Raw genomic sequence first — 113594 nt, 5'->3', positions numbered from 1 at the left:
AAAATAAGAGACGAATAAATTATTATTTTATCATAAAAAGAAATGTGTCATATATAATGAGACGATACAAAAAAATACGTCTCTTATAGTGGGATAGAAGGAGTAATTTTTATTACTCCATCAAATTTCATAAAAATAAGAACTCTTTCTATTTTGGTCTATTTTATAAAAATAATTTATTTTATTTTTAAAGTAGTTTTTTTTTAATGTGCTGAGTCTCAATTTCATTAACATGCTCCAATTTCTTTTATTTATTTTCTACTTTACTTATGTATAGGGTAGCATTTCAAATATTTCTAATTTTATGGAATGAATAGAATATTTCTTTAGCAGAAACTAGCACTAAAAGGCAAGTAGACGAATAAAAGGAATTATAATTTAAGTCCAAAATTGGATCTATTGTGTTAGTTTTTTTTATCCTGATTTGGATCTATACTTAACAATATTATCAAAAAATCACTGTTAATCACATTTTAAAGTCTAAAATTGATACGGTATATTTGCACAAAAACCTATTTATTCCTGCATATTTTACACGTGTTAACTTTTAATCCTATACAATATAATTTAGTTAATAATTAATCAATTAATTAATTAGTCAAAACGCAGTTGATCGTTAATTATTTACAGAACCGTTAAATATGAACAAAAACATGTTACTCCATTTGTTCCACAATAAGAGTCACACTCTATCATTTTGTTATGTCTTACAATAAGAGTTACACTTCATTTTTACTATAAATGGTATGTAGGTCCACATTCCACTAACTCACTTCACTCACATTTAATTATAAAACCAATACTATGAAAAAGTGAGTCTCATATTCCACTAACTTTTCGAACCCACTATTCTTTACATTTCTAAAACACGTGCCCACAATAAGAGTGACTTCTATTGTGGAACGGATGGAGTACTTTGGATGACTAGACCAAAAGTTAACACCATAATATGCAGGATAAAAAAATTGAACCCAAGGGTTGTGGTCCAAGGGCACGAGACTCGTCCATCCTTAACCAAATGGTCAGGGGATCGATTTCTGTTTTTGGGTATGGAGCAACTTTAAATTCTTGGGTTAGTTCTCCTACCCTATGAGGTGCCTACAAATCAACACGAGGAATAGTCATTGCGTCCGCCGATACTCTGGTCTAATAACCAAAAAAATATGAACAAACGGGACCAATTCTGAATTTTGGTCTTAATTAGTATATCAACAACATATGTCTAACAATTTTTGACACGACATGATAATCCAATACAAATTTGTACGGAATTATTGGATTTGGATCCAGCCTTATTGTTATTTGGTTGGCCCGTCAGGAACATGATAATTTCGGGTATGGTCGGGTTAGATACAAGATTATTATTTTTATTATTATTTTAATCGTGTAATATTAGGTTTTAACTTTTATTCGTGTAATATCAGTTCGGGTAGCTATCATATCGGGTGTGGGTCATGTTTGAGTTTGAAGTTAGTCGGGTTCGTGTTTAGATTTACATTTTCCTAGCTGTTCGAATTCGAATTACGCTTTATCAGGTTGGATCGCTATCAAGTTGCCCTGATAACGACTTAAAGATCACGATTTTACTGGATTTGAATCCTCTGTTGTTCAATTTAACACAACGCACCATACTGTGCTTAAAACGCAAAAGTCTTAGCATTAAATGCAGGTTTGTTTTTTTATCTCCATTTTCCTTTTCAACATTTTCATTCTCTTTTTTTCCCTTCTTTAATTTTTTTTAGTCATCAAACCTTTAATCAATCCTAATTTTTAAATCTTTTTCTATTAGCATAGTTTAACATAATTTTGTTATCTGATGTATTCTTGTATAATATGTTTATTTTTTTTTATTTTATACACATTTTATATTTTTATTTTAAATTTTATCACATTACATATTACATTTATGTAAAAAATAAAAATATTAAACAAAAACATAAAATATATAATATGATATGATAATTAAAATTGGTAAGCCTTTTATTTTATAAATCAAACAAAATTTTAAAGTATTTTGACTTTTTATATATAAAAAATATTCTACTACTAATAACTAAAAACTTAATTAAACAAAAGAAAAAGGAAAAGGAAAAAGGGAATTGCAGATGCGTTTCATTCAAAAGATTATGCGTTTCAACCACAGCACCGTTTGCTGTGTTTTTCTTCCACTGTAGGGGATCTCATCCCGATTTTACTACCCCAAGCGAAACCATAAATAAAGATGTAAAAGCATCCACATCCGTGCTAGTTGGCAAAGATGTAAAAGCATCCACGTCCGTTCTCTTGCCAACTAGCACGGATGTGGGTCCGGTCCCACTTTTACTCCATGCTCTTAGGCAAGAGCACAACACCTACATTCGTGCTTTTCCGCAAGGACAAGCTCAAGGGTCCCACCATTCTATGATTCAATTTAAATAAAAACATTTCCACAAAATTAAAATACATTAAAAATACCCGAAATAATATTACAAATTATAAAAAAAGAAAAATTACATAATTAAAATCCTAAAAAATAAAAATTACATAATTAAACACCTAAAAAATAAAAATTACCCATGTGGATGACTATTCATCCTGCTCTACCCCCAATGTTCTTTGGAGACCCCGTATCATCGCCACATGTGATCGAAGTTGCTTGGGGGTCATAGTTGACCTATCGGCCAAATTGAGTTGGGCCAAAATCCCCCACAACGAGTTGGTGGGGGGTTGAGGTGGCACATAGGGAACGGGAGCGGGTTCGGAAGCGGGGGCGGATGGAGTCGCGGCGCGACGGCGGTTGGTCGTCGCCTTCTTCCTTCCTTGTGGCCGGCGTTGGGAACTGCTCGGGCCGGCGTCGGAGCTACCCAAGTTAGCTCCGACAAGTTTGCTAGCCACATCCTCGGAGCCGGCGTCGGATAGGGATACCGACCTCGACCGTTTGGAGGATGAGCTAGAGGAGGATGATACACCTCCCCTATACTTCGGATGCGCCTGCATCTACTGTCAAATGTTGAGGTACTTGGACGGCTTGTAGTTCATGGATTGGTAGGTCGCCAAGGCGAAACTGATGATGTCAAGCTCGCTCCGGCCGCTCCCCGCCGACCGCTCTTCCTGGAGGTAATACCCCTGGAACTTTTGGATTTCTTCGTTGGCTCTGTATATGGCATTGTGCACCATACTCTCGTTGCGCTCGATTGTTCCAGCCGGCCGGTTTTGATTGTACCGGCGACAGATGCGCCACCAATAATGGTCACCGGATTGGTTCGTGCCAACCTCCTGATCTTCGGAGATTGACAAGTGTGCTTTGAATAATTGCTCCATCTCCCCCGTAGTGTACGGGGTGCGGACACCACTAGTAGGAAGATGAGGTGTTTGAGAGGGGCCGCTCCCTCCCGCTCTAGGTACGGGTGGTTCGGGTGTCCACCCGTATTGCACTTCGGGGACATCTTGGTCGTCGATCGGGTAATGCCGGTAGCCACCCGTAACTAGCGAACCTTGGGTTTGAGGAGGGCCGAATATTTCGTTTCCGAACTAGAAAATGGTTGTGAACCGAACCAATCGAGGTTCCAACCGTGGGAGCTGGAGGGGTGATCGCTGGAGTCGGACATTTTTTTGTTGTGAGTGAAAGACAGATTGAGAATTGTAAGAATTTAAATGAGAGAATTTAGACGAGAATTATGTAGTATGGTGTGAATTTTTTGTGTGGAAGTAGGGGTATTTATAGATGAAAATGTGTATTTTTGGGGAAAAAAATTGAAAATAAATTAAAAGTGGGTAGAAAACGGATATAATTTTTGGGAAGTAGGAAAATATTTTTTTTAAATTTCTAATCGAATTTTTTAATTAAAATTCGGTTAAAAAATCGGGCTGCTTGCTGGCATGGACGTGCTCGATACATCGAGCAGCGCCGTGCAGCGGGTGTCGCGCCGCTGGCACGGACGGACGTACGGCTGCGCTCAATCGCTGTGGATGCTAATGTCCAACGATAGAGGCAAAAATCGGGTGAGTTAGAGCATCCACAATGGCGGCGAGCGGACCGGCTAGCCGATTCCCGGCGCTGGCCGGTCCGCTCGCCGAACCATTGCAGCCAACCAGTGCCAAATTGGCGAGAAAATCGGCGAGCGCACGCCGATTCCCGAGCGCTGGCCGATGCGCTCCCCGATCGGCTGGCCGCCATTGCAGGCTCCTGATTGGCCAGCCGATTTTTTATTTTTTATTTTATTTAATTTTCGAAACACTATATCTACGCGATTTGCACGTCATTTTCATTCGCACCACTTGTTTTAACGAGTTTTCTCTCTATTTTAATTTCTGTACAAGAGCAACACCGCGAAATGAGTAGCGCGGGTGGTAGTAGTGGTGGTAGTGGTGGGGATGCTGAGGAGTACGATCGGCGAATGAACGAAGAGTTGGAGGCCTATACGTCCCGTGGGATACACCGGCTGATACAAAGGGCCTTACAGCCGGCGGTACCTCGACCTTGATTCGTTGTCCACCGCCGAGCAGTGATTGAGCGGGATCACGTAGCTGCACATCAGCGGCTATATGAAGACTACTTCGCACCGGAGCCGCGGTTCAACGCCAACCTTTTCAGGCGGCGTTTTAGGATGAGCAGAGATTTGTTTATGCGTATTGTTGACGCTTTGGAGCGTCGATATATGTGTTTCCCTTCAGGCACGATGTGGCTGGCAGACCCGACCACACACCTATTCAAAAGTGCACTGCGACAATCAGACAGTTGGCCTACGGAGGCGCGGCAGACATGTGGGACGAGTACCTCATCATCGGTGAGACGACTGCCCTTGAATGTATGAAGTATTTCTGTCAGGGCGTGGTTGAAATATTCCTTGATCAGTACCTTCGAAGCCCTACCCCGAAGACTGCCAGGAGCTAATGCAGATGCACGGGGAGAAGCATGGGTTCTCGGGTATGTTAGGCAGCATAGATTGTATGCATTGGGAGTGGAAGAACTGCCCCGCTGCCTGGAAAGGGTTCTACACGACCGGCTACAAGGGAAAGAATCCCACGATGATCCTCGAGGCCGTAGCTGATTACCGGCTATGGATTTGACACGCATATTTTGGGGTAGCCGGGTCGAACAACGACCTCAACGTCCTCAACTCGTCGCCCCTTTTCAACGAGCAGTGCCACGGCGTCGGTCCGGCCATCAGTTTTATCACCAACGGGAACCAACATGATATGAGCTACTACTTGGCGGATGAGATATACCCTAGGTGGCTCGTCTTTGTGAAGACGATCAGGTGCGCATCAGATGAGAGGAAGGCCTACTTTGCGGAACGACAGGAGTCGGCGCGCAAGGACGTGGAGCGTGCATTTGGTGTGCTCCAGTCTCAATGGGCGGCAATTAGGGGTCCAACGCGTTTGTGGCATGTCTACTGCATTGCTGATATAATGTACGCCTGTATTATCATACACAACATGATTGTCGAAGATGAATGTGTATAACTGACTAGTTGGGCCAACGACGATAATGAAGCCGGTCCAAGCCACGGTGTGGCCGCCCCCAACGTACAAAGTGGGGTACCTCACGATGAAGTCGGCCGCCTCCAAGCACATGCCGACATGCGCCAAGTGGAAGCTCATATTCGACTCCAAAAGGATTTAATTGAAGAGTTGTGGGCGCGGAGGACTGCACGGCGTTAGATTTTTTTTGTTTAATTTTGTAATTTTTTTAATGTACCTTTTTTTTATTTAAATAAAATTATTGCATTTTCCCGTATCTGTGTCGTAAGTTGAATTCCGTATTTTGTGTGATTGTTATTTTTATAATTTTATTTATTGTGGCTAGCCTATGGCTAGGCTATTGCTTGTTCAGTTGCTTGTCATGATAATATGGCAGGAAGAGTTTTTAGTGCTAATGATTTGGAATGAGGAGTTTGTGGCTGGGCTATTGCCATCGTGGATGCTCTTGCACAATCTGTGAGAAATTTATTTAACGCTTTTTTCGTAGGGGTTTGATACAACAACTTAGAATAAAAAACGAGAAAACACAGTAGCATTCCAATTCTGCGGAGGAGTTGAATTTGTTGTTCTGAATCGGTAAAAATGGGCTACATAGATGAAGCCAGAGAGAATCACGTTAAGAAGAAGGTCGAAGAAGGTAACTTCTTCTGCTATTCCATGTTAGTAAGGATAATTTATCAAAAGCCCCCCTTAAACCCTATTGCTGTTTTTTCCCCCTCAGATACAGTACATTTATGGATGCCTTGCTAATTGCACTTCCTTGCTTGTTCATTTGTGATTTGTTTGATCAATCTCAGTGTGCCCTGGGTTTGTTTTGTTCACACGTGGTGTTCATTTTTCTGACCTTCATTTCAGTCTTTAATCGCAGTTCAGTGAAAAAAAAAATCTGTCTTGATTGGAAAACGATGCGATGTGTTTCACCGAACGCCTACAAATCAAATTGAGGCGGATTTCATCCTATCATGCATCAAATTTTGATTTTGATAAATAATTTGTTTTTTCGCTTACAAGTATGTGTTTCTATAGTATTGGTGCCAGAGGTTTTGAATATGGTGTACAGATAGAGCCAGAGTTGACGTTGCCCGATTCTAATTGCTGAAGCAATGTAGTGCCTTATACTTTGAGGAGATAAACGAATGAACCTATTTATGATAAGTGTTTATTGCCATGATTCATATCAAAGGGGAAGTTGTAATTACTTGTTGTAGATGTTTTATTTTTTGTATCATCATTATCAATTATCACACCCTCTTGATAAGTTCAAGAAACACTTGTGGTTTTCATGCTTTTGGGGTGCCATGAATGTTGGTTATGTGTGCGTGTGGGGGGGGGGGGGGGGGTAAATTGACGGATATGCGATTGGAAAGAACTGTCTCCTTGGATTTATGGAAAACGTGCTGCTTTTGCTCTGTTCTGCACTATATTTAGTGTATATAACATATAGTCACTTACATCAACTAGTTTAGATCTTGTGTGCACTTATTTTTATGGTTACTATTGTTTCCAAAGTTCATTCTCAATAAGTTTCAACTTCATTATCATAGAAGCGAGTTGGGGGCAGAAATAATTTATTTTGGGTTTTTGAGTTAAATACAAGTATGCAGATATTTATTCACCTTATACTCCAGCTTTGCGCAGTAAGATGAAACAGAAAGCACTGAAAGAATGTGATCAATACGTGTCCAAATATGCGGAATGTGCTGTAGGCAGAACACTGTCCGTTGTTTGGACATGTCGTGGTCAAGCTAAGGAACTGAATACATGCCTCCATCAATAGTAAGTCGGATTTGTTTTTTCTTTATATATATATCATTTATTTTGTTAAACTTTGTACATATGTCTGCGGTCTGCTTATGGGCATCTTCATACTTTATTTGCTGTTAGTTATCTGTAGTATTCTATTAATGTTGACACGGAGAAATTGTTACTTTGTTTCCGCTCGGCTGCAAATTTCCCCCTATAAATATTTCACACGCACCACATTTTCATACATGTCGAAAGTAGTGAAAAAGTATTAGCCTCAACTTAGTATCATGACTTATGAGAATGTGAGATGAAAGACAGAGACCTTCACCCAGTATGTACTTATCACTGAAACTTCTATATATTAAGTTCTTGGATGTTTCTATGGTTGTCTGTTGCAGCTCTCATGGTAGTCATCTATAAAACATACGGAATATTATTATTATTACTTATTCTTGCATCAAGAATTTTTTTTCCTGATGATGCACCGATGCAGTAACGAAATTTGAGTTTCAGCTGTCTGATATGTAGGATGTGTTGCTCTAATATTTTCAAAAAGTAAATCGTGTAATCTGTAATCCCTGAAATCTCTTTAGTTGTATTCTGTATATTACAGCACAAATGATTCTGTGTTGGAAAAAATGAAGAAAGAATACATGCTCCAACAGGAAGGAAAGAGGTCTTTAAGCCTTTGATTCATTTTCCTACTGATGATTGGAAAATTTTAGCTTCTACAAGACGAAAGTCGCTCTGGGGCCTATGACTTCGTTATATCATGCATATGGCATGATAGTCTCTCCGCAATCTTAGTTTCATACCATGCTTTTGTTCTTTAATTGCTGCAGTATATCCATGTGCCTATACTGTCTTTACATCTGGGAGGTGATGATAAATTGCTAAAATATTATACTAGGATATAAATACTTTATCTTAGGTTTGGTGCACTTTAAGGGTTACTTTCTCTCAGTTATTTTCCTAGTGTCAATCTGATAAGAAAGTGTGCGTAAATAATGTTTTGGGGGATGATTATTATGAATGGCTGCAGTTTAGATTCACAAACACTATTTCAATGTCATGTTTAGTTGTTACATTGTTAAGAAAAATGAGGTAGAGACTTGGACCAATACTTCACAAAAAATAATCATCCTCAAGTATGCTGCGTTTGTTCTAAATTCTAATCAAATCTTAAAATATATATCTCTTAAATAATCATTGTTAAATTGTTGAGTTGAATCGAAGGGTTTTCCAATCATTGATCGAGCCAGGAAAATTACTTGGGGAGCCCAATATAGTTTTAAAAAATAAAATATGGAGTAATATAAATAAGTACTCATTTCGTTCCAAAATAGTTGAGTTGTATATTTTTTTTGTCAAAAACTTTTCTCTCTCGTATCTTACCTTCTGTCTCTCTCATACTTTATTTTCTTCACTTTCATCTTAAATACATCAATTTTTTAAATCACATGTCCAAAAAATGTCTCAACTATCATTAGACAAAGGAAGTATTATAAGTTAAATCATCCTCCCTTTGTCCCCAAATAGTATGCACTTTGGGGACGGCATGAGTTTTAATGTAAAATTGGTAAAGTAAGAGAGATGTAGAGATAAAAAGTAATTAAAGTATTGTTAGTGGAGAATGAACCTCACCTTATTAGAGAGAAAAGACTTTCCAAAATTAGAATGTGCATAATCTTGTCGGACGGACTAAAAAGGAAAGAGTGCATATTCTCCAATTATTTATATCAAACTCAAACTCAAACTCATTTTTAAAGTATACGTCACACCAAAAGATTTCACTTATCATATGTTAACATAGGTAACCAGAGAATTAACTTGAGAAAATTAGCAATAAATAAAAGAGTATATTACTATTTTGGTTCTAAACATATGGTTAAAATACGATTTTGGTCCAAAACATTCACTTTTTGAAAATCGACTCATAGACATACGAAAACGTTGTTGGTTTGGTCCTAAATATACGACTCCGTCAATTTCTGACGATCAACCGTGAATTAGCGAAATTTTGACTAGATTAGTGAGTAATTAATTAAAACAAAATAAAAAAATTTTAAAAAAATTCTAAAAATAGAATTTCTCACATCTCTATTCCTCTCTCGCCGGCAACACCCAATTCATTACTCTTCCTCATCAATTCTAAAGGGGTACCTCTCATGCAAAATCGACTCCTCCATCTCCACATCCGATCCTCATTCCCACCCTATCAAAATCCAATAATTCACCTACAAAGACCTCCAATTAGCCACCGCTAACTACTCCGACTCCAAGCTCCTCGGCCGAGGACGCTACGACCGAGTCTACAAGGCCGTACTCCGCTCCGGCCGCCTTGTCACTGTCAAGAAGCCCTCGCCAACGACCTTGACAATGAGATCGACATCCTCTCCTCCCTCTACAGCCCCTCCCTCGTCAACCTCTTCGGCTTCTCCACCAACTCCAACGGTCGCCACCTCCTCGTTGAATTCACGAGCAACGGAAACTCTGTACGACGTCCTCCACACCAATCCCCGCCCCTCAACCTGGCCGCGCCACTCCAATTAGCTCTCTAGACCGCCAGAGGTGGATATGGTGAATTCGTCACCGTTGATGGTGGATTGGACGATTTTATTTTAATTAATTACTAATCTGGTCAAAATTTTGCTAATGCACGGTTGACCGTCAGAAAATTGACAGAATCGTCAAGAGAGGACCAAATCGGCAACGTTTTCGTATGTTTAGGACCAAACCGACAACATTTTCGTATGCTTAGGAGTCGATTTTCAAAAAGTGAATGTTATGGACCAAAATCGTATTTCGACCATATATTTAGGACTAAAATAGTACTTTACTCTAAATTAAACAACGGTTATGCATTAGATATATTTTTGCATCAATTTTCAGCTACCATTGTCAGCATGAGCATTGCATATTTTTTAATTGGTATACGTGGAGTACAAAATAAGAAAATAGTGAAAGTATGGTACTTTACATGTAAATAGCCTTAGTTTAAAAACCTCGATTTTGTAACTTGTACTATATTAATAATATTTTCAAGTTTTGTAGGGTGTATAGAAGGCTTGAAGAAAAGAGTAATTTAATGCAAGAGATGCAAATATTTTATGCGGGATAGATTAGCGGATGCACAATGTTCAAAATGCACCATTTCATAAATATTATCATTATTGCTCCGTATAGGTTTCTACAAATGTCAAACCTATAATATTTGTTGAAACTAATTAAGTTAATTCAATTACAAACATCTGATTGTGGTGTAGTTTGTTCACCGTCATCAGTTTAATTTTGATTTTTTTTGTTTTAAAATTTACATCTTCTTGCACGTTAATAGATTGAGTTAGTAAAAATTGAGACAATCCAATACCCAAAATTAGGATATGACTAATAAAATAAAGTTGTGAAAAAACTGAGATGAAAGAACTCGTATTAATATGTGGAATAAATAGCATACATGATTGTATTTAAGGTGGATTCAAGTTTAGAGTTAATAAAAAATACATAACATCTAACAAAAATTAGTTAAGTTTAATCTGTCGGACACTTGGTCAGATAATAAAAATGTTTAATTAAATTATTTTATTAGTTCAAAAATAACTTTATTTTGTTGACAATAAAAATATCATTATAGAAGTAAACATCTACACGTATTTATATCATAATCAAAACATCTCTCAAAACATATATACATAAATTAAAAGGACATGCTTTAATTTGATTGAGATTATTGCTAGTAGTTTTCGATTCACATATTTATTAGTCGATTTTTCTTTATTGTATTAATTTGATTGAGATTAGTAGTACCAATTTATTGATTCAGATTGTTTTTTATAACTTCATTTCTATTTGGAAAGAAAAGATTAAGAAAGAAATAAAAAAAACTTATACAAATAAAATAAAAAATAAAATAACCTTTCCCTTCCAATTTTAGGGATAACGAACTATAAATTTCTTCTTCTTCTTCAAAAAAAAAAAAAAAAAACAAAACAAAAAAACTATGAATTTCTTTGATGTCATTTCTTATAATTGAAAGTGTTTTGTGTTACAGAGACTGTGTAGAGCGAACACACTCCAAATTAGATCCCCAAACAAAAATATCGACTTTTGCCACCAAACAACACCTTCTCTGATCTTACCATAGCAGACCGCTGGCAACCAGATTTGCCATTTCACACCCGCTAAATGGCGAGGAATTACGCCAGAGAGAACATGGAGCTCTCCAGATTAAGCGTGCTGGTGGCGCAGCTAGAATCTATAGTCGCCTCCGCCGCGCACAAGCCACCGGACGGACTTCTCTGTTTCGATCTTCTGTCTGATCTCATCTCCGCCATTGAAGAAGAGTCGAAGGTAGGAGACTGATGCTCACTTCCCCCTCATATTCATTGCACTCGGTAGCTGACTGATCCGTGTTAACGTGTGTGTACCGTTGCACTTCTTTGAGTCTGCTCTGCTATCGATTTAGAGGAAAAATTTACAGTTAAACTCGGCGGCTTACTAATCAGTACAATTATGCTTTCATCTTAATTACTCGTACAAAACTAACTGCAGGAAGGAGAAGAAATAATTTGAGATATCGTTTTATTTTAAATTTTCAATTACTCTCTGCACTGTATTTTCTGTCTCATCACGTAGCACATTGCTGTGGTTGGAATGCTTATAGAAGAACTGCTAGCAAATTGCGCATATGTTTTCTGCCTGATGTTGTATTTGTTGCTGAAGGCATTTTGTACATACAGTCTCTTCAATGACAGTTCGTTGAATTTAGTATACAAAACTCAAATCATTTCACCCTAAACTTCTTTACCATCATTTTGTTAATGATTTTCTTGCATATCCAGGAGTCTGTATTGCAATGGCAAAGGAAATGTGAGGACACACTGTATTCATTGCTGGTGCTTGGAGCTCGTAGGCCAGTGCGACATCTGGCATCAGTAGCAATGGCCAATATTATATTGAAGGGTGATTCAATCTCAATATACTCTAGAGCAAGCAGCCTTCAGGGATTTCTTTCTGATGGCAAGAGGAGCGAAGCTCGGAAAGTTGCTGGTGTGTATTTATGTAGTTTCTTATACATCATGGATATTTGTTGGTCTGTTGGTATTTCAAATGTCTCTTTGAGATTGTTTTATGTTTTAACAAGGGTTGTATACCTTTCTGCAGTTTTAAATATTGTTAGTCTTAGCTTGGAGTGATCTGGTTATGATGGGAAACTTACTGAACTGAAAGTATTCTCATTCACATTTTCTCTTTTCGTAGGCTAGTTCCCTTTCACATTGTATATATCTCATACTCCGTGTGACATTAAATTTGATAAGTTCATAATCGAAGAAACTCATATTTCCAAAATTTTAAGTTTCTTATGCTTTATCATATACATAGCAAGATAAGACACACTCGTGCATAAAATATGCCAATATTTAATCACTAACATTTAACTCATCCTAAACATACTGCAGTTGCAATCACCCAAAAAGAGTCTCCTGCAACCCATTTACGGTCGAAACGTTTCCCACCATTATCATCCTGTTGTGTTTTTTAAGTTGTAGGATAATGGAAGTTGACATTATATTCTATTCTTGGATGAAATTAGAAGCTTTTAGAATTCTTTTTTGCACTAGTGGACACAAGCTTACCTCATTAGCGACAAGTGGGACAACTTAAGCTTGAAACTGAGGCAAGTCCATTTAAACAATGTTTAGCTCCACCGTGGTGTTTTTTAGAGTCTGACATGTTGTTTTAATCTTGGAAGTAGGAAAGGGATAAAAGTTATCATGCAAGGGGCTTCATATATTTTGTTCAGCAATTAAGCAAAGTAGTGCAAACATCACTTCCTTTTGCTTTACTTTTCTATTTAGATTCCAAATGTATTATCTGCCTAAAATAAGTGAGATTTAGGGCAGACTTTGGTACAGAGTGCTAAATGAGTTAGGCATACAGTGTCCTCAGCCACATCCAGTTATGATTTATTTTTTCCTGATAATGGCAGTTTAATTTGTAAAGAAGGCAAAGTGTCTGGGAGATCATTGTTGGTCTTCACAGTCAATGAAGAATAGGAGAATATTTGAGGGTAAATGAGATTATATAGAGGGGATGGGGGATATAGTAAGGTTTAGAGTTGCTTGGCAGGAGTCATTTCACAAAGTTTGCAAGCTCTTTCTAGTGTTAGATATTATACTAAAGATTGGTGTTGTGTTTGCAGTGGGCTGCGTCTTTTGTAGTTTCTTATCCATTTTTAAATTTCTACTTTTTGTTCTAATAACGTTGCTGCTTATAAAACATGAGATTTAGGGAAGAAAAGTCTATCTCCGGCTAGCTACCTTCCTAATGGTCATAGCATCACATTTATATTAATTTTTTGGTCTATGTTAATCTTACTTGATTAAAGAAAGCATGCTTAGTCTTCTTTCATCTCTGTTGCACAAATTTGTTAAGGGTGTTATTATTGAGAAATATTGATTTCTAACTTTATTACTGTTTCACTGCTGTTGCAGGTGCTTCCCAATGCTTGGGAATATTGTACAGGTACTTCGGGAGACGAATTGTTTCTGGCCTACTGGAAACAACTACTATTGTTTCAAAGTTACTAAAGTTTAATGAGGTATTTAAATTCCCATTCCATTGCTAGTTACCCAATTTTAACTCGCCTTGTATTATGAACCCTGAATTTTCTCCTATATGGCCATGCAAGAATATTATTGGTTATGTACTGAAAACAGGAACTTTAAAAATATCAGAAGCCCTGGCCCTGACAAACATCCATAAGTTTTTCTGGGACCAAGGATGGTGTTTACTTGTTATAACCAGCAATGTTTAGTTTCCTTAGTACATTAGAAATATGTTAGATATTTCATTTGCTTTCCTTTTCAAAATGGTTCTGAAAGACCCCTCTACTGTCCCAAATAGATAAGAAATTCAGAGTGCATCTTTTGGGAAGGAATGACGGGGATGATAGCTGAAATCGTGGAAATTTTGTAATGGATGAGCAAAGATATATAAATAATGTAGAAACATATTGAGGATTTTTTATTCTCAAAAGTAGATGTTATGCTATTTTAATGCACTTTGTGTTTCAACTCATGGGGGAGTTGCACCCTTTTATTCTCTTAAAGTCCTGGTAGTGTCTTCAGTGGTGACTTTGACATATTCACTGTCATCCATTTTTGTAGTGAAAAAGCCCAGTCTCCTACTTGGGATGCAAAAGATTTAGTTTCTTCATCTTTCTATAGGTTTGTCAGCATAATGAAGGATATTCTCTGAATATAGTTTCCACACCCAAAAAATTTTACTCCCTCCATATCCCGCAATAAGCGAGGCGCTTCTTTTAAGCACAAGATTTAGGAAAATTAAATTTAATACCTTAAGTAAAATTCTCTACTTTATTCTCTCTCTTACTTTACTCTATCTCCACTTACGGTATTAAGTATAATTTTCCTAAATCTCTTGCCTCGCTTATGGCTGGACAGTGGGAGTATTTGTTTTTTCCCACTTGTGTCAGATTACTCATTTGAAACTGTGTTGCATACTTGCATGTAAGCTGCTCTGTCAGCCAATAAGACTGAATTTGATACTTGTGACTGAAATGGCATCTCCGGATCAAATATAATTCTCATTTTTGAATGTTTCTAGATGTATCTTTTTTTGTCCTGGTTTTCACATTCCTTGCCTAACTGCATTAGGATTTTGTGAGACAAGAGGCTCTGCGCATGCTTCACAATGCTTTGGAGGGATCTGATGGTAGTGCTGCTTCTGCAGCTTATACAGAGGCTTTTCGTGTAATTATGCGGGTAGGAGTTGGGGACAAGTCTCCGCGTGTCAAAATAGCTGCTGCAAGATGTCTTAAGGCTTTCGCAAATATTGGAGGACCAGGGTTGGGGATTGGAGAACTTGAAAATTGCTTGTCTTATTGTGTCAAGGTTCTTAAATCATCATGTTCCTCTATGTTTTCTTTTACCATTACTATAACACCTTGCTTTTACATACATATGATCGTATTTTTTTGTCTGCTATAGGCTCTCGAGGATCCTGTGAAACCTGTAAGAGATGCCTTTGCTGACGCTTTAGGAGCATTACTGGCTCTTGGAATGAATCCTGATGCACAGGTATCACTTTCTGTCTTCTGCATCTGCTCGCTGTTCATTGTTAATGTAGTGATTTATCATCTTGTGTTAGGTACAACCAAAGGGAAAGGGTACTACTCCTAAGAAGCTAGAAGGGGGCTTACAGAAGCACCTAGCACTCCCATTTTCCAAAGGTATGCTTTAATGCATGATTGCTCTTGTGCTTCTCTTAAATCTTTAGTAGCTTTTGTTGACAGTTAAATTTGAGATTATTATCTACAATGGATAGTTAATTTTAGCCCCCCATTAGAGGAAAGTGCGAAGTTTCTATTATGCCTATAATACCTAATTCTGAAATGCATTAAAAAAAAAAAAGCTCGGAATTTCCTCATCATTTCTGTATATATAGTTACTTCTCCATATTTTTTACTTTTATTTCTCCATCTTCATCTTCATCTGTCAATGTGAACTTGCAGTCAGTGGACCTCGTCTGAAGGATGTACGTATTGGCATTTCCTTGTCATGGGTATGCTTTTTACAGGTAATGGACACATCCTAACGGTTAATAATTTCTTTTCAGAATTAGAAAAAGAAACACGCCTTGTCGCAGTGAGATAATTTTGTCAAAATGGGAAGATATTCACCTCGAATAAATTCTTGATATGGTTAGATATAGTGGAAAATGGGAAGATATTCATCTCGAATTCATATCTGCAGAGATTTCCTACTCTGGTTCTTCTTTGAGTAGGGTGGTAGAAAAAACGTGTGAAGCAAGAAGAAGTCATTTTAGTTTGCTCAATCACCTCTCTTATTCAGTTATTATACATAACGAGCTAATCTTAGTGTGCAACTGGGGTCAGAACATTGAAGGTTCTCAGTCTTTGAAAGGTTAATGCAGTGTCTTTGGACCATTTCCACGTGGAAACCTGTTAGAGATAAGGCGGTTGTTTGGAGAATGAACAGAGGAAAACAGGAGGCAGGAAGAACAGTAAACTGCAGAATATAAACTGAACTAGAGAAAGTAAAACACAAAGATAATCCTCTTTCGAGTCCCTACGGTGACCAGTGAACTACCATCCTAAACTGTAAACTCTAAGATACATTGCTCTTATATGAAGTGCTACTTATAACCTACTCCCTCTGTCCCACTCAAGATGTCCACCTTTCCTTTTTAGTTTGTCGCACTCAAGACGTCCACTTTCTATATTTGGAAAAGAATCCCTCTCTCCTCTCTTCTCATTAAAATATTCAACTATCCTTTTCTCTCTACTTACTACACCTAAAATCCCGTGCCACTTAAAAATGTGGACATCTTGAGTGGGACGGACGGAGTACTAATGAAGACTCCTACTCAACAAAGACTCTTAACTCAAAAGATAGCAATTTAGACTCCTATTCGAACTCTAACTTTTAAAAATAACATCTCAATAAATAAAATAAACTACTAAAGATAAGGATGACCACATAAAATCGATCGGTATCAAAACCTTTGAAGTTATGCATGGAGTTTGTGGATATTCAGCCGAGTGAGAAACTAAATGGTATCTGGACTCTTAGAGCCTATTTGACATGGCTTTGAGATCTAGAGAGTTTGTTCACTGGTTATGTATGAGTTTGACTTTTGAGATCTAAATAACAATAGTTGTAAATAATAAAAATAGGTAAGAACGAGAAAGTAAAACGGTTAAATACTATAATGTTGAGCCTGGTGTAAGGTTTGTAGACCTTATATTTGTCAGCAAAACTACCATTTTTTCTGTTTTTATTTCTATATTCTTATTTTGGACTAATATTGTAATATCGTGAATCTGCAGGCTATGTGTTTAAAGTACCTACATCCAGATAGTGAGCTACAAAACTATGCTGTGCTGGTCATGGATATGCTACGTTCGGATACATCTGTTGATGCTCAAGCACTGGTATCTGATGTTAAACAATGTAGTTTGATAGAAGCTATTTTTGCTCATATATTGCGGAAAATAGCTTTTGGTTATACTTCCTAGTTCTTATCATTTATATTCAGCTAGAATAGTATCATGTATAACAGAGATCTCTCAGGACTCTTTTGTATGAGCAAAACAGAAATCTCATAGAATAACCTGCAATTAAAAAATCTGGTTGAATGGCTCCGAAACCCATTTGATGGTTGAATAAGAATGAATGTTTGCTTACACTTGCCCTCCTGATTTTGGTGCTAAGCATTGTCAACAGAATTTTATGTTGTAAATTTTTCTTGACATTTTCATCTTTATTTGTTCATCATAACATTTCTGTTAATTTGTTTATCTGTGGTTTGGATAGCTCATAGTAGACAGATTATTTGGTCATTGTCCCTATTGCATTACATTTCCATTCTGAAATAGGAGAAGTTTTCTTGCTCACTTTAGAAATATTTGCTTACACAGCCCATATTGCTAACACATAAAATAAGATTAACGTGTCAAGGTTTTCAACTCATCTACAGTGTCTTTATCTTGACCTACTTACTTTTGATCATCTTATGAATTTAGTAACTTCTTGTCTGTCAGCTTTTGTAAACTCAAATTCTCATATTCCTCTTCCTTGTTTCAAGGCTTGTGTGCTGTATATCGTTCGAGTTGGTATGATAGATCAAATGAGCGAACCAATTCAGAGAGGCTTTTCAGTTTTTCTGGCGAAGCAGGTATTCTACATGGTCCAACTGGAACTGTAATACTTCTCTTGGCTGCTTCATTATCGACTTAGTAATAAATATATGCTGCAGCTTTTGTCTTCAGATTCCACCCCATCCATGAGAGTTGCTGCTTTACGAACTCTGTCATATGTGCTGAAAACACTTGGCGAGGTACATTCATGGCTTTAACATATATTCACAACAATCAGTTTTTGTGTTCCAATCTTTGTCCCCAGATTATGTCTAACCATGCTCAAATAATAAGAAGAGTTGTAGTTAGGTCAGACATGGGGATTGTGTTGTGTTGTAACTTCTTCACTTCAGATGACATCATCATCTATTATGGTCCAAAAGCAGGAGTTATTTATTTGAGTTTGGAATTCCAGATCATATTGCTGTTTGAATGGCTTGATGAAAGGGGTAACGTATCTTCTAATTAGCAAAAAGCTACATGCTGGACTTCTTGAATTAACACCTCCGAACTGATGGGCTGATATGCATACACACAAAACATGTATCAATATAAGATTCAGGAAATCATTTGAAAAAGATCCCTTTGTTTAACAAAAATTACACCGTGCCTTCTCTGTTTATTTTATATCCACAATATTACTTTGACCTTCAATCCTTCCCACACGGCCACATCTATACGTCATAGACCAACCAAGTGTATGTTTTTACAACTCTCCAATCCATGCAATCTTCCCTCTTGTACTGATATGAAAGCCCAAGTCCAGGTAGTACACGCTTCTACATGAAGTTGGTTTTATTCCATTCAATCTGCTATCTATTACTGCAAAACTTATAATCCTGATAACTTAATTATATAAATTGAGGACAAGTTAATGAGTTACATATCATGTACAGCCTCCGGGCCTCTACTCATACTTTCTGCTTATTTCCCTAGTTTCTGTATTATTTGTTAACTGTTTCCTGTGGGTACTGCTTGTACATACTCCATGATTTAGCGGGTTTTATTGCAAATACACCTTACCATAAATGTAATACTCCGCATATTTAACAATAGGTTCCATACGAATTCAAGGAAGTTCTTGATGACACAGTTGTTGCAGCATTATCCCATAATTCAGCATTGGTAAGCTTCTGATAATATTATTTACTTCAATTTTTTTATGTTAGAGAAGTAACCATGTTGGCAGTTGGCATATACTGCAATGTCTGGCAAAGTTAGTAAACATGCCTAGTCATGTATGTTATATATATGAACCTTTTTACACATGCTATGGTTCAGTTTTTTGGTAACTTTACATTCTTCTCTTTATGGTTGTGAATGTGTTTGAATCTTCATCTGATAAAAGTTGTGGTGTATTTCATTCTAATTAGATGTAAATGACATTATGACATAGTGTTTAGCATCCTGGATATTATCTCATCATCATTGGCCCAAGCAGTTTCCCTCTTCAGCTCTGGTAGCTAGGGAGTATAGGAGAAGACTTGGAGCTTGCCTTTTTTGGTAAATGTTAATTTATTCACCCCTCCAAGATAGAAAAGCTAAGAAATCTCTGATTCTAAGGACAATAAGACTTTAATGGTGTTTGTAATTACTTGGCCAAGGGAGAAAGAGACTGGTTTGATAAGCCTATTTGCTACTGTCTACTTTGTGTTTTGTACAGATGAATTCCTGCAACTTCCATACATAATTACATATGATGGTTTAAAAGGCTGGATATTTGTTACATTTTGTGTGTTCACCTTCAGAGAGCAGTGCTTTCTGTGAAAACATTGTTATTTTTTACATTCACCTAGTGTACTTTATGGGATCCACCTGCTATGTATGTCTTACTTTCATTCTGCTTTTGTTTTTATCTGCTTATTTGTGGCACATTATCTGTGCGTCTGTTCAGTCTGTCTAACAACGATATTCTATACATTCACCTAGTTTACTCTATGGGAACTACCTATTATGTATGCCATTTACTTCCATTCTGCTTTTAGTTTGATTTGCTTAGTGTGGCTGCCACATTTTTTCGTTATATGCATTGTATGGTTATCAAGCAGGATTGTTTAAAACGTGGCTTAGCTTATGACGATTTAGTCAAATATGTACACACTACATGATGTATCTACTTCTTTAGATTTCAAGCCAGTTGTGCTTTTCGTCTTATTCACTGTGTCATATTTTTGGCTAGGTAAGAGTTGAAGCTGCCTTGACCATCCGTATGCTGGCTGAAGTTGATCCTTCTTGTGTTGGTGGCTTGATATCTTATGCAATGACAATGCTTAGTGCAGCAAGAGAAAATGTTTCATTTCAGAAGGTAAAACTTTTTTACTGAGGCTCTCTGTGCTATGCACATATGCTCTTCCTAGAGCCTGGAACTTCTGCATGTTTATTTATTGCCTGTGCAATCAGACTTAGAAATACAGGGAGGGACATGCAAGTGCTATTATGGATGAGTAGCTAGGCTGTAGTACAGGTTTTGAGGAACTCACGATTATTATTGTAGAGGTCAATTGTTTGTAGGTAGGTTCTCCAAGATTATATGCTTGCCTTGATATGATTTTCGCTAGTGTACGCACATAACTTTCTGTGGGTTAGAAGAAGTGATAGAACTTTTCCTTGATCTGATACTATCTAACAAAGTCGTCATGTGCAAAAACGATCTAAGGTTTCTCAGCAGTGATCATAATGTGTGTGCGTATGTGTTTGGCTCCATCAACTTTACCATATTTGCCGTATGTAATAGATTTTTAGTGGTTATATCAATGTATAGAAGCAGTAACAATATAACAAGTAAGTATACAATCTTTTTTAGCCATGTAGAAATTAGATAATGGCGATGGTTATTCTGATGCGAACATCAAGTTATATCTAGAACATTATTTTCAGTAAAACTTTGGAATCAAAAGGATCAAATTCGTTTAAACATAATTTTTTTGTGAATGCTCCGCTCTTTCACCTCATGTATACATGTATATGTGTGTGTGATATGTTCCTCTAATGGAATGTATACATGTATATGTGTGTGTGTAATATATGTTTCTCTAATGGAATAAATTATAATATGCTATCATTGTTCTCCTTTCATCCTGGCCTCAGTTTCTCGTATTATGATGATAAATATATAAATTCAATTTTCCCTCTTGCTATTCTTCTTCGTGCAAGTTGTTTTACTGTCTTAGATATCCAGGTATCCAACTTTAAAAGGGAGCTTGACTCTCTGCATGGGCTAGCAGCAGTTTTGGCTTCGTTAGTGTCCACTTCGCCAAAGTTACCACTTGGATATCCAACCAGGTATAGTTTTTGGTTTCCATTTCCTCTTTACATTGTGCATTTACATTGTTATCAAGTGCCCAAATTGCATTAATGTAGAGCTATATGCTTTGTGATTGCTCGTAATGTTTCACATGTGCATAGTTTTGTACAATGTGGAATTTCAATTATTTTCAGCACCGAAGGTTTTCCAATTTAATGAAATCTATTACTTCTTTTGGTATATTGCGTGCAGGTTGCCCAAATCTATCCTTGATGTTTGCAAGAAGATGCTGATGAAATCCAGCAGGAACCCTATAGCAGCTTCTGTAGAAAAAGAAGCTGGGTGGAACCTTCTATCATCACTATTGACTTCTGTGTCAAAAGAGGTAAGTTTTATTTGTTCTATTTTGTAGGTCCTAACTTCTTTTCAGTTTCTTATGGAGCTAGTTTGATGGTTTCAGGAGCTTCATGACCAAGTGTTTGACATTCTTGCCTTATGGGCTTCCACATTCAGTGGAATTACTAAAAATCCAATGAACCAAGTTCAAGATCGCACATCAGAAATAGGGTCAGTTGAATGATATTCTTGTTCAATGACATCTTCTCTACCTCCCCATTTTCTTGCTGAACAATTCTGCTATAGTTACCTACTATTTTCACTCGGAGAAAATATATGACAATTTTTTCTCTTAAAATGTAAAATATTTCCAGCCAATTTGTGGAACATGACAATTAGTTACATTTTAAGATTTTTGGGAGCGAATGATTGGTTTGCATTTGCTCCTTAAACTGTACTGCTCATTCATATGCCTTTAAGAACCTCATGATTGAAAAGAGATAACGGAAAAACTATCCTATAAAAAGAAGCGTTTGTGGTGCATAGTTTCTCCATGCAGTTACTACCTTGTGAACCACATCTCCTTACTCACCAATCACCATCCGTGTCCAGCTTGAATTTATGTCTGGAATCTAGAGTTTTGGGACGTGGGAGGGAGGGAGAAAAGGAGAAAGGGAGACATTACATTTAATTTTTCGTGTCTTGTACCATATACTCAATACTTAAGTGAACATTGTGGACTGAGTACTTAAATTCATTATTTTTTAATATCTGAGATTCTGAATCACTTTTCTGCTTTCTTTCTTCTTTTTCTTCTCGTATTGTTAAACTTACAATAATATTTTTCCTTTGTAGAGTGTGGTCTGCTGCCATTGATGCTCTTATGTCATGCATAAAATGTTTTCTTTCTTCTGATCCTGTGGATACAATATTGCTGCAACCTGTTCTTCTATACCTCAACGGGTACAAATATTTCTTAACAGTTTCTTTTTGGGCTCTAAATTTCTGTGGAACTTCTGTTGGTTCCGTCCTCTAGGTGTATGTATCTCTAACATTATGTTTCCGTTCGTATGAACCAGAGCATTGTCCTTTGTATCCCAGTTAGCAGGCATAGAACGAGGTGAAGGAAGTTCTTCAATGGACGTATTTATTGTTAGGGTGTTGTCAGCCTATCAAGCACTCTCAGATCCATCTTTATATGAAAGTGATCATGCTTCAATTATTCAGATATGCACTACCCCTTTTAGGTAATCATTAGTAAATTGCTTTGCCTGAGATTACTTCTGCATGTTAAGACATGTACGTATGAAGAAACCAGACTTTTACTGCAAATAAAAGCGGGATATGTGCATTCCTTTTTCTTCTTCTCAAAGGAGTTCAGTTCATCTGTAGTTGTTTCATGTGAAATTTATAATAGGGAAGCGTCCAGATGTGATGAAAGCTCTTGTCTGAGGATGTTGTTAGACAAGAGAGATGCCTGGTTAGGTCCTTGGACTCCTGGAAGGTGCAATCTTTGCAGTCATCTTATTTTTCCTGAACTTGTGTTTTGTACTGTCTATGATCCTTTTTTCTGTTTCTATGGTCGTTCAGCCTCATCATTGATTTTAATTTATATTTTCTTTTTCGCAGACAGTTAATTGGTTGTTTCTTTTTCTTTAAAGTATTGATTTTAATGGAATATGATTATCCAGAGATTGGTTTGAAGATGAACTTCGTTCATTTCAAGGGGGCAAAGATGGTGTACTGACATGTGTTTGGGAAAATGAGCCTCCTAGTTTTCCCCAGGTAAAGTTTGTCGCCTTATCTTAAAGCAGTTGCATGAGTTCTTATAACTAATCTTTTCTTGTTCTGTGATGGCAATACATGTAATAAACAATGAAGCCTGAGACCATAAGCAAGATGCTGGTCAATCAGATGCTTCTGTCCTTCGGAACCATGTTTGCTTCTCAGGTAGGTGATGTTATAGTTGGTTTAGTGTCTGAATCTTTGTTGGAGATTATGCGGAAAGAACTGAATGCTGTCATCTTGATTCCCATCCTCCCAGGATAGTAGAGGGATGCTCTCCTTTCTTGGCATGATTGATCAATGTCTGAAAGCTGGAAAAAGACAGTCTTGGCATGCAGCCAGTGTCACCAATATTTGTGTGGGGTTACTGGCTGGACTCAAGGTTACATACTAATCTCATGGGCAGGTTTCTTATCTTTTATTCCAGCAAGTTGTACATCATTAAGCTATATATTCTTCCAGACATTGCTTGCTCAACGCTCTGAACCCCTAGGGATGGAGATACTGACTGCTACTCAGTCAATTTTTCAGGTTAAGATAATTCATTTATTTTATTTTCTACAGTATTATGAGATTATTTCTTTTTCTCCTTAGGTGTTAATGTTGTGTTCATGGCAGAGTATTTTAGCAGAAGGTGACATTTGTGCATCGCAACGAAGAGCATCATCAGAAGGGCTTGGTTTATTAGCACGGCTAGGAAATGATACATTTACTGCCAGATTGGTCAGTTGGTTGATGAACCCTTTCTAGTGATTTTCTTTGCTTACTATTAGAATTGTCTGTAAGATAATACAAGTAATACGAGTAATAAGATAACACATTGTATTAGGAAAAGAGTCAGTAATCCGCAACAAGGCTACATGCTATAGTTAATACTCCAATCACTGGCAATATATGAAAGTAAAAAAAATATATCTTCCTCTATAAAGTATTAAGTGGTTAGTGGTCCAATCTGCAGTCTGCAGGATGGGCCCTGCCTGCATATTAGTAATTTGTTTTTAGCATTATATAATATATCTAATGGAACATCTTGTGGATCAGTTGCACCAGTTATCTCTGGAAATAGTGTGCTTAAACCTGCAATTTCTTCCCAACACTCTGTTTGTTTGATTTGGTAGGCCCATATATAGAGCAGGCCACTAGAAAGTATTACTACTCCCTTCGTCTCATAATAGATGGCACACTTGGGGAATGACACGTGATTTTAGGAGATGTTGTTTTGTGTGTTAGGTGGAGAGAGAAAATAGTATTTTATATTAATGTGTGAGGGAGCTTTTTCCAAAAAAAGGAAATATGACATCTTTTGTGGGACAAACTAAAAGGGAAAGTGTGACATCTATTATGGGACGGAGGGAGTACTTCTTTTCTGTTTTGATGGAAATTGAGGAATCTCCCTGCAGACTATTGGCAATAGAAACCATTTGTGGTGCCACATTACCACTATGCAACCTCGTCAACAATCTCCCAGAAGAGGAATCTAATCCACAAATTTTTATTTCCATATACTTAAAACAAAAACTCCATCCATTCAGTCCTTTATCTTCTTAAAGATTTCTAGGCTGTGGTGGTACTTCTGCCCTAGGAGCCTCCATGTATATTGCATGCCATAATCTTCATATTTGCGCATGTGATTTCCCCCGCCTTTGTAATTGATTCTAATGTTTTGCGCATGTGATTTTCCCCTGCCTTTGTAATTGATTCTAGGGCTAAAAAAGTTCACCTCCTTAAACCCTTTTTTTTTGTACACTGATTTCTATAAAGGACCTAAAGCTATTGATTCATCTTCTTTATCACCACATCACATTCTTGCTATGCATTCTTGTTTAGTGCATCAACTGAAAGTACTGTGACTTATATATGTATTATTGCATTTTTCCTTTCCGTATTTTTCATTGATTCTGTTATCATTTTGACCGTTCTTAATGTGATCAGACAAAACAACTTCTTGGTGATGTAACCGGCAATGTAGATTCTCACTATTCTGGATCAATTGCTCTTGCTCTTGGTTGCATACATTGCAGGTAATTGTGACTTACAAATTTCAATAAATATTATATGTAACGTAAATTAGCTTGAGTGGGCAAGAGTTCATCTCTCTCTCCTCTCTCTCTCTCTCTCGTGCGTGCACTTGCTCACATACACATCGCTGATTCACACAGACAAATCTGCATACCCATTAAGAAACTAATTTTATGCCTCTAGTAAGTGTCTAGTGCCAACATGTTCAGAAGTTCCAACTTATGCTCAAAGTTTGATTTTTTTGCGTGTAATATTGTCATGGTAGACTGGCAGGTTCTTGTCTTACGCCTATTCCACACCACCATTTTTAACTATGATTTAATATTATACCATGTCTCAACTTGCTGTGAATGTGATTGAATATGTAGCTCTTTTCATGATTGCAGGACATGCAAAATGTGTGCTTCATATGAAGCAATTTGCTTTTCTATTTTTAACCTACACCAAGTGAAATTATGGAGTTGTAATCGGCCTCTCATTGTACCATATGCAACTTGTGCTCCTTTTCAATTGTTCACTATCTATTCTACTGAAGCTAATTTTCTTTGTGATATTACTATTTCAGTTGCTATACGCATGCATGGGGAAAATATGCAACTGCTTAAGCCTTAATTAGTGTCACATTTGCACATGAGTAATTATTCATCATGGAAAAGATATACTGATAGTTGATAAATTATTTACATAGTGAAGCTTGTTTGCATTGGAAACATGGGTATTATCTGAAGAATGGCTTACAAATCTCCTTTCATCAATTTGCTACAGTGCAGGAGGAATGGCCTTGTCAAGTTTGGTTCCTAACACAGTCAATGTTGTCTCATCGCTTGCTAAAAGTTCAATATCAAGTTTACAGATCTGGTCCTTGCATGGACTTCTTTTGACCATTGAAGCAGCCGGCTTGTCTTATGTGTCCCAGGTTCAGGTATAGATGGGCTTGCAGACCTTCTGAATGGGCTTTTATATGCTTAATCTTATCTATGTGTATATTTTATATTTCTGTAAGTTTTTTACTACATATACCCAATTGACCTGCAAGAATATAACTAATGTGAGTTAAAAAATCTTAAAGATGCATTTGATGGAAGGCTTTGAGTCTGAGAGGACTTTGGGAATAATGGCTTCATATTACATGAATTTTAGATTTGTTCCAAAAATAGCCATGAGGTCTCCAGACTATCTAGATCAAATTGTTGTCTCTTAAGATAAGCCCGTAAGTTTTTGGAAGTTCTCTTTTCTAAATCCATCCACTATGGTACTCTAACACAAGGTCTACTGAAACGCATTTAGTTTTGACATTGATGGTTTTGCTTTCTCTATTAGATGCTGCATGAATTATCCACCAATTTGGAGTAGAATATATGAGTCTGTGAGAGTTATTCACAAGTCCTTGTTGAGAAGTTACAGTGGCTGGGTAGAACTTATGTTTTCCTTTTGATCCTTGTGAAAAAAATAGATAGATCTTGAATATTCGATGTGGTTTATAAGTTTTGTTTTGAAGGTTCTATAATCTTTTTGAAACAATGAATAAATCCACAAAGGAAAAAAAATCTCCAGAATGTATTGCTGTCTTTTCTATGGTAATTTTTAATAATTCTTTAAAAATGCAAAACTATAAACATAGATGAACTTTGTATTGTCTTTTTAGTGGAACATCCATTTTAGTTGTGGCATGCTGAATTGATACATTTCCATTCTACTTTTATTCATCTAAAACTAGGCTATCGAAAACATCTTATGTCTATGTAGTTTGAAATGCTTTCTTTTATTAACAGGCAACACTTGGCCTGGCAATGGAAATTATTTTATCAGAGGAGAGTGGTTGGGTTGACCTGCAGCAGGCAGTGGGCCGCCTAATTAATGCTATAGTTGCAGTCACGGGCCCTGAGCTTGCCCCTGGGAGTGTATTTTTTTCTCGCTGCAAGGTGAACGTTCTCCCTTAGTATTCTGTGTTTTAGATTGCTTTCTATTAACGATATCCTTACTCCTGGTATGTTAAATAGATTTGTATTTTTATGTAAAAATAAAAATTTATTTAAGTTTTAGGAAATAACAACAATTCGAATAGTAAACTTATTCAAGGATTTATGATCTTGATGAGCTTGTAACTGAATTTTGGGATAGTTCAAAACAAGGTAAACTATATTAAATAGTGCTGTTGAAATTTCAACATTTCAAAACTCATGTGACAATTACAAATTTGGTTTAACATTGTGTAATTTTTCAGCATTTAACCCTCTGTTTTAAGTGACAAAACTCATTGTTGGTGTTTTGCCTTAATTGCTGAATTTGACCTAATTGATGCTTTTGGACATAGTCAGCTGTTGCAGAGATCAGCTCCTCCCAAGAGACCGCAACACTTCTTGAGTATGTTAGCTCTAAATTTTGATTGTTTACTTTTCCTTTGTAGTTACTAGTTATAGGAATTAATACATATACTTTTAGTTGGTTATATTTTGTAGCTGACTGAGTTTTATATAATAGCTGCTGTTGAATGCAGTAGAAAATATTGCAATTTCACTTTTCCTTACATATTGGCAGGAGTGTCCGCTTCACACAACAACTCGTTCTTTTTGCACCTCAAGCAGTTCCTGTACATTCTCATGTGCTGACTCTCCTTCCAACTTTATCCTCAAGACAGGTATCTTTATCTTTCTAATACAACGGGTTTATATAGATTAACTTGTTCTCTAACTAAATTCAACTTTTGTATGTCAGCCGACTTTGAGACATCTAGCTTTGTCCACACTGCGACACCTCATAGAAAAGGATCCGGTTAGTAACTACTTGTCACTTATAATAGGATCTTTCTGTTCTTATCACAAAAAACAAAAATAAAAGAATCAAATAATAAAGAGACAAAATAAATTAATAAAAAAGAAAGGTTTTTGACAGCTTGACTTTATTTCCCAGTAGTGTATCTTCGTATATAAAGTCAATGAACATACATTTGTTTGATCTGCATGAATGTGTATTAAGCATTACAACTACAAAATTATCTGTAGCGGGAAAGTTCCATATACCATCGAAGAGGTTATTTGATGAATAATGTATGAGGAGTAATACTCCTAACCAAATTTCTTCTAGAGGTTAGTTTGTTATTTTGATCTTCCTGAGAAATGTCTTAATATCCCAATTTCCAACAGCCTTGTGGCTACACTTGAAAGAAGTTATTATAAGACCCCCTTAAAAGTTTTAAATGTTAATCCAATGTAGGTATTGTGAGGACTTGTCTTCTCTTCATGATTTCTCCTTTTTATCATAATAGGATTCATTATTGATATAAACATGTTTAGTAGGAATCTGATGTTTAGAAGTTACAGGTGTCCATAATTGATGAACAAATAGAAGAAACTTTGTTCTACATGTTGGACGAGGAAACTGATCCAGAGTGAGTTGTTTCCCTGCATATACTGTATTAAGCTGGTGTTGTTACAACCAGATTGTTTCTCTGCATCAAATCATTTACACATTGAGGAGTTGCTTTCATTGTTTTTTCCTCTTGCTAACACTTATTTTTCTCTCTATTCTGGCCCATTTAACGTATTTTAATGCTTATAGGATTTTACAGCCTTAAGGATGTGCTGCTTCTTGTGATGCCATTTGGTCTATTTACTTTAAAATATTTGAATGTATCTTGTATCTGCTCTTCATGAGTTCATCAACATGATTTTGGCTCATAGTCCTTAGAATTTGATGGTGTAATAATGATGTGCTCTGCTGTTCATCATTACAGCTTAGCTAGTATATAACTTCAATATCATTAGAATGCATGATATTTAGAGGACTTAGAAACAGTATCTTCAACTGCTGACTGAACAGCACATTATGGCGTTCTAATGGAGAGGTTTCCTTAAGAGTGAAGATTTGCTTCGTTTTTTTTTTGTTCTCAAGGGTAAACGATAGAGTTGGGTGATTAACGTACTTCATAGTGGTGCTTAGGATGTAGAAATTTCCATTGTCGTCTCATGATGTGGTTCATAAGATTCATCAGTCTTAGTTGCTGTCTGCCAATAATCTTTTTTAGAGGATATACCCTCTCTTTAGTGTCTTACCCGGTGTTTTGAAACATACTGTTGCACAAAGCCTCGGTCATTTAGGCAGCACTAAAGTTTTGCACACAGTCTGCTCTAGCCCCTGCTAATTTAGCAAAAAATAATTTTTTTGTATAAATTCTTTACTCAATATCTGTTTTCTCTAATGCTATAATAACCCAAGCAAGACCATCAATTTTAACAAGTAATACAAAATTCATAGCAAGTTTAGAAAAAGAACTCATCTAGGACTACATTGCGTAGATTCATGTATGCCAAATCCACAGCATACAAGGCAGTCCAGGTGCCAGGCTGAATTTTTGTCAGTGGTCTAAATATAGATAACTCTGGTGCCTAGAATAGCAGCAGTGTAGGACAAAATTCTGACTTTTGTGTCTTGATTGCAGGATTGGCAATTTAGCTCGTAGTACGATTATGAGATTACTCCATGCATCATGTCCTTCACGTCCATCCCGTTGGTTGTCAATATGCCGCAAGATGGTAACTTTCTTGCCTGCGAAAATATGGATTACTAGTGTGATTCTAAAATTTTATGCAAATGTTGGATTTATATATATTGAAATCAATATTGACCCAACTTCAGCAGCTTTACTATTTCCTCAAGTCCTCCACTGCCCTGTTTTCTTTGAGCCCCAGCAACTTCACTTTCATTTTGTCTCTTTTCAGAAACTCTCCTGCTCACCCAATCAATTCCCTCACCTACCTTTTTTTTTTCTCTCTCTCTCTCTCTCTCTCTCTACACCCACATCTTCGTCATATCCAAGATCAAGAATCTCCGCAAGACCAAAACTCCAAGCGGGCTCGGCGCAAGAAAGACATAGATGCAGCCATTGAACACACCTTCAAGGGCGAAAGATCACTCCTCAAACTGGGACATCAATAATAAACCCATTTCCCCTGCCAGCCAATGTATTTATGCTACATTATAGAAAATGGGTATTCTAGTTATAACTAAGAACTGGGATGCCAATGATTATATGTTCATTCACATATGCTCTTTACATTATAGAAAATGGGTATTCTAGTTATAACTAAGAACTGGGATGCCAATGATTATATGTTCATTCACATATGCTCTTTACACTATAGAAAATGGGTATTCTAGTTATAACTAAGAACTGGGATGCCAATGATTATATGTTCATTCACATATGCTCTTTTCATCTTTGTTTGTTTGTGATGCTAATTACATCTAGCTTTTATTGAAATTTGATCCATGACTCACATAAAGTTTCTTTATGAACTTCATGCAGATTCTTTCTACATCAAGACATAACAATACAGCGAATGATTCAACTGGTATGGATGGTGAAAGAACCTTGAGTGTAGGGGATGATGATGAGAGCATGGTCTCTAGCTCCAAACCATCTACAAATCGTGGCCATGCGTTTGACTATTCTAGCCCCAACTTTTCAAGGGATAAGCACCTCAGATATCGAACAAGAGTCTTCGCTGCTGAGTATGTTGCCCTTGATCCCCCCCTAGTACTCTTGCTTGTGCATATAGTTTGTTGAGTTTGTGAAGATAAGATCAACTATTCATTAGTGTATCATTATTTTGTGATTTTAAACTTGTGTATCCTAGTTGAATTTAAATGTTATGTGTGCCCGTGTACTTTAGAGCATTGTGGCTTGATTTGATTCATTATTTGATTAAAATTCCATGATCTGATGTTGCTATGAGAATCACATGGTTTATTTATACTTTTGTTATTAGATGCAAACATTTCCCTTGTATATATGATTGTGATGTGTGACTGAAATTATGAGTCTGGTTCGAATTAGGTGCTTGAATCATCTTCCTGAAGCTGTTGGTGACAGTCCTGCTCACTTTGACCTCTCATTGGCGAGGGAACCACATGCTAATGGGCATCTTTCAGGAGACTGGCTGGTTCTTCAATTGCAAGAGATCATTTCTCTTGCTTATCAGGTGGTCTACATATTAAGCAGCCATCTTAAAATTGTACGTCAATTTGTTGCACAAAGAACTGTATTTCTGATTCCTAATCATGAGTTGTAGATAAGCACCATCCAGTTAGAGAAAATGCGGCCAATCGGTGTTACACTTCTGTGTACAATAATGGATAAGGTACTTCACCTCACCTAAACATTACTTGTTTTTATGACCAGATAACAAACTAGATTACGGTATCATATATATGACCTTCAGTTAATTTCTCAATTTTGGCTCTATATTTATCAATGTGGAAAGTATGCTTGCCTTCCCAAAGAAGGTGTTCAATAATTGGAGATAACTTGATTGTGACATTCCATGAAGAACTTCAATTCTTAACGAATACATTATGTTCAAGCTTTTTGCAGTCAAGATTTCTATTCTAATTCAAGTAAATGACATCCATTCTTGCTAGCTTATTTGCAGTACTAACAGATTATATTTTTAACCTGGGCGTGGATGAAACGTAGGAGAAAATTCAGACACATGTGATTGAAGTATTTAGGGCTTGTTTAGTTTGAGGAATTTTTTTTTCTGTATGGAATATGGATATGTTAGATTAAATATGATATAATAATTACATCTTGCATACTCCGATGTACTAACTAGAAAGAGATGGATAATACATTTCCAATTTTATTAGATGAGATAGTCATTACTGGTTTCTAGTTAGTCACTCAAATCCAAAGTACTCACTTACTATAGTTTAATGTGGATTTAAAATAAAAGAAAGTAACATCGGTCACAGATTTTCTTGCAATCCACCCATATTCTCCGAAGTGGCGATTCCCTAAACACTCAAGGTTTCAATAGAATAGAATAAGTGTTGTTTAAGATAGTAATTGATTGAGTAAATTCTTATATCATTATATGTGTGGTCAGTTTGCAGCAATTCCGGACCCTGAGCTCCCTGATCACCTCCTTGTGGAACAGTATCAGGTTTGTTACCATGGTTGCTATACTTTCGCGGTCGTTTAAATTCTTGTGCTTAATTAGCTATCGACACTTGTTTTATAATATCTCCTGAGAAGCTATTCATGCCTAATTGCAACATATTAGTCAGAGTCCTTATTGTAGCTTGAATTACTGGTTCTAGGCCCAACTGGTGTCTGCTGTCCGAAGTGCTTTGGACTCATTATCAGGCCCAATTTTACTGGAAGCAGGCCTGCAATTAGCCACTAAGGTATAGAAAACATGCAGATATTTGTTCAAAGTAAATTTTCAATTATGAATTCAGATGGTCTGACATCTAGGGGTTTCCAGATGCTAACTAGTGGAATTATTAGCCGAGATCAAGTTGCAGTCAAGAGAATATTTTCATTGATTTCACGCCCATTGGATGACTTCAATGATCTTTTCTATCCATCATATGCTGAATGGGTGTCATGCAAGGTCCACTTGCCTTTTTTAACTTGTTATGTAGCTTTGTCAAGTTATTCATTCTTCTGTGCTAGACTGCTAGTTCATCAGCACGAAAACATCTAGGAGTCTTTCTGAGATGCTTATCTTTTGTTTTGGTGATTACAGATAAAAGTCAGGCTTCTCACGGTCTATGCATCTCTTAAATGTTACATGTTTGCATCCTTAAGGGAACAAGGTGATGAAATTTCTGATGAGTATCTAGCTCTGTTGCCACTGTTCGCTAAGAGTTCAAGCACTCTAGGAACATATTGGCTTTCCTTTTTAAAGGACTATAACATCGTTCATTTCCACCTACGTTTGGATAATGTGAGCTTTACCTTCTTCTCTCAGTTGAGCCACCTACTTCAACTAAAATTTGATCACTAACTGTTAAACTGAAACATTCTTTCCTTGATTGATTGAGATACAGTGGGAGCCATTTCTTGATGGAATCCAATCATCAGTTGTATCAGCTGAGCTGCACCCATGTCTAGAAGAAGCTTGGCCAGTAATTCTACAAGCACTGGTGTTGGACGCAGTTCCTGCAAATTCTGATTTGATTGAATCTCCTCCAACAGATAGAATAGAAAATATTCATACGTCTGGACACGGCATGGTGGAGTTTCAGATTGATGATTTCAACTTTTTGTGGGGTTTCCTACTGCTGATTCTGTTTCAGGAGCAAGATGTTACACCCAGAGATAATATTATACCAGTTTGTCAAATAAAATCCAATTTCAGCAGTAAAATCTTAGCCGATGACTCCAGTTCTTCTTCTAGTTTGAAGAATATTTTCTCCTCTGTCTTTCAATTTATGTCCACCAAAAGTTTCTTCAGTTCTGGATATCTCAGTTTGGATGTGTGCACAGAATTACTGAAGGTATGCATGCCTAGAATTTCAGTCTCTTACAAATTACAAAGGGAAGGCACAATAGAATGACTTCACTTTAAAAAATGGATGTGACCTGTTGTGGCTCTCAATCCGTAACTTTACACACTGAATGCAGGTATTCTCGTATCTAGTTTTTGGGGAAGATAGATGGGATTATCTTGCAGTCTTCTTTCTATCACAGGTAACAATTTTGGTTCTCTTCTTTTATAACTCATCTGTTTGGCAGATGAAGCTAACCATATAAAAACAAAGAAATGAACTTAGTTCACATTACCACCTAGTTATATGGCCCATTATTGTGCAAATAAAATTTGATCTTTTTTATTTGGTAATCTCGAAATAGTTGGTCAATTGATTTAGAAAAGAAATAAGGGATTTTAAATAATTTGGAGTTATGTACTAATATTTTAGAGCAGTGTAATTTTGGTCAGATTTCTTTTTTTTTTTAATTTTGGATTTCGCTATCTCCTGTGTAGTTGTATTTTTCTTTATAAATGAGTTTTCCTTGTTTAAAATAGAGGAACTCTCACTTTTATCAGCATGTAAGAACAAGATATCTAAGGGTCCGTTCGGTGCATGGAATTGGAATTAGAATTCTACATAATTGAATTTGAAGGAATAGAATCAATTCCAAATCCTTTATTAGGTAAAAATGATACTCCCTCCGTCCACAAAAAATAGGACACGTTGTGAATGGCACGAGTTTTAATGTAGAATTGGTAAAGTAAGAGAGAAGGGAAAAAAGTAAGAGAGTAGTGTTAGTGGAATGTGGGGTCCATATTATTAGTAGAAGAGAAGAGAAAAAAGTAAGAGAAGTTGTTGAAAACTTTCCTTTTCTAAATGTGCTCTATTTTTTGTGGACAACCAAAAATGGCAAATGTGCTCTATTTTTCGTGGGAGGAGGGAGTATACCCTATTGAATTTGAAGGAATTGATATGAAGTGAGTGTCCAGTGTGTGTAGTGTGTGAACTGTGAAGGTGCCCAATTTTATAACTATTTGGAATTCCAATTATCTACTTTTGATATGGAAGTCAAATTGTGGAATCGGGAGGAATTGGAATTGTGATCGATTCCAAATCCAATTTTTTTGTGGTACCAATTACCAAACATTGAATTTGGAACTGAAAGCTCCACTTCCAATTCCGCAAGCCCAATTCCATGATACTGAACTGAGCCTAAGTAAACTTCACTGCTCTCAACTTTAGCTAAAACATAATGCTTTGCTTTGTTATTCACAAATTATTGTATGCACAAGTTAATTTAAACCATGCTTGTATACTGATTTGTACTGTTAAAAGCTTGAAAAGTCTGTGTGCTCTATTATAGGGGAGTTTCATTGTACATGATTGTTATAACAATTATTTCTTGGCTGGCCTTGGCAGGTTATTCAGAACTGTCCTAATGAGTTCCTTTTAGTGGAGAGTTTCACGTATTTGGCAACAGAACTATGTCTAACTTCTCTCTTTAAAGTGCTATTAAGGTAACAATATATTATGTTATATGTATTCACCAATCCCAAGAATAACAGGTGAAATGACGATGCTGTTTTTTCAGTTATGACGGGAGTTGTCAGAAACCGTCAGGCTGGGAAAAAGATATTTCTGTTGCACTTAATGCTGCTTCAACTCTATTGGTACGCTCTGAAGCTAAGGTAAGATACATTTGTGATGGTAACTGAGTGCCGAAATTTTAGTCTGCTGATCATTAAAAGTACCGACATCAAGTTATTTGTATGTGAAGGCCTGAAGCATTGGAGCATTTTATCATACTTGTGTCACTTATTATTACCTTGCTCTTTCATGCAGATGCAGCTAAAGTTATTGTTGCCCTTTCTCCTTATTTCTTACAAGTGCATCGGAGAAGCATCAACTGAGATGGCCCTTTCAAGAATAACCTACTTTAGCCAGACCATTACTTCTTCATTGAAAAAACTCGGCAAGTACCTCTTGACTTTGATTCCTGATAAGCAATATTAGATCACCACCAGCTTATTAAAAGTTTATTAGTACTATTTTCTTCCTATAATACTGATGGACTACTATTTATGGATTTTCCTTTCCCTCACTAACATGTCACTGTAGGATTGTTCTTGGAATCATGAATTTCTCAATTTTCTTACATCCACCAATCTGCTTTCTTATCTGATAGGAGACTACTACTTAATGGATTTTCCTTTCCTTCACTGACATGCCAATGTAGGATTGTTCTTGGAATCATGAGTTTCTCAATTTTCTTACACCCACCAATCTGCTTTCTTATCTGATAGGAGTATTTTGTTTGAAAAATATCTGGATAAGCACTAGTGTCGAAAATGGGTACTCCACGCAACAACTTTATCAAACTTTAAGAGTTAGAGTCATAATTAGGCATCTAACTTCCATTCTTATTTTGAGCCACATATGATTGTGAAGAGGGTCTTGAATCTCTCTTTCTCGGACACAATCATCATATATATGACTTGGGAGTTTCAAGGCTATTGCTCAAAGCTGATCTTGGCTCTCTATATCTTTTAGTTTATTTTCTTCCATCTGGCTAAAAAGCTTCAGAGGCTAGAGGCTACAGTGTAGCCTGCTTTTTTAGGTGAGCCATTACTGGCTTGCAGTTTGACCATGTAAGAACCTGGTCTTGCACTTTGAGAAGTAAGCAAGACGATATAACAATCTAGAGGTCAGTTTTCACAATTGAAATAATTTACCTCAGACAGAAAATCAATGTAAAGATTTTTTTTCCTTCGTTGAGGTAGGGAGCTTTACGTGTGTATAACTTTTCAATTGACTCACAAAATAAAAGTATAAAACAAATAATAATACAGCATTGCTCTTAAAATGCTGTTGTAGTATCTCGTGAGCTGTGCCCTGAAGAAGATACACTTACTAATTAGACATAAGCTATAATAGAAGGATAATGACCTAACCTAGTGGTAGGACATAGTTATATAATTAAATAAACTGTTTTCTGAGGGTTTTATATTGAGTAACACCTGGTTTCATCTTATTATCTGTATCCTGGAAAACTAGGATATTGTTCTGGATGTACTATGTTTCCTTTGAGTAGCATAATTATGTGTCAACAAGATGGTTTCTTTCCTCACAGGACAATCTGAACTTGAGGCTGATGGCATTACACACTTTGTATCAATAACCAGAGCTAGTGTAGATGCAACAGTTAGTCTGACTAATGACTGTGTCCAAGCAATTCATCAACTAGAAGAGAAGAGGTCCAACCTGCGCAAGGTGCTGCTGTTGAAGCTTGCCTATTCAGTGGAACAGCTTTTTACTTCTGCCGCTCTAGTTTATACTTTCGAAGCTCCTGGAGAGAGACAAGAAATGAATCCTGTCTTTTATAGAGTTTTGCATCATAGTATTGAGTGTACCCGAGCTGTGCTTACTGATCCTGATATACAGGTTACCATTTCAAAAATATCTCTATATTGATGAATTCACATAGTACAAACTAATGACTGAGAGTCTGCATGCAGATTCAAGCAGTTGTCTTGCAAGTTGTGAAAGTCATGCTAAAAAAACGGATCGGTGCAGAATCTGATCCTTTCTTAATTTTCTACCATGGGGAGCTTGTTGGTGATATATTTGTCATTCTCCACAACATTTTAGAGGTGAGAGTGTTCCTACAATAATTTGATAATACTAAAAATAACTATCATTATTTTTATTATTATAATTGAAATCATGCCAGTTTCACATTCTAATTGGCCTACCATATGATTTTTTGGGTGCAGAACCCTATTAACAGAGAAGCAGTTGCTATTGCTGGGGAGTGTCTCAAATTTCTAATGCTTCTTCAGACAGTGTCAAAAGAGTGTGATTATGAGAAAGGCCTAATACATCTTATTCTGGAATCTGTTCTGATGATATTTGCGACGTCTGGTGGCTCCCTTTCTCAGGTAATGCCAATGTTACAGTCCCTTCACATTTGTCTAAGCTTGCCTGCTCTAATCATCAAGGTCAATTCCAGGAGGCTCATGATTTACAGAACATTGCTGTTAAGCTCGTCGCACAACTTGCTCAAACTCCTAGTTCAGCATCTTCTGTCAAGGATATTCTTTTGGCAATGCCTGCTACACGAAGACAGCAGCTTCAGGTTCTTTTGTTTCTCTTATTTTATCTGGCATACTCCTCTCTGTATCAACTCCAAGCTCTAAAGTTGAAGTAATAATTATTCTATACCAAGTGCTGTTCTGCTTTTCTCGGTTCTTTTCATATCATGAAAACTGTCCTGCATCTGCCACACAACATGCAGTGCAATGGGTCGCAAAACAATAATTGCCAATTATTGTTCTTATTCTTGATGTTTTTTTATTTTTCTTGTTCTCTACTTTATTTGAACATTATCCCTTGCTCCCCCCTCCGATTATTGCCAGTATTTTCCCTTAATGTTACCATACGCCATTCTTAAGAACAGAGGTTTAGTCTTTTGCAAAGTAAGCTGTTGTGAGTAACATAGGAATTGGAAATCTTGATTTGTTCACTGATTTTACTTCCCTGTTTTCAGGATATAATCCGTGCTTCTGTCGTCCAAGATAAGAACCCACAACCCATGGCATCCACTGGACCACCCCTAGTGATAAAGTTACCTTCACAGACTCCGCAAATTGTAATGCAGAATCCTGTTCCATTAGCAGACCCCCCAGAGGAGTCTAATAACAGTAGTGTGGAAGACGAAGATGAGGAAGATGATTGGGACACTTTCCAGTCTTTTCCAGCTTCAGGCAATGAAACTGCTCCAGCTCTGGAAAGATCTCCGTCCATCTCAGGCGATGACACTGCTCCAGCTCTGGAAAGATCCCCATCCATCTCAGGCGATGACACTGCTCCAGCTCTGGAAAGATCCTCATCCATCGCAGGTGATGACACTGCTCCAGCTCTGGAAAGATCCCCATCCATCGCAGGCGATGACACTGCTCCAGCTCTGGAAAGATCCCCATCCATCTCAGGCAATAACAGTGGAGGAAACAGTGATGACCAAGAGCACTCTCCTAGCACTAAAGAAGGCTCAAACACTGAAGAACATGAGTTTGGTGAAGCTGCAAGTACGTCTTATGTAGCAGATGGTAACGATCAGATAGAAGATAACCAGAGACCTCAAGATGGTTCTAGCGATCATCAGCAGTCTGCAGAGGTGTTTCCAGGTGCAGATGAAGGGCTGGCCAGCATTCAGTCCAATCAAATTGAGAATCAACATATTTCACCTTCGGTGAAATCACCAAACAGGGAAGACAATCAAACTGTTTTGGATGTTCAATGTATAGATAGCACAGACTCATATGACAATCCGTCTGATGAGCATCGTTTGGGGACTTCTCTCACCATAGAGCAAGGTAGTCAACCTACAGAATTATCAGCGGATAATGATGAGCCATCTAGTGAGCATCCTCTTGAAGAGAACAATAACATTGACCAAAACATCTCAGCACTCTCAATCGATGATTCTGAAGACACATCTGCAGTAGAGAGCTCTAACTCAGGGCATCATGAGAAAACGAGTAATCTATATGAGCAGCGCAGTTCGCCTCCTAATGATTCAGAAAACGACAGCACCATGTTGGCAAGAGAGTGACTTTACATAAGTAGGCCATGGGAGTGGTTGGGGACTAACATTTTCTGGTAGCTAGCGAAGGTTACGTGCTTGATGAATTCATGATCGTTTGCTGGCCCACTGCAGTCATGACAGTACATTAAGCTATTATCCTCTTTTTGTTCGAGGGACTATTTTTTAACAGGCTAGTTAGTGCCCACAATCCCATTACAAAAGAATTATGGTTTATTCATTTGTAGTAGGCTGGGAGATAATAGTTTTTTCGTGAAGATTGAAAAATCGAGCCGAGAGTTGAAATCACAAATCGGATATGATATTTTCTCATTTCTTTGTTTGTAATGAATGAATGGTCATTGCTTCTTGTGTGTGTAGGTGTTAGGGTGACTTTTACCTAAGAGCTCCACTGTGTTTTACTTGGAATCAAATCATAGTTTTCTAATATTCACATTTGCAATTATGGATTCAATTTAAAGCTGCATTACAATGAAACGAATACTAATCTTAAGCTGCATTACAATGAAACGAATACTAATCTTAAGCTGCATCCATTTCACAATGAAAATTTGCTCTACAATTTCATTTTCGGCTGCACAAAAAAATTGCTACACTAGGCAACACAAATTTTAAACAAATAAATGGCACATTGGCTAGGATCCCACTTGTTAAAAGTGATAAAAAAAATATTGTGGACGGGCGGAAAATAAAATTGTACAAATTTTCGTAGATGGATGTATATAAACAACATTTACAGTAATGCAAAAATAATAGTATTTCCTATTATTAGCATAGCAGATAAATCAGTGGACAAATAAACGTAACGATTTCACACTTCCAGCAATCTGGCACTTGAATTCAATGCGAGAAGATTAAATTGCTTCAGTTACTAGAAATGAATGGCGAAGTCCAAATGTATGATTAGGCAGTAAAAGGCAACAGGGAATTGGGACAAAATGTTCCAAAAATACTATCTTATCTGGGGAATATATGAATACCGACGAGCTAGCAAGAAGACAAAAACATTGTACATAAGAAGAAATCAACAAAATTTCAGTCATCAAACTCGTGCATGTGGTCTAATAGGTAGTTGGCCGCAAGCTCCTCATTTTTGTTGCAGGCAAAGAATACATCCACTACCAATGCACGATCGAAACCCATTGCCTCGAGCTACAAGCCAACAAACCAGGATATATAAACTTAAGTTAGAGTTAGCTGTGTAGTGAACTGCTAGGGATAGAAGATGACCTAGGTACGGAGATCGACATATCAGTAATCATAACGAGAGATCAACTAGCACGTGAAGGCCTTAACTGAGTAGTGAGATGATAAAACACAGAAATCAGCTATTTAGGATGGAAGAACTTACACGTGCAATTGCTTCACCCTCTTCTGGTGTAACAGTTACAGCCTGCGGCATTGCATCAGCAAGTTGCCCTAATATGTTCCTACAGACATCACAAAACTCGACGGTCAAAAGGTATTTTCAGAGGGAAATTAAAGAGACAGTGGAGTATGATAATGAATATTCAATTTCTCACCCTTCCCCCTCTTCAACAGGTTCATTTATCAGCTGTAGGAAGTCAGCCTGATGTTCCTGAATCAACCGAACCAGCTGAGGGTTTTGCTTTCCCAGCTCTTGGAGCATAGGCTACAGACAAAAGAATGAAACAATCTTAAGAAAACATTCCCAGTGACACCTAAAAGTTGCTGATACTAACTAAAAATACAAATAAGTACCTGCAAGATTTGAGGATTGGCTTGCACGACAGCTCGCAGGGTTTGGAACTGAGGGGGGAAGGAAACAGTTACATGGAATCCAAACTGATCAAACATCACAACTAATAGAAAACAATGTTTCAAACCTGTTGACTATTGCGAAGAAAATCCAAGCTTCCAGCACCTGCATTTGATCCCATTGTTGGGAGACCCTAGCCCAAGAAAACCAATTAGAGTTGTCCTTAGATTTATTTTTTTAATAAAGAAATTTATAATCAAGTTGTATCTGTACCTGTGGGAAAAGATCTAAAGGATTAGCATTTGGTCCACCGGAAGGTACAGCTGGCTGTGTATCATAGATTGAAGTGACCAGAGGCTGCGCACCAGCAGGAGGTTGAGCAACAGGAGCAACTTCTGCTTGCTCTGGAATACCCTGAGATTGGATTATTATTGGGTTATCACAACAATTCTATTAAACGAGTGTGAGTAAAAAGACTCAGCTGTATCCAATAACTAGAATTTATTTTCCCACTTTTTTAATAATGAACAAGTTTTCAACTCTTAAGTCAGTGGAACTGCTAAAGATCAAATCAAATTTAGCAGAGTCCAAGATTTTCAGGAAGAGACTCACAGAATAGAGGTATTCAACAGCTCGCTCTGGATTATTATATGCAGCCCGTAGTGCACGGATAACAGTATCTCGGTCCCAGCTTCCTCCACCCATATCTAGTATCTGCTGAACAGTACCCTCCAAGTTAGTTCCAGCTACAAGATTGGATGCCACTTGATCATAAACGCCTACTGAGCTGATTGATTGAACAAACAAGCAATATCATAAATATTGAAGGCAATCAAAACAACATGAAATGTTAATACTGCATGTAATGAACAGATTAGATGTACTCACGCAGCAGGGTTAGGAGCAGTAACAGAAGCAGATTCAGGTTCTGATTGTTGACTACAAATGCAGGAAAATAAACTATAAGAGAAGAAATTACTCATTTAGCTAAAACTGAGGGACCAAGATCAACTCACGGTGCAAGAGTAGATGGATCTGTAGACGCTGCTGCAACTGGTTGTGCTGATGGAGTGCCACTTGCAGGTTGCACCTACACAAATAAACAGAATTATCAACCAAAAGCAATCATTCATGAACAATTTTCAGCAAAATAGTAAAAAAAGCTTTAATTCAAAAGCCACATATGCACAATTCATGCATTTCAGATTTTCGTTAAATCATTCATGAACAAAATCATTGAGCAAAAGTGCTAATTTTACTTAAGGCTAAGACAACCAATAAAAGTTACATAAAATGACTGATGTATAATTAAGTCCACATGTTTAATGTTGACCAATACTCTTATCATGCCCTTCTCAAGGTGTCTTTTGACTAATATAATAGTTATAGTTTGGCTTGTTAGTTTTATAATTGACATTATAGAGCATGCAATTGCCGAATATATTAAAGCTTAAATTACTCAATCTGAGACATAAACCTAACAAACTAATATTATAAGCATATATGAAAATTTATCTAAATCAATACCTCATCAGTATCAGTTTTTGTACCCTTACAAATCAAGTACTAAATCAGCATTTTAAACACGTATTCGTGTAAACATCTTATATATAGAATATCTGAGCCACTAGAACAAAAAAGAAACCAAAAACACATGCAAAACGAGGGAGATGGAGAGAGAGAGAGAGATCGTGGCTCACTGTACTCGATGGGGCAGCAGATGCAGATGATCCACTCTGCGAACTCTTGTTCTATCAAAATTGTGGATATACAATCAGAAATATATTCAAATATGTTCTACAATACTTTTCATCAACTTGTAATGTAATATGTTGGCTCCTAGACACAACTTTCCTTGGGGCAATGCAAATATTTCCTCTTATTGTTCCTTTGAATAGTGAATCACATCCTAATGTTTTATCATATTTTGCAAATCACCCCTGATATATAAAACCCTCACTCAAGATGAAATTAGATATAAATAACTGCAAATTGCAACAGGAATCTTCCCCAGAAGACAGGATTAAAAATTACCTTGGACAACATAATCACAACAAAACTTCCCTCAGCAACTGCATTATGCTCTACTGTCGTTTCATCCTTAAGAACTTTCCCTTGATAGATAAGCATCTGCTGAGCTGCGGGGTAGACAGCAGAGCCCTGAACTGTTTCAATGTTTTTCTTCACATCTGCCACCTGAAAATAATCAAGGTAAACAGTGACATAACTTGAACTACAATTTTTTAAATTAAAAAAGAATCAACAGAAAAGGATTCAGTAACTTATTGATTGTCTCCATTACTTCTTTGTAATAAAAACAAAATAGTATACTAACTTATTAAGAAAAAGCACCAACATAGAAAAAGGCTTATATACCAATTGCATTACAAAAATCTGCTCTATTTTGAGTAAATAAAGACCAAGAGCAAACAGCAACAGCTTTGTTCTAATCCATTATTAGACGTCCACATTAATCTCTCCATTTAACGAGCAAGGAATGAGCATTTTCTAATTTATCCAAAAATGCATAATTCTTTGCATATGAATATTTTGCGCAACTACAAGCGTCAAATAATGCTTCAGGAATTTGGTGCAATAATCTTCTATAACAAGTGCAAAGTTTCACACATTACTGCACAATTTAATGATCTAAGCATCCACAACCTCCTCAATTTATCAAAATTCATAACTGAAACAATATTCAGCTTGCTCAAGTAAGGGAATACTCGTCTTGTTATAGGATCAACCAAGAAGCACACACAAAAACACGCTGCTACTGCTACTTCAATGACAATAACATTTCATTAAACAAATCACAATCAACAAAACCGAAAAACAATAGTAGCATTCGAAAACCCTAGCCACTCTCCAGCCACATAGAATAGAACACCAACTAATTGGAAATCCAACACATTCCGCGCACATGTAGACAATTAGGTGTTCGACACCGGCACATAGCGAGAGAAAGGGGAAAGGATATACGTACGGAGTCGTTAGGTTTCACTTCGATCGCGAACTGCGAGCCTTTGAGAGTTTTAATGAAAATCTTCATCGTTTTGGTTCTCTGACTCTACGTCCGGACGCGCGTCGGAGAATGCGGCTCCGATCTCCGGTGGCCGGCGGCGAGATAGGAGCTGATCGATGAATTTTTAAAAAATCCAAAAAAACGACACGCAAATCACACAAACAAATTGCAAACTGCTGCCTATCGCGGCGTTTATATAGCTCAATTTATGTAGGCTATAACAGCATGGTTACTAGCCGGCACACCTGCACCAATTAGTAGTAGACACGTGTCAATTAGTTTTGGTGATCCGTTTTAGGTTTTATGTTTCCTTTTTTAATTATTTTCCTATAATTTGGCAACAAAATAAATTGAGATGGGAATAATGAAGGTCAAATTCAAATATATGTAGTGTTGGTACTTGGTACATGCTTGGCTTTGATCTATGTGCCTAATCGCATTGCCATTAGAGTGGTCGAGCGGGAATCCGTAACGCATATTGTGGGAGCGGCTTGATACGCGGTCTATCCATAATATATACGTTATGTCTAGCAATAATTTTTTTTGTCTACTTTATTAATTATTAGGTTATTGTGGGAGCGGCTTGACGCGCGGTCTATCTTATTTTATAAATATCAGATGCTCTCACATATTAATCTCTAACATATACATTCTTGTTTTTATTATTCTAAAAATCAATTGTAATGAATCTAAATAATGTCGGTCATTATCATTTCAGTTTCAATATAATCCAAGCTGACAATAATTGTTACACAGTTTGTTAGGAATAGAGTTTGGGTCCAAAACCTTATCGGAATTTTGATTCGTCCCAATCTATTTTGGTAACGAGCTCAAATGAAAGTTAACTTTCCATTGGGGATCCACATTGATAATGTGAATGTCCTTCCTGGATGTGAAACATATACTTCGGTCGAAGGCAATTAATTGATTCCATTGAATAGAAACAAGAAGCATTCATTGTAGGAGACAACCATAGTAGAACTCTTCGTCGTCAACATCTCCGAAAAGGTGTTAATAGACAATCCGCGAACAGTCAGAATTCTCTAATAGCGAATAGTAATAAATACAACGAAAATGAAATATATGAATAATACTCGAAACAAATGGTCAAATTCCCGAGTACATTAATAATTTGCATAAAATATGACCGAGCAATGATCTCAGAAAAATGCTTATGTTTGTAAACATGGAAATATTTAAAGTGTGACACTTGTGAAAAAATTGTTCAACACCATCCAAAACAAACAAAAGTTTTCGCCCCCCACCTCCACATTTGCTCAACAATGACGATACTGTGTTAGAGTGGATATCACGTTTTAAATAAAAATATAGTACTACTAAAATTACCCCATTTAGGGTACTACTAAAACATAGTACTACTACTAAAATAGGACACTTTCTTTTTTTCTTCCGTATCATAAAATTACCCCATTTCTATTTATGGAGAGTTCTCTCAAATTCATTATCCATATATATTAATTTATTAATAACTTATATTATTAGAGCCTACTATTAATCACTAATATAAATTACTCCATTTCTATTTATGGAGAGTTCTCTCAAATTCATTACCCATATATATTAATTTATTTAATAACTTATATTATTAGAGCCTACTATCAATCACTAATATCCAACAACACTATTTTAAGTATGCATTAGTTCTCATGTCATTTCAAATATTCTTATTTTTTTTGGGACGGGAATACTAGTAAAATGAGATTATGAATAATACCTATAGAAAACAGTAGACTAAATCCCAAAATATTTTCCTGCAAAACAAGAATGGCGATCGGAAAGAAGAAGAGTAACAACTCGCCTCAAACGATATCCGAACCCGAAATCTGGTCATTCATCATCTCCCAAACTTCAAAATCATGCTTCCTCTGCATAGCCCTCTTCGCCGTCTTCATTCGGCTCGCCGTCGCGCTCCACCCCTATTCCGGCGCCAACACGCCGCCGATCTTCGGCGATTACGAGGCGCAGCGCCACTGGATGGAGATTACCATCAATCTTCCACCTAAGGACTGGTACCGCAACAGCACCGTCAATGATCTCAAATATTGGGGACTCGATTACCCCCCTCTCACTGCTTACCAGAGTTACTTCCATGGCATTTTGCTGAGGTTCTTCGATCCAGCATCGGTGGCTCTTTCGAGTTCTCGCGGATACGAATCCTACATTGGGTATGCTGATTATTTGAGTTTCTGATCCTGGTTTATAATGAAGCGTTTGATTCTATGCTTTGTTGTCAACATTTATGCTTTGTGAGGATTGCGATTGGAGTTTCTAAAGACACTATAATAAATTCTAAAATTTGTGTGCTCAATTCTAGCTGAAATGGAGTTTGATACGAGCTAAATTTTGAAATTAGGATATTTGTTTTCATAGATTCTTTAGTGCTATAAGAAAAAAATATGGAATTCACTGATTTTAATTTTCGTGATGCTTTTATGTAGGAAGCTGTTGATGAGGTGGACGGTTCTGATGTCTGATTTGATGATATTCTTTCCTGCAGTGCTTTATTTTGTAACTGTGTATTACTCTGGGAATCCTGATGACAAAAAGAGCAGTAAGGCTTGGCACATTTTGATGATTCTATTGAACCCATGTCTCATTTTGATTGATCACGGCCATTTTCAGGTATACCCGGAAATGCAAGAACAATGTTGTTACCCCACTTGTAATGTGTTAATGCACCCCTCTCATACCTGTCGTTTGTTGTCTCTGTTGTTTCCTATTTGCAGTACAATTGTATTAGTTTGGGGCTAACTGCTGCTGCTGTTGCGGCAATTTTATCAAATAGAGACCTTGTTGGCTCCATGCTATTTTGCCTGGCTCTTAATCACAAACAGGTGCTTTTCTCCTTAAGACATAATAGAAATTATTATCATTTATATTTCTTTTTGGATCTTGTTTGAGTAACTGTGTGAAAAACTATGTTGTATAGTGAGAGCTCCAATTTTGTAAAACTTCATGCAATTTAGTTGCTAGAGCTTAATTACTTTCATTTGATATGTTTAATTGAAGCAAGTTAGTCTTAGTACATAATCCATCCTTTGAACCCTATGCCTTTGAATCTAGCTTGAGTGATTATTCTTATGGTTGATGAATTTCCCATTTAAAACTAGTAATTTTGCTAATGAAATCCCCTAGTTAATGGCCTGTCTTAAACCTTATAAATATGTCAATATCAGGTCGCAGGTAGTATAGGCATATTGATACACAGTGCCACCGTTTACCTTTGCCTAAGGTACTCTAATTTGGCCATTTTTGGCTCAGTACCCAACAGCCACAGGCCCACAGCCAAACATAACCCATAAGTATTTTTTCGTATATTAGCTTTCATTAGTTTGTTACTGTTTTCTGTTTTTGAATTGCAGCCTTTCTGGAATGGTAAAGTAGAGGTCACTATCTGTCTTTGATATAGCAAGTCACTATCTGGAACCAGTTACAGAATATCTCATGAAATGGACTGCATAATTTTTTTAGAAAATGCAGATTGAACTTCTTGGATTGTGATATCTGTCAGAGAGAAATTTCTTAACGTAAAATTTACACACATCCATTTTGTTAATGCTATACGTTCCGAGCTTCCTAACCTTTTCCTTATTTTTTGGACTTTCAGATGAGTACATATTATGCACCTGCCTTTTTTACTTATCTTTTGGGCAAGTGCCTGAGGCGCCAGCGTCCAATAGTTGAGGTTTTGAAACTAGGTTTGTTGGTTTTAGGGACCTTTGCTCTAGTTTGGTGTCCATACCTTAATTCAGTGGATGCATTTTTGGAGGTATGTCACTGTATTTTGATTTACGTTCTGTCCTTAAGCTCTACATGTGTGATGCTGAGTGTAAAAAATTAGAACTAAATACACTTCTTGAAGTATGTGACACATATACTTACTGCAATCAAGTGTTATTGATCAGTCTCAGATCACACTGCATTTGTTAAGATTTTTTTGGGAGTGAATTGAATTGTTTATATCGTGGCTTCTTAGATGATTGCATGCAGCAAACATATATTCTTGTTTTAGTTTGTTTGATGCTGCATTAAGCCATTAACATATATCATAGGTGCAAGACAGTGCTAAGTTTTTAGATGGAGGTGTTTCTGGAGGACTTGGATATCCACAACTTGAGTTTTTAATTGACGAAAAGAAAATGTATAAATTATGTCACATGACTCACATATCTTTGAATCGACAAAGTTTCTTAATTGTAAATCGATAAAAGCAGCAGTCCTCATGTCAGAAACAATATTTTTCGTTCATGTAATAGACAATCAAATAGTTATTTGTTTCATGTCAAAAGTTCTAGTGTGCACCATATACAATGGGAATTTTACTTTAGCACATTGATAGTAGGATTTTTTACTATGTCACATCAAACACCACTGGAGGACTGATCTAGGTTGCCTCGGTCTCTCTCTCTCTCTCAGCTGCCTCTTCTATAGCATAAACATGGGTCCTATTAAATGCATTAGTTCAGGGATGAAGAGAACTGGAGATTATGCAATGACATTTTCTGTTTCTAAGATCCAGCTGGACATGATAGTATTACAGGGAATGTGCCAGGACTGAACACTGCCACCTGCAGATTGTCATCGTCTCCATTATGGGGCCTGTTGCATCCATGATAGCATGGGGACTCTATGTTAAAGTCCTATATCTACATTGTTTAATTAAAAAGGCATCTTGAATTTTGATAAAAATGTCATTTGATTGGTTGAACCATAATGTTCATGTCATTTGTGGTTGTATTATAATGCACGTGCCATTTCATGGTTATCAATTATCATACAATGCAAATTTATCATAATGGTTGTGTTTTTGCGAATACTACTCGAGTCTCCACATATACTTGCACATGTAGGTGACACATGGAAATTGATGCTTGGAACAGGTTCTTTCTCGGTTAGCTCCATTTGAGAGAGGTATATACGAGGATTATGTTGCAAACTTTTGGTGCACGACTTCAGTTGCCGTGAAATGGAAGAGATTGTTTACAACACAATCACTGAAACTTCTCAGTCTTGTTGCAACAGTTTCCACATGTCTTCCTTCCATGATCCAGCTTGTTTGGTCACCAACCAAACGTGGTTTTCTGCACGGTTTGCTAAACTGCTCGTTCTCATTTTACCTATTCTCATTCCAAGGTATGTCTAACAGGCAGCTCATGCTTAGTCCACGACTGGTTCCAGCATTATATCTAATCTGATCTGTAATTGACGGTTCAATTTTACAGTACATGAGAAATCTATCCTGCTTCCACTTCTGCCTGCAAGCTTCTTGGCTGTGGAAGAACCGTTTGTCTTCCAGTGGTTTATACACTCTGCTTTGCTCTCCATGTTCCCTCTTTTAAGGCGTGACAATTTGGTACTTCCATATGCTGCTCTGTATGGCCTTTTTGTCCTACTCTACCATGCACCCGGTGTCAGGAAAGATGCAAGAGTGTCCAGTTCCATTCCATTTATTCTGAAATTGTTTGCATCTGCTTGCTCTCTTGTCATTCATATCGTCTACATAACAGTTACTCCTCCAGAAAAATATCCTTTTCTCTTTGAAGCTGTGATTATGAGCTTATGTTTCTCTCAGTTTGTATTGATTTTGATATATATAAATATAAAACAGTGGGCACCATCTAAGATTTCAAGTGAAGCAGATACCAAAAAGAAGAGGCTCTGATTTTCTTTAGGAAGATGTATTAGACTGCGAACACATTTTGAGCTCCTCAGGATATTGAAGATATTCGAAAACCTTTTCTGCTCGATACCCTATACTAGTTTAGCTGTATCTGTACCATTAATGATGATTTAACAGCTTCCCGATACCTAACAGGCTAACATATCACACGCACATCAGATCTCATTGTATTGAATAGATATTGATCAGGAGCTAAAAACACTCATTTTCTTGAGTCTGCCTGATTTAGTTTTTCCTCGTACAATTTGCCTATCTCATGCATTCGGCATTGTTATTTTATCTCATGCTTGTTAGTTCACTTACGCTTGGTCAGGTGGCCGAGTGTGAAAGTAATTATCCTTGCTTTTGAACATGAAACTTGAGACATCATTTCCATGTGGGCTTGATTAATTGTTTGTTTGGAATCTATGTGTAATAAAGGGATTATCTCATATGGTAGGAATGTCGGTATGATAAAGTCATGTGGTGTCAAACCATGTTTGCCAGTTTTGGTAGGAATGAATGGTAATGGTGAAATGTGCAGATGGTCTTTCTTCCAAATAAGCAGGTGGTTGATGCCACGTAACAGAGGTCAACTGGATACAGCAACTGTAAATGCTCGTCCACGGTAAAGTAGCTTTGGTAAGTAGTCGACTCTTAGCAGCATGTGGCCGTATGGGCGCTGCAGCCATTTTCCTAACTGAATTCATCTTCATGTTGGTGATGATGATACACTTACACATACACGAGAGTCTATATATTCATATCTATAAGCTTAACATTGCATGATCATTATTTTTCCCAGAATATTCAAGGTAGAATAATTATTCTTTTCTTTTAAACTTAATTATTTTGTTGGGTTGTTTCATCAAATTTCACCAGGAATGTGTACCGAGAAGTCATGCATACATTTTTCTATAGTATTGTAGTAATATGTTAGAAAAAAGACTGATATCAAGTAATATAAATCAAAGATTTTTGCTAGTATGTTTAGAACCACATGGCCAATTTCAGCCAAATGGGACAGAGTGAAATCACTCTACAAATAGCAAATATGATGCGCAAAATAGACAGACAAACAAACCACCAACAACCAAAGGGACAGCCTCATTCCGAAGCTTCATCATCGCAAGACAAAGAAAAGGGAATAGAAAGCCAAACTCTTCTACACCCATTGTGAAATGCAGAAACATAGAAAGGAGACATGTTATACACGATACTTCATCTGACTCATTAAAAGTGAAACATTTCTTTTATGAACCTTAAATATATACATATACTAAGCTGAATCCTGCTTCGATAGTTTCATTGAATAAACATCAAGACTTGTATCATTTTGATTTTTGGATATACTTTTCGATCCAACTCAATTTAGCTGTTAGTACTAGATTTTATTTTAGAATCCAAGATCAGCGATAAAAGGGAAGAATGGGCTACCAACTAAACTAAAACAATAAATAGTTTGAGGATAAAAAATTGATGATAAAACTAAACCAAGAAAGGTGTTATAACTTGGTCTATCTATCAATTGCTCGATTGGACCAACTAACTACGTGGGAGTCACATGTAATAATCTGCAATGTTTGCTACATGCAGATAGAAAAGGGTGTTCTTGACCCAAGCCTATTATTTTCGTGTAAATTCGTGTCAGATTATCGTACCGTATTAAAAATGGTCAGCCCTACTTTCATATAAAAACACGCATATATTTTTCTTTGTAGTAGTATCAAATTTCGTTCTTTAATCAGTCTTCTCGGATCACAATGCGGGCTGGCCAATTTTTGGGACCATGTGATGGTTCAAATTACAAATGTATTTTTTTGATGGGGCCAAGCTCCAAATCTACTGCTATCCAAAGTTTATTACTAAAATCTAACATGACTATTCCCTCCGTCCACCACTTAAAGATCAGTTATTAACATTTTGGTTCATCCACGATTTAAATATTTATTTTTTCACTTTTGATATGCAGATCTCACATTCTTCTATCTTTTAGTCACTCACAATTCATTATAAAACTAATACAAATAATAGATCTATATTCCACTCAATTTTTATATTTACTTTTTTCATAAAGTCAAACAATTTTATAAAAAATCGAGCCGAAACAAAATGATTCTTTCAAAAGTGGTTTAAGGGAGTATTAGATAGGGAAAAAAGAAAGAAAATACTATCTCTAGTAAAAAAAAAGAGTTAACATTACTGAAATGTTGCACATTATATTTTACGTGCTAATACGCATATTATATTTTGATGGGCCTAGGCCGAACAGGAAATGTGACGTGGTGGGCCAACTCGGCCCAAGTCATTCTCCTGTTTCTCAAACACCACATGTCTGTTTCTCCAAAAACAGAGAGAAAGGCATTTAATCTTCTCCTGTTATTCAAAAATCAAAACTCGTTCGACTAATTGTGGAAAAAAGTAATAATAATAGCTAGCGCACACGATTTTAACGTTCAAAACAAGCAGCCAAAATTGATAAGAAATCCCCCTCCCTTTTTACGCTTAATTTTCATAATCTGTCTCCCAACTTTTTGACCTACCAAATGTGAAATATGATTACCATATGATCGAGAAAAACTAATACCCTTTCCGCAATTAATGACATATTTGATTTTGGGCCTTTGCATGTAGTACTAACTTGCGACCATATCAATTGAATACTAGATCCTCCCTTTAACTGATTTTAACTTCCACCATTAATCAAAAATGTTTTTTTATTCAAATAATTATGGAACTTTTACACGCTTATTTGAAAAATAAGGAGTGGTTTAGCATGTTGGGCTTTTGGGATCGTTCTAATCAAAGATTCTGTAATCCTTAGATTGAGCACGCTAATATTTTCTTTTATTTCTAGAATCCTTTGGATTTTGTCTTTTGATCCAAAATTGAAGGGGCTTCGTTTGTAAGGGCCATCAATTGCGCTTAATTATTTTCAATCTTCATTTTTCTCATTATTGTCATTCTGAGATATCTATACGGATAGTGATAAAAAAAAAGTAACAAAATTGTAGTAATATATAATTAGAGACCATTTTAATCCTTAGATTAAAAAATAGAAGGATGAAATTTAAACCAAGGAGGTCATTTGTAGATATCAATTATGTTATTTTAAGATAATTTTAATTTGTACGAGAGTTATGAACTGAAATGACCTAAAAATGACAGTTAGTTCCATGTTATGAACTAAATTGATTCCTAAAAATGACCTCTTTGATTATTTGATTATGTAGTAGGATTTAGTTATTTTTTAACACTACCCCTTGACGTACAATGTACAGTTACAAACTAATTATTTTTATTAATATACTGCACTATTTTATTGTTTATGACCATATACGGTATACCCGTCAAAGTCCAAGTCAAAAGCTTGGAATAGAATTTGTTCGACAAGGGTCTCGTAATCAAACCACGTTTTCCTCTTACATTTCTAAAAGCGTGAGTCAATTATCATTCAAGATTTGGGAGAATGATTCTAGCTGGAGTTTAGATCAACAAGTGACTTGTGCTTTTCTATAATCGTTTCTCATTACTTTAAACCACTTCTAATTTTTATTTTTCTCATATTTTATTAATTTCATTTTTCTTCTTTTTATTTTTTGTAGGAATATTTATTCCTATATATGACCTATGTAGAGATTGGTTTAATATTAAAGATCAAGTTTAAATGTATCAATTGGATTCTAACATGAAAGACGATACCGTGATGGATCGGTCTCGATAAAAGAGTTAGAATCGGGCGTATTGATAGCCCTCTTCTCTTGCCTTGAATAGATGATACATTATGTGTATATAAGTATGTAAATAAGATGGAAAAGCTGTAGGAAATATGTGGATAAGTCTGATGCATTTATGAAAAGATGTGAACGAACGGACACGACCCTTCGGAATGGTTGTGTGTTTGCCTATAAATACATTCAGAATTTACAGCTTTTAATACACAACAATTCTCTACATATTCTATATACAAGAATAAAGAAAAGTCATATACATATAAGATTCTTCTCCATCAAAAGAATCGAGTAAAGGAAGGCCAAGAGACGATAACATCAACCGCAGCTTATAGGGGAAACATCAAACCGTGGAATACTACCCTACATCAAATTTAAGCTATGGATGGAGGTTGGTAAATCATCTCTTATGTGTTGTATGTGTTATGGTTGAATTACTACGAATCTAGGATATGATCCCGGTATAGAGATCAATAAAGAATGGCTAACAGTTGGTATCAGAGCCAACCTAGATTTGTTTAAATCACCATATTGAATGTTCAAAATCAAAATATGAAAGTATATGTTTCATTTTGTGTTGTTTGGTTCCGCTGCGCATTGGGTGATTGTTTCATGAAAGGTTGAAACATGAAAATCGAAGGGAGAAAACAGAGGACAGACGATTCGCCCGGTCGGGCATCATTTCGCCCGGTCGGGCGTTTCGAATGGGCGTGTCGTTTGAAACAACGCCCGGTCGGGCGTTTATGAGGTACGAAAATGCCCGACCGGGCGAACTTTCTGGAAGGTCGATATCAACGCCCGGTCGGGCATTTTGAAGGTATAAAATCACCCGACCGGGCAAACTCTCGGAACTCACCAATGCCAAAACGCCCGGTCGGGCGTTGTAAAGGTATAAAATCGCCCGACCGGGCAAACTCTCTGGACAAATTCGTGCATGTCAAATTTTAATCCTTTTAAGTTGCATGTTAATGTTATGTGACATGTTAATCACCAAAGTGGTCTTGTTATATGACATTATGATTATAGAAATGATGTAAAGTTGTTTAAATTATTGATCATGATTAAAGGATGCTAAATGACAAGAAAGTTGATTGATCAATAACTTTATTAGCTATATACTTGGAGATCACCCAAAGGTGGATCATTGTATGTATGTTAATAAAACGAAAAGGATTAATCTTGTCTACAGTATCACATGTAGTATGTATACCCAAAGGCAACATGCTTATTTGATATGTGTATGATATGATTGATCATTAAAGTATATTATAGCATCAAAAATAAAAGTATATGTGTTTAAGTATTGCCCAAAGGTTGCTTGAATACATGTTATTACAGTTATCTGAATCGGTGTTTAAAGTTCAAAGCTCTAATTGTAAGCATGTATAAATGTTGCAGCTTCATCTAATATATATGCATCTGCAAACTCTGTCGTAAAGTTCAATGGGCAGAACTATGGTGAATGGTCAGAACAGATCCGGTTTTCACTGGGTGTTATGTCACTTGATCATGCCATACTTACGGAAGATGAGCCTACAGCCATTACAGCAGAGAGCTCTGAAACGGACAAGTCTCGTTATGAGACTTGGGAGCGATCTAACAGGCTAAGTCTCAATCTTATGAGGATGACGATGGCAGAAAGTTTCAAGCCATCTATACCTAAGACAGAGAGTGGAAGGGAATTTATTGAAAAGATAAATGAGTGTTCACAGTCGGAATTGGCCGACAAGTCAATTGTGGGAAGCCTAATGAGTGAGCTCACTACAAGAAAGTTTGACTGGTCTAAACCGATTCACGATCATGCAACGCACATGTCAAACTTGGCAGCAAGGCTCACGACCTTGGGAATGGAGGTTCATGAACAGTTCTTGGTTCAATTCATCATAAACTCTCTTCCTATTGAATTTGGTCAGTTCCAGGTGAATTATAACACCATAAAAGATAAATGGGACCTTAAAGAACTAAAGGCCATGTTAGTTCAAGAGGAAGGGAGACTAAAGAAGATGGGTGACCAAGTTGTGAACCTAATGGGTCATGGAGGAGCAAGCACCAGTAAGGGAAAGGCAAGTAAAAAGGACAAGCGTAAAGATTCTTCTTTTCCTAAAGGCCCCGAAAAGAAGATCCAAAAGGAAAGGAAGTGTTTCTTCTGTAGAGAACCGGGACACTTCAAGAAGGATTGTCCAAAAAGGAAGGCATGGTTCGATAAGAAAGATAAACATGATAGTTTCGTTTACTTTGAATCAAATCTTATTGAAGTGCCTAATAATACTTGGTGGTTAGATTCTGGTGCTACTACTCATGTGTCTCACATTGAACAGGGATTCAGTACGATCCAACCTATAAAAGGAAATGAACAATACTTGTTCATGGGGAACAGGATGAAAGCACAAATTAAAGGCGTCGGGACCTATAGACTGATCTTGGACACGAGATGTCATATAGATCTTAAGGAATGTCTCTATGTACCAGATTGTGCTAGAAATCTTGTGTCTGTTAGTAGGTTGGATAGATTAGGATTTAAAATCAAATTTGTAAATAGTGTATTTACATTGTACAGAAATGATTACTTCTATGGAAGTGGTACATTGTTTGATTCACTCTACAGTTTCAATCTTGATGCAAAGTTTTCTGAATCATTGTTTAATGTTGAAAGTAGAGGCACAAAACGTAGTGTGTCAAGTGAAAATTCGGCTTTCTTGTGGCATCAAAGACTAGGTCACATATCCAAGGAAAGGATGATGAGGTTGGTAAAGAATGATATTCTTCCTCAATTGGATTTTAGTGATCTAAATGTGTGTATAGATTGCATAAAGGGGAAGCAAACTAAACATATAATAAAGAAACAAGCCACAAGAAGTTCTCAACTTCTTGAATTAATTCATACTGATATTTGTGGTCCGTTTGATGCACCTTCGTGGGATGGTAGAAATTATTTTATCACTTTTATTGATGATTTCTCACGGTATGGTTACATATATCTATTGCGAGAAAAGGCTGAATCCGTGAATGTCTTAAAGATATTCATAGATGAAGTGGAAAGGCAATTAGATAGAAAAGTTAAAGTGGTGAGATCAGATAGAGGTGGTGAATTCTACGGAAAATTTAATGAATCTGGAGAATGTCCGGGTCCATTTGCAAAGTACCTCGAAAGCAAGGGCATTTGTGCACAATATACAATGCCCGGTACTCCGCAACAGAATGGTGTAGCGGAAAGGCGGAATCGTACTCTTTTGGATATGGTTAGATGCATGTTAAGTGGGTGTAATTTACCTCTTTCGTTGTGGATTTATGCATTAAAGACTGCAACGTATATGCTTAATCGGGTTCCTAGTAAGGCAGTTCCAAAGACACCTTTCGAACTGTGGACGGGAAGGAAACCGAGTTTAATGCATTTACGTATTTGGGGTTGCCCCGCAGAAGTAAAGTTATATAATCCGCATGAAAGAAGCTGGATTTAAAGACGGTCAGTGGATATTTCATTGGCTATCCAGATAAGTCGAAAGGATATACATTCTATTGTCCTAACCATAGTACGAGGATAGTTGAGACGGGTAATGCTAGGTTCATTGAAATTAGTGGGAGTGATGAACCTCGTAAAGTGAACTTTAATGAAGTTCAAGAAAAGGTTGTTCATCCACCTTTTGTTGCACCTAAGATTGTTGTTCCTATTGAACAACATGAAGTGCATAACCCACCTATTGAGATTGAAGATGAATCAGTCATAATTCAAGAACGGAATGATGAACCAATAGAACCTTTAAGACGATCAGTAAGGGAACGACGATCGGCCATATCGGATGACTATGTGGTATATTCCGTTGAAAGTGAATGTGACTTGAGCATTGATAAAGATCCTATCTCATTCCAACAAGCCATGGAAAGTGACAATTCTGAAAATTGGTTAAATGCAACAAAGGATGAGATGAAATCCATGAGAGATAACAATGTTTGGGACTTAGTAGAATTGCCTACGGGTTTTAAAGCCATTGGTTGTAAATGGATTTTTAAAACAAAACGTGATTCGAAAGGTAACATTGAAAGGTACAAGGCTCGCCTTGTTGCCAAAGGATTCACTCAAAAGGATGGCATTGACTACAAAGAAACCTTCTCTCCAGTTTCAAAGAAGGATTCTTTAAGAGTTGTATTGGCTTTGGTGGCTCATTATGACTTGGAGCTTCACCAAATGGATGTAAAGACGGCCTTTCTTAATGGAGTACTAGAAGAAGAGGTATACATGAAACAACCCGAAGGATTCATGATAGAAGGGCAAGAAGACTTAGTATGTAAGTTGAGAAAGTCAATATATGGACTCAAACAAGCTTCCACACAATAGTATATAAAGTTTAATGATATCATTGTTTCATATGGCTTTGTAGAGATCATCGTTGATAGATGTATCTACATTAAAATCAGTGGGAGCAAGTTTATCATATTAGTCCTATATGTTGATGATATTTTACTAGCCGCAAATGACATGGGTTTACTACATGATGTCAAGAAGTATCTCTCTTTAAACTTCGAAATGAAGGATATGGGTGAGGCGTCTTATGTGATCGGAATAGAGATATTCCGAGATAGATCACAAGGATTGTTAAGCTTGTCTCAGAAAGGCTATATCAATAAAGTTTTAGAGAGATATAGAATGGATAAATGCTCCGCAGGAATTGCTCCAATTCAGAAGGGAGATAAATTTAGCTTAATGCAATGTCCGAAAAATGAATTGGAGCGTAAGGAAATGGAAAAGATTCCCTATGAATCAGTGGTTGGGAGTTTGAACTATGTTCAAACATGTACACGACCAGATATCACCTTCGCGGTTGGTATGTTGGGTCGTTATCAAAGTAATCCCGGTATGGACCACCGGAAGGCTGCAAAGAAGGTTCTCAGGTACTTGCAAGGCACCAAAGAACACATGCTTACCTATAGGAGATCCAATCATCTAGAGGTGGTTGGATATTCAGATTCAGATTATGCCGGATGCGTTGATACCAGAAAATCGACGTTTGGATACTTGTTCCTTTTAGCCGAAGGAGCAATATCATGGAAAAGTGGAAAGCAGTCTGTCATTGCTACTTCTACTATGGAGGCAGAGTTTGTGGCGTGCTTTGAAGCCACAGTTCACGGATTGTGGCTGCGGAACTTTGTTTCGGGACTTGGAATTGTCGACACCATAGCCAAGCCACTGAAAATTTATTGTGATAATTCCGCAGCTGTCTTCTTCTCAAAGAACGATAAGTACTCGAAGGGTGCTAAGCACTTGGAGTTGAAATACTTATCGGTTAAAGAAGAAGTGCAGAAACAAAGAGTGTATTTTGAGCACATAAGAACGGATATGATGGTAGCGGATCCGTTAACTAAAGGACTACCACCCAGTATGTTTATTGGCCATGTAGAGCGTATGGGTATTATAGATAAAGCCTTGCTATTTTAGTTGTGGACTCATGTATTGTGTAAACACTCTTGTGAATTCAATAAAAGTTGTGTTTCTGCTTATTTATATGTTATCATTAAAGTTGTATACAGTATGGTTGTTTAGATAACATATGTTGTATTGAGAATTAGAGTACATCTCAATGAAAGGTTTGTTCATATAAAGTTAGAATTGATTTGTGATACATGGAAGGAATCATGTCGACTAAATGAGTGTGTGACCGCCATGATCCAATTGAATCTAACTTTATAGGTATTTAAAGGATATATGAACTTGGTTGTAAAGTGCGCAAAAAGGTTATTAAACCATTGAAAGCTACAAAGGTCAAGTGGGAGAATGTAGGAATATTTATTCCTATATATGACCTATGTAGAGATTGGTTTAATATTAAAGATCAAGTTTAAATGTATCAATTGGATTCTAACATGAAAGACGATACCGTGATGGATCGGTCTCGATAAAAGAGTTAGAATCGGGCGTATTGATAGCCCTCTTCTCTTGCCTTGAATAGATGATACATTATGTGTATATAAGTATGTAAATAAGATGGAAAAGCTGTAGGAAATATGTGGATAAGTCTGATGCATTTATGAAAAGATGTGAACGAACGGACACGACCCTTCGGAATGGTTGTGTGTTTGCCTATAAATACATTCAGAATTTACAGCTTTTAATACACAACAATTCTCTACATATTCTATATACAAGAATAAAGAAAAGTCATATACATATAAGATTCTTCTCCATCAAAAGAATCGAGTAAAGGAAGGCCAAGAGACGATAACATCAACCGCAGCTTATAGGGGAAACATCAAACCGTGGAATACTACCCTACATCAAATTTAAGCTATGGATGGAGGTTGGTAAATCATCTCTTATGTGTTGTATGTGTTATGGTTGAATTACTACGAATCTAGGATATGATCCCGGTATAGAGATCAATAAAGAATGGCTAACATTTTTCTCATATCTTATTAATTTCATTATAAAACCAGTATGGTTATAAAGGATGAATGGAATACTTATTGAATTTTCTCTTTGATTTAACTAGTGTGCCATATAAAAGTTATTGTCGCATCAGCATGACTACTTGAAAATATACAAGTATGTTGATTTAGTATAAAAATTAGAGTAAAGGGATGATTTTGTCCGGGCGTTTATCTAAATATTTTATTGTTTAAGTAATTACTACCATTAGGTATTCATTGTTTTCTTTTTGGGAATATATATTCTTCAAAAAAAAAATCGGCAATTGAATATCGACATGCACGTTAGTTAATCAAAATTATACATTGATTAATTAATAATACTTAGATCACTTTTAAGAAAAGTGGTACACTGCCTCATTTTGGGATTATATATATGTCACATTTTATTATTTGGTGAATTCGTTATTATTGATCGAATTTCTCTTATGAGTATATTGTAAGTAGGTTTTTTTATTTGTTGGAATCGTGCTTGGTCAAAGGATTTTTGACTAATAATAAATGGTGTAAGACATTTAATTTTGTGAAATTAAATGCAATAGCGTCGATCTACGTTCCGAGTAGATGACCGTAGTATATTCACTTTCTCAAATCCGATTCCCGGTAAGTGAGAAATAATATATTAAAGTTGGTCACAATAAAGCTAGAAATGAGCTATGTGAAAAGACTAAGGGATTAATTAACTAGGTGTTAATTATCCCACATCGGGGATGATAAACTTCTTTGATGAAGTATTTAATCAGATGAATTATCATGTGTAATAATTATCGTGGAATAAGACGGGTGACAGAGCCCACACGCTCGCACACGCGCGAGCCGCCGCCCGCCCGCGAGCCGCGCACCGCGCACCGTGTCCCGTGACCCGTGTCCCGTATCCCGTGACCCGTGCCCCGTGCCCCGTGCATCGGGTGCCTTGTGCCTTGTGCCTTGGCAATTGGTCTTTGGGTGGTCTTTGGGCTGTTCTTTGGAGCTGGTCGTTGAGCGTGGGTCGTGCCCCGCTTGTTCTTTTTAGACCAACCCAAACTCCACGCTATCCCCGACGGGTCTGGTCCACGTCATGGTCCCGCTGGACCCCGACGCATGACGGGAGACAAAAGGTTCCCGCTGGACCCCGACTTACAACGGGAGACATAAGGTCCCCGCTGGACCCCGACGCACAACGGGAGTCAAAAGGTCCCCGCTGGACCCCGACCCATAACGGGAGACAAAAGGTCCCCGATGGACCCCGACGGGTCCATGGTGTATCCCGTCGTGTGTATCCCGTCGTGTAGCGTGTCCAGGTGCGTCGTGTCTCTTCAGCTCCCACTGGCTAGTGCACCAGTCAATAACCCCCGGTGGTTACAGTCAAGCCATCATGGCACACATAATGGCTGTTGACTCCATCAATGCCCTGCAGGTGGACTTGGCCTATAAATAGCCATGCATCCATTGCATTCTATACACAACATACTCAAGCATTTTGCATACACGCTCTCTCCCTCTCTGCATAAACTTCCCGTCGAAGCTCTGCCCCCGCCTCACTCCCGTTCGCCGGAGCTCTGTTGCTAGCGGTGCTGCTACTCCAGAGACGAAGCCGTTTTATCTTTGGGGACGACACGCCAAACCGAGAGCACTACCGGGGCGTATCTCGTCTTGCGGAAAGAGGACTCCTCGACTCGGCTTACCGCTTTCCACAAGTTTTCCGTGTATTTTGTTCAGTTATTTTCCGTGTAATTTCTTTTATTTTTCATTGTAATTTCGCCCGGCAAGTTGTACCTCGATTTTCACAACATTATTAACTTATTCTATCAATAATTTTATTATAAAAATTACTTACTATATAAAAATGAGATCAGTTTTTCATTAACGTTTTCCAGCTTACAATTTTTTCATATTTTTCAAAACCCGAACTGCTAACAAATAAGTATCACATGTACTCGCAGATGAATGAAGTATTTTACTATATCTTCCCTTAAGGGCATCCGCAGTGGTGCGGATGCCCGGGCAGACATCCCCGCGGACATCCCAAAAACACCTTCTGCCACGTCATAAGGACTTTCCACTGCACTGCCACGTCATAAGGACTTTCCACTGCACTGCCACGTCATAAGGACTTCCCACTGCACAGTGGCGGACATCCCCAATGACATCCTGACGGACTTCCCACAATAATAAAAATTCACAAATTCACCAAATTAAACAATTTACGGAATTAAAATTTCGACACAAAAACGGAGAAATTGCAACCACTTTATTTAAAAAAAACATACATAATTATTAAAAGTATTTATCTTCAAAAGAAAAGTATTTAGAGAGAGATACTGTTGATTATTTTAGTGTAATTGGATTAACTTGATTGATCAATATTATCATAATGAGACACCATATAAGTTTGGAAGGGCGGAGTGCATGCTTGTTTGAATTCATTGTGATTAGCGCCCCCGAGTTGCGGGGTCCAAGGGGCAGCAGACGTGAAGAGATGCAATGCTTCGTGAAGAGACGCGATGTTTCATTTCAGGCCGTATTTATAGAATTTTCGAAAAAAAATCAAATAATCGGGACGTCCGCGCAGACGTCCGTGGGGGTCAACGCAATGACGGACGTCCGCAAGGACGTCGAAACGGACGTCCCGAGAACGCCGCGGAGCTCCAGTGTCCGTAGCGGACGTCCGTATCTGCGTCACCCTTGCACAATGGTGGACGTCCAGCACGCCGGTCGGACGTCCGGCACGCCGGTCGGACGTCCACCTGGATGGGCGCCATTGCGGATGGTCTAAGTATTGAGAATGAGGTCATCCTTGCCCAATTAGTGATAACCCTTTCCCTAACACTAAAGGGCACGTCTCTTCCAAGTGCTTAATTAATTATAATCCTACTATATGGCCTTGATTACAAGATTGAATTTTAAAAAACACAGACACCTCTTTCATCCATATATATTTATACAAAACTGATTTTAGACTTGAGATTAACCCTGCCATTCTAGATTGTTATAATTGTTAGGATTTTTAAAATTCAAAAAAAGATTAATTCATGTAATCATACATACCGCAATAGCGTACGTTCCTCTTATTTTATACGTCATTGGTATCAAAAGTATTCCCCCACAAAACCACTTACTATCAAATTAATTTCATTTAGTACAACCATCCTACCTTTAATTTACTTGACTAAAAAATAAGTACTATACTATATCTTATTCAAATTACTGTAGTATTTTTAAAAACAGGCGATTATTTACAACTTGAGAAAAAAAAATTCTCTTGAACTATAAATATTTATGGGATGTTACATTAAAAATCATATCAAATTTTGTTCATCAAATTAAAAATCCTAATTTTTTGTACAGTTTCGTTCATTTTACAAGTTTGGACCTTGAAAAAGTAGCTTCTCCATCATATTTTCCAAATCTCCTAGTAATACATTTTCATAATCAGTTGGTAAAATCAGATTATAAATATTGGACTAATCGCCGCAGCCCTCTCTTAGTCTGTTAAATATCTATCTACATTTACATTTTGTTTACGTTGTCTTTGAGAGAGAATTAAGATGGAATTGGTGGTGTGGATGGCTATGTTGATACTAATTGTGTGCGTGATGAAAGTTATGCAGTCTAGCATTATATGCTACTGGGTGAGCCCTCGGCGCATTCGGAAAATAATGGCGAAACAAGGCGTCCGTGGCCCTAAACCGCGCTTTCTCATCGGAAACATCTTGGACATGGCCTCCCTCCTCTCCAAATCCACCACCCACGACTGCCATTCCGTCCACCACGACATCGTCCCCCCTCCTCCCGCATTACCTCCTCTGGTCCAAAACCTACGGTACATATTCATTCGTATGGCCTTGAAGCTCTGAACTACTGGTTGCACATTTGTTTCATTTTGCGCAGGAAAAACGGTTTATATGTACATATTTGTCATACATATAACTTGAACCTCTGAACTACTGGTTGCACACTTGTTTCATTTCTATGTACATACACGATGTGCAGGGAATCGGTTTATATTTTGGAATGGGGTGGAGCCGCGAATGTGCCTGACAGAACCGGAGCTGATCAAAGAGCTGCTGTTGAAATACAGCAGCCTCTCCGGGAAGTCGTGGCAGCAGCAGCAGGGGTCAAAGCATTTCATAGGGCGCGGCCTCTTGTTGGCTAACGGCCACGACTGGTCCCACCAGCGCCATATAGTCGCTCCTGCTTTCATCGGCGACAAGCTCAAGGTTTCATTCATTTCCTCCTCCTTCTTTCTCTGCTTAAATAAAAATATGATTGAGAATTTTTACTATTTGGACACATGGTTGATTGCACGAAGCAGATGATCGCATCGTTGGAAAACGCCCTGGGAAATGGGCAGAGGGAATTCGAAATCGGAGAATACATGGCTGAGCTCACCGCTGTTATAATTTCGAGAACTGAATTCGGCACAAATTATGAAAAGGGAAAGCAAATATTTCATCTCTTGACTGTTCTTCAAAATCTCTGCCCCAGATCAACCCGCCATTTGTGGTTTCCCGGTAGCAGGTATCGTTATTACCTCTCCGTCCTCAAACAATAGTCTCATTTTTCTATTTTTGGTACCACAAAATTAGTCTGCTTTCATTTTTGACAATGTTTTTATCTTTTATGAAGCGAGTCTCATTCTGCACTAATAATACTTTAATCACTTTATAAGCAGATTCTTCCCAAGCAAGTACAACAGAGAGATCAAATCAGTGAATGGTGAGGTGGAGAGGCTGTTGATGGAGATCATAGAGAGCCGGAAAGACTGCATGGAGATGGGGCGGAGCAGCTCGTACGGTGACGATCTGCTGGGATTGCTGCTGAATGAGATGCAGACAAAGAATTCAGGCTTGAATTTGCAGGTGATCATGGACGAATGCAAGACCTTTTTCTTCGCCGGCCATGACACCACCGCGCTGCTCCTGACGTGGACGATGATGCTGCTCGCTACCAATCCGTCATGGCAGCAGAGGATCAGAGCTCAGCTTAAGCAGGTCTGCAATGGCGCCCAGCTTTCGATCGAGCACCTCTCCAAGCTCACTGAGGTAATCATATACTCCCTCCATTCTGTTAGGATCGTCGACTGCAACATTAGTTTGATATTTGTTTTCGTCGACTGCAACATTAGTTTGATATTTGTTTTTGGATCACTCTCAAAAGGCCTCAAACTAATTAGGGTTGGCCTTCCAACTTCCCTTTGTTTTTGGATCACTCTCAAAAGGCCTCAAACTAATTGGGGTTGGACATGAATTATATACACCTTCCAACTTCCCTCACTCATCTTGGACATGAATTATATACACCTTCCAACTTCCCTCACTCATCCGATGTGAGATGGGTTTGTAACCCAACAAACCTCCCCTCAAACCGAGACCACATCGGGAACGCAGTTGACACGAACATGGGTTGGTCCAGCCTTGGCCCCCCGGGTCATCCTGGGCCCGACTCTAACCCGAGTCCTTCAGGGTCTGACCCTAACCGGGCTCATCCAGGCCCGACCCATAGCCACCTGGGCTCTGATACCACTTGATAGGATCGTCGACTGCAACATTAGTTTGATATTGTCCAACTTCCCTCACTCATCCGATGTGAGATGGGTTTGTAACCCAACAAACCTCCCCTCAAACCGAGACCACATCGGGAACGCAGTTGACACGAACATGGGTTGGTCCAGCCTTGGCCCCCCGGGTCATCCTGGGCCCGACTCTAACCCGAGTCCTTCAGGGTCTGACCCTAACCGGGCTCATCCAGGCCCGACCCATAGCCACCTGGGCTCTGATACCACTTGATAGGATCGTCGACTGCAACATTAGTTTGATATTGTCCGCTTTGGATCAAGCCCGCACGGATTTATTTTTGGGTCACCAAAAGGCCTCAAACTAATTGGGGTTGGACCAGAATTATATACACCTTTCAACTTCCCCTACTCATCCGATGTGGGATGAGTTTGTAACCCAACACATTCTAGGTCAAGTGAGATGTATTTCTTTTTAGAAGTACTAAAAGGGGCATTTCCTTCTTTTTCTTTTCAATAGTAATTAACTAGTCCTATTTTACTCTCTTTTAACATATTTTATTGTCTTTTAGTTTATTTTACTTTTTCTATATATATTTTTCTTACTTTATTCGTAATTCTACTTTACTATAAAATGCAGTTAAAAATGTTGATCAACGAGAGTCTTCGGCTATACCCACCGGCTTCAATGCTTCCCCGAATGGCGTTCGAAGACATAAACCTGGGCGATCTAGTGATTCCGAAAGGGCTGTCGATATGGATTCCGGTGTTGGCGATCCATCACAACCCGAAAATATGGGGAAAAGATGTCGACGAGTTCAACCCTGAGCGATTCGCCTCAAAACCGGGGGGGGGGGGAGGCAGCATTTTATCCCTTTTGCGGCGGGCCCTAGGAATTGTGTGGGTCAAGGATTTGCTCTAATGGAGGCCAACATCATATTAGCAATGCTAATATCAAAATTTAACTTCACAATTTCCCCTAACTATCGTCACGCACCCATTGTTGTGCTCACCATGAAACCTAAGTATGGCGTTCAAATCTTATTGGAACCCTTGAATCACCTATGAAACTTTTTGCTCCCATTTTTCCCAAAAGATTGAGTTTATATGCCTGAGGATACATGGTACTAATATTTTACATAGTATGCTAGTACTTCCTTTGTCCGGGATTAAATATCCTAATTTGACTTGGCGCAATTTTTTAGAAATAAGAAAGTGAACTATAAATTTAGGTGTGGTTTGGTTCGTCAGATAAGCATAGATAGTGGTTGTTTTCTAATGTTTTCATGTGTTTGGTTCAATATTTACCTTTTCTGAAAGACCTAAGTTTTGTGCACTGGCCCGCTCCATAAATTCACATTTCTGTAGTTAGTGTATCTGCACAAAATTGAGAGATAGCATATCTTTTTCTCATTTTTTTTATTTATACCTTACATAATATACCAAAACTACCCTTTCTTTTACCCCTATATCCATTTATCATATTTGTGCGTACATATCACCATTTTTGCCGCCTTCAACCTAAGCTATTTTAAAAACTACTAAGGACTGCAGGTCTGCAGCAGTTTTTTGAAGAAGGTACATTGAAACCCCACATTGACTTCAGCGTGAAGAGAAGGTTAGTATTCAGAGATTGGATTTTCTGTGCATTAATTGAGTACAAAAGCCCTAATTTTTTTCCACAACATCGGAAGAACATTTTGTGTCAATTAATTGGCAATCTGGGTTACCCAATTATGGTTTTCAAAATCGTCTTCTTTATTCGATTGGGTTCAATAAGTCATCTCGTTTGAAAGCGTCAAAATTCATTCTTTTTGTTTTGGTTTGCCAAAATTTCATGTGGTGCTGCTAGAAAAAAAATTGGTAAGTTTTTATTTTAATTTGCTAATCTTTTCTTAGCAATATTGAACAATATACAGTGTTGGAATCGTTTCATATTGATGTGATGAAAAGATTGTGTTATTGAGGATTGTGAACAATCGTGATATCCATCTTCTATGCAGATATGCTTTTGTCCATACTTTTTTTAGTTTCAAGTTTATGCTGCCAATACATATCTTTATGAAAGATTTGGTTTGGTGTCTTCATATATTTCATTTGTTTGACAAAGCAATTATATTTACTCCTAATTGCTTGTTGATAGATGGATCGAACTTCTAAAAAGAAAAAAATGTGTTGCATATGATGGAGGATATTATACGGAATTATCTTGTAGCTCGACTATGTATCATATACCTTATCCTCAAACGATTGGGTCGACACAATAAAAGGAAGAGAACTCAACTTGTACACCTTATAGCATCATCGACACAGTGCATAAACAAGTCAGCCACATGAACAGATTGGTTGGTGTTACTGACACGGACAGCCTGGTCAATCTTAGGATGGACCGGAATGCATTTGGTAGGCTATGTGCATTGTTCTGATAGCTGGGTACTCTTCGTGACAAGCGGTTTGTGTATATTGAAGAACAAGTGGCCATTTTTTAGGCGTATTAGAACATCACAAGAAGATTCGTATCTGCGGGTTTGATTTTTTGCGGTCGGGCCATACTATTTCATGCTACGTCCATGAGGTACTTCGAGCTAACTTGAAAACGCACACATTGTTTATCGTCAAACCTGAGGCAATACCTGATAATTATGTGGACTAGAGATGGAAACATTTGAAGGTACTTTATTGTTGTGACAAGGCCGAACAACAAAATATTTTATTTATAATTTTCACCAGATCACACTTATTCTTGTTGTTCAACGTGTTTGACTTACATGCCTTGAATCTATTATGTGCAGGGTTGTCTCGGTGCTCTCGATGGTACTCTCATAAATGTTTTGGTTTCTAATTCCGACAAACCACCTATCAAAACAGAGACTACAAATGCAATGATATGTATATGCAGCAACAAAATACAGTGTTCATATTGACCTCCAAACATGTAAACACAAAAGAGAGAGTTTGAACCCAACAAACAGAATGGCTTAAATAAAACATAGTTTGTATATGTAGCAGCAAAATAGAGAGTTTGAATCCAACAATCTCAAACTTGAGATCCTTTACAAATATCAACAAAGAGAGCAACCATCACACATACCAAAATGATGTAATAGATGCATAAGCATATACCAAGTGTGCGGAAGGTACTTACCGTTGTGTGAGCTTAGGCGAATCGGTCGACATCGAATTGCAAGAGTCGCAATGAGGGTTTGTATGGAGGCAGACGACGGTAAATAAGAGCACAGAATTTACAATTCTGGCGGGAGGAACAAATTATATTGCTAGGGTTCCATGAGCACAAAGTTGGAAATAAGGGAATAAGTTGAGGGTACTGGTGGAATTTTGATTAGTTCATTGTTGCAAGACACTCCAACCAAGCACAAGAAAAGAATTCGGTAGAATTTAGCCTTACATACCGTAAACCAAGAAAAAGAGATTTCCTAACCAACCTTCTCCCTTTTCTTGACAAATAATATCTGACTAACCAAACCACCCCTTACTGAAATATTGTTCCTACTTTTATATACTATTAATTTTATAATATAAACGGACGCAAGCGCTAAACCTCTGAATTTATACTCCTCGCATATGTAAACAAATTAATGCTGGCACTCCGCTGCCATTTATTTGTCACATATTGTTTGTGTAATTAATACTCCATTACTATTAACTTATTCATTTTATTTTAATTAACTATGCAAGTGTTCATGGTCCATGGACTGAATATGATATGTCAAAACAAATTAAGTGGACGAACAAAGCCTGATACAAAAAGAACTGCAGGGACTAATTAAGTGCAGTTAAGTTGTGATTAATAAGAAAATAGAGAAATATGGACAAAATAGGTGACCTGGTCACCATGTAATTACTTGTACTTAATTAAATAAATTATCAAAATTATTTCGCGACAAAAAGCATCATCTTTCATGTCATGACTAATTCATATCGGGGTTTGAGCATACATGTAAGGAATGTGTTAATTAATTCGAGAGAAAAGAAAATGAGAAGCAAACTGCCACAGCATTGCAATTTGTAGTTTTGTATACGAGTCATATGTCATGTCGGCGGCTGGTTTTCATCTATCTGTCATGAATATATAAAAAAATCAATATTATTTTACAAATTTAATCCGTAGTAATTTTCTATTAATCCATGTCGAATAAGTAATGAGTCATCTCGTTGGGTTGGATTTCTATAAGGGATAGACATTAATCTAATTATCTAAATATATCTCTATATATCGTCTTGTGCTTTGAGTACACCTTCTTCCAACATATGCTTAATACACAAATATTAGTATGTGCTTTGATAATTAAAGGTGATTAAAATGGGAATAGACATGATGGTATTTAGATCGTGAATGATGATATGGAGTAAATCTTGTTGCCCAGATAGTCTCTTTAAAAGGCATTATACCTAAGTTTTCAAATATCAAAATTACTAGAGATGGATGATTCATTTGGGAGTTACTTTTATTCCCTTTCCATTCATCCTGAAAACTTATCACAAAATGTTGATTTTATTCTATTGCAACCATTATCATATTGTATTATAAATTAGCTCTAATTCTTAAAACCCCTTGCATCAAGTCTTGGTGGATCTTAAATGATTAGAGGACCAGAACCCTAGCCTCAGTTCCCAACCGGGGATATGACACATTTTTTTATGGGTAAATGAATTCAAATTTAAAGATCGCGCCATGGAGGAGTCGAATCTGAGACCTTTGACCTCAAGCATTAACCTCTCTACCGTCGATAGAACAATTTAAGGCTATGGTTTAATTAATGTTTATATTGGGATGTTTGCGGACTTTTGTTTTCTTTTGCCCGTCTATTGCTTTTCTTCTCAAGTGGATTTTGATAGAGCGTTAACTTTTGTTTATAAATATAATTGATTTCATTCATTCCATGACCAACGTGGATTTTGATAGAGCATTAACTTTTGTTTATACATTGATTTCATTCATTTCTTGTTGGCGGTTATTTTCAGAACTGTGTTTATATTTCTAGTATGTTGTTTGCCAAAATTTTTAGTAAAAAGTCAATTAGCATGAAAATGAGGAAAATTATCTATATTCACACCCCAAAATTGTTGTGCTTCCTGTAACTTTTCTTCTGCCAAAATAGCAAATCATGAACTCATCTTTGAGTTGCTTAGTTTTCTATTTACCTTTATTTTTTTTATTACTACTAAATTCATATTCAAGTAAGTGATAAGATGCACATACTATAAATAAATACTTAGGTATATGCCTAAGAAATAAAACACTAACTTTTTTTTTGCCTGCGGGTGCATACATTAAATAAATCAGTCATGTCATACAAAAGCCATATAAGCTACCACTAAATTTGAAACGTGTTGGGTATTTTTTATTCAACCTTGGCAACCAATTGGCATAAAAATATGGAGTATTTTTTAATAAGTATTTTAGGGTGAGGTCGGCATCACGGCAAATGTCAACTTGCGTAAGTAAATTTATTACCCAAAACCAGAAAATAGTTGCACTCCGGTTCCGGCTGTTTTCGACATCGAAGCTTTTCTCCATAAGAAAGGTATGCAGAGGAGAGGGAAAGAGATTATTGAGAGAAAAAAGAATGGTAAAAAAAAGCACTTGAAACGAGCAAAAGATACAGTTTAGGGACCACAAATGATATTTTGCAAGTATAGCTACAAAAGATACAGTTTAGGGACCACAAATGATATTTTGCAAGTATAGCTACAACAAACGTGCATCGCGCTGAAAGTATAGATAAATAAAAACGTGCGGGAATGAAGCAAGATGGGAAAGAGAAACCCGACAACATGTACTAGTGATATTGGTAGCTATCACATAAGATCTGTGGCAGCACAGTGACAAGCATGAGTAGCCACTTTAACATACCAACAGCCATGTGTAGAGAGCACTGCCTTTGGGCTTTGGGTTTTGGCCATAGTCAACCAAGTCTCTTATTTCCATTCCATTCCATTACTTTTCTAACTCAAGAATATCTTTATATTTCCCAAAATATATTATCCTAACTCATCTTGGCAGCCCTAGAGTAAAAGGACGAATTGGGTACCTGGTTTTTGTCGTCTGTGCTCGACCCATTTGCACTCAATAATGATACAAGACAAAGACGGAAGCTATAATGCGCGAAGAAAGCAAGTGACGCGGCCTGTTGGCATGCAAATTTGCTGAAATGACGTGCAGAAAGATGGTGGAAGAGAGATCCTGCAAGATATATAGATGGATCTTGAAAAGATTGGTGATATACACATGTTTGGCATTGCTTACGGGCTAGGATCGGTCACCATCAGATTTATTCTCATGCCAAAAGGTGGCCAACTTGCACTACCACTACAAAATTATATCTGCAATAGCAAAAAATTTCTAGCTTGCATCATGAGATTCAAGATGTTTGTTCACTTGTCACTTCATGGATCAGCTACTGTACTCACTTCCATTATGACGATTTCGTGCATAAAATTAAATAAATACGGTAAATGTACTTCAACGACTTCAATCAGCATGCTTTCCCTTGTTCCTCAAATTCCATATATAGAAAATGAACATATAAGAGGAATTTTAATTAACAGTTAGCAAGTATGGAAATTTACAGGAAAATGAGTAAAAAACTTGCATATATGATATATCATATATCTATAGAAGCTTCCTTGTGGCATGTTCATGCAACAAATACCTTGAAATGAATGAAGTCACAAAAAAAAAAACTTCACTCATGAGTAGCTCTGGAAATTTTACTTGTGAATAGTTTAGTTTGGATTTGTTACAATGAACCAATTGGCATCTGTAGTTCATAGCAGAGCCTTCTGCTGCTGCTTAGATTGGTTGGATCAAAGCCAATTTATGACTTGAAATCTTCGTTACACTAAATCTCAAACTTGACTAAACTTCTATAGCCAAATTTATTAAGCGGCTCCCAACTGCCTAACACAAATATGGTCGCACTCGTCATTAAGTATGCTGTTTACATTGATGACGCAGTGCTTAGGCCCTAAACAACCCATCCTTGACCATTCTTGGAGTATATTTCCAAAACATTGTCTACCAGAGTTCATTTCCTATTTTCTTTTCCAAATATTGACATATCACATATGCATCAGACCCCACTCGGTCATCTGGATAAAGCAAACATGGATGAAAAGTGGCTCACAATTTTTCTTAAAAAACTCAATGATCATAGGTACTCCATATTGGTAGGCAGATTCCAATTATATTTTTGCAGCACTTCTTATGTTGTACGCGAATACTTAATCTAAAACTTGAACAATGAAGAATTGCGCAAGAGGAAGACGATTATAAAGAAAAATATAACCAACAATGCAAACAATGTAAGAAGCGAGTATTCTTGATAACACGGCAGGAGGCATTGTAACAATATACTTATATCCTGAACCAAATCATACAGAGGACTGCATAAGTTACAGTTCACATATTTGATTTCCAAATCTCATGCAAACAACATTCTCACTACACCATTGGGCGCTCTAGGTTCACTGAGAATCAAAAAGGCAAAGGCTAATTAACTATATAGCACGGCAGATACATTGTTCTCTAAAAGAACATACAAAAATAAATACTAACATCAAATAGGCTTCATTGGGCTGAACCCACTCAAACCCAGTTCGGCCAGTTGAATAGGTGGGTCAAATGGGCCAGGCCGAGCTAAATCACAAGAAATGGGCACCATTTTAAGCGTTTTTTTTTTGAAACTCGAACTAATAATATATTCTCCTTTGTTACTTATTTTTTATATTATGCATTCTTGTTAATACCTATTAAAGATAAAAAAATTGTAACTATGGCCAAGTTAATATCTAGTACAATGATTTGTTGAAACAGGATTTATTAAAAACACAGCACACAACTACAGTTGCACACAGTTTTTGTTGATATGCTAGTTAATCACGACGAGAAAATTACAGTTGCACACATTTTGTTATATATTTTGGCATCTCTCCAATTACTTAAATATTTCTTGATAATCAACTATGTACGGAAACAGAAAATAACAATATTATCAAAACACCAGCTGCGCTGGACAGGTCAAAAGCTGTAATTTATCGAAATTAAGTTAGAACTTGAAGTTGCAAACTTGCACTTTCCATTACTAAGAGAGCTCCTGTCTATACTACTCAGATGGAATCCATGCTGAAACAATAGTAGTTGTATGAAATCTAAATGCTTCAAATCGAGAGAAAACATTCACTTTGGTCATTCAAAAAATTTGATTATTCAAAAATGAATTCTATCAATGCAACAGCCATTTCAAAAATCAGCAGTGCTCAACAGATTTTACGGTGTAGGCGTTGCTGCATACCAGGAGCGTCGTCGACAGTGGGAGAAAGCCTTACTTCTATGCCATCGAGCATCTCATGAAAAACCTTCCTTCAAACTGCAATCACAACTGGGTATGCACCAGAAAGATACATTTTGTTCCATCAATTTGTCATTACCGTTGCAATACTCATTTTTTGAGCTTCTAAGCAGGCTCGTACAGACCTAACACATGCCCATCAGCACACTTCATCGCTGCCACCTGTTGAAAGTCAATGCATAAATTAATCTAAGGAGGAGATGCCTGACTAAAGAAGTTAGCTTAAGGTGTAAACCAATATCGGAGGCTACTTTTCCATGGATTTCATGCTTGATTGGGCCATCCAGTTCGGCACCTAAGGTCATCAACTTCGTCACAGTACTATTGATGTCTGTTACTGTGAAGGATAGGAGCGACGAATAACCCTTCTGTTCAACACAGTTGCTGCAAAAATAGAGCATGGCATATTAACAAGCTGGTTAAAGAGAATTTTTCTTCACGTCTTTCAAGCAAGCACCTAATCAATGCAATAAAAAAAACTGTTTGTATGGATTACAAGCCAACCGCTGTAACACGAAAAGAAGCCCCAAAAGCCATCAAAAGAACTTGATTATATTTGAAAGGGTTTAGTATTTGCTAATAAGAATGCTTCAACCTAACTAACAACCAAAAGTTGATACAGTACTCGATAGCATGATCTTCATCCATAAACCAAACCCTATAATTTATGAGATTGCTTCAAACAATGCACTAACCAAGGTTGTGCCAACCATTAAACCTATATTCAATCACATTTTCTTGCATCATAAAAATAACCAATAATAATTTGATAAAACTAATTCCAATTTCAACTACATGAGCCAAGCAACAAACTGTTTTTTCCCCTACGCCTCAAAACCCAATCTTTCAATCATTTGCAGCACCGCCATTCTGAAAATATATACTACCCGAATTGATCGACATTAACATAAATAAGCGATCGAATATCAGAATTGAGAAACAAAGAATAGGAAACGCACCTGGGAGAATGGAGGAGGGAGAGCTTGAGCGGGCCGGAATGGAGCTCGGCCCAACGGAGAGTGCAGACATCAATGGTGAAGCCAAGGCCCTCCGAATAAAATCTCGCCGCTTTGGGAACGTCTCTGTGTAGCTGCACCAAATATCTGAAAGTGGCTGCCGCCATCACCAACTCTCGACCTCCGCCGACTTTTTTTGATACAGGAACGTTTACAATCGATTTCAGTAGTCGATGTTAAAATTGAAAAATCAAATTATAATTAATTTTAAGTTACTTAAATTTGTTATTGTAAGTATTTTATTAGCTAGTGTTTAGCATAATTTGTAGATAAGTTTATCAATAAAGTTTTCTCTTTTTCGCTCGTTTCTTCTTTTTATAGTTGGTTTATCTACAATTTTCACGTTTTATCTTTAATCTGCAATCGCATTTTCCTAACTTTTCAAGTTTACACGATTCTCAATTAAAATGATGAATGTGGAATTGACTCTATAGTTGGTACACTCCGGAGTGACTTTGAACTCCAACTATATTCATTAAATAATTAATTCATGTAACTTAATCATTTTTAGGAAAAAATATACTAATACTTTGTTAACTTTTTTATAAGCAAATAAGGACATGACTTTTTTTATCATTTCTTTCAAATTATAAGTGAAATCATAACTCCAATAACTTACCATATTTAATTTAAATTAAGTATGGTACTACTGATTTTGGGCTGCACATAAAGGGCCTCTTCCTTGAAGCTCACTAGATTCTTTGACTCAGACTGGGCTTTCAATATTGATTACAAGAGATCAACCACTTATTATTACGCTTACTTTCTAGCAAATTGGGTATCATAGTCTGCTAAAAAAAAGATTGTATCTAAGTCCAGCCCAGAGGCTGAATTACAGGAGTTGCTCATGTGGTTTCAGAAATTGTATGACTGCAATCTTTACTTCTACAACTTGGTATGAAAGTTTTTGCACCTTCTAATTTCAACACAATATCCTTAGCCTCCAATATAGTTCTTCACTCAAGAGCCAAGCATGTCGAACTTGACATTCATTTTGTTACGGCCAAGGAAATAGATTCGAGGCATTTGCCTTTTTTTTGATCACGTTGTCGATATTCCTACCAAACCGTTAAGTAGCCAATTCTGCGCGAGGCTTCGCAACAAGTTAGGCATTTGTTCTTTAGCCTCCCTCGAATTGATAGCAGCAAACAATATGAAGAAAAAAGGTTACATTTTTAACAATCTCTCTTTTTTATCGAGTGTTGATGAATCATGAGATTAGCTTCAAAATGCTATACATATATTTACTAATACGCTCTTTACAGTAGTTGGAAACAATAAGGAATATACATTTCTCAAGAAATTAGCTTAATTTCTCAGTTTGACTTGTTGAGGTTTTTTCAAGAGATCAAAATTATTTTGCTATGTATGGAGGATGAAATGGCAGTCAAAAACCTTGCAATCTGGATCTATTAGCTGCTTGTTTCTTCCCCAAATTTGTGAATTGCTCCTCCGAAGATGAATCAAATGTCAGCTTTTCAACCCAGAAATCTGCATCTTGAACCACAGGGTTTTGAGTTCTGGTTGGAGGCGATCCAAACGAAAATGGAGGCGATGATGCTAGATATCCACATCGCTCTGCTTCATTGTAGTCCTGCAACAAAATCGTGAGAATTGATGAATAACAATTGCAATACAAAGGGGAAAGGAAAATGACAAATGAAATCGCATAAAAAATCAATAGAAATCTACCTGGCGAAGGATTAGCCCTAGGAGATCAGCACCGTGATTCGATTCGGAATCATTACTGTTTCATTAACAATGCGATGCATCAAATCAAAACACATGCGTGATTCGAATCAGAGAAAGGGAAGAAGGAAATTAAATATGGCAATCACCGAATGTGAAATCTGGAAATAGTGTTGAGATTGAGCGGGGCGACCCGGCGGGGCTTGGGGCAAACGACCCGGCACATTGTCATTGGATCTTCACAGCAATCGCCCATCTTCTCAATTTATAGCGAAATTGGGATGATTTCCCAAGAAAAACAAGCTACCGATTTTTTGGAAATGTATTCAAGTGAATCGAAAGGCCGATATTTTAAAACATCAACTACTTTTTTTCTTCAAACAAAAATTATCAAAATATTTATCTATATGATACCAATAAAAATGAAATTAACTTTATATGTATGTCAACAAAAGGCTTGACTACATAGATAAACACCGTCAAAATTTGGGCGGTCTACATTGCCTCAATTTTTTTGTTAAATTGATCATTTTTATGAATTATTAATTTGACAAAATTAGAACAATGATACGATGCTCAAATCATATTAATCTCAATCCCTCACCAATTAAATTATTAATTTTGATTGAGAAAATAAATACAGTATATTTTTAAATAATTTGATTTAAGATAAGAAATAATTAAATTATCACATATCATTTGATTATTTCTTCTACGGCGTGAAAGTCTATAACTAATTTGTATATACGATTTATCTCTTCCCATAAAAAAACAGTCAAGAAGATTTTTTTTTATTTATACTTCTATACAAGGAGTACAAAAAAAGGAAAAATTCATTCAAGACGATTATAAACGGAAAGAAAAGAAAATCTTGGCTTTGAATTGTTTGTTTTAGCAACGTCCTACGTGAGTTCCGACCAAGCAAAATCATTCAAGAAGAATATTTAATTAATATGCATACACAATTTATCTTATCATCTAATTGCTAAAACATTAATTCTCTCTCCTAATCCTAAAGCATAATAATGGAAAACGATTATGAATTCTTAACGTTCCACTATCACAGTTCCACATGGCATTGAGAGCTACAGAGATTTCTGAGCTGCATCATTTCTATGGTATTCAATTACGCGAATCCCAACTTGTCATCACCTTTGCTTTATTCCCTTTTCCCTCTTCCCTCTTCTAGGAATTTTCACTCTCTTCTTTTTCTTTACATTTCTTCTGGGTTTTCTTCTGTGTATGAAATTGAAGTAAAGCCCAAGATTTCTCCCACAAGGAGGAAGACTGAGAGAGCAGTGAAGGCGATGGGGAAGGCGGTGAAGTTCGAGGGAGTCACTGAGGAGCTGCAGAAGATTCTGGATGCTGACATGGACCAAGTGGGCCCTAGGCGTCGTGCTCGTGAGGCCTTCAAGCACATTCAGCTCTCCATTGATCATATCTTGTTTAAGGTCTTTGCTTTTTCTTGAAATAATAATTGAACAATTTATCTGTTTTAAGTTAAAAATTGAATCTTTTGAAATTTCGGCCGTTTGAAATTAAATCTGCTGAGTTAAAATTCAATATGTTTTGAATTTTGTTTATTAGGATTCTGCAGTTTGCTACACACCGAAAGATGAGAATGCACTCTGTTTAACTGTGTGGTTTCGTTGGCTGGAAATCAATTTGAACTGTGTGGTTTCGTTGGCTGGGAATGAGTGTTGATATGCAGTAATTTAGGCTCCATGTTTGTTTAAGATGTTTGAAAGTTAAAATGCCAAAAATGCAAGGAGATGCTTTTAATAGATGGGATGGAGTAAAAGTTTGTGGTAGAAATAATTAAATAAAATAAGCATTAGTTACATCACTCAGTTGGGATCAATTTGTCTTTGCCTGAAACCGGTGATGATGTCTTTGCATAGGAGTATCATAAGCTTGTCAGCGCGTTGAACTTCCGACTGCCAAGATGCCAATCTATATATGCCTTTCAAACAGATTGTTTAGTTTCTATTATTTGAATGAATCATGATTTTCAGATACCGCTAGTACACACACAATTTCCTTGGTTTTAGCTCGGATTTACATCATTCATTGGTTCATCTTCATTCACAGTCCTGAAAGATTACATATTTTTCTACTCTATGATGTAAGCAAAAAGCTTAATGCATTTTTTCTTTCTGCATATCGGCAATGAATTCTAATCTATTTATCCTTGAAAGTTGTAAAGTGTGAGCTTTATCTTCATCTCCCGTCCTTTGTTTTTGCTCGTCGATATGCATAAATCAATCTTGTAGAGTTCTCAAGACTGCCCCCCTTGTTTTCGCAGATGCCATGCGACAGGTTGAAGATGACAGAGGTAAAGTTTCTCTTTTTTTGCTGGTTAATATGTTGTTGAAGGTCTAGGGATGCTTGCAAGACTGCAAGCTTTAAGCCACATTCTTCTTATATTCCCTACTTTAATCTTTGTTATTTTCTTACAAAATGACTTTCTAACCGTGCATTATCATTCCACTGTCTCTTCATGAGATCCCAACGTCTAACCTGCACTAAGATTCCTGTCAAAAGAATTTATTCAACATTTAGAAACTGGTTTTTGTAATATATGTTAAGAGTATTTCAACCTTCACTTCTTGGATCACACAAGCACGTTGAGTTTTCCTCTTTTAAAAAATTTCTTGTCTAAAAAGGAGTTTTCTTCCTATCATTTACGTGCCAAGGGAGGGTGTACAATGCAACTATCGTTTGCTTAGCCATTCTTGCCTTCGGTAGAATCTAGCAATGCTCCTTTCTGTTATAAGCAGCCCAGAGTTGCAGTGTTTGGTATTTGTAGTTTATTCAAAAGCTCTTGATGTTGTTTCTGATGGTAACTTGTCCTATATCTTTTCGCAGTCGTATGATGTGAATTCCAGAGGGTTGGAAATTTTCTCGAAAAGTTGGGTTCCAAATAGCTGGTCCCCAAAGGCAGTGGTCTGTTATTGTCATGGTTATGGTGATACATGCACCTTTTTCTTTGAAGGCATGTGGCTCATAAGATACTTGGGTTATATTTTTCATTGTTTTTAAGGAGGATCTTGGAACTAAACTATTACTTAATTTTTCTAGGAATTGCCAGAAAGTTAGCATCTTCTGGCTATGCCGTTTTTGCTATGGATTACCCAGGATTCGGTCTGTCAGAAGGTCTACATGGCTACATTCCAAAATTTGACCTAATCGTTGATGATGTCATTGAGCAATACTCTAAAGTGAAAGGTACGATACCCATACACTCAGTTGCTAGATACGACAACTTCTACAATCTCTATAGTGAAAGGTGTTACATACGATGATTTATACAATCTCCATTCATGTTTATAACATACAATCTCTATTTGGTTGTGTTGAGTCTATACTTTTTGTTGTCGAAGGCATTCATTTTCATGAATCAGAGGAGGCAGCGCTCGAGGCTTATGAAATTATAAGAAAATATCCCTTATGGAATTCACGTACAAATGAAGATAAATTGGTTACATGAAGTCTTTGTGTAGGTTTACGTCTAGAGTATTCTTGATTTATCGAATCGTTTAATAGCTACAACATATGCAGCCCCTGGAGTTGAGGATGTTCAACAAATGTTTAACGTGAATTTGGCACTTATTGGTAATTGTTATTAGTCGTTTCTTAGATGATTTATAGGTGTCCGTGGATGCCAAAACTAGATGCTTGTGCATGGTAAGGCCTAATCTTAGTAAGTTAGGTTAGAACATTTGGTTTAACTGTGTAGTGCTATGCTTTCCTTTTGTTTTCCTTTTGCTCAGCTGTTTCGTAGCTAAAAAAGTATCCGATGCAGAGAATCCAGAGTTTCGTCTTTTGCCAAGTTTTCTGTTCGGGCAATCTATGGGGGGAGCAGTAGCCCTCAAGGTGCACCTAAAACAAGCCGATGCTTGGAATGGTGCAGTTCTTGCTGCGCCTATGTGCAAGGTACCTTACTTAGTTATCCTCTTGTACGAGTTAAGCATCCATAGAGAGTTTCCCCGTGCTTCGAGTTGATGAAATATCTCTATCTAGTTAGCAGATGAAATGGTTCCCCCGTGGCCATTGGATCAAATTCTAATTGGACTAGCGAAACTGTTTCCAAAACAAAAGCTTGTTCCACAAAAGGACTTAGCCGAGTTGGCGTTCAAAGATGTGAAGAAGCGACAACAGGTTGTGATTCTGACCGTGTTAATGATAATTTGACTAGTAGCTTTGTCTAACTTCTGCCATGACTCAGACTGCGTACAACGTCGTTGCTTACAAGCATAAGCCTCGGTTAAGAACAGCCGTGGAGTTGCTGAGGACAACGCAAGAGATCGAGCAACAATTGGAAAAGGTATGTCCCTCTCAATCGCTTCATTACAACCTCTACCATCACTAATTATTCGTTTTTGTATTTTGGAATAATTGTCATTTAAATCATGAAATTGCATTGACTTCTGATCAATCTCATAAGATTTGGAATTTGAATATCAAATCACAACTTTTCAACCCTTCGCAATTATCTCACGGATCCTAATTTCAGTCAAATCGATGCTGATATGACAGTCGGGAAATCCTATATGGATAAAACGTTCGGTGATCAAAACGATGTCTAATGCTCAAAACAATGTCGTTTCATTACAATAAGGATTTTTTTTCTTTTCTTTTTCTGAGAACCGCAAACTTGTTCCAACTGCAGGTGTCTCTGCCACTGCTGATCCTGCACGGGAAGGACGACAAAGTGACGGATCCATCAGTGAGCAACGCATTATACGAGAGAGCCCAGAGCCATGACAAGACGCTCAACCTGTACGACCACTCCTTCCACTCCCTGCTCGAGGGAGAGCCTGATGACATCATACTCAAAGTCTTCAACGATATCATATATTGGCTCGACAAGCACTGCTAAGCAAGGCCTCCCGTCGTGTGCTTTGGCTAAAACAGCGTTCCAGTATTCGTTTAAGGTACTTGTAGAGCTGCAAGAAAGAATTTAAAACTCACAAGACTGCAGAAAACCAAATGAATTTGCAAGATATTTTCATTCTTGATTGCAATTTAACCACGAAAAACACGTGACTATGTTAAGTGCATTTCCATCTCTCAGAGTGTTGGTATACAGATTTTTACAGGTTATTGATTGTGGTTCGATGCCAGCTTGATTTCAAACATATAATGGCATTTTGGTGTTGCACCAATCACAACTCCACACAGTTTATTGTGTATTTTTTTACTTTGAAAAGTTTGCTTTAAAAGTCATGATTAGAGAAAGATTACATTTTTTTTTCATTTTAGCTGCGTGTAATCTTGTCAGAACGACAACAAACCAGACATGTTCCAGATTTTTTGGTGGGTCTGAAATCTGAATCATTAATTTCTTCTTCATGTGACAAATATGCTATTCTAATGAGAGTGTGCTTTTAGGTTAGGTTGCATTGTATATAGGCGACTAACAATAACCCCTTAGAATAGTGCTGGTCATGTCACTCATGTGGGATGTAACATTTTATTTTTAAAAGTAAGATCTTTTTGTTGTTTCGGTTTTGGATCATACCAACAAAAATCTTAATTGATTCATTCTAGTTTCAAGTGGTCAAGAACTTAATTTGGATTCAATTTAGCAATTTTCCTAAGGAATAGTAATAGTAGTAATAGTACCGCGCTTCAGCCATAATTAAAATTCAGTTGAACATACATCCAGTTAATCAACAATTAATTAATATACTAATCAATAATTAAATAATGATTGCGGCGATGCATCAAGGTTTTGGCGTATTTGAATATATAAAATTATACAACATGATGGGTCAATCCATTTTCTAAAGAGTACCACCAACTTTAAGATTTATATTTTTTATAGGGATTGAGGAATTGCAAATACCCAAATCAGTGAATCACACCCTTAAATGATGTAATAACGACTATTTCATCAACAAATAATCACCAATTAAAGTAACAAATAGCAATAAATGTCACCATCCTATACTAATCAGAATCGTTGGGTTGAAAAAAGGAAAACGAAAAATAATAGGAGTATTATCTGATTAATGGCTGTTTCTTTGACGGTGTGAAGAAACAATGACGCATGCTCTCAAATTACACGTGGCAGGTGCGCATAGGAGGAGGCATATGGATAAATTAGTCGGCGGAGGGACAATGCCCTTCCCTAGTTGACTAGTTCTATCCAATAACGCTGTCTCTTTGGATTTGGGTTTGAAATGCCTCAACTATTTACAGCTGAGAAACATTTGTGAGTGGGCATCTCCAGTTCAGCATCGAGCCACATGGCGTCTTCGCCTCTCAAATACTTTTTCTCTCGTTCTTCATAAATTAACACCCCATCTCTGCAAATGAGCCAAGATTCATTTTTCTCTCTCTTTTTTATTTGTGTGAAATGTCATTCTCTTGTTTTCTCCGACTTCCACCCTGCGTTTCTCCTCTCCGGGTATGCTTCCACTCTTGTCTAATCAATGCCTCTTTTGTATGTGTGTGTGTGTGTGTTTGTGTTTGTGTTGTCACTTGTCTTTGTTGCTACTTTTTTTGTAGATGAATGAGTATGTTTGTTGATCCTTCTTAAATGGGAAAATCGGGTTTATGGGGCACTTTACACTAAAGATTACGTAAATGTACCCATTTTGTTATCTATTCCAAAAATGGGAAAAACGCCAACCACATTGGCGTTTCTATTAGTAAAAACGCCAACCTCATTGGCGTTTATCTTCGCGTCGTATTGGAGGTGTATTTTCGCCAAATACAGCGACGGGAAAAAACGCCAATGAAGTTGGCGTGTATACCAGGTAAAACGCCAATGTAGTTGGCGTGTTTAATTAATAAAAACGCCACTGAGGTTGGCGTGTTATGCTTAAAAACGCCAATTTGAGCGGCGTGTTTCTGTTGAACCATATCCTTATCAGATCTCCCCCAACATCGCGACCCTAAACACTTTCCCTCCCCAAAACGCGAAAACCCTTCCCAAACGCATAAAAACCTTTCGCTCGGGTCGACCCGGTGGTGGATTTAAGCGTGGATATTTTGAATTTGGCTAATTCTTTCAACCATTAGTCCTTCTAATCGGTTAGTATATCAAATTTTAGACTCATTCTTCTAAACATTAGTCTTCCAATATTTGATTGATTGTTGTGATAATATATATTGTAGCGTAATTAATATAATAGTTTGACCAATTATTATGGGTACACTAATATTTTGATGGATTATTATGATAGTATATATTTTAATGGAAATATTTTGACCAATTGTTATGCTATTATATGTTATAGTATATTTTATGGATTGTTATGATAATACATATTGTAGTGTATTTAATAGAATTATTTTGTCAATTTTTTGGCTGACTCTACATAATGATGAATGTAAAAATAATACATATTTATTTGTGTTTTACATTATTGCAGATAGTATGACGTGGTGTGTCAATTTATATTGGGGTGGAAAGATAATTCCCGGAGCAGTTATTTCGTATGATCCTCCTTTTGCTAAAGGATTCATTATGTTGGATGAAACAATTTCGTACGATGACCTTGTGGAAAAAATTTGTGAAAGGATGGGGATAAGCATATATGAAAACAATATTCAAATAATATGGAAACGTACTATATGCTTTGGATCCGGAGTCACGTTTATAGGTGTTCAACTAGAAGAAGTATGCATGCAACTAATGTTTAGTGAGAGTATGGTTATTGGAGGTGTAATTGAATTATATGTTGAGTATTCGGCAATTACTCAACATCATAGTCATCATGTCATAAGTTATGATGCTGGTACGTCAACGAGAGCCCAAGAACCATATTTTGCTGCAACACAAGATTTTGATGTTGGTACGTCTACGAGAGCCGAAGAACCATATTTAGCTGCAACACAAGATTTTGAAGCTGGAGGCGTGCATTTAGGGGATCGTGACAATTGTGATGTGGTGGAGGACATAATAGGTCCTGATAAAGCCGACTTTCTTGATCCACAATCACCTTATAATTCTGAAGATTCCGACACGGTTAGTACAGACTCAGATGGTGATCCGTCGGATGATGAACAATTTGTTGCTTCAAGACCATCCATTCCACTTGGAGAAACAGCAGTTGGAGAAACATCAGTTGGTGGAAGGGCAGTTGGAGGAAGAGTAGTTCCACAGTTCCCACAGCCTGGAATCAACTACTTTCGCACCTTACCAGGTCCATATGATAGTTTTGATCCCAAAAACTTTGAGCGTGATGATCCCAGTGTGCATTATTGGAGTGAAAAGGATCCTACCAATGTCGGTTTGCATACTAAATTTAGAACGAAGTTGGAATTGAAGGCAGCTGTGACTCATTGGCATTTGGAAAAAATCCGACAATATACAGTTGTTGAAAGTAAAGGAAAGAGATGGCATGCAGTTTGTAAGTGGCCACAGGGAAATCCGAAAGATAAGTCCTTACCGCCATGTTTGTGGGAGTGCCGAGCAACACTGAGGAAGCATGATGAACACTGGCAAATTAGAGTGTTCAGCACTGCTCATACTTGCATGGGGGATCGTAACTATAATGGTCACGCTAATCTTTCGTCGGGTATGATAGCGTTGAGTGTTCGCCATCAGATAGAAAACGATCCTTGCTACAAGGTAAAAGCAATTGTGGCGGATATTGAAAATAGATTTCATGTCAAAGTTAGTTACAAGAAAGCATGGTATGCTCGGAGGACAGCGATTGAGCTTGTATACGGTGGATGGGAGTGGTCGTTCAAAGTTTTACCAGCTTATTTGAATGAAGTGCAAAGACAAAATCCTGGCACAATTGTGGAATGGATGCACGATGACATATTAAGCAATGGTATGAACAAGGTATTCAAGTACGTATTCTGGGCTTTTGGACCAGCTGTGGAGGCTTTTCAACTATGCAAACCAGTTTTAACGGTTGATGGAACTCATCTACGTGGACGATGTCGAGGTAAAATTCTTATTGCCGTTGGATTTGATGCTAATAAGAAATGTTTGCCTGTTGCATATGCCATTGTTGATGAGGAAACCAAAGAAAGTTGGAATTGGTTTATGGAACGCATTAGACTTCATGTAGCAAAGCATGAAATATGTGTCATATCTGATAGGCATGTGGGAATCATAGATGCAATGAATTCTCCCATATGGAAAGAAGAACCCAATGTGGGTCATCACAGATTTTGCTTGGTACATGTTAGAAAGAATGTTTTGCAGAATCACAAAGGTATCATGGTCAAAAGACTTGTTTGGAAAATTGGTATTGCTACCAAGAAGCGCAAGTTTAAGATCAGACGTCGTTTACTTCGAAACGTCAACAACGAGGCTTTGCAGTACCTTGATGCCGTGGAGTTAGAAAAATGGAATCTGGCGTATGACAAACACAAAAGATGGGGTGAGGTTTCCACTAATATGGTGGAATCTTACAACAATGTGTTGAGAGGCGCAAGACAACTCCCAATTAAAGCTTGCATTGATATGATATTCTGGAGGACAATAGAATGGTTCAATGACCGGTCAATTGCATCAACACAGTGTGCCACACCACTTACCCCGTGGGCGCATGAAAAGGTGTGCAAAAATGATGCAAAAGGTCAATTGCATAATGTGAGAGCACCCAACACAATTGCAGGGCATTATGTGGTTCGAACAAAGCGTCGAATTGGTGGAAAGGGCGCTAATAAGTGGAAGGTAAAGTACTTGGACTCGCACTGCAAATGTCAAAAGTGGCAGATGTGGAGACTTCCATGTTCACATGCAGCGGCAGTTGCGCGTTTTAGAAACGACAACATGCTGTCGCTTGTTGATCCCGTATACCGCACAAGTGTTTGGGTACACCAATATTCTACGGTGTTCAATCCACCCAGACACCAAGATTATTGGGCCGTGCCTGAATGGACTTTGCAATGTTCACGAGCTCAGTTAATGCCTAAAAGTCGCGGTCGATACCGTACTACTAGGATTCCTAATCAGATGGATGTCCGTGAAGCTGACCAGCCACGAGCCCGACGCCGATGTAAACATTGCCGTCAACCAGGTCACGACAGGCGCAACTGCCCGAATGCTCATTCAAGGATGGATACTCAGTTGGTAGATGATGCCGCTGACGATTTTTTGCATCCACCTCCACCAAGGATGGATAATCAGTTGATAGATGATGCCGCTGACGATTCTTTGCCTCCACCTCCACCAAGATATGCAGTTCGAGGTCGTCATTCTGTCAGTCACACTGATGATGTCGATCACGATTTTATGCCTCCACCTCCACCAAGATCTGCAGTTCGAGGTCGTCACTCTGTCAGCCACACTGGTGGTACAGGCGAACACATCGGTCTCAGTGATGTCCCACATTCTCCACCTCGGTCTTCTGTGCGAGACGAATATTTTGGGGTTGATTTAGAGAATGTCGTTGTGCGAGAGACTCCTCCGTCTAGACTCTCAACCGCCAGAATCGGGAAGGGGATCCGTAGCTTTTTTACGCGGAAAAGGCGAGACAATTGAACGTATGCATTGTGTAATATTGGATTTCTGTATTTAGCAAGATTTGGACTAATGTATAGGGTAATATTTGTATGTACTTATATATTGAATAATGATGAAATGATTAAAAACTCTTAGCTGTGGGAGCGTTTTTTTATAGGACACGCCGATGTGAGTGGCGTGTTTGAAGAGACGCCTACTTAATTGGCGTCTTTTCACTTTAAAACGCCAACGTGAATGGCGTGTTATTACTGAAACACGCCAACGGGACTGGCGTGTTTGTTCAGAATGTCCGCTTTCGGCGTAGAAAAAACGAGCAACGAAAAAACTAACTTAAAAACGCCAATGGCGTTGGCGTTTTTAAATAACACGCCAACGGCAATGGCGTCTTATTAAAAACGCCTCAGCCGCCTGCTCGGCACCTCAGCCGCCTGCTCGGCACCTCGGCCGCTGGCTCGGCATCTCGGCCGCCTGCTCGGCACCTCGGCCGCTGGCTCGGCACCTCGGCAATGGCGTCTTATTAAAAACGCCAACGGGAATGGCGTGTTTGTTCAGAATGTCCGCATTCGTCGTAGACAAAACGGGCAAAATATAAACTAACTTAAAAACGCCAACGGGAATGGCGTTTTTAAATAACACGCCAACGGGAATGGCGTCTTATTAAAAACGCCAACGGGAATGGCGTGTTTGTTCAGAATGTCCGCATTCGTCGTAGACAAAACGGGCAAAAATATAAACTAACTTAAAAACGCCAATATCTCTTTATTTGCCTGTTTTCATTTTCATTTCTACTAGGAAATAATAATTCAGACATCCAAATACTTAATCATAAAGACTTAAAATCAATGAGTTCAAATCAAATGAAAAAACATCAATATCAAATTACAGTAATATCAAGAGTTCAAATTAGTTCAATCGTCACGACGTTTCCGCATAAACAGACGCCGTATCCCCTTCCCAATAGTAGATGTAGATCTAGGGATCCTTGAGGGAGGAGTATCTTGAACAACAGCGTTCTCAAGATCCTCCTGCACAGACGACCGCGGTGGAGAAGCGGGGACATCACTGAGGCCAATATCTTCTCCGGTACCACCGGTATGGCTAATAGAATGACGGCCTCGAAGTGCAGAGCTCGGTGGAGGTGGGTCCTCAAAATCGTCATCGGAGTCGTGTACGAACTGAGATGACGACTCTCCGCGGACGGTTTTCTGCTTGGTTCGTCGTTTTGCCTTTTGCCTTATGGGTACGTCCACGTCCATTGCAGAGCGCTGCGAAGGAGGGTAGTCCATCAGCTGAGGCTCCCCGGATATCTGCAGTCCTTCTTCAACCATCCTCGAAATGGTTTCCATATCCGGACAGAAATGTCCTGTCGCAGCTCGACCACTTAGATAGTGACGTATTTTGTGAAGCGTCTCCACCTACAATTTTTCAAAGTTAAGTACATATCATAATATGAATTTGAATAAGTAATCAGGGTTTAGTTAAGTATGAATAATGTACCGTAAAGTTATGAGAAGATGCGGTTTCGTGGAATCCCTCTTCAGCATGCACGCCGGGTTTGGTTAAATACACCACAGTGATCTGGCGAAACCAATTCATATATTCTTCCGTTGCAACAGGCTCAGTACTGTCCTCCAGATCAGTCCATATCGTAAAGTGTCTGTTGTCCCACTCCTGTATATAATTGGCGTGCCATTGAACCCAATTCCGACCAGCTTTTCCACGGCGATCCTGTTTCAAAAAATCAGAACCGTGGAACCGGGGGAGATCCGGGATATACGGTTGGACAATCCCGAATTGGCGCAACACTCGGTGTGGCAGGTGTGGCTCAGCCAGATTCCAACAAATAAGCGTTGTGATCGACATCCATATAGGACGACCGGCATCACAACTTTCCGGCAACTCCCGGTGGAGATAAGGCCTCCAAATAAACTACATGTGATACAAATTTTTCAAAATAATTTCCATAAAAACAAAAAACAAAAAACCAAAAACATTTTATAAATATATGAAGTACCTGATTAGGATGCATCATGGAGAACTGATCTCGGAAATTTTCAACACAATGTCCGGGTGCTTTTACATATGACGCCGGGCCATTCCATCTAAAAAATTTAAATTATGAGCGAAGAACACGAAAATTGATGAACATTAAGTTTAAAAACGCAATTAATGAACAACTTACGCGCTTGCACATGGTAGATAGTCTGTATGCACGGGATCTAGCATCCTCGGTCTAATATTTGGGATTCTCTCCCAAGCCCAAAGTTGTAATAGAGTTAAGGCTCCCCCTACATCCGTCCTCTGACCAACGGCCGCTTCACACAAATTGTGGTACAAGCAAGCAAGCGTCGCCCCACCCCAGCTATATGTAGAACACCGTTCTATATCCATGAAAAAGTGTAGGTAGAAGAACGGAATTTTATTTCCGGTGGCGTTGGGGATCATCAGACCACCAAGTAATAGCAGACAATAGATACGAGCCCGCTGAGCATATATGTAGTGTTCGTGGTCATTAGACAGCTCAATCCTCAATTGGCGCGATAAGCTCGTCTGCTTAAAAGCCATTTCCTTCAACTCGGATGCTTCCGGTATGAATCCTAGAAAATCCATACACCTGTCCGTCCAATATCCCGCGTCCGTCGGGGGGATGTAAGTTGTCAGAGCCTCTCCATCAACTTTCAGGCCCCATAAGACCTCCACGTCTTCCAGTGTCACAGTCGCTTCACCGACTGGAAAGTGAAACGTGTGAGTCTCTGGCCTCCAACGTTCAATCAGAGCTGTGATAAGATGGTGGTCAATTTCTTTTGGTTTACCACACCTTAACATACCCCCAAACCCCATCTGGTCCACTATTGTCAAGACATGTTGCTGGATGGGAACATCCCAAATTTTTCCTTCAAATCGTCGGCAGCGTACATCTTCGGATGGAACTCCTGCCCATATGTTGTTAGAGACGTGTTGTCTCTGAAAATATAATACAGATGGATCCGCAGGACCACATGCAAGCCGACGACGAGAGGTTGAAGATGATGCCATAATTTACCTACATAATTCAAATTCAACAATAACCAACCATAACATTTAATCCAATTTCATAAACCAAATTCAACAATAACCAACCATAAACCATTTCAATAATTAGATACAATTTAATCCAATATCACAAAATTGAACACCAACATCAAATAAGCAAGTTACACAACATTGCACATTCAAAATCATAAACCAATTCACCTACACAAAATTAACAATTTCAATTAACAATTCGCCCAACCTACCAATTTCAATTTTGCCTAACCTAAACAAATTTAACAATCTAAACTAATCAACCAAAACCCACATAAATCAAAACAATTTGCCCAATTTTTTAGCTATAAAAACCCTAGGGTTTAGGCTTATAATCAAATTTATACACAAATTAACTTAAACCCAACACAATCCAACATAATAATCAACAATAATATCATTCAACCAATCCAAAATGCATAATATTTCTACTCAATTCACAACCCATTACAAACCCTAGCTATCCACCAATTACTATAATTATGTAAAAGGTAAGCATACTAACCGAATAAAATAGATGAATTTGGGGGAAAATAGCACCGATTGATGAATGTAGGCCGAAATCACGGAGAGAAGGCGCGCAGCTGGAGAAATCGCGAAGGCTGTGTGTTGTGAGGTTTTCGCGATTTGGGGGAGGAACGCATGGTATATCAGTCTGATTAAACACGCCACTCAGAATGACGTTTTTCATGATTAAGTAAATACGCCACTCCGGTTGGCGTCTTTTACAAAACGTCAATATGTTCGGCGTTTCAACAAAGAAAACACGCCATTTACAAATGCGTTTTTTTATTTATACACGCCAACCAAGTTGGCGTGTTTAATCGTAATTACAATCCGAGAGCATACACCCAAAATACGGCACAAGTATAAAACGCCATCATCGTTGGCGTATTTACCTAAAAACACGCCAATGAGGTTGGCGTTTTTACTAATAAAAACGCCAATGTGGTTGGCGTTTTTCCCATTTGTGGAATAGATAACAAAATGGGTACATTTACGTAATATTTAGTGTAAACTCCCCCACAAACCCGATTTTCCCTTCTTAAATTTGCTGCATGCCCAATGCTGGATTCAATTGTCTTTGGCTTTCTCTTGATTTTTACATTTTGCATTTTACTATCATTAAACATGATTTTGGAGCAAGTTTCTTGCATTTTTGATTAGTTGGCACTAGTAACTCATAGGGACTTGTTTATTTGTTTTGATGCAACAATTCAACAGGGAATTTGCTTTCCATATTTAGATCTTTTATACAGCTTGCGCTGGTGCAATGTGATCAGATTCTCACAGTTGGTTTCTGCATCATCTTGTAGGTTGATCTTCACACAAGACCACCCACTACTAACCCATGTAACGCCCGAGCGAGTAACGTTTCTCTTGAAAGCACGAAAATTGGGCTTCTTGGTAAGAGCCAACGGTCAAGCTGTAATTTTCTTGGAGGCTCAAGAACTATTACTATGCCAAATCCTGGAACAAGGGCTGTACACAGAAAAAGCTCACTCGTATCTGCTTCGTGTAATGGTCTTTACTTGCTTCGTCTATTATAGCATCAATATACTCGTGTTGCTTGGAAGAATTTTACATCGAATGGTGAATTTGGCAGGGCTTGCGAATTCTCAGATTGCTGCTAGTGCTTTTACATGGGGTACAGTTGCTGTGCTTCCATGTTACACCTTCATGGTCGTCGCGCCCCAAGCTAACTTTGTAAATACCCATTTCCGTAAACACATTCTACTTCATATATAATTCTCGTATGATCAAACATCACTGAGTTTTGGCTTATATCTGTGGTTTTGCAGACAAAGAAAATAGTGGCAAGCAGCATACCCTATATTGCTCTTGGCATCTTGTATGCTTATCTACTCTATCTGTCGTGGACACCCGACACAATCCGCTACATGTTTGCAAGTAAATACTTGCTGCCCGAGGTGTGTTTTCTTTTACTGCAGAATCGAGTTCTATAACCATATTTGAGTTTAACTTGGAGAAAGGACGCATTCAAAATGCTCACCGATCTACTTGTGTTTCAGCTACCAGGCATCGCCAAGATGTTCTCGAGCGAGATGACACTCGCTTCTGCTTGGATTCATTTGTTAGCTGTCGATCTCTTTGCTGCAAGGTCTCTCTCTCCCTCTAACACGTCCCCAAACACAAACACTGATCTAACAGTCGATTTATATTTAAACAGGCAGGTTTATTTTGATGGACTGCAAGACAACGTGGAAACCCGGCATTCGGTTTCTCTTTGCCTGCTGTTTTGCCCCATTGGCATTTTTACACATTTTATAACTAAAGCAGTGAGCGGGAAAACAGAGCATGGAACTCGTTGAGCAAGCAACCAATTTTCATCAATCCATTCAGTGATAGGAGTAGTCTTTATTCCATTAAATTACTACATATATCAGTGAAACAATGGCATTCATGCTCTCTGTTTACATCATTAGATAGTCAAGGTGTGTTTTATTAATGTAAGCCCAAATTTATTCTAGTTGTATCATGGTTAAATAGTACAAACCTGCCAACCTATACCTGCTTATCTTCTTAATAAATCATACAAGATGCTATAACAATCCACACAATGATACAATACTCAGCAAAATCGGCAATCGGTTAGCGACTTGCGCCAATATAAAATATCAATAAGAGCATCCTAAACAACATTATCAAACTGTTTCCACTTTTATCTAATATCACCAAAAACTGATGGTTCAGGAGAGGCTAATTCTAATATTCACGATCAAGCTGGTTTACGTCACAGTCCTGGGACTGTAGCTAGCATAAAGTGCAGCACAACAGTAGCTGTTTTCTGTAAATATTTAACTGAATATCAACTCAGAGAAGGTACTCCATTTAGAGTAAGAATGAGGGAATTATAGAAGCAGCTGATCTAGCAACAGGATTCTATTACTTCACAAGTCTAGAACAAAAAAAAAATGAACAACAACAATATCAAGATGGCAATGGGGAACTATGGAATTGTTCGATCTGGAATATATGCAGGGCAGCATTGGTCTTTACAGATCCTTTCAGAAATAAAAAATAGCTTCTAAAACTGAAAAGACCAAAGATTGCAGTGGCTGCATATGTACCATAATCAATATCTTGAACTACAAAACTAGCATGCTTCCTAGCATATTTGAAGTCCCATCTTACTCAATCAGCAGAAAGATCCTTGCAGTCTGTTTCGCAAATTTTGAGCAAGATACTGCCAACTTTGAGCTAGATACTGCAAAATTTGGAGTCAGATAAAAAATGTGCCGCTCTTAATCACTCCGAGCCTTGCCTCAGCAGTTGTCCACATCTGGTGTGTTGTTCACAAGAGTTCAGAAAAGTAATATCAGATGAGCTCAACATGCGAAGAAAACACAAGAACCTCAGTTCGTTAATATTCTTTTGACACCAAGGCCTAGGGTGATCAGTTGATTTAAGAACAATATACAATTTTCTTCATGACACGAAGCTACCTTTCACAGTGAAGCAATCCTACTCAAACAAGTTTACTAGAATTTCACTTCGAAGGTCATACTTAGCATGATATTCGCTATTGGTAGAATTTCATAATTGCAGCTACATCTAGTGCCAATTCTCATTTTCAGAAACTGCTATAAGAAAAAGATCACTCATGTATAGAACAGATGCACGATATGTTGTGAATATGATGTCACAAATTGTGGAACTGTCCTTACGTTAAGTTGGAAGTGACGACATCTGAATTTGGTCCTCATAAGCTTCATCTGATATAACTGAACTTTGCAATGAATCTTTTCTCATACGATCCATAGAAGTTGCTTCATGTATCCCTACAAATTAGAATGCTTCATTGAGAGCCCATTTACAGGTGCACATGGATATCAAAAATACCCATGGGCCAATAAACACTACCACATTAACACGAAAAGGGGCAAGAAGAATTTAACAAAGATACTAAGAAAGAGTTGAAAAATAAATAGAAGTGGATTCACTGACAGTCCACAAACAATTTACAGCAAATAAACTGATTTTGGTAAACTTTTCCTTGCTAAAGCAAACAACTAAACATGCTTCGTATAAGGTGAATGATTTGAAGGTTGAAAAGTGAATACCTGACAAATTACTTATGACAGCATAATCATAACTGACATGAAGTGCACTATTCCAACAATAAATTGGGAACTATGCCTAGTTCTATCCATGCAAATCATAGCCCATGAAGTGTATACATTGTAATCAAAACAATAAAGCAAAAAAGGCCCCAATCGTACCAAAGCCCAAAATGGCTGCACAAAGTAAAAAGCCAGGCAAAGAGAAATCCATTTTGTACACAATATCCATTACAATGATGCATCCTCCAGCAACCAGCAAATGTCTTGGAGATGAGAACACCATATTCAATCTGCAAGTTGTAACACCCAATCAATATACCATGTATCACTACGAATTGACTACATTATCTCATGACACAAAGAAATAATGAAAAACTTCAGATTTTACACTGCCACCAGGGATGTAGTGCACAAGTACAACACATACTGATTGTAAGTTCATCAGCATGTTACTATTCTGATTTAGTAAGCAGTGCTCTATTGAGAAGTATGCCGACGCCCGAGACTCGTAAAAATTCTGGTGGTACACTGGTACTGGCCCCAAGAAACTGATTACCAAAACTTTGAGCCAGATTTTATGCAAAATAGATCATAAGGATCTAGGCTATTACGTGTTACTCCCGATAAAACCGGAACACAGAAACAAATTAAAAGGTATAAATCCATATGAAGCACAGAAGCCTACTTAGATTCAGTGTTGTTAGGGTCGCGGGGCGCACCGGGTCGATGAGGTGAAAATTTGGGTCGCGGGTCGACGAGTCGACGGGGTCGAGAGACCCACAAATCTAGGCTAATTTTTTTGCCTTTTAATATTAAATAAAATAAATATATTGCTCTAATGTTTATAATATATGAAATAATATAAATGTAGACGCAATTCATGTGAATACAGATAAAGTGGAAAATAGAAATGATCAAAATATCAAAACAGTTCATAAGTCATAACACAATAAATAATTGAAACCATTGTCTGAAAATATCAAAACAAAGGAATATATGAAGGGTGGCAGCAAAAGATCTTTGAATTGTTTATTTGTTTAGGAGTGAAGAGGCCGAATTCTAAAGTGTAGAAAGTAGGTTTGAAAAGTTTGATGTGGTGCATGCATATGTATAGAGAATCATGATTGAGATCGTCAGAAAACATGTGAGAGATTTGAGAAAATTAGAGATAGCATGTGTTTAGGGCGACCCAGGCGACCCTGTATCTCGATCAACCCACCCATGTTGGGGCGGTGATGGTCTCGACCCAGGCGACCCGGGCGACCCGAGCGACCCGAACGACATTTTGACAACACTGCTTAGATTGCATACAAAGCCAAGAAAGTACCTCTCTTCTGCAATACTGTCCACATAAAATATCAAAATAATTCCAAAAACGACAAAGCTTGAAAAGGCCCACATAGAAAATGGCAATTCCACATTTGTAGACCCCTGACAAGTTCACAACACAATTGAGAAACCAGGTATCAGTATATATCAGGCAATTTCTACACCTTAGGGATTAATAGGGAAAAAGTTACAAAATAAAGAGTGACAAGAAAAAGAGGACCAGGATATGTATTAAGCTAAAAAGACAAAAGAGTGACACTCACAATGATCATGTCCCACATGGCGACAGGGAAGAGAAAACAGGTGGCAGAAGCAATGGTTACGGCATTCAACCGTCTTTTAAGTTGATTCTGTAATGATAAAGTGCAAACATTTGGATGTCATGTTTAGTTCCTTTTTGTTTCTTCGGATGTGTGTACGTTTGGCAGAGGTATTATGAACTGATATCCAAAACATATACAGCCAAAGGAAGTTGATACCTTAAGTGAGACACGTCTTGCAATCACTCTCCTTAATGCTGATAAAATTCCAGCAAATATGGGAATTAGCATCTGTTTAACACCTAAAACTTCTTCAGGCTGGACGTCTGCATCTTCATTATCACTAAATGGTAGTTCTGAGTTAAGTTGACCAAAACCCAAACTAATCATATATGGATGGAATGTGTTTAAAGGGAAGACCTAATCACCACCTTCTTCAGTAGCATGGGATACGTTAATAAATAATTAACAATAGTTCAATCTTAAAGGATATAGAGAGGAGATTGTGAAGCTGTGGTCCATCCTTGAGACAAAAAGTAAAAAGATGCTAACATTGCAAGGAGGCCCCCAACCTGATAAAGAAATAAGAAAAAACAACTTAGAATAGCATGTCAAGAGAAAACGAATTGTGTGACATGTTTTTCAAGAGAAAAAGGTGTTCTCATCTATGCACCCAGATTGATGGTAGACTATTTGAGCCTGCATGTGCAATTCACTAGACATTTGACCACACTAATGAAGTTAACTAATCAAGTTCTTTTAAACTTAAAAATCAAGACAGGATTAAGCTTTGCATCTACAAATTGCAAGTGGAAAAAATTGTGATACCTATTGAAACAATACCTTTCTCCAAACACGATCTCTCCTTCCATACAAGACTGCAGATAACACTCCAAGGACAGCACCTGAATACTCAGCCAATATGATCCTGACATAATAAGCATCTCTTTCATGGAGTGATTGCAAGCTACATGTATGAATTGGTTTGACCCTTGAAAACATTTTATTTCATATAAGATGACTACATGCCAGTCCTTCACGTTTCATTCACATGTATCGTCACAGATTACGTAATTCTACTCATATGAGGATCAAGAATCGCACCACTTTTTAAACTATCTTACAGACAAATGCTACTGTGAAGGTCACATAAACAAAACCTAGTAACCAGGTTAACTGAGGATTCTTTTCCAGTAGCTGTGATCCATCATCCTCTATGAAGTGCAAGGTCTATAAACAAGTTAAAGCAGCTGTATATAAAATCAGTTTGATAGTTCACCTGAGAGGACCACAAGATCGAAGTCCTTTTCCCCATAAGATGAAGTATAGGGCAGTTATACCACCATTTATCACAGAAGGCACTACCTAAAAGAAGTAAGAATGCTAAAGTCATAAGCACATTCATATCAAATTTAAGCTTAAATAAACAAGGAAGAAGAATAAAAGGTCCCAGTGGGTTTCGTGATAACCTGCGTATTGGAAAGAGGTCTGCCCTTCCAAGGTTTTTGCATAAGTAAAAACAGAATGGACGATGGAACAAGACAGCTGAATATAAACAAAACAACTGAAGCCCCTGTTTGAGACAAATAGCGGTAGACAGAGTAGATAGACCAAATTCTCATAAAGTTACCAAAGACATGGATAACCTTCAAGGGAGTTTGCCTACATTCAACAATATCAGATCAAGAAAATAAGAAACATGAAATACCAACTAGTAACAATTTGAATTTTATGACATCCATCTATAAAATATTGTGAACACTCATATATGTACACTCACTTAATAACTTCATCTGTGGCAGTGACTGAAAACAGTCTGTGTGATGCATTTTGTAATTTAAATTGATGTGCTTAAATGCAAAATACAAAACCGAACCTGCATTGCCCTGTACTGTACCTTTTCTATGTTTCATGTTATACCTAATATAGACTCTATAAGTTACAATAGAACATTCCTCTTCGATTTAAAAAAAAATATGAAAATATTCCTTCTCTGTGGGGGCTCACTTCACTATTTGATCCGCTACAATTGGTAGCTCAACACATACCACGCATTTACCTCTACAATGACTAATTTCTCCAAAACGGAAACTAGTCCTATTTCCCAATCAACTCTTTTGTTCTCATATGAGCAAATTTTCAGTGCTTCATGCATAAATACTTCTGTATGAAGGAAAATAAACACATTCGCACACACAATGCGATCTGAAACTGTAAAATTTCAATTAGCTCCATAAATTGAGCTACTCGACAAAATTGAGAAAAAAAAATAAAGTCGTAAACAAAATAATTTGGAATGGAATTGGATATGCTATGCAGAATACTGACCTGAAAGTGGCCGGGCGGGAAGGGCTACGATTTTCCGGTATATGATTTGGGGACATCATTTTTCTCTATCACTTTCTTCCTTTTGGTTCCCGATGAAAATTCAACTCGTTTGATCTACAAAAAATGAGCGGGTTGGAGAGGAAATGGGATTCAAGGGAAAAGCAGATTTTGGGTTTGCTCCCAATCAACAAGAAGACTACTTCAGGTTGAAACCTCGACTTGAATTTTTTTTTTTAAATTAACCTCGACTTGAATTTTTTTTAAAATTAATTAGGGAGGAAATTACAAATAAACTCTTATATAGGAGGAAATTACAACTGGATGAAATTACAATGATGTTAGGAGAGCTTAATCTCGGCTCCTCATACAATAATGTCTAAGCTCCTTGCTGTTCAACAAAAGCTTGGACAACTCCAACTTGAAATTCATTACTAATTGTATTTAAGAAACTAATAGAATAATTATTTAATTATTAAAATTTTTCTTTTTAATAATTTTTCGTTATGCTAAAAAATTAAAACTGACTTTCTAAGATTAATAAAAGCAGTGGTTAATTTCGGCCCATGCACAGTGGATCGCGGCCCAAACTGCTAGGGTTTTTGGTCTAATATATAATCTCTATTGCAATTTGCGACCTCCTCACTCTCTCTTCCAGTCTTCCAAATCATTTATACTTTCAGGTACAGCCTCCGGCGGCGCCGAAGCTTGGATTTTCCTCCGCCAAGGTACATTATTAGAGATTATTGATTCTTTTTTAATATAGCTGCAGTTTCAACCGTCGAGCGATTTCGGATCTCGATTAGCATATTTCAAATAGTTTTTTGCTTAAGATAGTGTGTTGATACTGTCGAGTGGTTTTCCTGTTGACGAGATTCAAGCTTATTTGGATGCCGGGTGATAAGAATCTAGCCTTTTCGGATTCGTAGATGATTATACATTTTTAGATAGGTTAAAACAATGACCACCAGAAAAAAAATATTTGAGATTGCAATTGTTCTAGTGCGTTAAAGTAGCAAATGTGATGTATTGATCGTGGAGGCGTACATAAGATTTATTACCAAATAAGGAATGACATTCGATTCATAGCTTATAGCCTTTTTTCTGCTAGAATGTTTAGTACTATCTTTTTATGATTAACATAATGTTGTATTCTGCAGAAGTCAATATGTTTACCGCATTGCAAAAAATTCACAAAGACAGGGATGCTGATCCCACTGAATTTGAGGAGTCCGTTGCACAGGTCTCATCATATGCATTCTACATAGAATAGAACTTTATTGTGATGCGCAAGGAATTTATTGAAATCAGAACTCAATACTGGATTCTGATCCTCGTGCTTGTTTACAGGCTTTGTTTGATTTGGAAAACACCAACCAAGACATTAAGAGTGAATTGAAAGACCTCTATATCAACTCTGCAGTGCAAGTCTTATCTGTTTTTTATTTATATGTTCCAGTATTCTCCGAGCTTGACAATAATAGATATTCTAATTTGTTACAGGCAAATTGATGTTGCTGGAGGTAAGAAGGCTGTTGTGATCCATGCTCCCTACAGACTGAGGAAAGCTTTCCGCAAGGTGCACCCAAAGCTTGTTAGAGAGCTTGAGAAGAAATTCAGTGGAAAGGTACATAGATTTGTTGTTTTTCTCATGTTTTTTCTCCTTTTTATTGTTTGTCTAAGAAGAAAATATATAACTTTTTTTACTTGTCTATTGGGTTTTCACTGAACTTCTCCAATTTATTGATGTTGGTTTGTTTTACTGTTAATGAGTATTATTTGTGTTAAATGATGTTATTGTTTTACTTGCTCATCATGTATTTAATGCATATTTATTTGCGTGTCCCTGTTTTCAATGAATATGCAGGATGTCCTTTTTGTTGCTACCAGGAGGATAGTACGCCCCCCCAAGAAGGGCTCTGCTGTCCAAAGGCCTCGATCCCGCACGCTCACTTCAGTCCACGAAGCTGTGCTTGAAGATGTTGTGTACCCTGCTGAGATTGTTGGAAAACGTATCAGATACAGACTTGATGGATCAAAGATCATGAAGGTCCTTGCTTCATTGATATGCCTCCAAATATCTTTCCTAATCCTGGATGACTAGCACATGGATTTGAACTCATCTTTTTTTCTTTCAATTGCAGGTGTTCTTGGATCCTAAGTCGAGGAATGATACTGAGAATAAGCTGGAAACTTTTGCTGGGGTGTACAGGAAGCTTTCTGGAAAAGATGTTGTCTTCGAGTTCCCCACAGTGGAGGTTTGAAAACTTGATGTTATTCTAGATTTAGTTTCTTGTTCTGCTTTTAATGGATTAATTAAGAGTTATTCCAAGTTTTGACCAAGAGAAATCTGGATGGGCTAGTATATGCTACTCATTTTTGTAGCAATTTTATACTCTTTTCCTAGTTTAAATGTCACTTTGGTTTAAATTTTCTGTTTCCATTCATTTGCTGCATTGTTTGACGTTTTCTCCAATCCTTACTAGTTGGAGGTGATTAGTTGTTAAACTGAACTTTATGGTATGCAATTATTAGAATTTGTACAGGTGTATCTCGAGTTTATAATAGCAACATGATTTTATATTAATTTGCTAATAGTCATCCCCATATTAATTGTTAGGGTTTTTAGAGGTGTATCTAGATTACTATATTGTGTTTTTGATTTCTAATCACAACATTACCTGTTTGTAAATAAGCTTGTGGTTATTATGCGCATAGTTCAACAACAAGGCGGGTATTCACAACCAAGCTTTTCCTTGTAATTCTTAAATTGCTTTGTTAATTTATCTTATATTTTTTGGTTCATAAATAACTGGACTCATGATTTAAGAAATGTAAAAAAAAGTAGAATGCGTTTCCATTACAAAAAACAAAATAGCAGAAGTGAAATCAGCACTCAATGGGGCATATTCTCAAATGATAGTATCATGCAGCGTTTATTGGTTAAAGGACAGTATTTTTTACGATCTAAACACAATAAATTGCTTCACAGTAGTATCATACAATGAACTTTAAAATTGTAATATTAGTAACTTTTTCGTCCATAAAAAATAGTCACATCTTTCTATTTTTTCTTTCCAATATAATTAGTTATACTTTCTCTCTTTCACAATAGGCCAATTTTACATTAAAACTTGTATTGTCTACCAATGTTGTCCACCAATAAAATTATTTTGTGAGGATGGTGAGACTATGCACGTAGTTAACTCAAGATTGTACATCTACAATTGGGCTGTTTTACTTTTACATTTACATTTACATTTACATTTACATATAGTAAGCTCTTGAATATTAAAGTGAAGGAATAGATTGTATTCTCTCCGTCCGCGAATAGGCGTTCCGTTTTTCTATTATGGTTTATTCGCGAATAAGAGTCATAGTTCATAATTAATATAAATGGTAAAGATGCTACATATTTTACTAAATCATTCCATGCACATACTATCATTTAAAACTAATACATAATATATAAATGAATTTCATATTCCACTAACTTTCTTCTATATACTTTTTAAACCTACAACGAAAAGAACTGAGACTCCTATTTGTGGAACAGGGAGTAATTAGCAAAGGGCAGCTTTTAAAATTAGCTCGCTTAAGTGGAAAACAAGAAGGGGGATTTTTGGTAATTGTAAATCAGCTACTAAAGTGCAAGAGTAAGATCTAAATATAAGTTACTTGAGTCGTATTTCCTTTTGGGTTGTCTCAGTCATTTCTTTTTTTGACTAAAAATAAAACATCTAATCTTATATACTTTATTCATTGTTTTACTTTACTCTCTTTTTTCCTCTTATTTTATTCTCTCCTCTTCTTTATTTAATTCACTAAAATCTAAATACAACTTTCTTAAATCTCATGCCGAAAAGAAACGCCTCAAGTAACCTGGGACGGACGGAGGGAGTATAATTATTTAAAAACGATGAAATACTTTAGTGTAAAGACAACAATGGAACAAAATCGACCTTTTACCCCTCAAATTTTGTAGGCTGTATAATCCATGAGCTAACACTTAATTGAATCTTGACCATCCATGAAACACAGGAATGACTTAGATTATCATTATGTGTAACAATTTTATGCAATGTACAACGTAGAATGATCAATCACTGCATGATTGTGTGTTGAGTTCCATAAGTTATTTTCCCAGTTAAGAAAATGGATTCTATTTCCTTATTATGTGTGTAGTTTTTGAACTAGTGCATTAGTTTTGATGCAAATTCCTCAGATTCCTCCAAAGCCCTGCTGTTGACTCCTGCTCTATACACAATTGAACCTGAATGAGTCTCAAGAGTGATCTCAGTGTTTGCAGGTGCAAATAGAACATCGCCTTCGCCAATCACCTCCTTACTAGAAGGAGCGTGCATGATCCCTTCGCCAGCAACCACCAGATAAACACAAGGACCACCAACAGCTGGAATTACAATAGATACTTCCTCGGGAATATTATAGCAGTCGACCTCAAATTCATCGAACGGAGGGCTATATTTGACGGTATAAGGATTTGAAGCAACTCCAGGGAGGATTTCTGGAAAACTCTGCATATATAGTTGAATCAGACGCACAATAAGGAATTTGAGGTCCTGGACTAATTGTAATCATCATACCATTTACCTGTTTGTATGTTAGCATTGAACAGAGAGTTTGGACATCCCTCTTCTTAGGAGTGAGACCAGCACGAACAACATTGTCTGATGTTGCCATGCATTCTACACATTCACCTTGTATATAAGCATGTGGTTCATTTGCTGCCAGGTATAAAGCTTCACCTGGTTGCAGCTTCACATAGTTAAACAAAAAGGCTGCTATCACACCAATGTCACCGGGGTATTGCTTTTCGAGACGCAATACTAGCTCTTCCTTGTCAGTCAGCTTCATTTCCTACCAGAAATTACATGAATTTATGTAATTTATGGAACAATAAATAGAATGATTACAATTTGAACACAACAAACTGGGCCATAGGTCCCCAAACTCTGGTGTGCAACTCTTTTTCAACTGGTAATGCTATATGTAACTCATTATTTCAAGTTTGTCTTGAGATAAGCTGTGATCATATCATTTTTATTGATATAATAAATAAATCTAAAAATGGGCTTTTTGGACATTACCAAACTATGGATAGATAGCTCAAGATCATGAAGGTCAGAGTAGAGAGATTCAACAGCGAGGGAGGAAACAAAGTATCTGTGGCAGCAGGTTTACAGAATCATGGATTCCAAAGACTTTAAAATGATGTCTCAAATTCCTCAAAAATGTCACAGATAACCTTTATATTGTGTTAAGAAGGTTATCAATTCGGCTCGCTAAAGTGGATAACAACAGATTAATGAAACTTCTTTTTTGTTGCATCATGATAATTCTAATTGAACTACTATGTAGAAACTGCGCTTGTGCAAACTGACAGGAAAAAGAGGAGAGAATAAAGTAGACTCAATTCCAAATTACCTTAATGCTGAGAATCAATTTCAAGCATACATTAAACAATAGTGAACAATTAATAAAAAAACTACATACCTTGCCTTTTTTATTCAACCGACTTATCAACTTGGGAATTATTTCAGATATCACAGTCTTGCTAGCCGACATGAGATCAGTAAATAAGGACTGCAGGACTTCTTTCATTATCTTCTCCCCATCATCTTCACTAGTGTTTAGTACTTGAACCCCACATGAATTTCCAACCACTTCTGTCATCTCAGGTACAGAGCGCACGACATTCTTAAGTTCCTAAAACAAAGAGAAGTATCTAAAATTAAATGCATCGAACTTTTGAGAATCTGATGTCAATCATCTCAAGTCTGAACCTTGGTTTAGTTCTACCGCCGTTGAATACTTCTAAAAAATGCGTTCAAAATGTAATGAATCACTGATTAGTCATGCTTCAGAGTGTAAAACCTAACTAGGGCCAAAAATTGCGATCCACATTAGGAAAATAATCTGCTCCAAATCTCCAATAAGGTTAACATGCCTAATAGTAACTGACACAGATCATTCAAAATCAATAAATTTGTTTGTTGCACACATTACTCTTCCTTCAATACTAGTTTTAAAGCCAAAACATAACTCTGCTATCAGCTATCACTGACATTATTGCTGGCTCTCTTCTATCCAGAGGCCAGAGCACCTCATGCCAAAACAACTGCATCTCTTTCTCTAGTTCATATATGCTATTGTCATCTAATGCAACAAATATGATAAGGATATGGATCACATACGAAATGGTTGATCTATTCCAGAACGGAACCGATCGCATGAAATTTATTATCAGTATTCTCAGACTCTCAAAGCAACCAAGAAAGAATAAATAAGTGCACAGGGTAGAAAATTCATCTAGATTCACCAACCAGTTTCACTATTTATAGTTCGACCTAGCATTCAAAAAATCATAATCATGCACTACTTTGTAAGATAGAATTAGAGAAGACATCATCAGAGCATAAGTCAGATGGAGAACAGGCCAACCACTCAAACCATTTACCTAATAGCTTTTGAACCAATATGTTAGGAATTACGGCATAAAAATAATATCTCAATCAAATAAAACCAGAGATGAGCTAGTTAAACTACCTCAAGAACAACAAATCCACACAGCGCCTCAAACTCGGTGAGTGCCAAAGCCATCTCCGGCTTGTGATTACCGTCCTTGTACACTTCTGGCTGCTGCTTGTGCAGAATTCGAGCCAAATCCTTGTCTGGATGAGCCTGTATCGACAGAGCCTTTTCCACTGAAAGTACCTATTTTTGCTCAAAATTCGTTTCAATCTCTCTTCAATTTTATCAAAAACAAAGGAACGGCAGGAAACTGAAATAAAAATTTACCACTCTTCTAGCATCGGATTCATCATCTTTCAAACACAAATGGAAAATAGGTGCAGAAACTAGATCCATAGATGCCACATCCGATTAATTACCGGAAATCGGGATAACATGGCGATTGAGTGCATAACATGTAGATTGCATTGCACATACACATGATACGTGTGTGTACAGCAGTACAGATTGTATAAAATGCAACTGATTCAATTTTTAGGTACAGCATCGATAGAATCGAAAGATGATGGCATGACGCCTTAGATCAATATCTTCAGTAAAATTCCAGAAAAACAGCGGCAAAACCAAAGCAAATTTTGAAAAAATACCTTCAACAGGAAAGGAAGAGTAGGTCCCCACTTCTGCAACACCTTATCCCCAACAACACTCGGATTCCTCACAATCCAGTCCTTCAAACTCACAACATCCCCCTTCTTACGATCATAGGTGTCGTTTTCCTCCACACCGCCATCCCTCACTCCCTCCGCCGCTGCAACGACGTAGGAGAGCCCGGAGTCGTGAGTTCCTATCCACAACTCAGCGTAGGGCTCGGCGCCGCACACCTCTTCCCCACTGTTCTTCGCGTACAGCCGCGCCACAGACGATTCGTCCCCAAGCTTTCCCCAGTCGTAGTTTTGAACAGAGCACTTGAGCCTGACGATTCCAGGAATTTCCGCGCCCATGGAAACGGAACGATCAAAGTCTAGAGAGAGAAATGAAGTAGAATTTGAGAGAGGAGAGATTGAGAAGAAACGAAAAATCCATTGGAGAAATATAAAGAGAGCGGATTTTGAAGACAACCGAATCGAGAGGGAAAGATAGATAGAGAGAGAAAAAGAGAGAAGAGTTGACGGAGAAGAAAATATTGTTGGCGTTATCGTTAGATTGGAAACGGCGGGTGATGACTCGGTGAGTCGGTGGCGCACAGCGTCAGCGAGTTGACATAATTTTAGCAGTAACGGCGTTTGACGGGTTTAGGGTCCACAAACCTAGGCCACGTCAGCATTCCTGGGACCCATCTGGTTTCTTGCATGCCCAACTTGCTGGAGTCAATATTTTAAAATTAATTTCTAGGGTAAGCTCCTTTTCATGATTTCCTTTTTTATATGTTTGTAATATTTAGGTTATAGTATTTATGAAGATCACGTATTACCTACCCATTTAATTTATGTATGTGAATATACTAGTATTTGATCTTATAGTATTTAGGTTATATTTATGAAGATTACGTGATACTTGTAATTCAAGTAATGAGTTTTATTTTGAGTAAGTGGAACAACACTGTAAGTGCCGTGAATATATTAGAGCGATGAAAAATACGTAGTGAACTATTTGTGAATATTAATGATATTTAGTATTCCATTCTATTAGAAGATAATGCAAAATATCATAAGAAGATATAGATGATACTTGAAGACCAAGACAAAATAGTACTACCTCCGTCCCCAAAAATTTGTCCCACTTTGACCTGGCACGAGTTTTAAGAAATGTAATGGAAAGTGAGTTGAAAAAAATTAGTGGATTGTTGGTCCTACTTTTATATATTAGTTTTATAATAAAATGTGAGTAAGAATGAGTTAGTGGAATATGAGGTCCACTACAAAAAATGGTAAAAAGTGAACTGAGACAAATTTTGGGGGAAGGACGAAAATAGAAAAATTGGATAAATTTTCAGGGACGGATGTAGTATTACTGAAGATATCACAGAATATATTATTATATTGAATTGGTCTATTTTAGTAGCTTGATATTTATCATTGTAAATACATCACAAAATCCTATATAAGGGAAATACCGTGTAATTATTCATTCAATCAATCAGAAACTAATTCGTCCACTAATAATATTTTAGTTTTCAGCACAAATTTGAAGTTAAATATATTGTGAGTAGAGAAAGATAGTCTGCATTGTATTATTGATATATAATACACGTATTGAGCCATAAAATAGGTAATTAAGTAATCTGATATATTGATAATGATATTTTATAGGCTTGTGTCTATAAATGAAATTAGTAGTACATTTTATGAATGTTTGAAAAAATGACTATTTTTTTATCCGAAGAATATAATTTAGCTTTTTATGGACATTGTTGTTATAATTAATTTCATTTATTATACTTAATAGAATTGGACATTGATGACGTGGATGATTTTCCAACGGGTAGTTTGATAAGTGGGTGTCCACCTTATTTTAATATATAAAATTGTTAAAGTAGGAGAGTGAAGAAAAAATATAGATAAAATTTAAGAAAGTAAGATAAAAAAAATGAAGTAATAAATTATGAGTAAATTTCTATTCTATTATGAAATTAATTTTGGTAGACAGATAAAATTAAGAGAAAAGATATACGGAGTAGTAATTATTTTTTTTAAAACGAGAGAATATATTATTATACTTTAATTGCTAGAGTTAAAGTTGAAATAGTTCGATAGTTTATATACAATATATATACAAAGCGGATTGGTCTAAGGTTAGCATCAAGGAAATGATTTTATAATAATTAGGGAGTATTTATATGCATGTGAGGTGTGACATACTGATAATAAATTGGATTACATCAAACGTGAAGTCGTCCTCGCGAAAACACGTCGCTTTATTTAGCGTTAAACGATGTAAAAACGTGTTCCGGTGGTATCGGATGCTTCACCATCTAATTTGTGCGCATGTCATAGTCACGCGTCTATTTGGGTGGGCCAATTCCTTATACCCTATCCGCAAAAATCCCATGAGCATCCATCAAATAGGGATGTTAATTAGGCTAATCCGTTCGGGTTTGGACCAACTCACTCGGGTTGCCGGGCTATTTGGGTGTGAGCTATTCAAGTTATGAATTTTTCGGGTCATAAATTTTCAAACCCTAACCCGTCGGGTTTCAGGCTAACCCATTGAGCTATTCAGGCCTAAAAGCTTACGAAAAGTATCTCTTGTATCAAAATTTTCCTCTATAAATGATTTTAAATTTTAAATATTTTTTTTCTTAGTTTTAGAATCATATAAAATCTCACATTGTCATAGTTTTCTTCAATAATAGTTGGAAAGAAGTCTTTCATCTCGATCAAGTACAACATAAATTAGAGCTTGTATTCGTGTCATTATTTTGGCATTGTTCATAATTAATTCTTTATGAAAATTAAAAATCATACTCCCTCCGTCCCTGAAGAGTATGCACTATTTCCTTTTTCGTCCGTCCCCAAAGAGTATGAACATTCCAATTTTGGAAACTCTCTTCTCTCTAATGAGGTGGGACCCATTCTCCACTAACAATACTTTAAAAACTTTCTCTATCTATCTCTCTCTTATTTTAACAATAATGCATTAAAATTCATGCCGAATCCAAAGTTCATACTTTTTAGGGACAGAGGGAGTATCTTACATGAATCATTATTAAAATGATAAATATATTGAGATTTTGATGGGTTAGTTCTTAATTTTGTCTTGATTGACTTTAGTGGTGGTAAGACATTAGTGTCAGATGATCGAACGATGGAATAACGAGTCAAGGTGAAACTTGAAAGTTGATATTGTGGGACCGAGTGGAAAAGTGTAGAATGAAGATTGAATAAGCCTAATGATTGTGCCACATGAAACTTAAAAATTAAAAAAAACCTAAAACTTAATATTTTTTAATTAAAAGTTGCAATTCATTGGGCCAACCCGTTTAACCCACCAACCCATTCAGGTTAACCTATTTAGCCCGTTTTGTATTTGGATTACAAAATTACAACCCTAACCCACTAATTTTACTGGCCTATTCGGGCTGACCCATGTGTTTCGGGTTGGATTGACATCCTTGTCCATCATACTGATAAATTTATAGATGCTACGTTTCTCGTCCAGATTATTCTATTCGGTTTATACAAGTTAAAAAGAATCTACTTTTCACATTCATATTATTCTATTCTGTCTATAAAAGTTGTAAAGTATATTCCATGTATTTCATTTTGTCATATGGATGTTAATTGCTTTATAGCTAGATTTAATTTGTTGAAAATAAATTATGGAATGTATTTTAATTAGAACTAGTTTCGCGACTTCGAGCATAGTATGATTGTATGAGCAAGGACGGACATAGTAAAAATTGAGAAGTTTAAACCTCCACCCACCAATGTTTATATTTTTATAAAATGATCAACATATCAATTTTTCAATACTATGTGGTAATTTTCAACAATTGTACTAGTATAAAGAAAGAGTTTTTGAACTAATTTTAACTAATTTTAAATACCATTGAGCTATGTTTTGTATGTTTATTATACGAAAGGTATTCAAATAAAAAATAAGCCTGATTTTTGCAATTAAAAATTCTAGATAATTAATAATAGAAGTATCTAAGAATAAATAGAATATATAAGAAAAAAAGTAGAGAATACTAGAAGGGAAAAAATAGGATGAAAACTTTATAATGAATACATAGGTAGTTTATATATGTATGCCTTGTAAATATTTGTAGTAGATGTTAAGTTTTGCAAGTTTAATTTTTTTTAGTTTTCAGATTCAAGTAATGATAAGTGATATACTAAATTAGTTTTTGTAAAATTAACTGAAACATGCATCGCACAAGAGTAGATACTAGTATATTTAATAAGATGCTATGCTGGTCAATATACAAATGTTCACACGTATTTAATAAATAAAAAAATGAAAAAAAAACTAAACATGATTAATTAAAATTTGAATTATAATAGGATTCAGTCAAACTCCCAGAAACTATATAATAGTACTATATTGAATGAGCCGAAACTATTTGTTAATTGCTGATTTATCAATCCGATTTTGGTTCTAAATTTTATAGCCGTGAACTGATGGTTAGCCATTAGTTTTGGACTAAAACTAGGAAATATTATGGAAAAGTAAAAAAATGGAGTATATAAAACCCATATAGCCGTGAAGTGGATCTTGTTTCATGGAATTAATTAAGGAAGAACAAGATATATATTCCTATTTTTCAGATTTATTATAATTTTTGGTGACCTCAGTTCATTTTTCGTTTTATGTTTTGAACATTCGAGCTCGGTGAAAATATATGTTTTTTTATAGAATTTTTATTTTCTATCGTAAAGATAAAAATAAACTAGTCCATGAAAATCTATACTTATAGTTAGGGATGTCAATGCAGCCCGCAACCCGTGGGCTGACCCGAATAACCCGCCAAATTTATAGGGTTAGGGTTGAAATTTTCTAGCCCGATAAAATTACAACCCGATTAGCCCGCACCCGATTAACCCGCAACCCGTTAGGGTCAGACCCGAAAACCCGATGGGCTGGCCCGAAAACCCGATAAAATTTCTATTGTTCTATTTGTTTGACTCCGAATTGGACAATTTCATTGATTATTTTTATAATATAGATAACTAAAAAAATAACATTCAAGTTTATATTAAACATATAAATTATATATTAAATTTTTATTAATATAATAATAAATAAATAAATTAGAAACTTCTAATTCATTAATAAATATTTAAATTTATAAACATGTTTTAAAACATGCTTTAAAATATTTAAATTTATGTTTTATTTTACACAAATCTCAAATATTAGTATTTGATCATGTTTGTGTTTGAGTTTAAGTATAAATCTCAAATTTATCATAACTAAATATTTATATTTTATAAATATAACTAATTTTCGTCATTATTTATTGGATTAATCGTATGTTAATTTTATCGGTAGCAACCCGATTAACCCGCTGGGCCAGCCCGAAACCCGAGCGTTTAGGGTTAGGGTTGAACTTTTATAACCCGAAAAAATCTCAACCCGATTAGCCCGCACCCGATTGACCCGCAACCCGAGTAGGGTTGGCCCGAAACCCGGTGGGCCGGCCCGATTGACATCCCTACTTATAGTAGTGCAATACAGAAATAATATATTAGACGCATGGGCGGACCCTTGTGCGCCAACAAGGGGCTCAAGCCTCATTAAAAATATATTTTTAACATTTTTCTTCTATAAAATTTTTATATTTGTCTAAATTTAAGTGTAATTACAATGCAAAATTCTTATTAATCATCTAAATCATCAGAAAATATACTTTTAAACAAAATTAACATAGTCCCTAGAGCATCCACAACCCCAGTTCAGATTCAGGTCCCAATTCCCCCTCCACGTCATCATTCCCCTAAATTTCTGCGTCAGGCTACAACTCCTCTAGCCTTGGAGTCCCCATCTAGGCAATAACTAGACCCCAACTAATAAATTAAACTATTCACAACTACACTCCTAAAAATTCATTGTTTAGTCCAAAATAAAAGATTATAGACCCAAGAAAATAAAAACTACAAGTCCTAAAAAATAAAAATTACAACAAATCCATCGGAACAACAAATATTGAAATAAATAGAGGATAGAAGTGAGAAATTGGTGAAAAAATGTTGAAGAAATGAGATATATATAAGCCAAAAATAAAAAAAAATGGGGTTCCGGTCCGGCCCGATGGCCCTATTATGCCGGGCCGGGACGCAACGGGGCACGGCCCCGGAGGCTCCAACGCCGAGCCGGGCCACAACGGGGTGCGGCTCACGCCACGCTTTCTTCTCCTCCAACGCGCCAGGCTGCGGGCCGGGACCCAGGTGTTGTCTGGCCCGCGGCATTATGGATGCTCTTACATCTACTTTTTCTCTCTCCAACTGAATATATTAACTAACAACTCTTAAAATCCCGTGACGACTAAGATATATGTCATCTTAGTTGGGGCGAAGAGAGTTAGTATGCAAAAAGAATAATCAAAGCCAACCGAAAGGTTAAAAAGAATAATGTTGGATTAATCATCTATTTTTTTATTCGTTATGTAACACAGAATGGGTAGAAAGAGTTAAATGACTTATAGAAATTTGACATGCTGGTGACTAATTTTGAGCGTCTATGACTGACCGACCTCTTCTTTTCTTTTCTTTTTCTCCTTTCCGTTTCACATCTTACTTGCCGCTTCTTGTCCTTGAGTCCATCCACACCGCTGTTCCTATACCGTTCCTTAAACCACTATTTGAGGGCCTCACTATACTTTTTTACTCCATTCCTTAACTAAGGAACGGAACCTGCAACCCTCCGTTCCTTAACCGTTCCTTAAATTACTATTCATTCAATTTCATTTTTTTTTATTTCCAACCCAATTCAATTTAAATAAACACACTTTATTAAAAAACAAACACACTTTATTAAAAAACACACAACATTAAAAAAAATTACAACTTAAACTTAAAAAAATAAAAAGCACACAATTAAAATCCTAAAAAAATAAAAGTACACAATTTTAATAATTTCATCCGTCAAAATTTGCCCAAATGTGCTCAATTAGATCATGTTGGAGTTGGGTGTGGGCACTAGAGTCGCGTGTCCTTGCACGAATAGATAACCGTTCTTGTATAGACGGATGCGCTCCACTTCGAGGCGGACTACTTGCGGTTGAGCTTCCGGGGGATTCGTCGTCGAACCAATTTCCCGCCTCGGGTCCTTCGTCTTGGACAATCATGTTGTGCAAGATTATGCACGTATACATGATGTCGACCATGTTTTCCATGAACCACGTACGAGCCGGGGCTTTGATGATGTTGAAGCGCTTGGAGAACCCCGAACGCCCTCTCCACATCCTTGCGAGCAGCCACCTGCTTCTGCGCAAAAAGAGCATGCTTTGGGTTCGCAGACCCACTGCACGTCTTCACGAAGGTAGGCCACTTCGGGTAGATGTCATCGGCGAGATAGTACCCCATTTTATAAAGCCGGTTGTTGGCGACGAAGTTGATGGCCGGCGCTTTACCATCCAAAACTTCGGTCAAGAGGTCGGACTGGTGGAACACGTTTACGTCGTTGTTCGACCCGGGGACCCCGAAGTACGCGTGCCAGATCCAAAGGCGGTAGTCGGCAACGGCCTCAAGTATAACGGTTGGGTGGGTGCCTTTGTGGCCGCTCGTGTAGGACCCCTTCCACGCCACCGGGCAATTCTTCCATTGCCAGTGCATGCAATCGACGCTGCCGAGCATCCCGGGGAATCCGTGCACTGTTTCGTGAAGGTCGAGCAGGAACTGACAATCGGTCGTGCTTGGCCTCCGGAGAAATTCGTCGGTAAAGGCTGCCCGGACGCCTTTGCAGAATTTGAGCAAGCACATTCGCCCAGTGCTGTCTCCGATGTGGAGGTATTCGTCGAACATGTCGGCCGTTTGTCCAGTGGCAAGCTGGCGGATTGCTGCAGTACATTTCTGCAGCGTCGTGTGGCTGGGACGGCCGACCGCGTCGTACCCTTCCTGGAAGAACTCTTCCCGGGCTGCCAAAGTATTCGCGATGTGGAGAAATAAAGGTTTCCCCATGCGGAAACGGCGACGGAAGTAGTCGCGTACTAACCTTGCAGCGGCTTCCTCCCGGTTACGATGGATGTACGTACGGGAGCGTCGTTGGGCCGGCGCGGCTTCTTCGGCCTCCCGTCGTCGATCTTCTTCAAGTGATTGTTGCAATATTTGACGCATTTGTTCAAAAGGATCCATTAGTTTGATTAAATTTGGGAGAAGGAAACGAGAGTTGATTCGAGATGAAAATTGGGGTGGAAATAGAGAGGAATAGATGTGTGTTTGTGATTGAAATGAGTATGAAATAAGAGTATTTATAGAGTAAATAAATAAATAAAAAATAAAAAAATATATAAAACGGATATTAAAAAACGGTCACATTACCGTTGCAAAAATTTTTTTTTTTTTATTAAATTCGTATTTTTTTAAAAAAAATGAATTATTGCGTCACCGGGATGAAGCCCACTCGCGGGGCAGCGAGTGAGCTTCACGCGTCGAATGGGAGGCCGCCACGTCGCCTAGGCGCGTGGCGGAACGTTTCGTTCCGCGTTCCTCCGAAACGGAACGCGGCACGGCATAGGAACGGGGGCGGCACGGAATGGCGACGGAACGCACGCTGCAACGCGTGCCGCCGCGGAACCATTCCGCCGGAACGGCATAGGAACCGCAACGGCACAGTGTTGCGGGTGCCCTGACTACGACAATCCAAGCAGT

At 37.3% G+C, this 113594-nt stretch overlaps 11 protein-coding genes, 1 long non-coding RNA gene and 1 pseudogene across 22 annotated transcripts; 7 read left to right on the top strand and 6 right to left on the bottom strand.

Annotated features, from left to right (window-relative positions):
* The first annotated feature begins 5954 nt into the window (after positions 1-5954).
* Positions 5955-8184, top strand: LOC121776079 (uncharacterized protein DDB_G0275933-like). Of its 2 annotated transcripts, none has more exons than XM_042173206.1 (3): positions 5955-6100; positions 7092-7239; positions 7823-8184. In XM_042173206.1, exons 1-3 carry the CDS (start codon positions 6046-6048, stop codon positions 7899-7901), a joined length of 282 nt encoding a protein of 93 aa, XP_042029140.1. In that variant the 5' UTR covers positions 5955-6045; the 3' UTR covers positions 7902-8184. The 2 variants fall into 2 exon arrangements, with proteins under 2 accessions (XP_042029140.1, XP_042029141.1); XM_042173207.1 differs by having other exon boundaries at positions 7803-8184.
* A 3075-nt stretch (positions 8185-11259) lies between these two features.
* On the top strand, positions 11260-39570 carry LOC121777349 (protein SWEETIE-like). Of its 3 annotated transcripts, XM_042174582.1 has the most exons (48): positions 11260-11559; positions 12051-12258; positions 13704-13810; positions 14889-15125; positions 15222-15311; positions 15382-15463; positions 15746-15810; positions 17084-17188; positions 17842-17931; positions 18013-18093; positions 18950-19018; positions 20073-20198; positions 21072-21175; positions 21390-21522; positions 21598-21704; positions 22329-22436; positions 22553-22720; positions 22891-22977; positions 23165-23258; positions 23355-23423; positions 23518-23640; positions 23721-23789; positions 23877-23981; positions 25191-25279; positions 26043-26199; positions 27050-27199; positions 27592-27641; positions 27816-27915; positions 27993-28049; positions 28598-28665; positions 29716-29809; positions 30583-30788; positions 31114-31258; positions 31349-31417; positions 32165-32221; positions 32379-32465; positions 32546-32674; positions 32810-33010; positions 33114-33563; positions 33691-33756; positions 34959-35056; positions 35131-35227; positions 35382-35511; positions 36670-36980; positions 37055-37189; positions 37313-37477; positions 37549-37674; positions 38086-39570. In XM_042174582.1, the coding sequence occupies exons 1-48, from the start codon at positions 11395-11397 to the stop codon at positions 39148-39150; spliced, it is 6894 nt and encodes a 2297-aa protein (XP_042030516.1). In that variant the 5' UTR covers positions 11260-11394; the 3' UTR covers positions 39151-39570. The 3 variants fall into 3 exon arrangements, with proteins under 3 accessions (XP_042030516.1, XP_042030517.1, XP_042030518.1); XM_042174583.1 differs by lacking the exon at positions 22891-22977; XM_042174584.1 differs by lacking the exons at positions 11260-11559; positions 12051-12258; positions 13704-13810; ... (5 more) ...; positions 17842-17931; positions 18013-18093 and having other exon boundaries at positions 18957-19018; positions 20078-20198.
* Positions 39571-39975: 405 nt separating this feature from the next.
* Positions 39976-44057, bottom strand: LOC121777437 (ubiquitin receptor RAD23d-like). 2 transcript variants are annotated; one of them, XM_042174700.1, is made up of 12 exons: positions 43848-44057; positions 42896-43057; positions 42562-42612; positions 41878-41951; positions 41750-41800; positions 41474-41648; positions 41135-41275; positions 40989-41054; positions 40864-40911; positions 40665-40774; positions 40493-40571; positions 39976-40293 (listed from the first exon to the last, which is right to left on the bottom strand). In XM_042174700.1, exons 1-12 carry the CDS (start codon positions 43911-43913, stop codon positions 40177-40179), a joined length of 1140 nt encoding a protein of 379 aa, XP_042030634.1. In that variant the 5' UTR covers positions 43914-44057; the 3' UTR covers positions 39976-40176. The 2 variants fall into 2 exon arrangements, with proteins under 2 accessions (XP_042030634.1, XP_042030635.1); XM_042174701.1 differs by lacking the exon at positions 42562-42612.
* Positions 44058-45644: 1587 nt separating this feature from the next.
* Positions 45645-50413, top strand: LOC121777719 (probable dolichyl pyrophosphate Man9GlcNAc2 alpha-1,3-glucosyltransferase). 2 transcript variants are annotated; one of them, XM_042175064.1, is made up of 7 exons: positions 45645-46072; positions 46346-46529; positions 46634-46741; positions 47515-47676; positions 48788-48818; positions 48930-49040; positions 49130-50413. In XM_042175064.1, exons 1-7 carry the CDS (start codon positions 45672-45674, stop codon positions 49567-49569), a joined length of 1437 nt encoding a protein of 478 aa, XP_042030998.1. In that variant the 5' UTR covers positions 45645-45671; the 3' UTR covers positions 49570-50413. The 2 variants fall into 2 exon arrangements, with proteins under 2 accessions (XP_042030998.1, XP_042030997.1); XM_042175063.1 differs by having other exon boundaries at positions 48788-49040.
* A 12725-nt stretch (positions 50414-63138) lies between these two features.
* LOC121775959 lies at positions 63139-68222 on the top strand (annotated as a pseudogene).
* Positions 67406-68686, bottom strand: LOC121775960. Its single transcript, XR_006045213.1, has 2 exons — positions 68354-68686; positions 67406-67829 (listed from the first exon to the last, which is right to left on the bottom strand). It is a non-coding gene; the product is annotated as an uncharacterized LOC121775960 (long non-coding RNA).
* A 2108-nt stretch (positions 68687-70794) lies between these two features.
* Positions 70795-74871, bottom strand: LOC121775893. Of its 4 annotated transcripts, none has more exons than XR_006045207.1 (4): positions 74540-74868; positions 73832-73964; positions 73524-73742; positions 70795-71553 (listed from the first exon to the last, which is right to left on the bottom strand). XR_006045207.1 is itself a non-coding variant. In XM_042172975.1 (3 exons), exons 1-3 carry the CDS (start codon positions 74701-74703, stop codon positions 73720-73722), a joined length of 336 nt encoding a protein of 111 aa, XP_042028909.1. In that variant the 5' UTR covers positions 74704-74871; the 3' UTR covers positions 73397-73719. The 4 variants fall into 4 exon arrangements, 2 of the variants coding, with proteins under 2 accessions (XP_042028909.1, XP_042028908.1); XR_006045208.1 differs by having other exon boundaries at positions 70795-71413; XM_042172975.1 differs by lacking the exon at positions 70795-71553 and having other exon boundaries at positions 73397-73742; positions 73816-73964; positions 74540-74871.
* A 927-nt stretch (positions 74872-75798) lies between these two features.
* LOC121776453 lies at positions 75799-76674 on the bottom strand. The gene is made up of 3 exons (XM_042173626.1): positions 76435-76674; positions 76289-76343; positions 75799-76190 (listed from the first exon to the last, which is right to left on the bottom strand). Exons 1-3 carry the CDS (start codon positions 76539-76541, stop codon positions 75984-75986), a joined length of 369 nt encoding a protein of 122 aa, XP_042029560.1. The 5' UTR covers positions 76542-76674; the 3' UTR covers positions 75799-75983.
* A 580-nt stretch (positions 76675-77254) lies between these two features.
* Positions 77255-81424, top strand: LOC121776599 (caffeoylshikimate esterase-like). Of its 2 annotated transcripts, none has more exons than XM_042173795.1 (9): positions 77255-77403; positions 77540-77736; positions 78591-78620; positions 79154-79280; positions 79367-79513; positions 80091-80221; positions 80309-80446; positions 80514-80612; positions 80958-81424. In XM_042173795.1, the coding sequence occupies exons 1-9, from the start codon at positions 77358-77360 to the stop codon at positions 81165-81167; spliced, it is 1125 nt and encodes a 374-aa protein (XP_042029729.1). In that variant the 5' UTR covers positions 77255-77357; the 3' UTR covers positions 81168-81424. The 2 variants fall into 2 exon arrangements, with proteins under 2 accessions (XP_042029729.1, XP_042029730.1); XM_042173796.1 differs by having other exon boundaries at positions 77262-77403; positions 77545-77736.
* Positions 81425-91382: 9958 nt separating this feature from the next.
* LOC121776659 (protein MAO HUZI 4, chloroplastic-like) lies at positions 91383-92125 on the top strand. Its single transcript, XM_042173844.1, has 4 exons — positions 91383-91499; positions 91595-91723; positions 91826-91914; positions 91984-92125. The coding sequence occupies exons 1-4, from the start codon at positions 91383-91385 to the stop codon at positions 92123-92125; spliced, it is 477 nt and encodes a 158-aa protein (XP_042029778.1).
* Positions 92126-92681: 556 nt separating this feature from the next.
* On the bottom strand, positions 92682-98033 carry LOC121777615. 2 transcript variants are annotated; one of them, XM_042174923.1, is made up of 12 exons: positions 97795-98033; positions 97097-97128; positions 96936-97011; positions 96746-96831; positions 96310-96394; positions 95960-96038; positions 95686-95816; positions 95470-95556; positions 95205-95308; positions 94037-94167; positions 93482-93595; positions 92682-93096 (listed from the first exon to the last, which is right to left on the bottom strand). In XM_042174923.1, the coding sequence occupies exons 3-11, from the start codon at positions 96975-96977 to the stop codon at positions 93483-93485; spliced, it is 858 nt and encodes a 285-aa protein (XP_042030857.1). In that variant the 5' UTR covers positions 96978-97011; positions 97097-97128; positions 97795-98033; the 3' UTR covers positions 92682-93096; position 93482. The 2 variants fall into 2 exon arrangements, with proteins under 2 accessions (XP_042030857.1, XP_042030856.1); XM_042174922.1 differs by having other exon boundaries at positions 96936-97128.
* A 350-nt stretch (positions 98034-98383) lies between these two features.
* Positions 98384-100221, top strand: LOC121777499 (40S ribosomal protein S7-like). The gene is made up of 6 exons (XM_042174772.1): positions 98384-98519; positions 98952-99034; positions 99142-99215; positions 99295-99418; positions 99659-99841; positions 99936-100221. Exons 2-6 carry the CDS (start codon positions 98960-98962, stop codon positions 100053-100055), a joined length of 576 nt encoding a protein of 191 aa, XP_042030706.1. The 5' UTR covers positions 98384-98519; positions 98952-98959; the 3' UTR covers positions 100056-100221.
* Positions 100222-101804: 1583 nt separating this feature from the next.
* LOC121777498 (mannose-6-phosphate isomerase 1-like) lies at positions 101805-105443 on the bottom strand. The gene is made up of 5 exons (XM_042174771.1): positions 104931-105443; positions 104359-104526; positions 103306-103518; positions 102403-102669; positions 101805-102326 (listed from the first exon to the last, which is right to left on the bottom strand). The coding sequence occupies exons 1-5, from the start codon at positions 105282-105284 to the stop codon at positions 101985-101987; spliced, it is 1344 nt and encodes a 447-aa protein (XP_042030705.1). The 5' UTR covers positions 105285-105443; the 3' UTR covers positions 101805-101984.
* Positions 105444-113594: the final 8151 nt, after the last annotated feature.

This window comes from Salvia splendens, chromosome 18 (genome assembly GCF_004379255.2).
Source record: "Salvia splendens isolate huo1 chromosome 18, SspV2, whole genome shotgun sequence".
In the NCBI taxonomy this organism is placed as follows: Eukaryota; Viridiplantae; Streptophyta; class Magnoliopsida; order Lamiales; family Lamiaceae; genus Salvia; species Salvia splendens.
Note: the sequence above shows the minus strand (reverse complement) of the source record. Positions and strands in the feature narration are given on the sequence as shown.

Coding starts and splice junctions, on each gene's coding strand:
- LOC121777615 (XM_042174922.1), bottom strand. CDS start 97,853: ATGATGTCCCCAAATCATATACCGGAAAATCGTAGCCCTTCCCGCCCG. Junction 96,395..96,745: donor CGATCTTGTGGTCCTCTCAG/GTGAACTATCAA, acceptor TTATTATGTCAG/GATCATATTGGCTGAGTATT. Junction 95,309..95,469: donor CCATGTGGGACATGATCATT/GTGAGTGTCACT, acceptor TGAACTTGTCAG/GGGTCTACAAATGTGGAATT.
- LOC121777499 (XM_042174772.1), top strand. CDS start 98,960: ATGTTTACCGCATTGCAAAAAATTCACAAAGACAGGGATGCTGATCCC. Junction 99,216..99,294: donor CTCTATATCAACTCTGCAGT/GCAAGTCTTATC, acceptor AATTTGTTACAG/GCAAATTGATGTTGCTGGAG. Junction 99,842..99,935: donor ATGGATCAAAGATCATGAAG/GTCCTTGCTTCA, acceptor TTTCAATTGCAG/GTGTTCTTGGATCCTAAGTC.
- LOC121776659 (XM_042173844.1), top strand. CDS start 91,383: ATGGTGAATTTGGCAGGGCTTGCGAATTCTCAGATTGCTGCTAGTGCT. Junction 91,724..91,825: donor GTAAATACTTGCTGCCCGAG/GTGTGTTTTCTT, acceptor CTTGTGTTTCAG/CTACCAGGCATCGCCAAGAT. Junction 91,915..91,983: donor GTCGATCTCTTTGCTGCAAG/GTCTCTCTCTCC, acceptor ATATTTAAACAG/GCAGGTTTATTTTGATGGAC.
- LOC121776079 (XM_042173206.1), top strand. CDS start 6,046: ATGGGCTACATAGATGAAGCCAGAGAGAATCACGTTAAGAAGAAGGTC. Junction 6,101..7,091: donor TAAGAAGAAGGTCGAAGAAG/GTAACTTCTTCT, acceptor CTTATACTCCAG/CTTTGCGCAGTAAGATGAAA. Junction 7,240..7,822: donor AATACATGCCTCCATCAATA/GTAAGTCGGATT, acceptor TGTATATTACAG/CACAAATGATTCTGTGTTGG.
- LOC121777719 (XM_042175063.1), top strand. CDS start 45,672: ATGGCGATCGGAAAGAAGAAGAGTAACAACTCGCCTCAAACGATATCC. Junction 46,073..46,345: donor GGATACGAATCCTACATTGG/GTATGCTGATTA, acceptor GCTTTTATGTAG/GAAGCTGTTGATGAGGTGGA. Junction 46,742..47,514: donor TGGCTCTTAATCACAAACAG/GTGCTTTTCTCC, acceptor TTGGACTTTCAG/ATGAGTACATATTATGCACC.
- LOC121777498 (XM_042174771.1), bottom strand. CDS start 105,284: ATGGGCGCGGAAATTCCTGGAATCGTCAGGCTCAAGTGCTCTGTTCAA. Junction 104,527..104,930: donor CTCTTCCTTTCCTGTTGAAG/GTATTTTTTCAA, acceptor GAGCAAAAATAG/GTACTTTCAGTGGAAAAGGC. Junction 103,519..104,358: donor GTGGATTTGTTGTTCTTGAG/GTAGTTTAACTA, acceptor TCTTTGTTTTAG/GAACTTAAGAATGTCGTGCG.
- LOC121776599 (XM_042173795.1), top strand. CDS start 77,358: ATGGCATTGAGAGCTACAGAGATTTCTGAGCTGCATCATTTCTATG. Junction 77,737..78,590: donor TTGATCATATCTTGTTTAAG/GTCTTTGCTTTT, acceptor TTGTTTTCGCAG/ATGCCATGCGACAGGTTGAA. Junction 78,621..79,153: donor ACAGGTTGAAGATGACAGAG/GTAAAGTTTCTC, acceptor ATCTTTTCGCAG/TCGTATGATGTGAATTCCAG.
- LOC121776453 (XM_042173626.1), bottom strand. CDS start 76,541: ATGGGCGATTGCTGTGAAGATCCAATGACAATGTGCCGGGTCGTTTGC. Junction 76,344..76,434: donor ATTTCCAGATTTCACATTCG/GTGATTGCCATA, acceptor TTAATGAAACAG/TAATGATTCCGAATCGAATC. Junction 76,191..76,288: donor TAGGGCTAATCCTTCGCCAG/GTAGATTTCTAT, acceptor ATTTTGTTGCAG/GACTACAATGAAGCAGAGCG.
- LOC121777437 (XM_042174700.1), bottom strand. CDS start 43,913: ATGAAGATTTTCATTAAAACTCTCAAAGGCTCGCAGTTCGCGATCGAA. Junction 42,613..42,895: donor TTGTGATTATGTTGTCCAAG/GTAATTTTTAAT, acceptor CAATTTTGATAG/AACAAGAGTTCGCAGAGTGG. Junction 40,775..40,863: donor CCAATCCTCAAATCTTGCAG/GTACTTATTTGT, acceptor TTTTGTCTGTAG/CCTATGCTCCAAGAGCTGGG.
- LOC121775893 (XM_042172974.1), bottom strand. CDS start 74,703: ATGGCGGCAGCCACTTTCAGATATTTGGTGCAGCTACACAGAGACGTT. Junction 73,965..74,539: donor TCCCTCCTCCATTCTCCCAG/GTGCGTTTCCTA, acceptor CTATTTTTGCAG/CAACTGTGTTGAACAGAAGG. Junction 73,743..73,831: donor AGCATGAAATCCATGGAAAA/GTAGCCTCCGAT, acceptor GACTTTCAACAG/GTGGCAGCGATGAAGTGTGC.
- LOC121777349 (XM_042174582.1), top strand. CDS start 11,395: ATGGCGAGGAATTACGCCAGAGAGAACATGGAGCTCTCCAGATTAAGC. Junction 18,094..18,949: donor TGCTGAAAACACTTGGCGAG/GTACATTCATGG, acceptor ATTTAACAATAG/GTTCCATACGAATTCAAGGA. Junction 23,424..23,517: donor GAACCATGTTTGCTTCTCAG/GTAGGTGATGTT, acceptor CCATCCTCCCAG/GATAGTAGAGGGATGCTCTC.